Raw genomic sequence first — 144,179 nt, 5'->3', positions numbered from 1 at the left:
GAGCTCTCTCACATTAGATTGCCTGCTCCAATCTGAGGGCAACAACAAACCTCAGGAGAGGCCTTGATCTTTCTTCTGGGAACAGTATCTTCATCAGGATTGTTGACTTCCTGGATGAAAGAGGAGAGCTTCATTTTTGGTTATTTGCAGGGATGGGATGCTAGATGGCTACAGGTGTGCTCAATTCAGGCATTTTCCTCTGTGTGCATTTAGGACACCATATCCTCAATGAAGAAAAGCTGACACTGGTGGGGTGACACACATCCAGCTCCTGCATTCTTCTGATGGCTATGAGCCAAGGCCCAGAGTACATTTCCCCTTGGTCCATATGGTGGTCCCTGTCCAGGATGCATATCTAGGTTTTTCCCCTGCCCCTCTGACCTGGGTGGTCACCTGTGTTCAGAAGCACTGAGGATTGAATCCTCCCAGAAGGTAGCTCTTCCCTTTCAGCTCATTTCAAATAATGACTCCTCTGAGGTATCCACAGTGCAATGGGGTGCAAGCCCTTGCACAGAGGAGAAGCTGTGAATTGTTCCAATGTGGAATCTCATTCCTCCAAGAAGGTTACAGTGGTTGAGTGGGGGTTCTCTTGGGTAACCTTCCTAAGTTGTGGGAGTTGTGTGGGTAGAACCAGAATGGCACAGGATCACAGAAGAGGAGCTGATCTGGTCTCATGACTTTCCTGCTCATCACCTACCAAGTAGGGGAGGAAAGGAATGGACAGATACCTCTTAGAGGGAAGGAGCATGACCAATTCTACATAGAGGGGAGGAACATGATGAGTTTCCCATAGAGGGGAGGAGCACATGGAGCCCTTTATCTGACTGTTGCAGGACCTGAGGTGTCACTGTCAGTATCAGCTTCTGGTTGAGAGGGGTCCTTGCTTTACTGAAGAGATGTGTGTGAGGAAGCTCCTGGTTCAGCTAGTCATGGTGGTGGCCTGATGTTTGGCAGATCCTGATCTCACTGTACACTAACACTGATCTAGCTCCTCATAAATGGGGAGGAGACTCATGTCCTCAGTCAGGAATAGGACTAGGCTAGGTAGCTGCAGGGTCTGCATGCACTGGGTCTCTTACCTTCTGGGAAGTGTAACTGTGACCCAGGTTCTGTGTTTACACCCATGCTGGTAATTTGTGAAATGCAACACCAAGGGGAGAGGACTTTTCACTGATGTGCACTGTGAATAAAAGCATGACCTGACTAGTGCCAGAATGGGAAGACCTGAAAGAATAGCTGAATGACAGTGAGGACAAAATCAAGTGGAAGCAGAGAAGGGAGGGAGGGGGAAGGATCTCAGGTCAAGCCATGCCCAATGAACACTGCACATGCTTCCCTGTCAGGTGGAGACTTTCAGGTCCTAAAAGTCTGGGCTTCCTAGAACACCTGCTGCAGACACCACCTTCTTTCTTCTCTGTGAGAACCTGGAGAGGTGGAAGGTGGATGGTGACCTCTACTGGGCTGGACTTGGACACAGACCAGTGACTGGTTGAGAAGGCAGTTCCCTGTGGCTGCAGATCCTGCATCTCACTCCTCCCCTGAACATTGCCCAATCCCTGTAGCTGGAGAGAAATTCTGAGTGACCCCGAAAAGCCCTGACCACCATCCTGACCATCCTCTCTTTCACAGTTGAACAGTGGGAAGCAGGGTCAGAGCGGCACCAGTGTGCCATGAGGGGCTATCTTCTCCTGCTATGGGTGGAGCTGTGTTTTTGCCCCAAGTTTCCCATCCATGGAAATGTCAGAGAACTTCTTTGTAATGTGTCTGAGAGACATGAGCCAGCAGAACCTGGTACATTTCCACTTAACAGATCAGAGAAACAACTCCTTAGCAGAGGACTTATTTTTGCTCCCAGCCAAGAAGATCAACTGACTTCTATTAGTGTGACATCAGCCAAGACTGGCACACTGGCCTTCCTGGGATCATTTTGGAGAGGACTCTGAGGTGACACCATGTTGAGAATGTGTGAGCCATATGTGGCACCATCACACCTCAGCCTTGCCCAGGATGGGGCCCAATTTCAGCCCCTTCAGGCAAGATGGGAGCCCCCTCTGGGTGGCATTTCTAAGGGTCTGCAATTTTCTGTATGCTCCTAGCCAATGCCTCATATCACCACAAAAAGAACCCACTTGAGTCTGTTCAAGTCCTGAGACCAGTTTCCTTCCCCTCGTGACATGCTTGGAAGGGATGGATTCTCATGGCATGTTCAGTCCAGGGGCATCCCTGGGGGATAAAGGCCATCAGTATCTGAACACATCTGCATAATGTTGGTCAGGATCTCAATGTGGAAAAACAAGATTGCCTTATAGGTTGAGAGGAAGAGCTTCAGAGGACACCTGACTTTGGATGACCTTGTAAGTAGGAGAGGTAGACCAAGTCTTGCCTGGCACCTGGAATGCTGGGTTCAAAAGAGGTAAGATGAGCTGAGAAGCACTGGACCCTACCCTTAGGCCTAGCCCAAGTCTCTGGCCACAGCTCTGATAGACTTTCTCTGGTCCCACTGCCACACACATGACTCCCTGTACTTGCCACTCCTTCCCTCTGCTTCACCCTGGACCTTGCTCAGCTTTGACCAGCTCCTGTGGCAGTGTCCCTGCATCTGCTGTGCACCCTCACCCTGTCTCACAGCCCACCAGGAGACTTCCATTGCACTGATTCACATCACACTGCTGTCCCATGACCCACCAGGGGAATTCTGCTGCACTCATTATTAGCCCACTGCTGTCCCCAGCACCCACTCCTGCACCACCTCCATCCACATGCTCTTCTGTGCCTTTTACCACCCCTCAGTCCACAATGCATCATGCTCAGCTTCCACCAGCCCCTCTGCATTTATCCCTGCATCTGCTCTATGGCCTCACCCTGCCTCACAACCCACCAGGAGACCTCTGCTGCACTGACTGCCCAGCCTGATGCTGACCGTGGTCCCAGCACTTTATCTTCATCCACATGCTCCCTTCCACACCCCACATGACTGGCATTATGGTGCTACAGGTGGGGTGGAGACCCAAGGGGGTGGGGAACAGTACATCACCCCAGGGTCAGAGGACAGCCAATTCCAAAGTTCTGGGTCAACCTATGACTGGCAACCTTGTTCTATGCTGTGCACCATATCTGTTGCTGCCTGCTGTCTCTCCTCCTCCTTCCTTGTGACATTGGCTGCAATTGCCCTGCCATGACCTCAGATTTTGGAGTCAGCTACTCTTCCTCATCTGTGATCCTGTCATTTGCCCTCTGGCTTCCTTCTTAACTCTTCCATTAATTGGCAGCCCTTGTCCCCAGCAAAAACTGGGATGAAAAGTTGACTTTGACCTGGTCTGCTGATATGTTCTTCCCAGCCAGAGGGCCAACTTATCCTCTTCTGGGCCTGGGGGCTGAGGGAAGAGGACTGAGTCTGAGAGGGAACTTGGCCATGAATCCTGGCCCAGAGCCCAAAGTCATATTGAAAGTATCCAGGGTCCTGGGCACCACAGGACAAAAACAATAAGGGGAAACTAATCAACTCTGTCAGCAGGGCAAGAACTTTATTCTACAGATGGAAGAGCACACAGCAACAAAAACTGAAAGCAAGCACACCAAGAAGGGAGTCTGCTGGTCTCTTTATCCCTGACACAAGTGGAGTTTAGTCATGGACCACTGGTCAGGATGATTGTACAGTCTTTGGTGTGATGAATACTGAGGAAGGTAAGGCTGAGGAAGTGTGGATTTAGAAAGACACCCATTGTAGGGAAAGGGCAGTCAGAAAGAGAAGGGCTAACATGGAGATTATCAGTTTGACAGAATATACTGATAGGCTTGTTTTTTCTCAATATTCAGGTCTGGAGGAGGGGCCAAGGGTGCACTTTGACAAACACCTCTCGCTAGGGTGTTGCTTTGCTGATAGAAATCACACCCATCTTAAGTGGTCAAGGAAGCACTGGGTCACAGAAGTCCTGGGGGTCCAAGGAAGCACCTGGGTCAGCCCTCACCTCCCAGGCAAGGGTTCAAGTCCCCAAAGTTGAGGCTAAGTGGGCAGGAGGTGGGTGGATGGCAGGAAGCATGGCTACTATACTGTTGTGGCTTGCCGCCCTTGGCAGGGCCTGGGTACTGATGCATGTCTGCCCTCTCTCTTGTGGTGCACTGTAGGGCCTGGGTCTTCTCTTAGTCCACCTCAATGTAGTTGTCCTCCTTAGAGGCATCAGATGACCTAAAGGGCTGAGGGGAGAGTGACTGAGTCACTAGTCAGGCAGAGAGGGGATGGATGTGTGGGGTGGTCTGGCTGAAGGGGACAAGAGGTGGTCCTGCCTGCCTCAGGAGCTCTCTTCTTCTAAGCATGATGTGACAGACCCTGAAAGCCTCCCAAGGTCCCAGCTGTGGGACAGAGGCCCTTCTCTGGCTGTTGGGGTGAGCCCAGGATTCCATCTCTCCCCAACTACCCTGGGGAAGGAGGCATGGGGTGCTGGGCTCTGCCTGTATTCCCTGGCAATGGTGATGAGACCAGGCCTCAGTCTCTGCCCTCCTTGATCCATGGGAATGAGGCTCAGGATGCAGGGCTCTGTGTGTGCTCCCTGGTTCTGGAGATGAGCCTGGATGCATCCAGGAGGAGGCATGGGGTATGGGCCACAGGGTTTTTTGTATGCTCCTTTGATAGCCCTCAACCCTGCAAGACAGAGCTCCATCCTCTGTCTAGACTGGTTGGTCTCTTCTCTACACCACTGTGCCTGAATCCCTGCCCCAGAGTGAGTGCTTCTCAAAGCAGAATTCAGAACAGGAGGCAGGAGACTTGGGTTCCATCTGCCACTGAGTCCACAACCCTGAGCGAGTCTGGCTTCTGCATTCATGCATGTGGCTGTGTGGTGGGAGGGACCCTGTGCCCTGAGGGGGACCCTAGCTAAATCAGGTTGAAGTTGTCACTGCTAGGTATGGAAGGAAAGAAGCCAAAGTCTGCCTCCCCTGAAACCCTGATCCCCGCAGGCAGCTGAGTGGTGGGCACACGGGAAGCTTGGCTGGAAGTCCAGGGCCAAGTACTCCTCACTGGTAGGGCTCTTCCTGGGGCTAGTGGACTGCTGATGAAACAGATAAAAGGAGCCCACACCTGGGCTCTGCTATAAAAAGGAGAAAAAGCAGTCAGTGAGCACAGGGAAACAACCCTGGTAGAAAAGCTGCCCATCCAGCAGTCCCTCAGTGCTGTGCCAGTGCAACAGGCACTGCTGCTGCTTTTATAGATCTGGTCATGAATAGACTAGTTCAGAGAGGTGCAGTGATCTGCCCACAGTGACAGAACTGTGCAGCTGCAGTCCTGGGTCTGCTTCTTGCCTGCTCTTTGAGAGACAGAAGGCAGCACACTGCCCCTAGATGCTGTCTGTAGGGTTTCTGTGGCTTCTCTAATCAGGACCTGATGCTCCCACCCATGGCCTGAATTGGGTGGTCACACTGGAGCAGCCTGGACCCCACTATGATGCCCTGCACTGTGTCTAGGATTCTCCTGGAGTCCTCTGTGATGATACAGGTGGAGCCTGAGCTCTTTGACCAGGTACTGGGCAGTTGTGCCCTGTCAGCAAGGACCTTAGGGATGACCCATATGCTCTGCCTTTGCTCATTTTAGACTGTGGCCTGCACCCTGCACCTCCCTACCTCCAGTACCACTCTCCAAAGACAGGGATTCTGCCACCTGCACCAGAGTGAAGGGTTTTTGAGATTTCACTGGGAACCACACTTTCCCCCAGATAATGATGGTGCTCTGTACTCAGGAACGATTTGCACCAGACTCTTCCCCAAAGGAGGTAGGGAGCCTGGGCTGAGGCAAGTGAGCAGAGCCACAGGGAGCTGGGAGTGGGCCCTAGAGAGCTCATGACAAGGACATGCATTTTCTCACTGTCTCCCAGGTGCAGCCTGGTGGTGCTCTGTGTGGGGGTGAGGTGTACATTCTGGGTGGAACTGAAGATTGAGATACAACCACTGTGGAAGGACAAGGAGGAGTCTCAGCTACCTGTGCTCATGTCCAGTTGGCCTGAGATTTACTTCATCTGCAGAATAATATATGAACAGGATGCAACTGTCCATCTTCAAAGATCAAAGTACCCAGCCTCAGGAGGCATATCAGGCAACAGCAGCAGCAGTTTGTTTCCAGCTTTCTGATTCTCAGACCAGTAAAAGCCCACTCATCTCACCCCTCCTCACCAACCCTGCTTACATGGCCCTAGGTGACCAGGAGAGGGGCTGGCCAAGGATGCTGCCACACAAGATCAGGTGTACTGGTTTTGCTTTAAAAGGATCAGGAAGTTAGTGACCAGACACAGCAACAGCCACATGTTCAGTCCCATGGCATGTTCATGGAGGCCTTCATGGCCACTCCAGCTTCACATGGAGAAACTAAGGCACAGCCTCACATTGTTTTTCAAGTTCAAAAATATATATATTTTCCTATTTATCTATAGTATTCACATGTCCAGGATCCAAAATGGGACACATGGTCTAACCATAGGGTTTTCTACCCAGGTTCATGATTTTGTAAAATATATCAAGAGACTGCATGTGAAGTGGAGATGGTCACTGGTACTACTTCTGGGCATGCAGGTTAGCCCAGGATGGAGGGAGGGGACTCTGCAGGTCCTGTGGCTTGAGTTCCATACACTGGGACTGAGGGCTGTTGGCCAGACACAGGGATCTTTCTGCTGGTGCTCTTGGTCCTGTTCCCCCTATTGGAACCCTGTTGCTGGTCCTCCTCCTGCAGAACCAGGCAGTGCAGACCTGGGCCTTGAAGCCCTTCCTCCTGGCCTGTGTAAGGGCCAGATCTGACTGCAGTGAACACATGCAGTGCCCGATTTCTGTCCTGGGGGCTCTCCTTCTACAAACCTAGGGGCAGATGCTACCCCAATTTCACAGATAAGAAATAAGACTGAGTTTCAGTGATTTATCCAATACCTTAACCCCAAGTCCAGGATCCATCTGATACATAAGCAAAGCCAGCAGACCTGGGTGTTGTCCAGGGGTGGTATAGGGATAGAGTGTACTTACCTTTCAGGCCTGGCTTGAGACTGCAGTCTACAGAAGGTGGCTGGATCTCACTTCTTCTGACAAGGACTTTGTGTGAAGGAAGGGCTTCACATGGGCAGCTAAGAGAGTAAACGTGATCACTCCCTGGGCTCCTGGGGTTATGGACATGCTGGGCATTCAAATGTGCTCCCCCCATGGCCAGTAGGGTGGAAGGACCTGTGCATCAGCGTAGGTAGTCATCTTCAGAATAAGCCTCATTCAGATGGTGCACAACTGTTCTTGCTGGCTAGGGACAGGACAGTGAAGGAAACAGCCATCACTGACCAGAATAAAGAAGGAAGTGAAAATCTGTATTCATGTCAAGATAGCCACCACTAGATTGGCCACATTATGACTGTGGAGACTGTGAACTTCAGGCAGGAAACCAACGTGGGAATGGGCAGTAGGGAGGTTGATGGACCTCTTCTAGCTTTCCTGGGACACATGAAGCATCAGTGGTATGTCTAGTGTAAAATGCTTCTGGTGGATGGGTCCACCCAGGCCAGAGGCCTGATGGGCAAGGACAGCCCTGCCTGCAACTGCATGGGCTGGATGTGCCTCCAGTCTCACCAAACAGTTGAGCCTCTCAGAGCTCATCAGGGGAAGTGACACATGGGCAGTTCTGGCCCTGGAGGTGAGACTGGGGCTATGGATTTTGTCCAGAAGATTTCAAGGCAGGCCACACCTGCAGTGGAGGTGAGCAGCTCAGTTGCCTTCTCAGCCCTGGGCCCACAGTGAGGCACACATCTCAGTTGTTTCTAAGTTGCAAGTCACTGTCCTCAATGCACCAATCTGCTGACATTTTGGGAGCCATCAGAGTCTTTCCCACAGCCTGGGCTCTTGCACTGAAGTCATCATCCTCTCCCACCTGACTCATCCCTCACTGTACCATTCCCCTTCTAGAAGAGACTCTGGAGGTGAATCTGTTGAATGGGAAACTGTGGGGAGTAGTGATGTGAATTAAGTCATATGATTTCTTTGTGGTTGTGGTGTGCTTTCACTGGGATTCCCCTGTGCAAATGTATAGGGTTAACTTTCCCCAGTTGCTATGGCATGTCCTCTCTGGACAAATGTCCAGAGCTGTCAGTTTTAACCTTGAGTCACAGATGCTGTCTCCTAAGAAGAGCATTCTGAACATATTAAGATAACCATAATATCTCACTCATGTTGTGACCTTCAAGCCTGGCTGTTTTCCATAAACATTCTCACAAATAACCTCTTGATGATAAAGCCTATATGAGAAACATGTGGAGCCAGTTCTGGGTCAATGTTCCTCCATCAGAGGACAGTACCTACCTGATCCCACCTTGCCTTCTAAGTGCTTAGTTTTCTTAATCCTCTATCACCCCTTGTCTGTTTCTAAATTAATGGTCATGCAGGTCATGACAGAAGACCCCACTGAGCATTCCTCTTTCTGCTCACTAGGTGAGTCAGGGAGCCTGTGCCCCAGTCCACCTCAGCACATTAATTTCTTCCAAATTAGGGACCTTGCACTGACCTGGGGCCCTGAACTGAGGTAAGCCCAGGCAGCATCCTGTGAGGCAGTTGCATCACTGGGAATGTGCTGATACCTTATAGGGTGTGACCTTACACCTGTCCAAGCATTCTGCAGAGCCAGTCAAAATGTACTCACCTGGAGAAAGCTGGCTCCAAGGCTCCTGGACTCAGCAGAGGGTCCTACACTCTCTGTGCCACTCTGGGAGTGCTTGAGGGTATCAGGGAAGGAAGCTTGACAGAGAAAGTAAACCACATGTGGCCCCACATGGTCCTGCATGGACATTCCCCATACCCTCCCCAGTTGCTCTTGGACTTAATAGTCCCCCAGACAACACAAGCCCTGATCCCCCAGCACAGGATTCACTTCTGACATATCCTGACCAAGAACAGAGAGCTTGAAAGTTCCTCCTGGGTATGGGGTACAAGTCCCAGGAGGCATCTGCAGAATTCCCTTGACTTGTACACTCACTCCTTCTGCTCCTATCTCACCCCACTGCCCTACTCACCCAGAGTGACACAACACTGTTGGCAATTCCAAGATGAGGACTTTGAAGCCTCCAGAAGTCACATTAAAAACATGGGCACTGGTTTATATTTGTGGGGTTTAACTTCCCAGCTGGAGGTGAGCTATGGTAGTCAGGAGCATGATTCCAAACCTCTCTGACTCAGTTCCAGGCCAGAAGATGAGCATAGAGCTCCAAACCAGATGCCAGGACCCTAGGGTTGAGTCATCTCTGGGTAAATCTTCTAACCCCAGGCATCATATGAAATGGAGATACAGCTCTGCCCTGAAAAACTTCCATAAGCTGCATGATGGGTGAGAAGAGGCTGTGCAGGTTATGGGGTGGAGGGTCAATGGGAAGGAATGAGAATGTTTCTTGCATCAAGCAGATAAGGTACACACAGTGCTGAAATGCACTCAGGGAAAATCAGTGACAGTGGAAGGACAGACTTCAAGTGAAATTTCATTCAACCACAAACATGCCAGTGTGCCTTAGAATATCACCTTACTTTCTCATTTTGTTTTAATAGTCTCTTAGTACCTCTAGGTTTGGCTGCAATTTGGACTGAGGTAGATTTCCTTTTAAGTCCTTAGTTTGATGTGTAAAATACTATGATTTGAGCCACAATGAATCCTGGAACACACTGTACTGTGGTTAACCAGAAGGGCCTGTTCCCCTCAGTGAGTAGGGAGTTCTCCAAGAAAGAGCTGGGGTGGCAAAGGAGGCCTGCATCCTAAATGTCAGTGACCACAGATGACTGAAAGTCTGCCTTGGGCCTGCGTGATGAGGGCCTGCAAAATGTGAGAACTCTGTGCTACCTCCCTCTCCCCCAGTCTTAGCTGCACATGACACTCACCTTTGTGAGGTTGACTGCCTGTCCAGTTCAGGGAAGTCTCTGTGCCAGGGCATGATGGTAGAAAAAGAGACTGACCTATTCTTTCTAACCACAGGGTCCTGGGAAGGACAGGCTCTATGGAGGTGTTTCTACCTGGCTTGGCTTGTGGGAAAAGCATGGGATGGTCATGGCTTTGTTCCCTGGAGCTGTGGCTTCCAAAGTGCTCTGGCTTTTATCCATCATGAACATCTTGGGAATTGGAAAGGCTGAGAGTGGTGTTGCTATAGGTACCATGAAAATGTGTGAATCCTTGCTGTCTGCCCTGAGGCTTGTGGGGCTGCCTGTGGTGTGGTCCTGGCAGTCCAGGTGATGTGGGAAATTGCAGCTGAAACCTCTGATCCCTAGGCTGCTCCATTTTGGCTTGGATGGGATACAGAGGTCTTGGGCTTGACCACAGATCTGTGGACACAACACCTACTGTCATGGACAACCTTCTGGGTCACCAGGTCACTCCTCATGTAGAATGAGATCATTGAATCTTCAAAGAAATTGTCACTCCTGAAAGAGAATGGAGGGCAATGTAGGACTGAGTCCAGTGAGGATGGTGGGTTTGTCAAAGCCCCAAACAGCCCACTGTTTGGAAGGAGCATGCAGAGCATAAGCATCTGCATTTTCTAGCTGTGAGTTACTCTTACCCTGGGAGATTATTGCCAACCTGCTTTTAAAAACATGCTGGAGGTTGTTTCTGAACTGGAGTCGAGTGCCTCTGCTATGTGGACACTCAATATTGTTTACCTCTGTCCTGCTCACCCAAGGGAGCTTTGATCATTTGTGTCAGGCTTCCTGCACACTGGGGTTCCCACAATACTTCCTGCTTGCTCAATGTGGTTCACTCTTCCCCACACATTAGAAAATGTGATTGCTCACTGTGGTTCAGTCTTCCTTGCACATCCATCACACTGCAGTCTTGCTCATCTGGGTGTCTTACCTTCACCTCAACAGGTTTCCACAAATGTCTCACACTTCCTGCTTTCTCAGCTGTGTCAGTTTTCCTGACCCAGAGTAGAATTACACAGATCTCTCACACTTCCTACTTATTCAACTCTATCACACTAGCCTGCATCCCACCAGTTGTCCACATGTCCCTCAAACTGATGAACAGTCTTCAGTCACACACTACCAGCTTGCACAATGGCTGCTAAGTCTTCCCAGCCCCCAGCAAGTTTGCATAGGTCTCTCATAGTGCCTGTTTGCTCACTGTGGGACAGCCTTTGCTGTACCACAGCAGGTTTTCTCATCCTCCTCCCACAACTTGCTTGCCAATGTGGGTGACTCTTCCATGCACCCCAGTGGGATTCCCCATACCCCTCACACTGCTTGCTTGCTAAGTGAAAGGCAATATTCCCTGCACCTCACTAGTATTTGGCATGTCCATCACAGTGCCTACTTGCTCACTGTGGGCAACTCTTCTTGCACCCCAACAGGCACCCAACATGTCCTCACACTGCCTACTTACTTAGTTGGGTCAGCCTTCCTGCAGCCCTGCAGGTTTCTCCTCATTCCTCACATGTTCTGCTTACTGAGTTTGGTCATTCTTCCCCACACTCCTCCAGGTGTCCAAATGCCCCTCACACTGCCACCTCCTTTCTCCCTCTGGGTAAGTCTCTCCTACACCCCAGCAGATGTACTCACTCCCTTCAACCTGCCTGCTTGTTCAGCAGGGTCAGTCTTCCCTGCACACCAGCAGATGCCCACACTCCCCTCATACTGATATCTTATTCATTGTAAATAAGTCTTCCATACAAGCAACCCAGGTCCCTCACATGCATCACACTGCCTGCTTGCTTGTCTGGGTTAGTCTTCCATGCACCCCAGCTGATTTCAAGAAGCCAATCACACTGACTGCATGTTCGGTTTGGTCAGTCTTTCAAACACCCCAGCATTTTCCCAAGCCTGTAATAATCCTGTTAGCTCACTGAGGTCATTTTCCCCTACCCAGCAGAAGTATGTACTTGTCCCAACTTATAGCTTCAAAGTGAGGGCATGGGATCTCCTGCCCTGGTGTCATCATGGTAACATACTTGTCCCATCTTACAGCTCTAAAGTAGGGGAGAGTTAACCCTCGCCTTGAGCTGTCATGGTACCAAGCTTCACCCAACTTAAAGCTCTTAAAAAAAGGGCATGGGAGCCTCTGGTCCAGTGTGGCCATGGGACCATGCTTGACCCATCTTACAGCTCTAAAGCAGGGACACAGAATCCCTTGACCAAGTGTGGTCACATGACCATTCTCATTCCTACCTCACACTCTCTAATCCATGGCTCAAGCACTGGTCCAAATGGGGGCACAGGTAGAGGTGGTGCTGTGGTGCTCTGGAGGACCAGGTGGGCTGTGCCTCCTCCCACTCAGGGGACTTGCCTGTCAGCAGTGCAGGCCGACTGTGGTGGAGCAAGGTAGAGTGTCTTTGTTCTTGGAGGTGCTGCAGACATGAGTGGTTAGCTCAGCTCTGGAGGAGCAAGGCTTCTGACTGACTGCAGAAATGTTTCTCAGGGAGCCTGTTGATAAAAAGTAAGGAGAGGTGGGAAAGTGGCCTCATCCTGAAAGGTGTCATCAAAGGAAGGATGTATATTACACATCAAGGTCATACCCCAGGTGTGGCTTCCCTCCTGACACAACCCTGCTCTCCTTCTGCCTTCTGTGCAAGCAGTGTAGGTCATCTATTCCTTGCAACTCTGGACAAATCCCAGGAAGTGTGGCTCCCTGTGGTCCATTGTAAGCCCTTGGAGAGTAAGGACCTCCATCCTGATTTCAGATTTTGATTCAGCCTCATGAGGCAGAACATGGAATGCACCCTGCTGTGGATGTGGCCTGGGTTCCTCCTTCCTGCCCCTGCAAGCCCCCAGGTACAGCAAAGCTCCCATCAAAAAAAAAAAAAAACCCAAGAAACAAACCCCACATGTGATACTGAATCTTCTTAATATTTCTGGAACTACTCCTTCTCTGTGAACATCATCCTTGGGTCCCTTCAGGGAAGAGCTTTCTGTGAGCAAGTTGTTTCCTGCAACCTGAAGTCAATATTCAAACTGTGTCCCTCCTAGTCTGGTCATGATGCTGCAGGCTTTATCCTGGATATATCTGTTTGGATTATGTGAAGAATTGGAAAGTGGCTGAAGGAAAAAAGTCAAGGGGTTTCCAGAAGTGTTAAAAAGAGAGACAGCTGGGTGTGGAGGCACATGTTCTTGTCTCAGCACTGGAGAGGCTGAGGTGGGAGGAGGATTGGAGCCCAGAAGGTCATGCCAGCCTCTATTATACCTAGAGAGTCAATCTCAGAAAAAGAAAGACAAAATTTGTGTAAAGGAGAAAGTCTCCCTATGCCACAAAATTCCTACCAGCTGAAACAAGTGATGGGTCTCTATGAATCACTTAAAAAAATGAAAAATAACATGGTGTATCTGCTTGGAGCCCAGTAGGATGGATCTCTCAGGACTGAGGGGAGCAGGTCTCCACCTATGAGCTCCAGAGTAGGGTCTCATGGGATTGATGGATTCAGGGTCTTGCCCTCCACTGAACCATTTTTCAGGAATAGTAACTTTAGCTCTCTGAAGTATCCATAATGCACACATGAAGCACTGGTAGAAAGGAAAAAAGCATTTGATCCATTTAGCAGAAGGGATCAGAGCCTTCCAAAGACTTGCTCACATCATCTGGGAGGTGATGTGGACTTTGTCAGTTTCACCACAGTACACTAATCCATACATGTCAGTGAGGGGGGAGCCAGGGCTAGGGAAGAACCCAGTGGGATGGGTGAGGGGGAGCTCTCAGTCCAAAGGGTCAGAGGTATCTGACAAATGTCAGGGGAAAAGAGGCTAGGTATCACAATTAAAAGCAGACCTGACTGAGACAGAGTCCCACTGTCAATCAGTTATGTGACTTTGGGTCATTCCTGTCTAGCTTTAAGAGGTGCTTGTTAGTGGGATTTATACTAGGTCTATGCTTTCAGGGAGATGGTCAAGTCAGAGCTGCTGTCACATCCTTCTGTTAGTATGGATGGCAGGTGTGAATGCAGACATCTCCTTACCTACAAAAGGGGTGGATCCAGAGCAAAGGTGGGAAAGCTCTTGACAGGCACAGCAAGGGAAATGTTTTGCCTCAGGGGAGTTTTATGCAATGAAAATGGAATGCCTACACAAACACAGTGCAGGTCAACAGAAAGATCTTCAGTTCTGCAAAGTTTCAGTGTAAGGCAGGAAATAAATTCCATTTCCTTACTAGAAAAACAGAAAAACTTCACAGAGCAATTAACAACAAGCTCTTTCATGAATAGTGGTCAGATGATGACTCCTTGCTCCCTCACAGCCTAAGCTCAGCTGGGAACCCTCACTGATGACTAAGCTCAGACTCTTGTTGATGGTTTTTTAGCCACAATACACTTTATAAGAACATTGCAAACTTGAAACTCTAGATTCTCCACTGAGAAGCAAGGCAAACCACCTATCTTCTTCAGAAAGATCTCACAGTGCTGAACTTCTGACATGCAACTAATGACTTCCCCCTGGTAACTGAACCTCCTATCAGTTAAGAGAATATACCCTCATGAACAGAAAACCAAGGGTCCAATGGAACAATTTAGAAGACAAAACATTGACCAACTACTCAATTGTTACACTAACGATCTTCCTGATCATTTAATAAACCTTCCCTCACTCAGCTCTTGGTGCTGAAGCCAGTGCCCCTGGCCTGGTGATGAACTCCCCATGACTGCTTTGGTATCTATCCACACACAAGGTCAGGAGCCCTGTGCCCTGGAGTCAGCTGAACACATCTACCGACACATCAGATACAACAAGGTGGAAAGACATGCATGGGGAATCAAGGAATTTCCCACCAGAGACAGCACACCAGGCAAATTAAAAGTTGCTTTGAAAGTCTGTGCTACTCTTCATGAAGAATAAGAGGAAATGGGCTCATTAGCCTTCCCCCAGGAAGGCAAAAAACAGATCTCCACCGCAGCTCTTCACCCCAGGCCCAGCTGGCCACATAATTTCCAGGGCCTGGTGTAACCTGAAAAAACAGTACCCACTGCTGAAAACTTACAGGACCTCAGGACAGCAGGACCAAGTGCTGGTATGCCTGCAGTAGCATTCTGGACCTATGCAGCAGCACAGGGCATAAACCCACATGGCTGGTCCCAAGTCCAGGGGACCTGAACCTGGTTTCCCATCAGTAGTAACCTGAGGAAATTATTTTTTTAAAACTTTATATGTTATTCACTTTATATGTTATTCCATCAATGCTACCATAACTTTATATGTTATTCCATCCATAACTTTATATGTTATTCCATCAATGCTACCATTTCAAAGTGCAAAATTCTGTTGTTAGTACCTTCCCACAGGTTTACTGATGTCATTTATATGTCCAGATTTGCTAACCACTCCAAAATGAAACCTGCCATCAAAACCCAATGATAAATTTCTGATCCCCCTTCACCTGTATTCTCCCAGGGTGATGTGGAGGAATCCTGGATTCTATATCGACAATAATCACACAGGACTGAGGGCCAAGCATTATTGCAGAGGCTGGATAGAACAGGACTGTGAAGAGCAGTGACTGAGACTAGGGGTCTCTGATGACCTCATGGCTATGGCATGCCTGGTGCCTGTGAATGTTTGTGTGGAAGGGCACAGGATACTTAGCTGCTGTGGCAATTCCCTGCATGAGGGGGCTCTGGGCAAGAGTACTATCAGCTCTGACCTTGATCTCAGCACATAGCTCCTAGGAATAAAGAAATTCTTATGCTAGATGACCACAATGTTTCACCAGTTTCACTTCTCCTATTTCTACCCATCTTATAGTAACTTTTAACAATGTTCTTTCCTGAGAGCTGCACAAGGCTCCTAACATTGCACTTTGTAACTGTGGATTGAAACTGAAGAAAAGTTATATAGATGTCCTAGTTTCAGTAACTTTCCTGAATACAAAGAATAATGCTTGCATAGTCTTTCACCTGATAAGACATATATAAATAAAGATTTCTGGCATAACTCTTTAGATCTGCATCTGCACCAGAGAGCAGAGCTCCACCTGATTGCAGGTTTATCTTCAAAATGTGTTTTTATGAGTCTTTATTTTTCTAATCCCCCTTTGCCTCTCAAAATAACTGCAATATTGGCCACACTGGTCATGCAGAGGACCCATAGAAAGGCAGATAGTTCCCATGTGTGAGAGCTGAAGGAGGAACAAGGTGACAAACTGGTACATAAAAGTGGGGTCCATGGCCTGATAATATGTTATAAAACATCTTTTGCTTCATTGTGACCCACATTTCTTGTTTTGCCATTTGAGTACAGTGAGGTCCAGAGGTCCCCATGATATCTGGTCTTGACTGGCATCTGCTCTACTTGCAAAGGGAACCTTATGGGTATTTCAGCCTCTAGAGAAGACTGGTGACTCTGTACCTATGCTTTCCAATTCCTGCTGGAAGCCTCAGACCTTGCAGATGCTCTGTAACCACTTATGCATGTCTTCCTTTGTCTGCTACCAGGTAAAACATGTGATCACTGGTCTTGAAGATGCACACAAAGCCACATGGCAGCCCCTTCTTGTGAAAGGCCACATTGCAATGCACCTGCTTACAGAGTCTCAGGAAGATGATCTGCAAAGTCTTCTTGGACTGGTGATGCTTCTAGTATTCCAGGACACCTGGGTCATCACCTTCCTGGTTGTTCTTCAGGATGAACCAGCATTTCCTCCAGGCCTGAAATCCACCAGAAGGAGTAAGAAGAGGTAAGAAATTCACTCATTATTTCAAAGTTTTTTCTCCTTAATTTTATTTTGAGATGAGGTCTTCCTAAGTTGCACAGGCTTTCCTGGAGTTTGTGATCCTCCTGCTTCAGCTTTCTGGATTGCTGGGCCACCATGCTAGGTGTTCCAAAGTTTTTCATGGTTCACTAAGATAATACTGCAGAGTGTGGAACCTTCAGGCTGCTTATGACACCAAACTTGTCCTATCATAGATAAAAACAACAGAGGCTTGACTTGATGTAGTGGTCCTCTCCAGCTATGGTCCAGTTTTGTTACTTCTCTTCAGAGCAAAACCTCAAAGTTTTCTACACTACCAGTTCTTTGAATGACATTGAAATTTTTATTGCAAGGATGAAAGTTAGAGGAAAGTGGCACACATTTTTAATGTGCAAAATTATAAGAGCTCTCATAATTTGCCTTCCAGTGATAATACCCTTCAGAATGAAGAGGTAAGGGAGATGTTCTCCAGTGAAGGCAAACCATGGACTTGACACTAGCAATTCTGCCCTGTGGAAGGGCCAGAGGATGTATCTTTCTGGAAAGGAATGGTAAAAGGAGGGCCTAGGTGATCTCAGGAGGAAGAAAATACCCAGCAACGAGAAGAGTATGTTGATATAACAGGCTCTTCTCTCCTTGAGTCTCTTGACTCTTGTTTGATTATTGAATCAAAAGCCAAAGCACCACCTGATTTAGGAAAATACTTAGCATGGGGACATGTGGAACAAGGAAATTTCTCTCAAAACCACATCAAGAGCTGGACACAGTGATGTGCACCTGTAATTCCAGTGGCTCTGGAGGCTGAGGCAGGAGGATCAAGAGTTTATAGCCAACCTCAGCAAAAGTGAGGTGCTAAGCCACTCAGTAAGATTGTCTCTAAATAAAATACAAAATAGTGTTGTGGATGTGGTTCAGTGGCTGAGTGCCCCTGAGTTCAATCCCTTATAGCTCCCCACCCCTCAAGCAAAACAAATTACAACTAGGCATTTTAGATGCAAACACATTTATCATCAATATTGTATTGGAAGACAGAAGAAAGATAACAGCTAAAACAACTTGAAAACAAAGAATAAGCTGGAGAAGTTAGTCCACCAGACTGTCAGACTCATGGCATGACCACACTTATGAAGACCACCTGTGATGACTGACAGACAAAGAGACATAGAGACAAGAGACTGGAACAGAGCACTAGAAAGAGACCCAGAGAAATGTGTCAAGTGGCTTTGCATAAAACTAAGAGACTAATTCAGTGAAAGAAGGGTGGCTTGTCAACAATGGTGCAGGGAAAGCAGTCATTGACCACTGCCATAAAGGAAATGAGTTGTTTCAAACCTTACACAAAATTAAAGTAGACTATGGAAATTAAAGAAAACACAACATTGTAAGATGCAGTGTGTTGGTGAACTTCTCATAACTGTGAACAAAACACCTGACAAGAGCAGCTCAGAGGAGCACAGGATTACTTAAATTTATGGTATCAAAGCATGGTCAGCCAACTCCACTGCAGAAAGCTCATTGTGGATGGACATGTAACAGGAAAGCTTCTCAGCTCTTGGTAACCAGAAAGCAGGAGAAACAGACAGTTAGTGGACTTACAGTACCCCAGGCAGCACCCTGGGATCCAATTTCTACAGCCAAATTCCACCTGCTTGTCACTTTCTACATCTCTCAGTAAGTCATTATATATATATATATACATATATATATGTATATGTATATACATATATATATGTATATGTATATATAATAAATATATAGAAAACATATATATATATAGAAAAATATATACAATACAGGGGATGGAACCCAAGGCCTCACACACGCTGGGTAGACGCTATACCACAGAGTTATAACCAGCCTGCTTCAAATTATTAATCCACTGCATGGGTGAACTCACTGAGGAGATGAGTTAATTCACTGATGAGTGCTTATAATTCAGTTTTCTTACCTCTGAACACTGCTACACTGACACCTGAGCATTTGGGGGATGTTTTGGACCTAAAAACTAACACTTAGGAAAACAACAGTTATATAAATGGGGAAACCTTTGGGACATAGGATTAAACAAAGCATTCAAAAATTTACCAAAAAAATTGCAATCTGGAATAGAAAAGATTAATACACTTATAAACATCTACTCAGTGAAGAACCTGGTTCAAGAGATAAAAAGGATAAGTTACAGGCTGAGTGGAAATACAAACTCTGTGTGGTGGCTATTCCTTTCATCCAAAAATGTGGGAAGTTAAAGCAGGAGAAACACCTCAGTCTTAATTCAAGGACAGCCTCAACAAATTAGTGAGATCCCAATCTTAAAAATAAAATTAAATAAATAAATAAATAAATAAATAAGAACTGGGATATAGATCAATTTATAAAGAATCCCAGGGTTCAATCCCCAAGAAACCCCATGATAAAAAAGAAAGAAAGAAAATGCAAAACACACTTGGAGAATAGGACTACTATCTTAAGTCTGTAAGGTATTATCAAAATTCAACATAAAATAAAACAAAGCTAAAAGAAAATGACAAAAGACTTGAGGGGGCATGTTCTATGAGAATACAATCACATGAAAGGAGTTCAATTCTTGGGATAAATTCTAGTTCTTGGCTTGCAGCAGTAATATATCAAGTGTGTAAACTTGCAGAGAGGAGCATTCCACCCTGACCACCTAGGAATGTAAACAACAGCCCCAAGTTGACCTAGTGTTACCAAGGAAATCTGTATAGGAACCTGCTGGTCTGATCTCCTGGGGCACATTGTGATTGGGCAAGAAACTTATAAAATGTATGGTTTTTTCTGCAAAAAAAATAAGTTTGCAGGCTGCTTGCCTCAAGTCTGCTCCTACCCAACTACCAGGGTCTGGGTCCTGACTCTGTGGCTCTTACTTATGCTTGAGCTAGGCTGGCACACCCTACATTCAATGTCCTTAGGCAAGTGAATTCCTGAACTAAAATGAGTGGGCAAATGGTTGAGCCAAAAGACTGGTACAATCATGGACCAGGACACCACATATTAAAGAGAAGATGAACTGTTGACACACAACAGCTGGGACAATTACCCAGAAACTCATGCTGAAAACATCTCAACCATAACACACCATCTGAATCCACTGAAGCAATACTGGTGAGATGACCAGCTCACAGACACAGAGGACAGCTTCATGGATGTCAGGGGAGAAGAATGTGGCAGGGTTTGGAAGGGGCATAGGTGAAGAGAAAAGGAGAGAGGAGGGGCCCTCAGCACTGCGCAGGATTGGACCTCTGTGCCTCCACCGATACAATATTAGACTCTATGCAAGGACCCCAAATAATACCCACTGGGGTTGTAGGCCCCCCTCCACCTCATATGTGTGCTCTTATTCTTGGGAGAGCTTCTACCACCTTACAAGGTGTTCAGGTCTTCCCTGGCATCATTGATAATGATTATACTGGAGAAATTAAAATACTGGCCACAGCTATTAACGGAATAGCGGCCATCCCTGCAGGAACAAGAATTGCACAATTAATACTCCTTCCCCTCAATTCAGGAAATACTCCCGCCGCCCAAAATTCACCACGAAACATGGCCTCTTTAGGTTCCTCTGATGTGTATTGGGTCCAACCTATCTCCCACAAAAGACCCACTCTTACCTTATCTATTGAAGGAAAGAAATTCCAAGGGATCCTAGATACTGGTGCGGATGCCACAGTTATTTCTCAAAAATATTGGCCATCAGAATGGCCCCTCACCTCATCACTAACTGACCTTAAAGGAATAGGGCAATCAAAAAACCCCTTAGTTAGCTCCAGGGTGCTCAATTGGACTGACACAAAAGATAACACAGGAAATAAAGGAACTGTTACCCCCTTCGTTGTTCCTGATCTCCCTGTCAACCTTTGGGGACGAGACATTCTAAGCCAAATGAAAGTTATTCTTGCTAGTTCCGACTCTTTAGTCACTCATCAATTGCTTCGTATGGGCTTTATCCCTGGTACAGGCCTTGGGAGGCTAGGACAAGGACAGGTTGAGCCTGTACAGCCCATACAAAAAACAGACAAATTTGGACTTGGGTATTTGGATTTTTAGTGTTGGTCCCTGACCCTCCTGTACCCCATGCAGACAAAATTATTTGGGAAACTCAAACTCCTGTGTGGGTGGATCAGTGGCCCCTTACCCAAGAAAAATTAGAGGCTGCCTCCATGTTAGTGCAGGAACAGTTGACAGCCGGTCATGTGGAACCCTCAACCTCACCCTGGAACACTCCTATTTTTGTTATTAAGAAGAAATCAGGCAAATGGCGCCTTTTACAGGATTTGCGCGCTATCAATAAGGTTATGCGCCCGATGGGGGCACTACAGCCAGGCATCCCTACACCGGTAGCTATTCCTAGGGACTATTATAAAATGGTCATTGACTTAAAAGATTGCTTTTTTACTATTCCTTTACATCCTGATGACAGACCCTATTTTGCTTTCAGCCTCCCCCGCATCAATTTTCAGGGCCCTATGCAGAGATTTCACTGGAAGGTCCTTCCCCAGGGTATGGCTAACATCCCTAGTCTTTGCCAAAAATATGTTGCTCAAGCAGTAGACCCTGTGAGAGAGCGGTGGCCACAAGTTTATATATTACATTATATGGATGATTTGTTAATCGCTGCACCTAATACCTATGATCTTAACAATTGTTATTAGATCAAGAACAAGCAGCCCCAAGATGGTTACCAGAACGCCTGGTCAAACAGGTCAATGATTTACCACAACCCAGGGACGGAAACCTTCCCCCTGAGGATGAATCTTCCTCTCTTACAGATGCAGCCGACAATCTATGCGAAAAATCCCCTGAATGGCAAACCCTGTCACTGCACACCATTGCTTCTCTGGATAATGGCTGCCAGTTCACTGCTCTCCCACAGCCATGCAGGACTTGAGGACCCTGCTAAGGTCCCCTCCTTTGCTTGCTGCTTATCATATCTATAGGTCCTTTGATATTCAACAAGATCATGGCTTTTCTTAGAGCTCATATTGAGGCTATACTGGCGAAACCTATTCAGGTTCATTACCATCGACTAGAGATGATGGATCGTGATGGTGATCTTAAAAGACCATCACCCCTGTGAGCTGAACTGGACAGCCAATGACGGGTAAGATTCGTGAGAGCTCATACCAACCTAAGACAGGAAATGAGGGCTAGAGCCTCATTATCCAATGACGGGTAAGGATGTTGCTCTGTCACGAACAACCTAAGACAGGCGCAGTTCCCGAGGGATTGTCACTCCAGCGCTGTACCTGTTCGGGCAGGCCACGCCCCCGCCTTGCCACATAGCCTCTATCACCCCTTTAAAATATGGCTCTCAGAATATGGTCAATAATTTTATATAAGAAAGGGGGAAATGTCAGGGACCAAGAAGAAGTTCTCATTCTGAGGACGTTCTGACCTTTATGATAAGCAGCAGCCCAGGGAGCATTTTGCGGTTGCCTCCCCTGCACAAACACCCTGCAGCTGACTCAGGCACCCTGCAGCTGAAGGCTGACGGATTCCCGGAGCGCGCCCCCTCCCCACTCCTGGCTGATAGTTTTGCCTATGGCCCGCCCCCACTTCTCTTCCGGGATTTCACCTTCCCGCCTGCGTGAACTTGCACCTTATCAGGAGCCCAAAAGAAAAACACAGCCAACCAGCCTGTGTCTCATCATACCCCTCATTCCCTCAGCATAAATACCCTTGAGAACAATAAAAATTTGCAGCTTGATCAGAATTCCTGTCTTGCTGTCACTCCCTGTGTCTCTTGTCCCTTCATTCCTTCTCTCTTAGGTTTGCCGTCCTGCGTTGATGTCCCGCGGGTCGGGACACTAGTCCAGTGCTCCCTTGTGCACAGCAGGAGATCGCCAGGTTTCTGTGAAAAATCACCCTGCCAGTGCTCTCAGAAGAAGGGGGGAGGAGGCTGAATGCCCACTGGATTTTGTGGGGTGGGGAGATGGAAGGGGTGGAGTTAAGGGAAGGAGCCACATCTCTTTAGAGCCGATAGAGTATTCATAGAAAGTGGACGGGTAGGGTTCTGAGGATAGCTTGGCTTTCTGTCCATTTCCAGAATTTTAAATTCCAGCAAGTCATGGTCCCACCCCAATCAAAGGAATTTCACTCTTTCATTCTGTTTGTAAAACTGAAACCCTATCCCATTCCTGGCCTTCCCAGTCACTCTGAGAGGATTCCAAGTTTGTTCCCTTGGCTAACTTCCTTCAATAAGCAGTGTGATGCTGGAGACACAAAACACCATATCTGTGAGGCTGTAACCTGGACCAGACATCGCCTAAACTTTGCAGAGGGCCAGCATCACCAGAAATCCTTTAACTTCTGGCTTGGATGGGTTCCAGAACCCCCACAGCACCAAAACTAAGGGGTGGTTATGTCATTCCAGAAAATGGAGTAATATTTGCATGTAACCCTCACAAACACTCCTGCATGCTCTAAACCATATGGACATTACATATAATACCCAGTAGATACAAACACTAACAGGTTAGGCAGTAATAACAATGAAAATGTACCTATTTATTTAGTACAGATAGAATTGTTTCTAGATATTTTGCAGCTAAGGTTGGTTGGATATGATAATGTGGATCTGCACATACAGAGGACCAGCTATATCCTAAACTTCTGAGAGACATAAATATCTAAACATTTAAAAATCTAAACACTTAAAGTCAAGAAAAATCAGTAGAGGTGATCTAGCCTAAGAAATGTGGTGTTGACTTCCCTCATATCCTAGTGACTGTGCTGAGTCCAACAGTTGCAGCACCCTAGAAATCTGCATGGTTTTGCTGCAGCTGAGGTGTATGATGAAGTCAGGTTCACCGTGCCCATCTTTCCCAAGAGTTTGGTCTTTTGCAGACCCATGGACATTATTGCAACTTTACAAGACTGGAAGTTCGTTGGGGATAGGTCACATCCTGCCAGAAGCACCTCAGGGTCATTTTCCCTTAAACACAAGGTCCTGGAATGTTGTTTACAATTCCATATGGAAATATAGTGTCTTGAAATGTTAGTGTGGCTCCATGTCTTCTGTGTGCACATCCTGCTTCTCTGGTTCTCCCACCACCAAATTAATTTTCATTTGCAAGCTAATTGAAAGCCTAACCAAGAGAATTCTTTTGTAACTATCGAAGAGTCCCAGTCAATCACAGCAGGAAGATCTGAATTGACCAAATGAGACAAACACCAATTACAACATGCAAAGCTGACTTTGTTAACAGTTGAGATGTTTTTTACCTTGCAACTTTTTTCTGTCTCTAAGTGCTGCCTGATGCTGTGCCTCTACTGTTTCACCTGTGCCCCTGAATTACAACTTATGACTTGTTCAATAAACTGCTTTGTTTAACTGGTCAAAAGTTCTTCATTTAAAGTGACTTTGGAATCTAAACTAAAGGTTTATGAATTTAAATGTAATTATGTTTCAGTGATACAACTTTGATGTTTATAACCTATTTGCATGCTTAATAAATCTAATAATTTTTAAAGTAAAACTATTGCTTATCAGTGTTTGTGAAGAATAATATGGTATTGAAGATTATGCCTTCTAAAAATAAGCAATATTTAATTTGAACAAAGAATAATTCATCCACAACTTAAGAAATTATTCCAAATCTTATAAACATTAAACATCTCAACATCATTTTTAAAAAAATTATGAAGGAAAAAAATAACTCAAAATAATAAACTACAGAAAATTATGTTGAAACTAGTGTTTAGATTTCAAGACCCTATTACCGACTTTGGCAAGTTTTATGCTACATGACATGCTAGTAATAATCACATTCTATGATTCATCATTTTGCATGGTTTTGCTGGGAATTGTACCCAGGACTTCATGCATGCTAGGTAAACCACCACTGAGATACATACCTCAGTTTCTAATGTTAACTTTTAAAATAGATTTCTGTTCATTTTAGATAATATAACAAATCACTGGTAGTTTCCAGTTTCCCATGTTTTATGACCTTAAATTATGGAACTTCAAAAATGTGGTTGTAGTAAGCTCATGCATCAATAGTGCAATTGAAACAATTTATAAGATCATGAAGCAAAATAGGAAGAAATGGAGATTACAAAGGCAGACTTGAAGCAGAATTCATTCTTAAATCAGTTTTAGTATTAATTGCATGGGGCCATGGCTGATGTTCTAAAGTTCCAAGAAGTGTGTGCACCCTACATCTTTTATAGGTTAAAGTCTCTTTTGTTCTCCAGTTCTCTCCCCCGTTATCTCTCCTTCCTGCCTGTGTGACTAGGCCTGGTTTTTCATTAAGTGAGAAACCATGGGCAGGGGGAGGGCCTGGGTGATTCAGGCAGATAAGGGCCCAGGAGGCAACAATTAGCAGCCCCTTGTTTGCAGTCCTTGATAAAGGCAGGTAAATTTGGTGACATTCCATTCTTCCAGGGGCAATCCCCAACTTCCAGAGGCAGATGGTTTTATGGCCTCCATTTCCTCGATTTGACCTGATCCCCTATTTCTACACTAACTACCTGTTCTTAATTCTGGCTTCACATAGAAACAAAATAATGTACCCATTTGTGTACATTGAATCAAAATGCAGTCTATAAAAAATTAAAAAATAAATAACTTAAAATAAAAAAAAAACAAGTGTCTATTTCTTATAAAAAATACTGACTTAGAAAAAGAATTGTTGTGCCCAGTGGCTCGAGACCCCACAAAGCCCACCGGAAACCATGATCAATGCAAGCAACAAAGAGTCATTTATTAGCAAGCTTGAGCCTGGTCCTCCACACACTCAGTAACCGGTGACGCTAAGAGGCCCCGAGCCCTTTGTTAGCAGGGTTTTTATAATAAAAGACAAGCAGTTTTACAGTGTTCTTTTAATTGGTTAACATACGAAATTGTATACAAAGCATGTTAGTTTAAGTTCTGGGTCTCCCTGACCTCTGAGAGGAGGGTTGTCATCATCTTTAAGTTTGCTTTTTGGGTCAGCCACATGGGCTTTACAGATAAGATATGAGACAAGACGAAAATTCTTTGCAGCTTTTATGAGGGGTTGAGGGCAGTTTGGGGAGAGCCTCGTATTTACACAGGTGAAAGCTTTTTCTATCTTTTCAGGATCACATAACCTGTTTTACAAGAAAATGAGGACTTGGACTTCTGGAAAGATGTAATAAGCACTCTTCACACTTTCTCTCCCCAAACCTACAACTAGATGCCTGGACTGAAATATGCAGAGCAACTCCATAAGTAGCTCTGAAAGGTGGATAAGCATAGCATACTTAAATATCTTAGAACCAGATGGGAAATCTGGTGGTTACATTCATGTGGAATATTTTTCTGTCTCTCCTATATCTCAACTTAGTATTGCAATGGCTCAATGAAGTAGAACTACCAATGGCACACACACATGTCAAAGTCTCAAGCCAGTTCTCTTTGGCCAGAGGAGGGAATGGTCATCAAATGACTCATGTGTTGGAACTATCCAAAACAGGACTTTTTATTTTTTTATTTTTAATAATTTCTTAACATGGTAAAAGAATTTTACATTACAATCCAAGGGTGGTAAAGTGAGGGGGCAGCAGAAAAATTGAACAAAAAGGGAATCTGAGAAACACATGGTAGGAGGAGGGAAGGGTATTAGCTGGAAAGGATGGGGGCGGGGGTCATTAGGGGCACTGCCCAACTAAAATACAATTGGTTTGTTACTGAACACTATTCGTGGGAAGACAGCATTCCAACTCCTTTTCTACAGAATACTGGGAGTAAAAATGATGTCTCCCAGGTGGAAGTATGATTGGGGGTTGGAAGACATACAGGGAAGAATAAAAGTCAGAAACAGACACAGAGTCACTGGCAGACTGACCACAAATATCAACTCTCATTAGCATGAGAATGAAAAGCTGGGGGAAGATGGTGGTTAACAAAAAAGCTGTAACAATAAATGATATCTCTGGAAGGTTGAAGAGAGAGATGATTCTTCTATGGTTTTGACTTGCCTGGTGTACTTTCACATGCACACACATATACACACAAAAGACTGCTTTCCCAAGAAGCACAATACTATAAATAAGAGAAATATTTCCCAAAGGAGCAGCAGCATCTGGACCTCATAGTTGCAGGCGTCTGATCCCAATGTACAAATGGCCTGGGAAAAGGCAATTAGGAGTCAGACGAGCAGCCATTGCAAGCACCAGAAAGGATCAAGTTAGAGAGGAACAAGCCTAGACCAGATATTAATTGTGGAGCACTTGCCTATTGTGCATGAGAACCTGGGTTCAATCTCCAACAACACCCAAAACTGAGCATTTGTGCCTTACCTTTTTAAAAAAACAGTGGTTTCTTCAGTACTGACTTTATTATTTTGTGTAATTTTGAAAAGGAAGTTGAGTATTAATGTATGATAAAATATGTTTTCCAAAATCAGGTTAGACACCTGGAAGAGGCAAAGCTGTGTGCAGGAAAGGGGATGGACTCACAGGCACTGCTGTGAAATAGAGTCAGAATTTGGAAAACAGTCAAAGGTTTTTAATCATTGTTTTTAAATTTTTATTGTGTCCTTGAAAATTAGAGCATTGGATGAAAACTCTTTTATTTAAAAACAGAGAAAAATCACCTACAATGGTGCCTCACAAGATATTTATATTGCAGTATTTGACCTACTTCTTTCCATCTTTTGCTCACAAAGATTTCTCAGATCTTCTGCATGTATACCAGTTATGTTGCCAGAATAAATCTTTATTAATGCAGAAATCCATCCCTATGTCAATTACTCTGACCAGGAAGGTGCACTACTTTCTCATTGGTAAGGTTGGATTACAAATGTCATGCCTGGATATGGAATAGAGTCCTGGCTCCCAGTATTAACCAGGTTAAGAAAATGAAAGGGAATCCCCAATAGAAAATTGCACTCTGGGCATGGAACACACCTGTAACCCCAGTTACATGAGAGGCTAGTGTAGGAAGATCACAAGTTCAAGAAGCATTCATAGAGACCCTGTATCAAAATTTAAAAAGTGTTGGAGTCTTAAGCAATGAGGCAAGGGAAGGGGACATAACCCAACAAGGCCAGATCAGGATAGGTAGGGCCAGCTGACCACCCGCACCCAGCCCTCAAGGGGGAGGACAATCAGATGTGTCAGGGAGACCAGTCACAGAGGAACTCATTTATTGAGGATGTCACACAGCTTTTAAGTACAGTGGAAGCTAGGCGGGAACCAATCAGCTTAAAGGTCAGCAAGGCTGGGGGGGGGATTCACACAGGTGAGAGTCCCATAGGACTATATGGCAAGCACAAGCTGATCACATTTGAGCAACTGTTGTTATCCAATCCCTGATGGTGGTCTGATTTATTGTCATTAACTTTTGAAACCACCTTTGAGGCCTTGATATTTCTCACTCACCAGAGAGTAAGGAGTCAGCCTTAGTTTGTTAATGTGTCATTAGTCCCAACAAAAAATATAAAACAAAAATGATTGGAAATGCAGTTCAATGGTTGAGTTGTCCAAGGTTCAATTTTCAGTACTACCTAAATAGAGAAAATTGAGGAGGTCTTCCCTGAAAAAATGGTAACCTAGTGGAGGTAAACCTGCTCACTTCAGAGAAAAGGGAGAATTTTTTCTCTGAACTTGCTACATTACATGAACTTTCTTCCCAAAGATCCTAGTCCCAGATCCACAGGTACTTTACTAGATGTGAGGACAGGCTGTTCCTCTCTGATTACCAAAGGCAACATTAGAACAGGTAGGTTCAAATACTTTATTTAGAATTTCTATGCTTGCACATTGCTGGTGGGGTTGCAAATTAGTGCAACCACTTTGGAAAGCAGTATGGAGATTTCTCAGAAAGCTTGGAATGGAACCACCATTTGACCCAGCTATTCCACTCCTTGGCCTATACCCAAAGGATTTAAAATCAGCATACTACAGAGATACAGCCACATCAATATTCATAGCTATTCAATTCACAATAGCCAGATTGTGGAATCAACCTAGATGTCCTTCGATTGATGAATGGATAAAGAAACTATGGTATATATATACAATGGAATATTACTCAGCCATAAAGAATGATAAAATTATGGCATTTGAAGGCAAATGGACGAAATTGGAGAATATCATGGTAAATGAGATAAGACAATCTCAAAAAACCAAAGGAAGAATGATCTCACTGATAAGCGGATGATGACACATAATGGGGGGGTGGGAGGGGTTAGTGTTAGGGTTGGGGTTAGGGATAGGGAGGGGGACAAGAATGGAGAAAGAAAGGACTGTAAAGAGGGAAAAGAGGTGTGGGAGGAGTGGGGGAAGGGAAAAAAAACAGAATGAATCAAACAATATTACCCTATGTAAATTTATGATTACACAAATGGTATGCCTTTACTCCATGTACAAACAGAGAAACAACATGTATCCCATTTGATTACAATAAAAAATAAATAAATAAAAGTCCAAGTCAAAAAAAGAAAACTCTACCAATTTGACAATAGTAATCCCACTGAATCATGAAAAAAAAAAAAAAAGAATTTCTATGTTTGTAATTCACTTTAAGTTTCTGAGCCTCAGTTTCCTTCTCTGTAAGGTTACTATCTCAGGGGATTAAGGTGGTACAGTGAGATCCTGAACAGAAGGTTTTTGAACCATGACTGGCATGTGCTGTCAATGTGAGAGAAAGAACTCTGAACAAGCCTTGGACCATGTCATGGATCTGGCAAACTTCAGGGATCACAGATACTCACCCAGAAGCCAGGCTTATTCAGGGCATTGATAAGGCTTGACTTTAAACTCCTTGCTTGTCCCAGAGAAGGAAGACACATGATTCACATGACAAGATTAGTCCTGCTGAGAACTTAGCACCCATTTCTTTCTTCAAGAGTAAAAATTGAAGAGAGTGTGCACATCTTCTAGGTATGAAAAAGTGCCTGAGGGGACCATAGGCATTAACATGCCTGCAAAATTTGTGCAGGATAATGGAACTTGTTTGTCAGTCATTATGACAAGGTGGAGTAAAAGGCAATTCACACCCCCAATGTGTTTACCTTCTGTCCTGTGTGGGCTTGTTCCTGCCCCATTCCTGACTACCTCTGAACCTTGAAGAGACTTTGGGCCACACAGCATGGTCCCTGCCATAGACACCATAACTCCCCTCTGTTTATGCTTGCTGCCAGGACACCAGGAGCTTCAGAAGAATGGAGTGATATAGTTTTTGATCTTAAAGAACCAACATGCATCTGTGCCAAGGGTCTGATCCAAGCATTTGTGTTCCTCTGCATATACTCTACTCTTCCCTGTAACCTCAAGGACCACAACATAGGGTGCTCCTCCATGCTCCACCATTCTCATTTAACCAATAGAGAGGACATTGCAAACTAGAAGTCCTGAAAAGCAGTAGTCACTTAGAAGCATCTAATAACAGTAAATAAATTATTTCCTTTTACTATTCTGCTTCTTTAAAACAATATATTAACTTAAGACTGAAATGATTTTTTTAAAAACATAAAAGGTGGAGAGAATACCTATCATAAACAAATCCCTGGATTCAATCCCCAGTACCACAGAAAAAGTCAATAGAAAAACAAAGTACAAATTGTAGGTAATAATCATATAGGGCCAATAGAACAGGGGAAGTTGACACCCTAGTGATTGTGGAAGCTAAGACCTGGGCTCAGTGGTCTGGATTAAATTCTGGATCTAGCTGTTAACTTCAATGAGGATTTGAAATCACTATGGCATGCTTCCTTTGTCCACAAAAGGAAGGTAACAGGAGTGCCTATTTCATAGGCACTCCAAAGATTAAATAATGTCACTTTCAGATGAAGGATCCAGATTATCTCCTAGCATAGAATAATCAGTGATCATTCAAAAAGGTGTCGGGGCCTTTAGCCCCCTTGCTCTTCTCGACCAGTGACAAGGGAAGGGGGCACTCCCCAACAAGGTCAGACTGGGAAAGGTAGGGCCCACTGACCACCCCCCAGCCCTCTGGGCAGAGGACAATCAGATGTGTCAGGGAGACCAGTCACAGCAGTATCATTTATTGAGGAAGTCACACAACTTTTATGTAGGGTGGAGGCTAGGTGGAAACCAATCAGCTTAAAGGTCAGCAAGGCCCAGGGGGTTCATGCAGGTGAGAGTCCCATAGGACTATATGGCAAGCATGAGCTGATCATTCACAGAACAGTTGTTAGCCAATCCTTGATGGCAGTCTGATTATTGTCATTAACTTTTGAAACTGCCTTTGAGGCCTTGACCTTGCTCATTCACCAGGGAGTAAGGAGTCAGCCTGAGTTAGTTAAGGTGTCATTAGTCCCAACACTTAGGGTCAGGGTTGTAAGTGGAAAAACAAGATGATGCAGAACAATGTCCACAGCATGCTCTCTTTTGTGCTGAAAGACTAGGAATTTGTATGCTTAGTTTTTCTTGAGTTTGCAAAAGACAGTACTAGCATTTCTTATTTTCTCTTTTACTTTGATAAATGTTATGAGTCTATGTATGCTAATTTCTTCTTCACAATTTCTGTTACCTATGTAGCATGTTTTAAGCTGAAACTTACAACTTAGTCCTTAGGTAACAGAATATTGGAAGGAACTATAAAAATTTGATGAGTCATTCAAATAACCCTGAATGCATAGCAGTGACACCTGAAATTGTCCATTTTATTGCAAGAAGAGGGTGAGAAATTTCTTCACATGTCTGAATTTTATCTGTATATTGCTAGGTGGAAAGCAAATTGTTTTTTTGTGCAGAATTTCAAACATGAACAATAGAGGAACATGAATGCTAAGAGGCTGTGGTGTGTGAGGGAGAGATGGAAATAAAGCTGCCCTGGGTTTGATCTGAAGATGACTGTCCAGTGGATGTGCCCCTGTGTGGTTGGTAGTTGTTTGAGGAGTTTTGATCTCCTACCCAAGCAGTCAATACAATTATCTCTGGTTTGATTTTGTTGCTGCTCAGTGCTGGCATGAGCTGCTGGTGATGGTGTACATTTGCCTCACATGGGTCGAGTGACAGGTAGTGTCTGAAGGCAATGGTTCCTTGCTATCTACATACACCTCACCAGATGGGTGACCCCTAGTGAAGATTACACTGGTTCTGATGGGCATAGTAGATATGATGGGTGGTGGGAAAAGAACGTCTGACACATGTGACTGTACTGGACATGGTGCACATGCATCTGGGCCTACATCAGGTCCTTTGTAGACCCCACATAATGGCCAGGAGGCATGTTATGGGTGGTAGAGAACTGGGAAAAGTGAATGGATATAACCAGGGCCCAGGTTGGTGGGCCTGGGCAGGGGGTCTTTCAAATTCTTCTCCAAATAAAGATTCTAGGAAGAAGGAAGATTAGACATGATTTGGACTGAGTGACATGGATACTCTTGTTGATGTAGCTCTCCATCACGTGCAAGAACTGGAAATGATGGATTTCCCCAATAAAATTCATAAAAATCAAAATTAAAGATTTAAACACTAGTCAGGTATGGTGGTACATGCTTATAATACTAGTGACTTGGGAGGCTGAGGATCTCATGTTTGAGGTCAGCCTGCACAACTTAGACCACCTCAAAAAAGGGGGTGCTTAGGGGTACAGATCAGAGTTTATGTGCCCTTGGGTTCAATTTCCACTATTTAAAAATAAATGCAAAGAAAGATTTTAAAGCATATGCACCATAAGTATTTTTATGCAAATTTTTACCCAATATTTATCTCCATAGAAGACATGAGGCAGGGTAGTCTCCACTCAGGCTGTTACCTTTTCTCATGCTACCATGTAGAACAGGTGGAGGATTTGGACACTGAAAAGTATAGTTGGGAGCAGAAAGGAGTTGCCCCCATTTCCGTGCAGCAGCTTTAGCAAATGTGACATTTCTACTCTAATCCTAATGAGCATAATTTCCCTGCAGCCTCTCTGAGGTCTGAGATCTCAGTGACTGGGTGGAAGTTTCTTTGAGCTGTGTATAGAGAAGGGTGGAGGAGGAGGGATGTACCTGCAGAAGAAACCAAGGTACCACTGCAGTTTTGACCTAATCACACTTTGGCAGCTCTCCACTCAGCTGAGGGTAAGAAAATGCACACAGAGAAAAAAGTGAAAGTTGTGGTGAAGATATAGACAGTACTCTAGAGAAGGCTGGAGGACAAATGACAATTCAAAAAACCCACTGGTTCAGGACTGGGGATAGAGTCCACTTGGCAGAGTGCTTGCCTCTCGAGCACAAGGCCCTGGGTTCAATCCCCAGCACCACAAAAAAAAAAAAAAAAACAACACTGGTTCTTCCTGTCTTTCCTGTGGCTCCTACTCCCACAACCCACAAAGCAGTTTCATGTCATTCTGCCTGCACGCATAACCATCCAAACTCTGCAGAAAACTGATGGTGATGGCAGAGCCTGGAAGCCAAGAGTGGAGGAAAATATCCAATGAAGAGAGTATAGATTGAGTCAATGTGAATTACAGCACCTTTCTGCCAAAGAGCTGTGACAGCCAGAGCTGTGACTCACTCCCCCCAAGGGTTTAGAAAGCCAGGGATGATTAACCATATTTAGGAATCACAGTGACAGGTGATGAAATAAAAACCAGAAAATGCAGAACCACTTGCCTCTGCTGGATAAAAAGAGACACTGTGAGGCATGAATACTTGCAAGCAGAAGAGTTGGTGCACCTGAAACAGGCAGAGATAGGGAGGGCTGCACTTGTGTGTGCGCAGGCTAACAAGCAAAAGGAAAAATGAAATGAGAATAGATAAATGCCAGGGATTGGGGGAGCTGATATAGGACAGCTGACTGGGCAGAAGTATTTTCTAATTAGTTTCCATGGCTTTCTGCTGATTCTGCTCAATGGTAGTGTTCTCATAGCCCTTCCCAGAATATGCAACACCAGAGGAGAGTCACAGACACCAGGTCTGGGTGATTCCTGCCTGTCTGTTGCTGCTGCATCTGCCACCCTGATGAGCAGGTAACAGTGTCAAACCCAACTGCCTCTGTATGCCAGGCATGAGGGGTGAAAAACAGGGTTCAGTACAAGAGCTGGCAACAGTGCAATAGCCAATTAGTGGGATTTTTGATAAAGCATAAACAAAAGTATTTTTAAGCCAGTCTTAACTGCATACCTCTTCTCTTACACCTGCAATCTGTGAAGATGACCAAGAATCTGAGGAATGAGCATAGAGAATCTTGATGTCCCAAGCTCCAGCATCCTCACCCCTGATTTGTTGTTCAGGCTTACTATAACTGAATATTGTGAGAGAGAGGGCAATATTCACTTGTTAGTGACTATCAAAAAGTACTGTCATAATCACAATTTGCACAGAGACCACCACAACTTTATACAAAAAGTGCTTCTATAAGGATCTGCCCAACCATTGTCTGGGCAGTCTCAGGTTGATGCTACTCTTGGTTTTAACCATGGTGGGCAAGGTTTAGTGTTTAAATAGCTGATGTAATAATCCTCATTAGTTTTGCCTTTAAGTTTCTGTCCTTGCCTCAACCTCTTTGCCCACAGTTTACAACAGGAGGAATATTCTCACTGCAGCATTCCAGTACCATTATTTTGGGCTACAATTTGGGGTTCAAGTACTTGATGTCCTAAAGAAAGAACTGAGGAAGACGCTAAGAAGTAACAGACAAGAACGGAATTAATGAAGGTGAAGGTGCAGGCAGCACTCCTTAGGGTGGAATGGAGACGGTTGACTGAGAGAGAGGTTCAAGGTCCACAAATCTAGGAAGTCCAGAAATCAGTGTCTCATATGCCTGGCTATGAAGCATTCACTTCCCTATATAGACCTGATTGTTCCCATTGATTGCCTCCCATTGTTTATCCTATAGTACTTGATTAGAAGTGTCAAAATTTTTCCCCATTGGTTACTTTAGAAAACCTAATTAGAATACTGCCCACTTCATCACCTTTGGTTGTTTTATAATGCCATACCTAAGGTGGGAGTTGCCATGGTGATAAGTCTTTAGTGGTGGGAGTTGTCATGACAATGGGACTTACAGAGTTGTGATTGCTCAATTCCCTGTCTTGTTCTGCATTTTTCTTGTAACCCACCTCCACCATCTTGGTGTTCCTGACCTCCTACCTAACAGTACCATCATCGCAGAAGTCTGCCTTCCCAAATAATTATCATTAATATTTGGGGAAGTTTTTTTCTTTCTTCTTTAGACCAACATTCTATTGCATGTTCCATGCAGTCCTATCTCTTCTCCCTTCTCTGTGTGGCTTCTCTTTCACTTTTTTTTTAACGTTGGTGCATTTCAACCACAGAAAAGATACCAAGTACAAGTGCTAGTTGGGGTATGCAGTTGGGGCCCAGGTCTTTGGTTATTAAAAGCAAAGGTGAAAACAGCACTGTGCAGTGAAGTAGAGTGGGCTGAGCAAGAGAAGTTCAGGATTCCCAAGTCTGCAAATTTGTCCTATGTGCTGACTGTGAGGCATTCCCTTCCCTATACAGAACTGATTGAAGGCCTCACTCAATATGCTCCCATTGGTTTTCTAGTAACACCTGATTAGAATAGTGTCCAATATTCTCCCATTGGTTACTTTACAATGCCAAATTAGAATGCTGCCCACTTTGTCCTCATAGGTCATTTTTTAATGCCAATCCTGAGGTGGGAATTGCCATGGCGATAAGTCCTTTAGTGGCAGGTGTTGTCATGGCAATGGGATTATGGTAAACAAGGATGAGATGACTCAGCTCCCTGGCTCAACATCCAGTGGCATTAAACTGGTAACCTGCCTCGCCATTGTGGAGTGCCTGAACTCTAAGACCTATAAGCTAGGAAGTGCGGGTGGTGTCACCAAGGAAAGCTGCCAGCACTGGTCCATGTGGCACCAGGTGGGTGTTGATGGCTTCTTGTATGACCACCAAACTGCTTGAGTGGCTGCAGGCTTTCAGTGGGCATGTGGACAGAGCAATTTTGTTGAGTTTCAGGGCAAGAGGCTTGCTGTAGGGCAGTTGAACGTGTGAAAAAGAGCTCTTCCTGGACAGGATTGAGAAGGTACTGTACACTCCAGGTCACCTAGCTCTCTGTGACCTTTTGCCCTCAGGCCATGCTGGGGTTGAGCTTTGTCACTGTCCCCAGACCTTCTGAACAAGACCTGAGTGTGGAAGGGTATACTAAAACTCCATGTTCCCCTATCCCCATTTGAGCCTGATGAATGAAAGTACTGCTCCAGGAGACACTGTTCCAGGGGAGGAGTTTTTATACAGTGTTGTAACCATTTCTTATCAGGTGAACTTGGGAAAGCACAGGGAAAGTGATTGAAAGCTCAGGGCCCACAGATGACAGACACAGGAGAAGGGACTCGAACTTTGGATCAGCAAGTTTTCCTTTTGTCTACAGAAAAGTCAATCAATCAGGCACTGTTAGGGCCCATTTTCTGGGTATGGAGATGGCCTGCAGGTTATAAAAGGAGTCTGGGTTTTAGAGTTTTATTGGACACTATGGACATGCAGTTTGCACAGTCAGGGACCTAGTTGTGCAGGTTAAAATTTTAGCTTAGGAAGGTAGTTGTTAAAAGGTTAAACTCATTGTTATCTGGGGAAATATGAGTCCAGATCCTGAGAGATAAGGAGATAATTCTTGCCCATTGCTTTTCTTTCTCTGAGATCCATTGTTTCCCAGAGTTTTGATAATTTTCTGTGCCTCCTTTTAGGACTATTTTCTATGCTTCCATTTAGGACTACTTTGCAGTGGGGGAAGGTCAAAGTCCAGAGCCCTGAATTCAGTATCCACCCCTTTCCTTCAGGGTCCATTGTTATTAAGAAAAGATTTACTGGGAGGTTAATGGTTGGCTAATTGTCCCTCCCTCCTGAAAAGTGCTTGTCTCTCTAATTTTCTTTGGGGGCTATCTTGTAGGAATATTATTTTCTATAACCTATTGTGGAAACAATAAGACTGCACTCAGAAAGTAGGAGAATCCAAAGTTTATTCTACACCAGCAGGCCAGAACTTAGCAGGGCAATTATTCCTCCCAAGGGGACTTCCTGAGTAGTATTTGATGTTAAACTAATAGCTCTTCCCCTACACTGAAAATCCCAGAGAACCTTCATTTATCTATCAATATTTGCCCTGTTTGGAACTAAAACTGAGAATTTAAAAAGGACTACATTCACTTAAAATATTTGAACATATTACATGTTAACACACATAGTATTTTTTAGTAAAATATATATTGATAAGGCAAACAAAATTTTGCTGTTACAGTAAAATAGCTTTGAACCTGTGGTACCCTAGAAGCAACTACGGTGTCCCAGGATCTGCCTTGACAATGATAACTATACCATTACATAATAGCTTGTTTGTATATAAATATCTTTTGCTATTTAGAAATACTTGTTTTGTTCTTATGGTTATCTTCCTATCAAATCTTTAGTTTCTTGGTCCCTTTTTTAATTTAAACTTGTAATATATGTCTTGTTAAGGTTTTTCCATATACTTTATTGAGGTATAATTGAGTTATAAAAACTTGCATGCATTTAGGTTTTGCCCTAGGAAAACTTCAGCACTTCCAGGATAATAAATGTATCCATTTGCCCCAGAAGTTTCTTTCTCCACCTTTACTACCTCCTTGTTTGCAAGAAACTGCTGCTGTGCCTTTCCTCACTCAAATTTTAATACATTAAATAATCATACATTTTCCATGTTCTTGTCTATCTTATTGTGTAATTTTGACTTTCACATCTTGTGGGTATTATTTTCTTCTTCTTTAGTACTGATTGTGTATATTTAAGTTTGTTAATCCAATTACTTATTCACATTTGCTATGCATGTATAATATACATGCAGAACTCTACTTTAATTTTTCTTGGTTGATGTCCTGGAGTGGAATATGTTGACACTTTAAGAATCTGCCAAGTTTTTTCCAGATAACCACATTACATTCTCACCACCGTGTACAAAGTTATAGCTGTTTCACCTTGTCACCAGTCCATGCTCATAGTCAACAGTCCTTTCATTTACTGCTCATGTCTTTTTCTTGTACTGGGAATTGAGTCCAGGCCCTTTAAGCATGCTGGGCAAGTGCTGTACCACTGAGGTACATCCAGTCCTCTTATTCTTTTGTACTTCATGCTGTTTGTATTTTACATAAGTCAACCAAAACCGAGGTTGTGATGATTTTTATCTTTTGTTTTAGAAGGTTTTATATTTTTAACACTTACATTTAGATCTATGATCATTCCCACTTAATTGCTCATAGTGTGTGAGGCAGAGCTTGAGACTAATTTATTTATTTATTTATTTTTGCATAAGGTTACGAAGTTTTTTCTACACCAATTTGTGGAAAATATTCTCCTTTTCCCATTGACATGGTAAGATTGTCAAAACTTGCTTGGCCGCTTAGGTATGAGTCTGCTTGTGTCATCTGCTATCTTCACTTGGTCTCATTGTCCTTACATACTGTGATATTTCTGAGCTTTGCAATAATCTTGGAACTGGGTAGTGCTGTTCCTCCAACTTCTTTTCTGCTGTTTTGACTTTTCTATACTCTTTACTCTTTCACTCCATTTTAGGTTCAGCTTTTTCACAAGGCTTGCTGGGGTTATGTTTAGAGTTACAAATAATAACTTAGTGTAAGGAAGAATTGAGATTTAGAAAATATTTAATCTATTCATCTATGACCATGACACATCTTTCAATTTATTTAAGTCATTTAAATTTCTCTTAATATTGGTTTATGTGCATAGTTTTCAGGGTATAAGTCTTGAATAAATTTTTTACAACTTTGTTTTATTTGTTTTTTTTTTTTTTTTTAATGTATATGGTGCTTGATATCTAACCCAGTTACTCACAGATGGTAAGCAAGCACTTCAAAACTTAGTTGTTGAGTAATTTTGGTCAAAAATTTTTGATATATATAAATATTTATATATATATATATATATATATTTTTTGCATTGAATAGGATAGGAAGATATCAAGCAGGCAGCAGGTTTTCTACAATAGCAAAGGTAATAAAGTAACAGATTCCTCTGAAGAGAAGGGGCCCCAGAGCCAAAACCTGGACTCATATAGGAAAGTACTGACTTGTACTTTTCAAAGATTTTGGGCCCTCCTCCTTTTTCTATCTCCTCTGACTGGGAACTCTCTTTTCTTTAATTAATTGTCTCAAGTGCTGTCTGGCTGACCTTTGCATTTGACCTTTGCCAGTTAACTGTGCCCTTCCCCATAAACATCATCTGCAGTGTCCTTGGAGTTTTCCCATGTTTGCTGGATAAGGGGCTGTTTGTGTGGAGTGACTGAGCTGTCTTTTTTCCAATGAAACCAGCAACACATCTTGTGAATACTCTGTCATGACTTCTCTGTCACCATAGATTTACACAGGGTTTTATATAATCACCAGCACCTAAAATGTCAGTGTTCATGATTTGCAGCACCATTCAAACATGCAGGGTGGGTAGACTGTCCCCATGCATACATGAAGGACTGTGCTTCTGTGGGGTGTGTCTCCAGTCCAAGGTGAGTCAGCTAGGAAGAACAGGACCAGAGGACCCAGACCTTCTGAGTATACATCATTACTTGGAACATAGTCATTTCTGCTTTACTTGGGATCCTAGAAAAATCAACCCTCCCAGGTTGCACTGCACCAATTCTTCTGTTTGTTTTATTTTTTTATCAAGCAAACTTTTACACATTCATGAAAGCACGGTGAGATACAATTCCATGTACAGTAGTGATCACTACTACGGGATTGCATGTTTGACAGTTTAAACATGTAGTTCTAAAGAATAAAAAAGTTTCATTTTCTTGCATTTCACTTACCATTGTACCTTTATGTTTAATAGTTTGCTTGAATCAAAGTCCAGATAAATGCCACACACTGTCATTTTTTGAGCAGTATTTTTGTTTATCCCTCTCTTTCCCCTTCCTACTTATTTATTTTGGTATGAGGAGTTAATTACTGAACCTCATCTGCAGCACATTTTATTTTTTTGAGACAGAGGTCTGCTAGTTTGTTCAGGGCCTTACTAAGCTTCTAAGGCTTGCTTTGTTTTGTTTTGTCTTGATTTTGGTTTTGCTTTTGGTTTTCAAAAATGATATATTTTTATTAATATTTTAAAGGGAAAAAACTGGATGCTATCATCTTTACCATTCTTCTAAATCTACTAATCATTTGCTGAACTCCTCCTGGAGGATAGTCTGAAGTGTTAGGGGCAGAAGTTTTCTTATAGTAATAGATTAAGAGCTAAATTTTTTTGGCAAAAGCTGATACTATGGTGTGCATAAACAGCTATTTTCCTTGGACACAAAATTCTTGGGGCTAAGGCTGACTTTGAAATTGCAATTAATAAAAAAAAAAGAAATTGCAGTCTTCCTGCCTCAACCTCCTAAGTTCAGTTACTGAGATTATATGTAAGTTTTTAATTTATTTTTAATAAGATTATATAAATGCAAACATTGTGTGTGTGTTTGTATAATTTACAGCATACATGTGGTTTTGAGATGTATATTTATACACATATATACATACATGTAATCCTCTGAAATAATTCCTTCAGGAAGAATCTCTTTTCTGGTAGCAGAACTTGAGCCAATAGTTCCACTGGAAAAATTTTTCACCCCCTACTCTATCCCTGACCACATGTCTTTTGAAAAATCTTTGTGAAATGTGGATTTTTATGTTCATGCAAGTTTGACCACTGAGAAGTCAAGGATTTTTCTTGTCTGGTCTGTAGTTTGATGGGGAGTTGGAACTTGGTGATCAATGATGGAGGTGAGTGTCTTCAAAGACTTTGCTTTCTTTTCTCAGGTCTGTATTGGTAACAGAGGACTGTAAAGTGTATTTACTCTCTTGAAAAAGAATGAGGTTGCTGACTGACAACGTGATGAAAGGAAAATTTACAGCATTGAAGGTAGAACAGAACTTTGAAGGTATTACTTCATGGAAGCCTGAATATACATTGAACATTCAACAGTAAGGTGTATGTGTGTGTGTGTGTGTGTGTGTGTGTGTGTGTGTGTGTATCTGAGTCTGAGAGAGAGAAGCAGATCAACATTTCACTATACCCAAACATTAAGACATGAGACTTAAATACTGTGGGTTTGAATTATGCATTTAGCAAAAATCAGATTAAGACAGCCACAAAATTCTTCCATGGTGAAGATGAGCTTCTTGAAACTGACTTGTGCCATTCAGCAGACATCAAATGCATACCTCTTGTGCATTCAGCTTTGTTTACTTCAGTAGGAATGAAGAGAGTGCAGTTCAGCATTGGTGTGAGGGCATAGTTATAGACACCAAAAAGTGCAGAATATTTTGTATTCTGGGCTAACATTTGGTGGCAGGCCACACACACGCACACACACACACACACACACACACACACACACACACTCCCTTTCTGCTCATCCAGCCAACATCTATCCCTGGTGAGCATACAGCTCACTCAAGCTACATTCTTCTAAGTTATCTTTTCCTGTCCTGTGCTGTCATGGAGTTCTTAATGATTTTTCTCTTGGATCTGTCAGTTCTGGTTTCAGACTCTCCATCCACATTCTACCCTATCTTCTGTATTCTACTGTCACTTCTAGTCACTTTCATCTTTGGGGACCTTGTGTTTTGGATGATACTGGTCATAGTGTTTGGGCTGTGAGTTCAGGGGTCCCTAAGCTCTACCCTGAGCCCCACCACTTGGAAACTATACAAATTCATTTCTTTTCCTTGCTGTGTTTTAATCAGTAAGAGGAAAATAGGTGATGATGGTACCTGCCCAGTGGAGGTGATGAGTTGGCATCCTACAATGTGGGGATGCTCAGTGTTTGTGGAAGCATGACAACACTGTTTTCTACTATAACTATGACAGCTAGCACCATTATTGTTTACTAAGAACCCAGCATTCCAGCATTGGTGGGAACAGGTCAGAGGCCTTGGGTTAATGAAGAGTTTGGCATGTGGAAGGTTCAAGTTATGTGGGCAGTGACCACCTCTACAGGGGCTTATTGTGCACTGAAGTCTGGTAGATAGTGTCCACTAGCATCCACAGGGACCCCACATGAGGGTGAAAGTGGCAAGCTGAAGGCCAGAGAAGCAGATAAACTCTTATTCACATGAAATATCTGCTGGCAGAAGGCCCTTGTCTTACCTCCCATGTAGTGTAAGCCTTTTTTTTTTTTTTTTTTTTAAATTTGGTCACAAGAGAACATTTTCTAATTAATTTTTTTTATCATTCAATGGGGGAAATACACAAAGATAAATAACTTCAATAGGTGTACTTCATGAGGATAGAAGTGAAATCATAATGCGTATCAATAGCAAATACTGTTATTTCCCATCACAATGTAAGGACCTTTGAAACAAAAAAACATTCAATCTTTTCAAAGTTTTTAAATTTTTTATGTATTGTTTTATATGTAGATGGACACAATACTTTTATTTATGTGGTGCTGAGAATCAAACCCAGTGCCTCACACATGCTAAGCAAGCTCCTTATCACTGAGTAACAACCCAGTCCTGAAACATTCACTTTTACTTGAAGGGAGTCCATTTTTTTCCTTACAACCAACCCCCTTCTGCCTTGAAACTCTGATCAAAAAATCAGACCTAAAATCAACAAGTCCTAACACTGAGGCAGGTAGGAATGGTAGTTACATATACTACTACACTCTCCCAATGTCAAAGCACTAGTTAGACTGTTTAAGATTGTTGGAACCTTCTGTTTAAAACCTTTTCTTGACACTAATTAATCTAGAATTCAGCTCCCTTCAACTCCTATCCACTATCATCTCTGCCCTCTGAAGGAAGAATCAATGAATTGCTTTCTTCTATAAAACTTGGGAATGACTTATATCTGCAGGTGAAGAAAATGTTGAAGTACATGTCAAGAGTCAACATAATCTATCATTAAATGTCAAGTGGAAATAGGGCCATGTCACCAATCCTATGGAACACATTTTCTTAAATTTATAGTGCACCAATCAAAACACTGTCTCTCCATTATGAAGGGGATAAAGGCAATTTTACCAGATGTTACATGAATTACACTATCAGACACATGGGAGACTCAGTGTCACCATACATGTTCTTCAAAACTTTAAATGACACAAAGGCACTTCAGTATTTATTCTTGACAGAATACTAAAAATTACAAAATAACTCCAAAAATGCAATATCATCTGATGTCAGAAAATTGGTGCCAGTACAAAACCATAGGCATGATAGAAATCAAATAACACCAGAAGTAATGCTATTATATACTCAATAGTACACTAGATATTTTCCACATACTCAGTTAACTATAAAAAGAATTCAAAGTAATAAAAGAAGAACAAAAAAATTTAAAAGTGAAAGATATTTTATATTTGATAATGTAGCTAAAATTAAAATAGTCAGTATTAACTTAAGAGTTCTTTATTTTGTACTAGAACAAAATTTTTCTTTTACTTTCAGCTTGTCACAAAAGTAAGCATATGTTGCTACCAAAGCTCCTAAAGAACCTATAAACTTCTAAGATAGACACATTTTTAGATCAGTAAGATTGAGAAGATAAGTGGGTAATAAAGAATACACATAGCATCCTTTTAATGGTAACAGTGAGTACAGATGCAGAGCAGAAAATAGCATATCATACTCTTAATTGCTGGCAGAAATTTCAATTTTGGGGGTACATTTTACTTTTTTCACATAGGATCCCTGACTGTCTCACTGAGGCGTTGTCATGAGCAAGCTGTCAGTAACAGACTAAATATGCTTGTTTCTTTCACAGTGTCAGCATTTATTGATTAATAATAAATTTACATGATGCAACACTTTAATTTCTGGTGGTTTTCCAAACACTCATAGGTCATCATGAATCACCTAAGGTCACCATGATAGTTCTAATCTGGAAAAACAGTTCATTTATTTCAGTTTTGATTTCAAATATTGTGACACTCTAATCACACCTCACTTTTCACACAGTGATTATTTATGTCACAGAAAAACTAAGAAATGTTTAGAATGACTGCAGAGTTACAGGCTGTACAGGTCAGGAGCACAGGCAGAGATCTGGGCACAGAGTCAGAGTCATCATAGTGGTCAACTGAGTATTTAAAAAAAACAATTCTGCAGACCTTTCAAAGCAGAGAATCCAAATGGGTGGCAGTTTCAGTGTCAGAGTGACAGCTTGAGTGCCAACTTGTAGTGTGCTCTGTGTGGTCATTATGGGCATGGTGAAACCTGAGGATTGAAATTCAGAACTTGAACACTGGTAATTTTCCTATGCAGAGCTCATGGTGAGTGATTGGGTAATGAGTTCAGGGTGCTGGCCTGTCCATTCTCAGGGGTTTCCTTTTATGAGTGTTAGGTGAGGGGGTTGCATGTGGTGAGGTTGATAAGATTCTGTGTCTGGTGTTTCTGATATGATTTGGAATGTCCACATGTGTTCAGGTACTACTTGATTTATTTTGGTAAGTCAATGCATGTAAGTTATTTATCCAGTGTATCTGATGATTTCAGGCACATGGTGGTGATTTAATGGAACAGGCAAGGTGTGGAACCATTCTATCTTGGCACTTTTACTGAAAATGGAGTAGCTATGGCAAATTACTTTTCTACAAGATGGAGTAATTGAGTTGAGGCATAGCCTGAAAACTGCTGTTCCATACACCATGATATGTGTAGAAGTTTCAAAAAAGGTTGTGCCCTGGTGCTCAAAACCTAAGAGTGCACAATCCAAGGACTTGAGTTCCTGCCCTAATGGTTTATGGAATCATATTTTATGTTTTTATTGGGATGATTCACATAATATAAATTTTAACATTTTAAAATATATTTATGAATGTCTTTAATATATTCACCATGTTGCATAATTATTAATTCTTTTGAGGATGGAGCATTTATGACAAAGTCAAGAGGTGCAAATATTCCAGTGCAGGAGGAGGGTACAGAGGACCTCAAAAAGGGCAAGGCACAAACAGACAAAGCCTTGGGAGCTCCCAACCCCATGCACATAATTGTGACTGTTTGGTCTCCTCCCAAATCTATGTACATTTGAGGAAAAGCAGGTAGGCAGGGATCTGCTCAGGCCTGCCCTGAGAGGTGCTCTATTAACCTCTCAGGTTGAGATAGGATTCTTGTGCTTCTAGATGCCTCTGTCACTGTCCTGACTTTACCTCAGCTGCTGGGGGAGAGGGCACTCAGGGGACTGTTTGCCTTTGGCAGAACCTGGGGTATGTGCTTGTTTGAGGGCAACCTCATCATTGTCTCTCCACTCTGAGTTCCTAAGTAAGGCTTCACCCACCAGCATTCTTGCTAGTAAAGGTCCTGGAAAAGGGTAGGGGCAGGAGTGGGTGAATCACCTCACATTACTAAAGGCTCATATGGACTTTCCAGGGCTGGAATCCCCTGTGCCTAAATCTTTTCCACAAGATAAATGAGACAAAGGTCACACAGACAGGAAAAAGGCAGCAGAACTGTCTAGTCTTTTTTTTTTTTTTTGAGTGCTGGGGATTGAACCCAGTGCCTTGTGCTTGCAATGCAAGCACTCTACTGACTGAGTTATCTCCCCAGCCCCCAGAACTGTCTAGCCTTTTGCACTGTATGTGAAGGTGAGTGAGATGCCTCCTGTGATGCCCACTTGCTCCTCAAATCCAGGGCACAAACTGTACTTGTGAAAGTCAGTGTTTTCAAAATTCCCTGAACATTGCAATGGGGGCTGGGTAGGGGCAGGACAACAGCAAAGATGGGTAGGAAAAATGGTGGACCCAGTACACAGCCAGGTAGAGCTATGTCTAAAGCTTTGGGGGCTGGTGGGGTCCCCCAACATCCCATCTTCCTTGAGAAGCACATGGAGAAATGGGGTAGGGTTTTACCCAGTCTCCATGTGGCCCCTTGAGTTCACCTCCAGGTAACACCCAAAGAGCAGAGCAAATTACACAAGACACCCTAAAAAAGAACAACACACAGTGAGTTTCCCCACCCCTATGTCATTTAAATCAATCTGGTTAGTCCATAGAAAACAAGTATGTATCTTTGGTTTTTCCTATGTACACATATATAGATTTATTTATGGAGCCCACTTCTCACCTCTATGGTGGGAGGAGATGTGGATGCCAGAACAGGTGAAAATAAAGAACTCAGAGAAAGTGAAAGGAGTGGAGAGGTGGCTGCAAAAAGGGAAATGATCACTTTCTTTCAGTTGGGAAGCACAGGAGCTCCATTGACACTCATTCTCCACCCCCAGCTGGTGGATGAGGGTATGTACAGGCAGTTTGAGTTACCCCAGTTGACAGCTCTGATAGCCCCACTGGCTGTTGAAGAGGGAGTGAGGGAGGTAGGGTGGGCTGCAGGAGTGGGAGTTGGGGGAACTGGGAGAGCCATGAGAAGGAGTGGCAGGGCTGCATAGGGAGGAGAAAGTGGTTGGCAGTGTGGCAGATCTAGGAGCCTTCTTGCTGACTAACTTGCACTCTGATGCCCCACCGATGCTGATGCCCTTGGAAGGAGTAGGCACTTTGGGCATGATGAGTTGTCCAGAATGACATGGTGCTTCAGAGGGAGAGAGCCAATCAGTTTCCAGTGATAGATGTAGGCAGTGTCTGTGAGGGTGTAGTATTCCTTCAGGTGCTTGTCCTCTTAAAGAACCTCAAACTTGTATTTTCTGGGTACATCCATTTTCTTGCAAATGAACTTGGCGATGTGCATAATAGTCATGGCAGCTGGTCATCAAAGGAAGGACATCCCTGTATTCTCCTTGTCCCCATCTCCATTCCACAGGGTGCTCTTCTTCTTTCTTACATCTTTGTAGCAATCCATGAAGAGACTGATAATCTAATCTTTGCTCAGTTTTGCCTTCTTCTTTAAGACCTTGTCTATGGCCTCACTGGAGCCATTGGGGACCTCTATGAGAAGGTGAACTGTGTAGAAATTCCATCACCAGGCTGGGGAGATAACTCAGTTGGTAGAGTGCTTGCACAAGACCCTGGGTTCAATCCCCAGCACCAAAAAAACAAACAAAAAAAAAAAACAAAAAAAACCAAACAAACAAACAAAAAAAAACAAGAAATCCCATCACCATTTCATCTCACCATTAAAAATTCCAGGGACCAATTTATAGACAAAGTCTTGAAGACTTTTTTTTCCATCTGATACTAAGCAGGAGTCAGGATTTATGGAACTGTGCATGTCACATGGGGCAGTATTTGTTGGTCTGCATGTAGCAATGGATGAATATTTTGCAGAAGAAATGCAAGTACTCCATGATGGTGGTCACATGGATGAAATACCCCACACAGAGGGCACACATGAGGTTAGGTTTCAGCTCCCTCATTTTGATCCATGTGGTGTGTCATGTAAGAAGTATGATGTCAGGATTGGGACTGGGAGAACCGGGGACCTTCACTTTTTAAGGTAGGATTGGGTGTATTCATGTGACTGGTTCTCTCTGATGCTCTCAGTGTTTACTAGGTACCCAGGTTTGGGTTTCTGTAGTTGTGGGGGCATCTGGAATTCCATCCAGTGCTTGACAAAGATCCTCTGGAGGATGATTGCAAAGGCTCATCCTAAAAGGAATTCCTGAATGTTTTGCTCTGGAGCATGGTGTTTTTTCTGATGTGTTTTTCTGATAATATATTACTCATTTTAGTCTGAACGGATTACTTAAGGGGATGAGGGGAATACAACAAAAATTCCAGAAAACATTACCTACAATCTGAAAAACAGTGGGTCTTTACCATTAACAAAGTTAAAAATAATTTTACAACCGTGCAATGAGTCCCTGAAAGCCTCTGGAGAAAATAGTTATAGATCTGCCTTTGTCTCCAACAGGCTGGTTAAATTCTAATGATGGTTTTGTTTGTGTGTGGTAGTAAGGTAAAAGAAATAAGTTTTCACAACATTCCTTCCTTCCTACAAAGAATAGGTCACCACTATAACAAACGTTGGTGCACAATGCTCTGTTCTGGAAAAAAAAGAGCTACATAAGACAAGGTAATTTATTCAGTAAAAAAACTTGGCCACGAGAACCACTGTGACTGCTGCCCTCCTGTAACCCTTAACTCAGCAATTTAGATATTAACCAGATGGACCTCATAGAGATGGTCACATGAGATTACTTGTCTATCACTTTTACCACAAGAATAATAAGAATAGTATTAGGTCACATAGAGTTTAGATATTAAGGAAATAAATATTGTATTAGCTCATTGATGTAGTTAGATATTCTTAAAACAATTGTGATTAGGTAAGTATAATCTGTAAGGTTACTGTTTTCTCATAATCTTTCTGTGCCTTGTTAAAAACAATTTCTGCCTATGCTTTGGAAACTTCTTTAATATTAACCACAAGACTGCCATTATAGCCTGAAGAAAAATGTATATAAACACAGCCTTCCCCAGAATAAAGTGGGATTGATTGCATCAGAACTAGAGTCTGTGTCTTTCATTCTTCATCCATTGCCAATGCTGTATCCCCGCACCCCATTTACCTGTGTGGAACCCATGGGCTCCTGCTAGGGCTGGACCCCGGCACTGTAGGTCTCAGGGAGGGGAGGAGATGGGAGGGAGGGAAGGAAGAAGGACCAAAGCCATATCACTTAGTGGCCAGGGGTGGGAGAAATCTATGCTAAGAAAAGAGTTTGTGAGAGCAGCTTGGGATGGTAAGGAGAAAGAGGAAACTAACTCTCAACTCTTAATTCCAGAATATTTTTATCACCTCAGTAAGAAATGTTATATCTTCCAACCCCTTCTTACCTCCATCCTTTGGTATTTGCTACTTTGTGTTGCATGTGTATGGATTTGCCAATTCTGAACATTTATGTAAGTCATTATATGCAGTGTGAAGTCTTTATGACCAACTTCTTTCACAATGGGATTTTTTTTGAAGATTTTTCATTTCACAGTGTGAATCATGACTTTTTTTGACTGAATACTATTTCCTACAAATACACCAAATTTCATTTATCCATTTATTAACTGGTGTGTGTTTACTTGTGTTGTTTCCAATTTGAGGCTATTGTCTATAAACATGCTATGATTATTCATCCTTAAGTTTTAGTGGGTTTTGTGTGTGTGTACAATGTGTTTTTGATTTAATTTTGTATATGTACAGAAATAGAGTTTCTGGGTCATATGGTAACTTTGTTTACAATCCATTCTTTTTAGTCATACCAATTCTAGTGGTTATGGAGTTATTTCTTGTGGTGGATTTATTTTGTATTTCCTTAATAACTAATCATGTTTACCATCTTTCCCACCAGCAAAGTATATAGGTAACAGGTGCTTTTTGGCCACAGCTATTGTCTTTGAAGAAATATTTTTTCAAATTGCTTGCACATTTTTAATTAGACTACTTAATTTTCCCCTCTTTTCCATATTTTTATTGGTATATACTCATATGCTCACACAATCTAATAACATAATTGGAGAATATCACTTCCAACACTTGTAAGTAAAGGTTAACTGGAGCCCAGCAATAAGGGTTAAGGGGAGAGCTAATAAAGAGACAAGTACACAGGATGGTGAAGAACAAGAAGTGGTTTTTGTTGAAAAGTCAGTCCACTCTTATTATCTATTCCAAGGTCTTATCAACTTACACTAGGTTACATAGCACAGCTAGATTAGCAACTGAGCAGATTACAGAAATTACTTGCTTCTCAGAGTCCACTAATACCAAAGGTTTTGTAATAAGACAATGTCTCCAAGCTTCAAGGACAGAGGAGTTGCAGAGCATTTCTAAGTCATTCAGAGTGCCTTTTGTCTTAAGGAGTTTGCTCAACTCAAAAGACTTTTGCTCCTCTGTACATTGACTGACATAAAATTCCTGCAACTCCCCTTTTTTGTTGTGTATGGCCTTTTGAATAGACATGACTGTTCTTCTGTTTAAAAATGGTTGAGGAATAAAGCAAGGCAAACATTGGCAAACATAAGCACAGCATAATAAGGCAAATATCAGTAAATATCCTCCAGTGAAATGCTGATGATCCATGTAAAATTTGGCATCCATGAGGTTAACCAATCTAATAAATCTCAACCACCATCATCTCATAACTTTCTTTACAATCTCTTCAAGATAATCCAATTCCATTTGAATGGGTTTACTATTATCAGCTAAATTGGAAACACTTATTGTTAAAATTTTGGCACCCTATATTATGCAACAATAAATAATCCATAGCAGCCCTATTATCAAGAATAGCTTGATGATAAAAACTTCAGAAGAATTACCAATTTCAGCTAAATATGAAGGCACCCCCAACAGGGATACAGTGACAGAGAAATAGCACAATTATAGTCAGCTTATTTGTAGAATTTTGGGTAAGTTTGGCAAACAGCTACAACCAAGTTTTCCAGGGTATATTCTGAACACATTTAGATGATAAGTTGTTGAGTAGATGTTGTTAAATTCTTTATATCCCCCTAAGTCACTAGATGATTCAAAGACAAATGGTCTCTTGAATATCTTTTTCTTTTTGGAGGTTCCTTCTTTGAATCAGGGTTATAATTATCCAAGGTCAAATAAAATTTGGGAATTGGATTGTGAAGTTTTTGTTTTAAAAGGCACATTTTAAGCATTTGATGTGTACATTCAACTAAGGTCTGTCCAGTAAGATTGAGGACTTCTATGGGTTACAACTATATTCCACTGATTACAAAACTGAGCAAAGGCACTAGAAGTATATGCTGGTGCATTGTCAGGTTTTAAATGATGAGGTTTACCCATGGTAGAAATGCAAACGAGCACATGAGAGATACAGTCTGAAACCTACTTTGATCAATGTGCATTGGTCCATATAAGACCTGAGAATATATCTATGGTAACACATGAAAAGGATTAGGGGTGGAAAGAAGAAAAATGAGTTACATTCATCTGCCAAAGAGCATTAGAATGTAAACCTCAAGGGTTTACAGTTTTCCAAGCAGGGGAATAAAGAGTGTACAATGAGAGCAATTATTAACAATAAAATAGGCCTCTTGAGAGGAAATCAAAAAGGTCTTTATTAAGTAGTAAGTATTTTGATGAAAAAAATTGTGTGATTTCACAGCATCTGAAAAGAGGATAAAATGATTTTATAGCAGCAACAACATGAGCATTTTCTTCAGTGAGTGGTCCAGGAATCTTAGTGTGGCTACATATGTGAGCCAGAAATATGGAGCTGAATAATCCTGTAAAAGAGATTGAAGAGTGATAAACAGGGATAACAAATTAGAGTCCAAACGAGGTGACAAAATACCAGGAAATATGAGGCATCATTTTGACTATATACTGAGACTCTGTAATGGTGTTTAAGGCAGTGGGAAACATATGAAGAGCCAAAATAATTGCAGTTAATTCTGCTTAGTGAGGAGAAGCTTGAGACAATGAGTAATAATCAGTATATTTTTTATCAGTGAATATAGATACCACACCCCATTGTTTTCCTCTGTCTGTATAGACAGTAATCCCACTGGGAAACAGAATGGAGAAGATTATAGAAAAAGGAGCATGAGAGACTTGACCCAAGAAGGAAAGACATTCATCTGCAGGTGTATGTAAAGCAATGGACGCTAAAAAAAAATTCAGTTAAGACAGTTAGATAATATGAAGAAAATTGCAAATAGTTTAAATGTAAAGTCTTTCCATAAATAAGATAAAGTACATAAATATTCAATACTATAAGACATAAAATACGATTGTGATCATCTGAGAACAAATGAACATACATGTCAGCATAAGGGAGAAGACTTTTTCCAGAAAATTGAGGAGAATATAACCATTCTATTATATATGAGTTTTGATTATAACTGGCAACAACTGCAGCAAAGGCATAAGGCTTTCCTGTAAAGATTATTAGAGATAAAGGAACATTGAGTAATGGGAGTCTGTCTATAAGAACTGTAGATAATTTCTCACTAGTGCAGTGAAGAGCTGCAGTCAGTGCAGAATTAAGTGGAAAAAACAGGTGGGATTATGTTGATTTTTTTAACAACTGAGAAAAGGGCAACAACATATCAGTAGTTAAAGAAATATATCATTAAGTCCAAATAAAATGTCTAAAAATTGTTGTAAATGAACTAAGGAAAATTTGGAAGGAAGAGTCAGTTTTGGAGTATGAGGAATGGAAAAACGTTGGAGTATCTTATGTCATAAACAGTTAATCGGGAGTTGTTGAATTTTTTTCTGTGGCCACATGGAGGCCAGACTGTAATAGAATGTTATAATTTAATTAAAGTATCTTTAAGTATTGACCCAGCAATCAAAATATTATCCATATAATGATAAACAAGAATATGTAGAAGTAATCATCAGGAAGGCTGAAGAGCCTTATTTACTAAATGTGGGGCTATTTAACATATGGTGAGGAAGAACTTTCCACTTTTATCTATCAGCAGGCTTATGATGACTGAAAACAGAAACTGTGAAGGCAATTTATTCTCAATCATCAGGAAAAAGAGCAATAGTAAAAGATACAGTTTTTTAGGTATATTACATATAAGGAAAGATCCTGAGGAATTATATTAGGGTTAGTCAATCCACATTAAAATGGACCGTACATTTATCAATTTATTTAAAATTTTTAATACTCTCCATTTCCCTCATGTTTTCTTTATGATAAAAAATAGGTGTATTTCATGGGCAGGTAGGAGGTTCAATATATCCCAATTATAAGTATTCTTTTTCTTTTTTTTATTGTATACAAATGGGATACATGTTGTTTCTCTATTTGTACATAGAGTCAAGGCATACCATTTGTGTAATCATACGTTTACATAGGGCAAAGATATTTATTTATTTTTCCTCCCCCCCACCCCTCCCACCCCTCTTTTCCCTCTATACAGTCCTTCTTTCCTTCATACTTACCGCTCTCCTTATCCCTAACCCTAAACCTAACCCTAAACCTAATGCTAACCCCTCCCACCCCCCATTATATGTCCTCATCTGCTTATCAGCGAGATCATTCGTCCTTTAGTTTTTTGAGATTGGCTTATCTCACTTAGCATGATATTCTCCAATTTCGTCCATTGCCTACAAATGCCATAATTTTATCATTCTTCATTGTGGAGTAATATTCCATTGTATATATATGCCACAGTTTCTTTATCCATTCATCAACTGAAGGGCATCTAGGTTGGTTCCACAATCTGACTATGGTGAATTGAGCAGCAATGAACATTGATATGGCTGTATCTCTGTAGTATGCTGATTTTAAGTCCTTTGGGTATAGGCCAAGGAGTGGGATAGCTGGGTCAAATGGTGTTTCCATTCCAAGCTTTCTGAGGAATCTCCGCACTGCTTTCCAGAGTGGCTGTACTAATTTGCAACCCCACCAGCAATGCATGAGTGTTCCTTTTTCACCACATCCTCGCCAACACCTATTGTTGCTTGTATTCTTGATAATCGCCATTCTAATTGGGGTGAGATGAAATCTTAGGATAGTTTTGATTTGCATTTCCCTTATTACTAGGGATGTTGAACATTTTTTCATATATCTGTTGATTACTTGTACATCTTCTTCTGTGAAGTGTCTGTTCATTTCCTTAGCCCATTTGTTGATTGGATTATTTGTATTCTTCATGTAGAGTTTTTTGAGTTCTTTATAGATTCTGGAAATTAGCGCTCTATCTGAGGTATGGTTGGCAAAGATATTCCTCCACTCTGTAGGCTCTCTCTTCACATTTCTGATACTTTCCTTTGCTGAGAGAAAGCTTTTTATTTTGAATCTATCCCAGTTGTTGATTCTTGCTTTTATTTCTTGTGCTATGGGAGTCCTGTTAAGGAAGTCTGATCCTAAGCCAACAAGTTGAAGATTTGGACCTACTTTTTCTTCTATAAGATGCAGGGTCTCTGGTCTGATTCTGAGGTCCTTGATCCATTTTGAGTTGAGTTTTGTGTAGGGTGAGAGGTAGGGGTTTAATTTCATTCTATTGCATATGGTTTTCCAGGTTTCCCAGCACCATTTGTTGAAGAGGCTATCTTTTCTCCATTGCATATTTTTGGAACGTTTGTCTAGTATGAGAAAATTGTATTTATTTGGGTTTGTGTCCATGTCCTCTATTCTGTACCATTGATCTACCTGTCTATTTTGGTACCAATACCATGCCGTTTTTGTTACTATTGCTTTGTAGTAGAGTTGAAGATCTGGTATTGCAATACACCCTGCTTCGCTCTTGCTACTGAGGATTGCTTTAGCTATTCTAGGTTTTTTATTCTTCCAGATGAATTTCATAATTGCTTGCTCTATTTCTGCAAGGTACATTGTTGGGATTTTAATTGGAATTGCATTGAATCTGTATAGCACTTTAGGTAGTATAGCCATTTTGACGATATTAATTCTGCCTATCCAGGAACATGGGAGATCTTTCCATCTTCTAAGGTGCTCTTTAATTTCTTTCTTTAGTGTTCTGTATTTCTCATTGTAGAGGTCTTTCACCTCTTTTGTGAGATTGATTCCCAAGTATTTTATTTTTTTTTGATGCTATTGTGAATGGGGTAGTTTTCCTAATTTCTCTTTCTGAAGATTCATTACTTATGTATAAAAATGCATTGGATTTATGAGCATTGATCATGTAACCTGCTACTTTACTGAATTCACTTATGAGTTCTAAAAGTTTTCTGGTGGAATTTCCAGGTTCCTCTAAATATATAATCATGTCATCAGCGAACAGGGATAGTTTTAGTTCTTCTTTTCCTATTCGTATCCCTTTAATTTCTTTGGTTTGTCTGATTGCTCTGGCTAGAGTCTCAAGGACGATGTTGAATAGAAGTGGTGAAAGAGGGCATCCCTGCCTTGTTCCAGTTTTTAGGGGGAACGCTTTCAGTTTTTCACCATTTAGAATGATATTAGCCATGGGCTTAGTGTAGATTGCCTTTATAATGTTAAGAAATGTTCCCCCTACCCCAATTTTTTCTAGTTTTTTGAGCATGAAGGGATGCTGTATTTTATCGAATGCTTTTTCTGCATCTATTGAAATAATCATGTGATTCTTAACTTTAAGTCTGTTGATATAGTGAATGACATTTATTGATTTCCGAATGTTGAACCAACCTTGCATCCCTGGGATAAAACCCACTTGATCGTGGTGCACTATCTTTTTAATATATATTTGTATGCGATTTGCTAAAATTTTGTTGAGAATTTTTGCGTCGATGTTCATTAAGGATATTGGTCTGAAATTTTCTTTCCTCGATGTGTCTCTGTCTGGTTTAGGTATCAGGGTGATATTGGCATCATAGAATGAATTTGGGAGGGTTCCTCCTCTTCTATTTCATGGAATAGTTTGAGGAGTATTGGAATGAGCTCTTCTTTAAAGGTTTTGTAGAACTCGGCTGAGAACCCATCTGGTCCTGGACTTTTCTTTGTTGGTAGGCTTTTGATGACCTCTTCTATTTCATTGCTTGAAATTGGTTTATTTAAGTTGTGTATGTCCTCCTCGTTCAGTTATGTAATTCATATGTCTCTAGAAATTTGTTGATGTCTTCGAGGTTTTCTGTTTTGTTGGAGTATAGATTTTTGAAATAGCTTCTAACTTATGTTTTTTATTTCACTCGTGTCTGTTGTGATGTTTCCTTGTTCATTCCGAATTTTAGTAATTTGAGTTTTCTCCCTCTTTCTCTGTTAGTGTGGCTAAGGGTTTATCAATTTTATTTATTTTTTCAAAGAACCAACTATTTATTTTGTTAATTTTTCCAATTGTTTCTTTTGTTTCGATTTCATTGATTTCGGCTCTGATTTTAACTATTTCCTGTCTTCTACTACTTTTGGTATTGGTCTCCTCTTCTTTTTCTAGTGCTTTGAGCTGTAGTGTTAAGTCATGTATTTGTTGATTTCTACTTCTTTTTTTGAATGTGCCCCATGAAATAAATCTTCCTCTAAGTACTGCTTTCATAGTGTCCCAGAGATTTTGATATGATGTGTCTTTGTTTTCGTTTACTTCTAAGAATTTTTTTATTTTCCTCCTGATGTCTTGAATGAGGGCCTCTGCAGCTGCCACCTTCTCCCTAGACAATGGCCATTGTTCTACCCAGACATGAGTCGTGCCCTTCCATTTTAATGGTAAGGAGGTCAATTCCACAGAGGCCCCTATAAAAAAGAGCAGTGACTCCATAGATATTTATAATTTGTGTAAGATTTCTCTGCCCCAAATAGGAAAGGGAATTGCCATAATGTACGGTTGAATATGAGTAATAACTTGCTGTGTGTTGGAAGGGGTGGAGCATTGCAACCATAGAGAGCTTTTAGACACCTATTTATTATTTCCTCCAATGCCCCAAACTGGCTGTCCACTTTGAGACAGGTATCTGTAACATCAGCACTGGTGTCCAAGAACCCTGTGATTGACTGTTCATTTAAACAACAGGTTAATTTTGGTCTACTTTCAGTAATAGGTAACAATGATCCAATAATAGTGGAACCAAGTACTGCATTCCTTCTTTCAATTAGGGGTTGTTCGGCAGTAATATAAAGAGTGACAATTAATTGAGCTACCAAGGATCCTTTTGGGAGTTTTAAGGACATGTGAGACCAAAATTCAACACATATTACATCCACTATAATCAGAATTAAGCACTCCAGGAATTATAAATTTTCCTTCTTTACCACTGTGAGAGTGGGCAAAACTAAATTTGAGTAGCAACTTTACAAACTTCCCAAGGGAGATGTATTTAAGCATCCTCAGTAGTAATCAAATCTCTTTCTGTGCTCCCTCTAGTGTCATGAAAGGATTAGTGGAAGAGGCTTCTGTTTGAATTGGAAACATCTGTGAAGGAGATATCTGCATCTGCAGATGAAAACCTTCCTCCTTCTTGGGCCCTGGGTCAGGAATTCACCTCTAATTGTGTTTCCCAACATGACTTTTTTAGATCTGCATTGATTAGCCAAATGAAATCCTTATGACAGATTGGACATTTCTGATTGGGCCAATTTTGTGACCCTGTTTTTTATTTTACAGTCCTTTTGAAGACAGCCAGGCCTTTGAAAATTGCAACAAAGTTTATCAGGGGTTTTTAGAGCAGCAGTCAGTAAAGCCACTTTAGGAATTTCAGTTCCAACATTTTGACATGCCTTCTTTAAATTAGAAAGTGTAGTGTCCACTTTATGGTAGATTTCATTACTTCCTTACAATCTTGTTTGGCATTTTGATAAGCTAGTTATTTGGTCAGAATATTGACAGCCTCCGAATTGTCTACTTGTCTTTCAATAGCTTTATTCAATCGGTTAACAAAATTAATAAAAGTCTCCCCCAAGGCTTGTTAAAATACAGCAAAGGACTTGGAAGAATCCTGAGTGTCTGAGATCCCCCTCCATACTTTACAAACTAAGATTCTTATCTGGGCAATGGTGACTGCAGGCAACTGAACTTGCTGTTGTAATGTCCCTCTTCATCACAGGTCAAACAATTCATTATAATCAACATTTTCTAGAGCATTATTCTCAGCTTGAACACAGGCTAAATCAGAGTATTCTTGTAAAAAAACTATTTTGACCAGGAGAAGTAACCATCTTCAGCAATGCTTTCCAATCACTGGAACTAAGGCATAACCCATTCCCAGCCCCTCTATCATATTGAGTGAAATTACTATTAATTCCACTCTCTAACACCATCCTTCTTAATTTCTTAAACACAGCAAAAGGCAATTGTTCATATTCTGACTGTTTAGCATTATTTAATCTAATGAGGCAGACAGCCAAGGTAGAAATTTCTCCCTCTGCAGTTGATTGCCTGCAGATAATTGAGACTGGACTGGGAGAGGGATAGGATTGGGAGAAGTAGAAATGCAAGAAGATGACTGAGAAGAAACTTCTGTCTTAGAGACTACCAGAGAAGTTAGTGGTTCTGTCAAGGCTATTTTTGAGATAGGATCTGGACACAAATAGTAAGCATGTAACACAGGTATAGGAGCCCTCAGCTCCTCAAGTAATTTTTTACCTATGTTTTTCCAATTTTGGGGTCATAAGGACTCACTCTTTCAATACCATGGACAGCAAGAATCTATTTCAGACAACAAAGCACCAAGATCAGCATTACTCACAGTATGTTTAGCCTTACAAAGCAAATAAGACAGTTCAACCCAATATCAATGTTAAGTGTCAGACAGAATTCCCCATAGCCTACCAGTGGAATCAGTACCAGCTGATGAGTGAGGCACATCAAAGCCTGCTTAAGGCAGTAAGCTAACCCTTTCTCCCATCAACACATCCATAGGGTACCTGTGCAGCACCCCAGCTGTTAAGGTTAATTGGGGTCCATTTATAAGGGTTAAGGGGAAAATTAATAAAGAGGCAAGCACACGGAATGGCAAAGAGCAAGAAGTGGTTCTTGTGGAAAAGTAGTTCAGTTTTATTACCTATTCCAGGACCACATCAAGTTACCTAGGTTACGTAGAACAGTTAGCTTTGTGCAAGTTAGTTATGTGCAGATCACATAACTTGCTTGCTTCTCAGAGTCCACAAGTAACAAATGTTCTTATAGTAAGATAATGTTGCCAGGCCTCAAGGACAGAGGAGTTGCAGAGCATCTATAAGCCATTCAAACAGAGCAAGTTTTGTCCTAGTTTGCTCAATTTGAAGGACTTTTCTCTCTGTACATTGACTGACATGAAATCCTACACTTCTCCCTCCCTCCTTACCTCCCATCTCCTGATCCCTTTCCTCTACTAATTTCCCTTTGATTATCATTAGATCACCACTTTTTATTCTCTTTATTCCACATTTGTGGAAAAATATGCCACCCTTAAACTTCTTAGTCTGGCTTATATTGCCTAACATGGTCTTAGGTTCCATCCATTTTCCTGCAAATGATATAATTTCATTCTTATTTATGTCTGGATAAAACTCCATTGTGTATATATAAATCACATTTTCTTTATCAATTCATCTGTTGATGGTTAGCTAGTCTTATTCCATCATTTGGCTACTATAAATTGAGCTGCTAGAAACATGAGTATGCATGTATTCAGTATAGTATAAATTTAATTCTTTAGGATAAATACTGAGGAATGGTGTAGCTGGGTAACTTAGTGGTTACTTATATTTTTGATGTAAAAAGTTTTTTTTTAATTCTTTATATACTCTAGATATGCATCTTCAGAAGACTAGCTAGCAGAGAATTTTCACATTCTGTGATTTTTCTTCACAATTTTAATTGCTTCCTTTACTGTAAAAAGACTTTTTAATTTGATGCAATCGAATGTATTAACTATTTGGTATTATTTCCTGGCCTGAGTTGCTTAATTTCTGGTGAGATTTCTAGGTCTTTGATCTATTTTGAGTTGACTTTTGTACAGGGTGAGAGATAAGGGTCTTGGTTCTTCCTTCTACATATAAATAACTACCTTTGACAACACCATTTGTTAAAAAGACTGTTTTCTCTAACAAATGTTTTTGTCACTTTTGTGAAGGACTGGCTAACTGTAAATGTGTAAGGTTGTCTTCTCTTTGTCTTCTGGATTCTACCATTGGTCTATGTGTTTTTTTTTTATGTCACTACCAAGCAGTTTTTGGTACTCCTGTAGTGTTATTTGAAGTTAGGTTTGGTGACACCTCCATTATTGCTTTTTGGCCTTTGAATTACTTCTAGTATTATGAACTTCTTATTCTTCAAATAAATTTAGTTCTGTGAAGACTATCATTGGTATTTTGATTGGGATTGCATTGAATCTGTATATTGCTTTTGTATATCTGACCATTTTAACAATATTAATTCCATCTATCCATGAGCATGCAAAATTTTCCTGTCTTATGAGGTTTTCTTCTTGAGTGTCTAGTTTTTATTGTAGAGGTCTTTCACCTCTGTGGTTAAATTTATTTGTCTAGGGTTTATTTTTAAGCTATTATGAATAAAATTGTTTCTGATTTCTCAGATTAATTTTTAGTATATGGGAAAGCCATTAATTTTTTAGGTTAATTTTATGAACTGCTCATTTTCTGGATTTATTAGCTCTAGCATTTGCTTCATGAAGTTTTATGGATCATATAGGTAAAGAATCATATTGTCTGCAGTGATAATTTGAATTCTTAATTTTATTTCCTTCTCTTGCTCTTCAATTGTTCTGGTTAATTTTCTAGAGAGAATTTTCTAGAGAGAAAAAAGGAAGGAAAAACTAATTCCCCAGCCTTATTAAAGAGGCTATTTTCATCCCATGTCATGAGACACAGAAAATCTAAAAGTTGGGAGTCAGGGAATGGGACCCTCAGCTTTTCCTCAGGTCTTCTGGGAGAGGAAGGGAAGGTGGGTTTGTGATCTTATTTCTAGCAGTGGTCTTTGACTCAGACACTGGTGTGACTGAAGCAAGTCTTTCTCTTTCCTTGATCAGTTGTGGATTTTTAACTAATGAAAACTGAGTATCCCTTTGGGATAAAAATGAACTTTTTTATAAGATCTGAATGTAACATCACCTTTCAAATATTTCATAATTATTGTTCAGCTGGTGATTTTTCTACCATTTCTTTTTTTCTTTTATTTCTTTCTTTTTTTTTTTTTTTTTTTTTTTTTGGTGTTGGGATTGAACCCAGGGCCTTGTGCTTGCAAGGCAAGCACTCTACCAATTGAGTTATCTCCCCAGCCCCAATTTTTCTACCATTTCTAAGTGAAAAAATTTACTCACATTCTCTAAGAAAGAGTGATATGTTAAAATATAGCAATAGATTCCAGTTTGTAAGGTGTTTGAGTGCCTTTTTTCTGACTTTCCTATTAATAAAACATCTATGTTCAGTGACTCCTATTTTCACTTCTGTATCCTTTGGTGGTTTTCCAAACTAGATATCAAAAGATTCATAAAAGACCATACATTCTCATTATTAAAGAAATCACTGGTTCCCAGGATAAGACTCTTTGGTTTCAGAATTTCAGAGCTTGTTTCAGTCAACTGATGTTAGAATGCAAAAGAAGTGGTTTATGGAAATGTCCACTTGGGGGCGATGCTTCCTCTGAAAATAGAACTAGATCAGAAACATTGTGATATTTTTGGGCCATTGTACATCAGCAGAGCTGGCTGAAAATGCAGTCATGTGTGATGTATGCTTATGCCTTCTGAAATCATTTCTGTGTCCTTATCTTGAAATAAGCTGTCAGTGCTCCAGTAAGACTCCACCTGGTCACAACAGGGCAGAGCAGGGCAAGATGGAAGGAGGATGATAGCTTGTAAAAATATGGTAAATGAAGGAAAATGGTAAAGCCCTGCAAAAAGTGGGAGACCAGAAAATTTTGTTGAGGGGGTGAGGAGATCTGACCACCAGTAAAGCAAATTTTAAGGGACTATTAGGCTTCCATCCAAAATTCCAGGGAGGGGTTATTGATGGGCCTTGAGGAACAAGCCATGTGAAGACAGAGTCATGGTCAAACATGGCCACTATGAAACTGTCACCAGACTCACCTGAGATTGCTGAGTCTTTCAATCATACCTAAAGCAGCAGGGATACAAATGAGGGTCAAGGTGAATGCAAACAATACTAGCACCATGTTGACTAGTATACCTTGTCAACTTGGTCACACTGTCCCTCCATTTTTCTTGGGGAGCTGTACTTTAGGAATATTCTTTTCCATAACCCTTCAATGAGGAAGAACGAAAAGGGGAATCTTGGGTTGACAAAATGTCACACAAAAGAGAGTTCAGAGTCACCCTCATCCACTAAGTGAGGGCCTGCCTGAGAATAAAGGAAACTGACTGTGGATGTGGCTCCATGGTTAAGCACCCCTGGGTTCCATCACTCTGGTACCAATGAAGGAATGAATGAATGAATGAATAAATAAATAAATAAATAAATAAATAAATGTGTGGATGTAGATCAGGGATAGATCACCCCCAGGTTTAATCCTCATATTGAAAAAAAATGTTTGTTTATGTATGTATGTATTTGTGTGTTTATATATCAAATACTATTATACATATGTATGTGTGTATATGTGTGTGTGTATTCTTTTTTTTTCTTTTTACATATTTATATTTACAAGTGAGAGAAGGCATTCAGTCACCCACAGAATGTACCAAAGTCCCTGGTAGTCAAAGGTTGAAAGTCACCTTTGCTGCAGAGATACATGCATGCTACACTTCCCTTCTGCTAGTCCATCTAAATGAGAAAGGCAGAAGACAAATAGAAGTAGACTTTTTTATTGTAAACAAATGGGATACATGTTGTTTCTCTGTACATGGAGTAAAGGCATACCATTTGTGTAATCATAAATTTAAATAGGGTAATGTTTGATTCATTCTATTTTTTTTCCTTCTGCCGTCCCCTCCCACCCCTCTTTTCCCTCTATACAGTCCTTCCTTCCTCCATTCTTGCCCCGCTCCCTAACCCTAACCATAAACCTAACCCTATCCTTAACATTAAACCCTCCCACCACCATTATGTGTCATCATCCGCTTATCAGTGAGATCATTCTTCCTTTGGTTTTTTGAGATTGGCTTATCTCACTTAGCATGATATTCTCTAATTTCATCCATTTGCCTGCAAATGCCATAATTTTATTAATTTTTATGGTTGAGTAATATTCAATTGTGTATATAAACACCACAGTTTCTTTACCCATTCATTAATTGAAGGACATCTAGGTTGGTTCCACAATCTGGCTATTGTGAATTCAGCAGCTATGAACATTGATGTGGCTATATCTCTGTAGTATGCTGATTTTAAGTACTTTAGGTATAAGCCGAGGTGTGGGATAGCTGGGTCAAATGGTTGTTCCATTCCAAGCTTTCTGAGAAATCTCCATACTGCTTTCCAGAGTGGCTGCACTAATTTGCAACCCCACCAGCAATGTATGAGTGTACCTATTTCCCCACATCCTCCCCAACACTTAATGTTGCTTGTGTTCTTGATAATCGCCATACTAATTGTGGTGAGATGGAATCTTAGGGTAGTTTTGATGCATTTCACTTATTACTAGAGATGTTGAACATTTTTTCATATATCTGTTGATTGCTTGTAGATCTTCTTCTGTGAAGTATCTATTTATTTGCTTATTCCATTTGTTGACTGGATTATTTGTGTTCTTGGTGCAGAGTTTTTTGAATTCTTTATATATTCTGGAAATTAGTGCTCTATCTGAAGTATGAGTGGCAAAGATTTTTTCCCACTCTGTAGGCTCTCTCTTCACATTACTTATAGTTTCCTTTGCTGAGAGAAAGCTTTTTAGTTTGAATCTATTCCAGTTGTTGATTCTTGCTTTTATTTCTTGTGCTATGGGAGTTCTATTAAGGAAGTCTGATCCTAAGCTGACATGTTGAAGATTTGGATCTACTTTTTCTTCTATAAAATGAAGGGTCTCTGTTTTGATTCTAAGGTACTTGATCCATTTTGAGATGAGTTTTGTGCAGGTTGAGAGTTAGGGGTTTAGTTTTGTTCTGTTGCATATGGATTTCCAGTTTTCCCAGCACCATTTGTTAAGGAGGCTATCTGTTCTCCATTGCATATTTTTGGCCCCTTTGTCTAATATGATAAAATTGTATTTATTTGGGTTTGTTTCCATGTCCTCTCTTCTGTACCATTGATCTTTCTGTCTCTTTTGGTACCAATACCATGCCATTTTTGTTAATATTGTGTTGTAGTAGATTTGAAGATCTGGTATTGCAATACCCCCTGCTTCGCTCTTTCTGCTAAGGATTGCTTTAGCTATTCTGGGTTTCTTATTCTTCCAGATGAATTTCATGATTCCTTGTTCTATTTCTGTAGGGTATGTCATTGGGATTTTAATTGGAATTGCATTGAATCTGTGTATCACTTTTGGTAGTATGGCCATTTTGACAATATTAATTCTGCCTATCCAAGAACATGGGAGATCTTTCCACCTTCTAACATTTTCTTTAATTTCTTTCTTTAGTGTTCTGTAGATCTCATTGTAGAGGTCTTTCACTTCTTTTGTTAGATTGATTCCCAAGTATTTTATTTTTTTCAAGGCTATTGTGAATGGGGTAGTTTTCCTAACTTCTCTTTCTGAAGATTCATCACTTATGTATAAAAATGCAATGGATTTATGAGCATTGATCTTGTAACCTGCTACTTTACTGAATTCACTTATGTGTTCTAAAAGTTTTCTAGTGGAATTTACGGGTTCCTCTAAATATACAATCATGTCATCAGTAAATAGGGATAGTTTGATTTCTTCTTTCCTATTCGTATCCCTTTAATTTTTTTTTTTGTGTGTGTAATTGCTCTGGTTAGAGTTTCAAGAAGGATGTTCAATAGAAGTGGTGAAAGAGAGCATTCCTGCCTTGTTCCAGGTTTAGGGGGAATACATTCAGTTTTTCACCATTTAGAATTATATTGGCCATGGGCTTAGTGTAGATGGCCTTTAAACTGTTAAGGAATGTTCCCACTATCCCTATTTTTTGTAGTGTTTTGAGAATGAAGGGATGCTGTATTTTATCAAATGCTTTTTCTGCATCTATCAAAATAATCATGTGATTCTTAACTTTAAGTCTGTTGATATGGTGAATGACATTTATTGATTTTCAGATGTTGAACCAACCTTGCATCCCTAGGATAAAACCCACTTGATCGTGGTGCACTATCTTTTTAATATATTTTTGTATGCGATTTGCTAAAATTTTGTTGAGAATTTTTGTGTCGATGTTCATTAAAAATATTGGTCTGAAATTTTCTTTCCTCGGTGTGTCTCTGTCTGGTTTAGGTATCAGGGTGATATTGGCTTCATAGAATGAGTTTGGGAGGGTTCCCTCCTCTTCTATTTCATGGAATACTTTGATAAGTATGGAATAAATTCTTCTTTAAAGGTTTTGTAGAACTTGGCTGAGAAACCATCTGGTCCCAGACTTTTCTTTGTTGGTAGGCTTTTGATGACCTCTTATTTTCCATTGCTTGAAATTGATTTATTTAAGTTGTGTATGTCCTCCTAGTTCAGTTTAGCTAATTCATATATTTCTAGAAACTTATTGATGTCTTCGAGGTTTTCTGTTTTGTTGGAGTATAGATTTTCAAAATTGCTTCTAATTATGTTTTGTGTTTCACTCCTGTGTGTAGTGATATTTCTTTGTTCATTCCAATTTTAGTAATTTGAGTTTTCTCTCTCTCTTTGTTAGTGTGGCTAAGGGTTTATCAATTTTGTTTATTTTTTCAAAGAACCAATTCTATTTTGTTAATTTTTTGATTGTTTCTTTTGTTTCAACTTCATTGATTTCAGCTCTGATTTTAACTAGTTCCTGTCTTCTACTACTTTTGGTATTGGTCTGCTCTTCTTTTTCTAGGGCTTTGAGGTGTAGGTTTAAGTCGTTTATTTGTTGATTTTTACTTCTTTTGTTGAATGTGCTCCAGGAAATAAATCTTCCTCTAAGTACTGCTTTCATAGTGTACGAGAGATTTTGATATCATGTGTCTTTGTTCTTGTTTACTTCTAAGAATTTTTTTTAAATTTCCCTCCTGATTTCTTCTGTTACCCATTCATCATATAATAGTGCATTATTTAATCTCCAGGTATTGAAGAATTTCTGTTTTTTATATGTCACTTATTTCTAATTTCAATCCATTATGATCTGTTAGAATACAAGGAAGTATCTCTATCTTCTTGTATTTGCTAACAGTAGCTTTGTGGCATAAAACATCGTCTATTTTAGAGAAGGATCCATGTGCTGCTGAGAAGAAAGTGTATTCGCTCTTTGTTGGAGTTATATTCTATATATATATCGATTCATTCTAAATTGTTGATTGAGATCTATGGTTTCTTTATTCAATTTTTGTCTGGAAGATCTATCCAGTGGTGAGAGAGGTGTGTTAAAATTGCCTAGTGTTATTGTGTTGTGGTCTATTTGATTTCTGGAATTGTGAAGGATTTGTTTGATGTACATGAATGAGCCAATGTTTGGGGTGTAGATATTTATGATTGTTATGTCTTGCTGACTTATGCTTCCCTTAAGCAGTATGTAATGTCCTTCTTTATCCCTTCTGACTAGTTTTGGCTTGAAGTCCACATTATCTGAAATGAGGATGGATACTCCAGCTTTTTTACTATGTCCATGTGCATGTTATGTTTTTTCACATCCTTTCACCTTTAGTCTGTGGATATCTCTTTCAATGAGATGAGTCTCAACCAGGCAGCATATTGTTGGATTTTTCTTTTTAATCCAATCTGCCAGTCTATGTCTTTTGATTGATGAGTTCAGGCCAATAACATTCATGGTTATTATTGTGATATGATTTGTATTCCCAGTCATTTGACTCATTTTTGTTTTTTGACATGATTTGGTTTCTCTTTTATTTGGCTATTCCTTTAGGCAAATTCCTCCCATTGCTGATTTGCATCATTGTTTTTCATCTCTTCCTCATGGAATATTTTGCTGAGAAAGTTCTGTAATGCCAGCTTTCTTTTTATAAATTATTTTAGTATTTGTTTATCAAGTAAGGATTTTATTTCATCATCAAATCTGAAAGTAAGTTTTGCTGGGTATAAGATACTTGGTTGGCATCCATTTTCTTTCAGGGTTTGGTAAATATTTTTCCAGGCCCTTCTAACTTTTAGGGTCTGGATTGATAAGTCTGCTGATATTCTTATTGGTTTCCCTGTGAATGTAATTTTATTCTTTTATCTCACAGCCTTTAAAATTCTGTCTATATTTTGTATGTTAGGTATTTCATAATAATGTGACTTGGTGTGGGTCTGTTGTAATTCTGTATATTTGGAGTCCTCTAAGCCTCTTGTACCTGGTTTTCCATTTCATTCTTCTGATTTGGGAAATTCTGTGATATTATTTCATTGAATATATTGTTCATTCCTTTGGTTTGCTTCTCTAAGACTTCCTTAATCCCAATAATTCTTAAATTTGGCCTTTTCATGATATCCCATAATTCTTGTAGATTCTGTTCATGATTTCTTACCATCTTCTCTGTTTGGTCAATTTTGTTTTCAAGATTAAATATTTTGTCTTCAATGTCTGAGGTTCTGTCTTCCAGGTGTTCTCTCCTATTGGTTATGCTTTCTATGGAGTTTTTAACTTGGTTTATTGTTTCCTTAATTTCAAGGATTTCTGTTTTTTTTTCAGTATCTCTAACTCTTTATTGAAAATGATCTTTTGCTTCCCGTATTTGCTATTTTAACTGTTGATTGGTGTGATCATTTCATGCCTGCATTTGCTCTTTCATCTCTTCCTTCAATGCCTGCATTTCCTCTTTCATCTCCTCGTTTTCTTCCCTTATTTTAATTATGTACATTCTGAATTCCCTTTCTGACATTTTTTCTGCTGTGCTATCTTTGGGTTTTATTGATATATTATCTAGGTTTTTCTTCCCTTGTTTTCTCATATTGGTCAGATATCAGTGGGACTCTGAGATATTGCAAATTTCCTCTCTTGGCTTATAATGTACCTGTAGATTTCCAGTATATCACCTCCCAGCCTTCAGTATCCTGAAGTCTTGGAGGAACTTGATAGTGCAGTGCTTCTGAAGAAAGCTGCCCCTGGCCCGCTACTGGGTCCAGGGCTGGGGGCTGTTTCTGCATGGAAATCCTCTCACTGGATGTTCCTGCTTCTAGAAGCTGGTTATAGACAGGGCCTGCCCCTGCCTGAGGGAGCCAGGCTGCTCGAGGAAAGCCTCTCCCTGTCCTGCCTTGGTCTCAGAAGCTGCCTGCAGGCCGGGGCCCACCGCTGGGTTCAGGGCTTGGGGTTGGCTCTGTGAGGAAATGCTCTCACTGGGCAGGCCTGCTCCAAGGAGCTGGCTGTAGTAGATCGAGCCTGCCGCCAGAGGGAGCAGGGCTGTAGGGGAAGTCCCTTGCTGCCCTGCCCTGGTCACAGACACTTCCTGTGGCCCAGGGCCCACTGCTGGGTTCATGGCTTGGGTTTGACTCTGTGCGGAAAAGCTCTCAGTTGGCAGGCCTGCTCTGAGAACCTGAGTGTGGACCGGGCCTGCCATGGGAGGGTGCAGGGCTGCTTGGGGAAATCTCTCGCTACCCTGCCCTGGTCCGAGAAACTGCCCCCTGTCTGGGCCTACCACCCAGGCCGAGCTTCACCCGGCAGGAGAGACTCACCCCGCTGCTCTTTGTTGGTCCGAGTCTCTCAATATCTTCTTGAATCCTGAATTCTGGAGTGACGGGAGATGCAGTCACCCTCTAGTCCGTCATCTTGGATCTCCCTCATGACAGGCAGCAGATGTAGACTTTTGACACCTAGCTAACCAGATTCCATGGGCGAGCCAGGATTTGTCACTTGTTCCTGCTCAGTCAGGGTCTGAAGTCTCCCCAATGACAGTGGTCTCTTAGAGGAGCAGAGTGCTTTTTCATGTTTCCTGGCCACCCACACACCTTTCCTTTCCTTTTCTGTGTCTGGGGACAAAACTCAGGGACTCACATGTGCTGGCTGATCCCTCCACCACACCCCACCCTCACCCCCACCCCCAAACACTGCAGTGAAGCCTTAGCTTTATATTGACTGGCCCCTGGCCTGTCTCTGAAATGTCCCTCATTTGTGTCTTTGAAATGAAATGTAATTGAACTGTTTAAGTTTCATGCATCCTAGGTCTCTGGCCTAACTCCTGGGTCTGTACTAAGACTTCTCTGCTCTTCCCCCTCCCCACAAAGAAAAGTGAAAAAACCTAACAGACAAAGTCATGGTGAAAAGCAAGAAAGAAAATTGTAAGGGATTTGGCCATATTGAGAAAGAAGAGCAAACTCAGGCATCTTTGCATGGTGTTCCTGTGTTGCTGGTGGTGGTAACTTCAGGTTTGAGTCGAGCAAGGATTGAGGCTCCGGCATTTTCAGATTGAGTGTATGCAGACGATGGTCATCTGATGGATTTTCCTGGATTGTCATCTGTATTGGATGTTTCCTTGGACTTTATAAGTCTCCTGTCTGATAACAGGCACTGGCAGGATGGGTATCAGGAGCAGTGCCACCTCTCTTTGTGAGAGTGGGTGGTGGGTGAGTGGGTGTCATCAATGATTCCTAAAACCTACGGGAAGACAGAGCTAGCTGAATGGGGGATTGGGTACTGCCATCCAGGTGCTCTGCCACTGGCCTGCCCTCCCGCCCTCCCTCCTTTCCTCCCTCCCTGTGGTGCCCAGGGTAGGACACTGGCATTTGCAGAATTTTCTGCTCTATCTGGGGATGAACACTAGGAGATATCTGAACCGAGTAGTGAGTCAGATCAGGGGAAAGGGTTGGCCTGACTATCTAGTTGGGGCGCATTCCCTTGGTTCTCCATCCCCTATTCACAGGTAGAAGAGTGGAGAAGTTACAAGGTAAAGTGGTAGGAAGCCCCCAGGAAGGACAGGCAGGCCTGGAATGTGTAGTCTCACTGCTTCTGAGTTCTGGCCATGAGTACATACATGTCTTTGATGTGCTCCTGGGAGGTGGTGGTGGGTGATGTCTCTCTCTCTGTTCCATGAGTGAGGAGACTAAGGTGCCAGACGTGCACTCTGATCCTCAATGTATGTCTGATGAGTGGTTTCAGGGGAAGGAGATTGATTTTTGGTGAATTGTTGCAGAGGAAACCCCATGTCCTGTAGCTATTCCTGCATTGTCCCCCACCCTCCTCTGAGTCATAACTTGTGTCTTTCAGAAGACACAATCTCATTGCACCCTTGTTACATATATAGACACCATAAACCGCCTAAGGATAGGGTTCCATATATATATATATTTTTTTCTTTCCTCTTCTTTCTTTTCAGTTTGTTTGTTTTACAAATATCCCTTGACTTCAGGTGCACTGCAACCCTGTGAGGGCACCTTCTTCACTTAATAAGGCCCCATGAGTTCAGTGAGAGCACCCTGGCTCTGACCTGACCTGACACAACTTTGCACCTGGTACTCTAGGGTGAAGAGTGAGGCAGGTTTGGTAATGGCAGCATTTGGGGCGAGTGGTGCTGCAAGGGTTTGAACCCAGGGCATTCTACTGGTGAGTCCTATCCATAACCCCTTTTATTTTTTGAGGTAGGAACTCGCTAAGTGGTGGCGGCTGGTCCCAAAGGAAACCACAAGCAATCCTCTGCTCTTGGACCACACTCCCTCCCTGAGTGTTTTGAGGTGGCTTGTTCTGAAATCCCTCCATGGTGGTGAGGACCTTGTCGGGAGCCAAGGCTCCTTGGGAGAGAAAGGGGGGTTAGTTATATGTGTTTTGGTGACTCGCAGCAGCTTCTGCTCCCTACCTGGTTCAGATGAGGGAGAGGGATTTTCTGGAAGCCTTCCTGGGGTGTGACTGCCTTGCAGCTGTTTGCTCCCCTGCTTGGTCTGTCAGTCTGGCCAGGGTTCCTGGGCCCAGCCCTCTCTGAGTCCTACAGAGGACCCCACCCACCCAGTTCTACCCTCCCCTCTCCAATCCCTGCATCTAAATGGGGAGGTCCAGAGGAGTAGTCCGAGGGGACTCAGGGCCAGGCTGATCACCTGTGTTTGGTAGAACTTCTTCCTTCCCCGCCCGCCCGCCTCCACCCCCCCTTTCCTCGAGTGGGGGAATCCCATTCTATTTTCCATCCTGCAGCATAACCTAGTGGATTCTGTTTCCGAAGAAGGTGTAGAAGAGCCTGCGATGGGAACCAATTAAAGAGTTAACTCTTGAGAGACCTTTGTGGGTGGTGGTAGTGGCGGCAACTGCGGCAGCTAGAGTCAACTCTTGCAGAGTCAACTCTTGGGAGACCTGTGTACGGGGCAAGAGATTGTTCTCGGGAGGAGGTATGTGTGGGCGGTGGTGCTGGCGCTGCTTGGGGGGAGGGGGGAGGAGGGGCCTGGCGAGTGGCTGGTAGGCGGGTTGGTGGGCGCGTGGAGTAGCAGCAGCCTCTCTCTTCTTTCCTTCCCCCTCTGTCCTTCCCTGCTCCTCTTGAAGTCACTATCCTGCAAAGTAACCTAAACCAAGCTGGAGCTTCCTGCCCACTCCTGTGGCACTGCTCCGCCCCACTGTGCCCCCACCTGCCCCCCTGCCTCCTTTTTTGTTTTGCGTTTGGCGCTCTACCAAGAGTTGAGCCCGGTGTCTCTTGCCAGCCCTCTGTCTGCGAGGTAGTCCCTGTCAAATCACACACTTGTTGGCTTCCAGTGAAAATAGAGCAGTGGCCTCAGGAAGCAGTGAGGTTCCAGGCCTCTCTCCCCGCACCTGGGAGAACCTTTGCTCTGCTCAGCTGATCTTACCGGCTGTGAACTGCTTACTCTGCAGGCACCTGCAAGGCTCTTGCCCTAAAAGGCCTTGAACCTTCCTCAAAGTGGGGAGAAGCCATGATTCACTTATACCTGAACCCACAGCCCATTTGGAGGGATGGTCCTATGAGTGGGGGATTAGGCCCATTGATATGTGTCCCATGCTCCTGCGAACTCTAACTAATCTGTACCATCCAAAGCATGGACTGCCTATGTATGTCAGCTGCTACATTGAATTATTTTCCCCCCTTGGTGATAATGGGGATGGAACCCCAGGGTCGCTGAAATAGTGAGCCACATCCCCATCCTTTTCAATTTATGTGTGTGTGTCTATATTTATACATATGTAGGTTTAAGGTTAGTTAGGTTTAATTAGTGGTCTTGGGGAATGGATTACAAATGAAAGGACAAGGTCTTAATAGGGACCTCTGATCTGGAAAGTATCAAGCTGTGTCACCGTCACCAGGTTGCGGTGGGGGTAGCCTAACAAAAAAACAAATGACCCAGACCGATTAATTAAAAGAAACCACGGAGTTAGTTTTCTTATTACGGGCTGCTTTGGATTGGGGAGGTGGTGTGTTTTCGGAATGCCATGTGAACTGAAGCGTCTTTTCCATGGTGAGTTAAGTGAGAGCACCCTGTTCCTGGTGGGCAGCACCTGTTGCTTTTTGAGGGTGGAGAGTGATTGAGGCACATGGCACATCCTGCCCCTCTGGAGTCACCTAGTGGATTCTGAGATAGGGAGAGAAGAGAGGGAGATGGTGCACATGGCAATGTCAGCAGCGGCAGTGGGGGGAGGACCCAGAGGGTGAGGGAGGAGAGAGGGAGAGAGATTGTGTGTGTAGGGGGGGCAGTAGTGGTGGTGGGTGAACTTCTTAGGAATGGCTTGTGGTCGAGGGCAACCATCTCCTCTGGAGGAAAGTGGCCCGTAGCCTCCCTCCCTCCCTTCACAAGGAAGCTCTGACCTGCTTTGTGGATTTCCTGACTTCTATGCTTTTGTCAATGGGAATGATTGAAATGAAATGAAGTGAAATGAAATAATATTATGACACCATCCCCAGAAGTTGTAAACAATATATCTAATTGCTCTTGATGGAGATTCAATCTTGTATAACTACTAAGGCTGTATGTGAGAGTTTATTTAAGTTATTTTGGATGGCAAAGGCTTTTGCTGTGGAAGTGCATAGATTGTTTACAGTCTCTGTAGTTTGAATGTTTAGAGTGAGCAAGATGGTGGCAGTGGATATGGTGGCTAGGGTAGTTACCAGGGAATTCATCCCTGTGTTAATGAGGCCAATGGCACACATGGTACAGTGCAGGATTTCATTCAGAAGATTCTTCACTGCCATGTCCCATGGATTCTTCCATTCTTGGGACATGATCACCAGAAGCCATATGGGAGGAGGAATTCTAAGAATAAACACATGTTTAGCATTCATAGCAGGATTTAAGCAATTAGAAAGCCAGCACGAAGAGTTATGTGTACAAGAGATTTGTTTAAATATTATATTTGGACTTCCCATCTTATTAATTATCAGCTTAGTGAATGGTGGTGTGACACAAGTTTGAATACAATAGGTATGAGTGTAATTAGGAAAAATCTTAATAGAAAAAGTTCCTGTATTATCAATATTTATATAACTGACTGAGATTCCTTTTATGGGCCTCATAGCAAGTAATATGGGTGTAAGATCCTTTGTGCAAAATTTATTCCCTGCATAATGATTAGCTATAAATTGTTCACAATAGTAGGATGCACAATATTCCTATTGAATATTGGGTGTATCTGTTATATTCCAGGGGGCTGCACTCGACCAGGCACACAAATGTTGATATAATCCAGAAATGTTTCTACCATATAACAGATACAGCATTAAAGTAATACATTGATTCCAAGGAAGGTGTGGAGTTATTATCTAAGGAGAGTAGTCCAAAAAGAGTGTTTGGAAAGCTAGACAATGAAGGCTTTTAGCATATACCATTGGGGGGTTTATGAACATTGATCTTTTTCTTAACTCTGATCCTTAGATCTAATAAGGTTAAGCCAACATAGCATTAGTTATATTTATCTACAATTCTCCCTTCAGCGAGGGAGAAGGAAAGAGGTTGGTTTGGATTATAGGTGTCATTCATAATATCCAAGAAACAAATAGATCTATTAGGCAATGACATGCTAGTATTCTATTTTATGGTAGTTAATGTCATATTAATTCAGGGTCAATAATAGTTGAGTCAGTAGATAAGAATTTCAGCAATGCTCTTTCCCAAATTGCTACTACCAAATATGGTGGTCTGGTGACCAAGTCCTTATTTACCTGACGATTAACTTCACTGCTTGCTTTTAGAGCTGCATATAGGAACACTACCATTATCATTCCTGGAATAAGGCCCCCACTGGGCGAGGGTCCATTATAGTACCTTGCTCAATTATATCTTTAAGATCACCCCAGGTTACTTTACATGAGACTTGTTTCTTCTGTTGATTCCTGTACCTCAGGGACTCTCTTCCTATGATAGTTCTTTCATCTTCTTTTTTGGTGGTTTGAGGTGTTCAGGGTTTGAAATTTCTAGTAAGTACACAGATAGGTTGAAGTTCATTCTCTGGAATGACACAAGCAAACCTTTGATCCATTGTCAGAGGGATCCTGCAACTTTCCAAATGTTGATTAGCGGGTCCTTCCATAAAACCAAAGGCAAATAATAGGGCCTTATGAGGGAAGCCCAATGCTTATGGGCTACTGTTTCTTTTGAAATTTTTGATGTGGTGAGAAATTTTAAAACAAATAAAGTACAATGTCTGGCATCATGTGGGGAGCTAGTATAGCTTTACCCACTCTGTTTTTGAAGCATTGTTTTAAATTCTTTATGAATGTGCTCAAATATAAGGTAACCCAGTCACATGATTTATTGGCAAAATGAGCAAAATTCTTTAAAGGTTTTGTTCATATAGACTGGGTCATTGTCTCTGGATCATGTGACTTCCATGATCCCAAAACAACTAAGAAAAGAAGGATAACCCTTTTTGTGGTTTCTCCAGAGGAGCTACAACAAACCCTAAATAGAAATTAATGGTTACATGTATATTTTTATGCTTTTGCCAAAGGGAGAATAATGGGTGACATTTGCCAAAGAGCATTGGATTTCAGCCCAGGAAGGTTTTATTCCTGAGGGATGTAGGAGTCCAATGAGAAGAAATGAAGCACACTTTTTACAATCCCTAGCTAATTGTTTACAAGTTTCCTTAAAAAATGACAGGGAACAGCCTATGGAGGCTTTAGGTGGACTAGTGGAAATGTGTATGCAATGGGCCAAGTAAGTTGATCCACTGTTTTAGTGAGATCCACTAATGGTCCTGGTAAATGAGAATGAGCCCTGATTGATAAGTTGGATAAAAAGAGGGCATCTTCTTGCTTTTGACAAAGTGTGGATGCTAGAAATCAAAACATCTAGTGGTTTGCTTAAATCTAGGTTGCAATAAGCATAAGCAAACTGGGGAATTAACTGGGCATAATATTGGCTATCTGAAAACAGGTTAATGGGTTATAGAAAACTAGAAGTTCTAGATATTGGGGGGACCACAATAGCTTGTCTCTCTGAAATATCTGTTGTTAATTGGAGATTAGAACCAAACTTACAATACCAATGGTTCCATTGGAGGTGGTGTCAGTGGAAACTAACATAGCTTCAGTAATGGGCTGAGTGGACACAGGGTATATACTGTAAGGTTAATTGGTTCAGAGTCTGGAGGAGTTTATCTTGAGTCAAATGACTGTCTTTTATGCCTGGGTATCCTTTTTAATGTATATAGTATAGAGTGATTATTTTGTAGTAGAAAGTTTAATTACTTTTTTGAGATCTATGAGACTCTAACCTGTAAGTCCCTACAATCTGCACTCTTGGATTTTATACTAATGTGGTTAGGGCATTGGTGGGCTACAGATCTTAGACATAGTGTTGGAGGGCAAATTCACCCATTCTAATATGTGTTGTTTGGGTTGTCATAATACCTCTGTATGAAGGCCTGGGGTTGCCAAAGCATTGGCATACAGATCCTTATTTGGGTCAAATCTGAAAAATTATAATGTCCCTAATACCTCATTAACTAACCAAATTGCTTGTATTGCCTCAGGAGTTAACATCCTCAAAGAATTTGGTTGTGGGTTGCCTTTAAGGAAATTGAATAAAGGAGTAAGTTGGGCTGTAATAATCTTAAGCCAGGGCCTTATCCAGTTAGTATGTCCTAATTGTACCTGAAGATCCTTTAAAGCTATTTAATCTAAAATGTGGATAATGGAGTCACTAGATCATATGTTTTTAGGGAGCACCAATGTGCCCAAAAGAGAGTAAGGTTGGATCTTTTGGACCTTTTCAAGAGCTATACAAAGTCTGGTAGACTTTAAGTTGTTCTGTAGGATCATGAAGTCTTGTTCTATATTATATTCCTTCATATCAGCTAGCAGAATATTATCCATGTAATATACCACTGTTAAATGTAGCCTAACAATGGTTTAACACCCTGTAGTACATACATTTGACATATGGTCAGACTATTTTTTATCCCCTGAAGAAGGACTGTCCACTGATATATTTGTGTTGGTATCATGTTATTGGTGACAGACACAGTGAAGGCAAATTATTCTCTATCTGGTGGATGCAGTGTAATACTGAAAAACCAGTCTTTAATGTATAAAATTCTAACAAAATGACCTATGGGTAAATTGATAGCCCTTGGTAAACTGGGCTGTGTAGTGCCCATTTTTTTTTTATAAAAGCATTAATACCCATGAGATCATGGAGAAGCCTGAATTTTCCTTTTGTTTTATTTTCTATGATGAAAATAGAAGTATTATATGGACTGAAACAGGGTTCTATATGTCAAGCTTTCAATAGTTTCTTTACCAGAGACTTTAAATGTGACAATTTGTCTTTCTTTATAGGCCACTGTCCAATCCAGATAGGCTCTTCATGATGCCATTGTAATTTAATGGGAGGTAATGAATGAACAGAGGCCCTTAGGAATTTTTTTTTCTTTCACCCTTCACAAGTTTGGATCATATAGCTCTGTGTCTATAATACCTTCATAGAAGGCCTTGTGATCAGTAGTAAGAACAACTACCATGTGTATAGCTCCATGAAAGAATTAGACTCTGATCATGGATGGGGTCCTGTCCAAGGCAGTTGGGGACAGTTAAGGTTGTCCATTTTCCCCTCATCTATCTGTAATTGCTGCATGAGTTTAGATAGAGAGGAGTAAACCTTCTTTGACTTAACTATCACTATTTAATTTCTTTCTCTTCCTATTGTGCATCAAGATGTTGAGCCTTTGATGTTACAGTAAGCTCTTCCTCTTTCTTCTTGTGTTCCCTCTCTTGACTCCCTTTTTCTGCTGGTATAGTGACTATGACCTGACAATGATGTGACCTATGGTGGCACAAAAAATGTTGGATGGCTGTCATAATGGGGAAAACTTAGAGGTAGGAACCATCCTTTTCTGAACTATTCTTGCCTAGTATTAACTGTGATTCTCTCTCATATCTCTGGATCAAATACATCAACAACTTTAAACCAAGGATTAATGTTCAGTACTGTATCTCAAAATTTTTTTGCTTCCTTTTTGTTTTATGTTAGTCCTCTTATACTAAGAAGGGTATGAAGCAGTTGAGCTGCAAGTCCTTCATGGATCTGGTAAATTGCCCATACTTCCCCTAATTCCTAGGGGGCCCTACACCCAAACCTATCTGCTTCCCTCAGGTCCCTGTTTGTGGAACCAAATGTGGAGTTCCTTGGTCCAGCCAGGACCCACTGAACAGTTGATGAGGGTGTGGTGATGGAGTCAAAGAATGACCTCCAGAGACCAGTTTCAGAGTGCTCAGTCTACTTTATTGTTAGATAGGCAGGCATATATTGTTAAACAGTTGCTAGGCAGAATATGTCTGAGAGTTGGATGGCCCAATGGGTTTACAACATGTGCAGAGATGAAAATCAATGGACTAAAAAGCCACTGGCAGGAAAAGAAGAGAAAAAGAACATGCTGACAATAAAAGGGGAGCTAGGTTGCCATGGTGATGGGGCTAAGTGTGGTTAGTGTTCCAACCACAGTATCTGGATTTAGTGCTGAGACATGAGAACCTCTCACATAGGCAATGTAAGTCTTTTCCCATTTCATGTTTCCAGCATTAATTCATTTAATTTCTGTTTATCATGGAATGCTTTAATTTTATGTTGAACTCTGTAGGAAGCATTTTTGCTGGGAACAGTAGTGTTCATTGGCACCTTATTTCTCTTACAGTTTTTAATGTATTAATCCAAACTCTCTTGTCTTTCAGAGTCTATGTTAAAAAAAGCATTGGAATTTGAATTGGTGTACCTCAAAATGTAACCATTCATTTTGTCCTTATACCATAAAAATTATTTATTCAATAATTGAAGCATTTTTAATAAAATGTGCAATGCAGTATATCTATTGTAATTCAGTTGATTTGGAGTCCTATCAACATTTTCTTTTGAATTTATATATCATTCCTAAAAAATGGACAATTTTTCAAGCTCTTTCTTTGAAAAATTTGTTTATCCTAGTAGTTTATATTTTGGAGTACTCATCAACCCTAATGGTTCTTCAATTTGGTTTCTTGAATATTCTTTCATGGTATCTTCACATCTTTACTTTATGGCAAACTTTAGATATATGATTATAGAGTATGTCTTTTATTGCTAAAAAAAACTATATTCAAATTAGTCTTCTATGGGCTGGAGTTGGGAATCCATTGAAGAACCCATCACAATAATATATAAATATATAAATAAAATTAAATAAAACATTTCCAACACATATATATTAAAGTCATCTAATATATTGGTCATGTTATATACTGCATTTTTTCTATCAATTATTTGTAATGATTCTACTTTTGATTTTTTAAATTTTTAATTGCAAAATTGTTTTATTTGTAATTATTTGATAAACATGACTGTGGAGTTTATTTTGATATATTATGCAAATCTGAAGTATATCTTTTTCTAATAAGGATCTTACTCTTGTGGTTATATGTGCAGTTTCTCTGGTCATGTATTCATATATAAATATAGGAAAGTTATGTCTGATTCATTCTATTGTCTTTCCTATTCCCATTCTCCTCACTTGTTTCCTTTTGTCTAATCCATTCTATTATTTCCTTCTTTTGTGTGCCAGCATAAACATGTTAGAGAATATTTGGACTCTGCCTATTTTAGCTTGGATTATTTTGCTCAGCATTATAGTATCCAATTTTTTTGTTTTGAAAGAAAATGATATAAGTTCTGTTTTCTTTTTGGTCAAGTTGCTATCCATAATGCAAATATACCAGATTTTTCTTTATTCATTGATCCACTTATGGAACCCACTTTGGTTCCATAACTTGATTGTTCTGAATTGAGCTGCTATAAATATCAATGGGGAAACAACACTGTAGTATGCTAATTTCACTTCTTTTTGGTATGTACTGAGGAGTGGAATATCTGAATCAAATTGTGGTTTGATTCCATGTTCTCTGAGTAATCTTCATACTGTTATCCTTAGTAGTTGCACCAATTTCGAGTCCCACCTGCAATGTATGATTTTATCTTTTTCCCAACGTCCACACCAACATTTATTGTTTCTTTTATCCTTGATAACTGCCATCCTGACAGGAGTGAGAAAAATCTCAGCATTGTTTTAAACTGAATTTAAAAAGTTACAGAGATATTGATCTACTTCATTTATTTGAAAATCGTTTGTATGTGTTCTATGAAGTGCCTTTTACTTTCTTTAGTCCACTTATTTATTGAGTTATTTATTATTATATTTGGTGCTTTTTTATTTTTGTAAATCCTGAATATTAATGCTCTATCTGAGGTTCAGTAGTCAAATATATTCTCCAAATCTGTTGACTCTCTCTAAATTCTCTTGGTTTTTTTCCTTTACCATGAAGAGGTTTTTAATTTAAACTCAATCTCATTTACTGATTATTGATTTTACATCTTCTGTTTTCAGAGTTCAGTTGTTGAAATCAGTTTCTAAGCACACATGATGGAGAGTTTGGTCTACATTTTGTTTCCAGTTGTTCCAAGTTCTCTGATTTAATGACTAAATCTGTGATCCATCTTCAGTTCATTTTTGTGCAGGGTGAGAGATACATGTTAACTTTTTTCTATTACGTATGAAATTTCCCAGAATCATTTTTGGAAAGAGCTATTTTTATACAATATATTTTTATGAGAACTTTGTCCACTCTGAGATAACTGCAATTATGTGAGACTTTCTATGTCTTGTTCCATTGGTCTTATTGCATGCTTTTGTGACAACCATGTAATTTTTTTTTACTGTAGATCTGCTTTAAATTGTAAAGACTATCTCTGGCTTCATTTTTTTTTTTTTTTGATGAGGATTGCTTTAAGTATTCTGAACCTCTTATTTTCCTAATAAATTAAATGACAACTTTTTCTATTTCTATATAAAGAACATCATTGGACTATGAATATTGCATTAATTCTATATATTGCTTTTGGTAGTATGCATATTATGACAATATTAATTCTTCTTGTTCAAAAACATTGGTGTTATTTCCATGTTCTCATGTCTTTTTCAACTTTCTTCTTTAGTGCTTTGTAATTTTCACTGTCATCTTCTTTTACCTATTTGTTAGATTGATCCCCATTTATTTTGTTTATTTTTTGAGACTATTGAGAATGGGACAGTTTCTGTAATTCCTCTTTTGGATGGTTAAGCATTGGTGTATAAAATTGCAATAAATTTGAGTTTATTAATTTTTTTTCTGCTATATTGAGTAATATGTTTATGAGTCCTGACAGTTTCTGGTGGAAAACTTCTATGTATGGAATGTTTTACTGGCAATAGGTAAAGATTGAGTTCTTTTTTACCTGTTCATATTTTTAAATTTTCCTGTTCATGTTTTATATTTTTTTTTATTTTGCCTAAATTCACTGTCCTAGTTTTCTAGGAATATTTTGAAGGGAAGTGTTGAAAGAGGGCATGTCTGTCTTTTACTGTGTTTAAAAAAATGATTAAAATTTGTCCCCACTTAGAATTAGATTAGTCTAGGCTTCATCAAATAGAATTTTTATAATGTTAATATGTGTTTCTGCTATGCCTAGATTTTTATTTTGTAGTGTTTTGAGAATGTTTGATTGCAAAAATTTTCCAAATGCTTCTATTTGCATGCAATATGAGATATGCATGCAATTCTTGTCTTTAACTCTTTTGATGTGATGAATTAAAGATAGTAATTTCATATATTGAACCAGGTTTGCATCCCTGGAATAAACTACATTTAATTATGGTGCTCTCTTTCAAATACAGTTTTATATGTGATTTGCCAGCATTTTATTAATGTTTTGTATCTATCTTCAAAAGGGATTTGACCTGAAATATTTTTTTCTCCATTGTGTCTTTTTGATTTCAGTATCAGAGTGATACTAGCTTCAAGGAATGAATTTGGATAGGTAACCTTCTCTTCTGTCATGAAACAATTGAGAAGTTTTGGTATTAAATACTTTGAAGGTCTGAAAGAACTTAGTTGAGAGTCTGCCTGGGGTTGGGCTTTTCTTTTGTGGTTCGTTTTGAATGTGCCTTCAGGTTTATTTCTAAAATTGATATGTTTAAATTTTATATATCCTCCTGATTCAGTATGATTAAGTCATATGGCTGTAGAAAATTTTTGAGAATTATCTATTTCATTGGAGTATAAAGTATCAAAATTGTATTTGATTACAATCTGTTTCAGTAGTGCTCATGTTGATATTTCCCTTTTCACCAAACTATTAATAAATGGAGTTTCTTATATTTCTTCATTAGCATTACTATAGCTCTACCACTTTTACTTATTTTTTCAAAGAACCAACTTTGTGTTAGGTCTTTTTTTTCAAATTTATATTTTATATTCATTGAATTTAGCTAAAATTTTAATTATTTCCAATCTTCTGCTTTGGTTGTTCTTTTCTTTTTTCCCAGTGGCTTTGAGATATACATTATTATATTTATTTAATGACTTTCTACATTTTTAATAAAAAAGTTCAATGTATTGAACTTTCTTCTTAGTACTGCCTATATAGGGTCCACAAAAACTTTGTATGTGGTGTTATTCTCATATATTTCTAAGTATTTTTTCTTTATCCCTGATATTTTCTTCTATACATCGATCAATCAGTAGCATATTATTTAGTTTCCAGGTGATACATTAGTTTCTCTTTTCAATTTTATTTTTGATTTCCAATTTCCTATCCTTATAATCAAATAGAATTTAAAAAATCTCTATTTTTTGTATTTGCTAAGAATTGCTTTGTAGGCTGTGTGATCTACTTAAGAGAAGAATCAATGTGTTGCTAAGAAGAAAGTATATTCAATCTTTGTTGAATGAAATATTCCATATATGTTTGTTAGTCAAAATTATTAATTGCATTTCTACATCTTTATTTACTTTTTGCTTGAAGGATCTATACAATGATGGGAGAGTTGTATTCAATTTTCCCAATGTTATTGTGTTGTGATCCATTTGATTATTGAATTTAAGAGTGGTTTTCTTGGTATATGTAGATGCTCCATTGTTTGGGGCATAAATATTTATGACTGTTACTTCTTGTTGATATAAATTTCCCTTGAAAAGCACAAAAAGGCATTCTTTGTACATTTTGATTAACTTTGGCTTGATGTCCACTTCATCTTATATGAGGATAGAAACCCTTACTTTTTATGTGTTCCATGCAAATGATACAATTTTCCCATTGCTTACCATTAGTCTGTGTAGATCTTTGCTTATTTATCTCAAAATACAGAGGAAGGAAAAATATGCTTCTGAAACTCAAAAAAAATATTTTCAAGATGACAGAATAGAGGAGATAGCTTTTCTGTCTGCTCTGTTGAGAGAAACAAGAAATCAGACAGGTTGTTCTCAGCTAATTGGGTGAACAAAAACAAAAAACAACAAAAGGACAGACTTTTCTTGAATTAAAACCGGATTTTCTGAGCAGACCAGGAACTCAGATGTTGGATAAAATAAAATAAGAAATAAAATCCCAGCAGTAAAGTAACTTCCATAGCCTTGCAGGCAGAAGACACAAGCAAAGGTGGTCTGACCATTAGAAAAGTGAAGTGATAAGTTCACTAAATATCCTACATTTTTAGGAGGCCTGAGGCATGTCTGAATATGGAGTGTTTAAGGACATTGCCCTACTAAAGTGAAATGCCTGCTGCACACTAACCATGTGTAGGAAAGAATCCACCACCTCTTGAGGTGGCATGCAGAGGACAAAGAAAGGTATGATTTTGCACCTGCAGCATATAGGACAGTAGATAAAACAGATTTCTAGCAAATTCATATTTGAAGCTTGCAGCCCCAGTTTGGAAAGATGTATCTGGCAGGGAATACAGAAAAGCAGTGGTAGCAGATATTGAGCTTGGATTTTAAACCATAGACCATAAAATGTGGAGGCTAAAGGTGATGAAGAGGACTAAAATTTAGCTCTTTCACCACATGAGTGGAACACACATGAGATCCCCTAGAGTACAATTTTCTAACATGAACCAGCAATTACTGGTCTCTTGAGGTGTGTTGATTTAAAATCACCAGAAAAATTGGCATTCAATGTAGATCCTCTAGCCCACCTAATGCTAGACACAATCTCCAGGAATTATGCCAATGGGATTGTTTCTCACTCCAGCAATGCAGAGAGTGAAACATCATGCTCTTCATGACCCTGCATAAAACTGTTAAGAGAAGTTGTGAAACTTTTGAACTACAACAGAAAGAATTTGTTAACTTTTCATGGATATTACTTCTCCTTTTTTCTTTTCTTTTTTCCCTCTTTAGTTGTGACCATAATGGTACATAATTATTTGTACATACTCATATTTTTTTCTCATTTCTAGAATTTTTGAATGGAGTTATTTTATATGGACGAGTGTGTTGAGTACTAGAATGTTTGAATGCATTTCTTAAAAATTTTGTTCTGTATTCTTTATCCATTTATATTTTTAAATTTGTACTGTATATATATTATTTTCTTTTATGTTTTTGTTTCCCTTCATTCTTTCTCTCTCCTTTCTTCTTCTTATAGCCAATCTCTATTGTTCACTCTTTCATTCATCTTTTAAATTTTTACTTATATCTTTTCTCCTCCCCCCATCTTTTCATCTCACTCTATATCACTTCTATTCTGTCTGTCTTCAGCATTTGAAAATGTCAAACTTATTACAATCTTTCTGTTTTTAATATAGGCAATATCTGAACATAACATTTATGTGTATTGTGATAATTAACATTTTACATATCAGAGTTAGAACTATTTAGTTGAATGGTGCATATTTTTCACATTGCATGCTGTTATTTTTGTCTACTCATAAACAAGGTGTTACTGGAAACATACAGGGACACTATAAGTACACACAGCAGAAACTCTTAATTCCTCAGAACCATATATTTAGATGGATAGACACAGAGAAAAAAATCAGAAAAAATTCAAAAATCAGAAAAAAATTCAGAGAAAAAAATCTCAAACAAACCAAGATACTCCACTAACAGAACCCATTGACAGCACAGTGGAAGAAATAACAGAGAAGGAATTTATAATGTAAATAAACTGATCTGCAAAGTAAAGATCAGGGTGGGGACTGAAATCAGAGAGAAAATACAGAAAGTGAAGAAACATTTTATAAAAGATATAGAGATTCTGAAAGTAAAACCAAGCAGAACTCCTCAAAATAAAGGAATCAATACCAAAAAAAAAAAAAAAAAAAAAATTCTTGCGAGCATCACCAACAGGCGAGATCACTTGGAAAGCAGAGTTTCAGGCAATTAAGACAAACCATAAAATATGAAAAATGAAGTCAACCATGCAGATAAGATGTTAGGAGACCATGAAAAGAACTTCCAAGAAATATGGGGTTACCTGAAAAGACCAAATTTTAATCTTATTGAGATAGATAAAGGTTTAGAGATACAAATAAAAGAAAAGAATAACTTTTTAAAAGAAATAATGTCAGAAAATTTTTGAAATCTTAAGAATTAAATGGGGGCTGGGGAGATAGCTCAGTCGGGAGAGTGCTTGCCTTGCAAGCACAAGGCCCTGGGTTCGATCCCCAGCACCGCAAAAAAAAAAAAAAAAAAGAATTAAATGGAAAGTGAAATACAGAAGACTAACAGGACCCCAAATACACAAAATTATATGACACAAAATAAGGTACATTATTATAAAAATGAACACATACAAAATATATATAGAATTATAAAGTCTGATAGAGAAAAATGGCAATTAAGATTTAGACAGGCCTCAGCTGATCTCAAAAACCTGTCCCTCAAAGCAAGGATGTCTTGGAATAATATATACCAAGGTCTAAAAAAAATACTGTTGTCATCCAAGTTTACTATAACTATTAAAAGTGAGTTTCAGATTTGAGAATGAAATAAAAATCTTCCATGGTAAGCAGCTGTTAAATAAATTCAAAACTAGAAAACCTGCATTATAAGACATACTCAATAAGATATTTCATTAAAGGTAAGAAAATACCAGCAAAGGAGGAACTAAGCAAAAAGAACAGTGAATTAGGACTTGGGAGATAGCTCAGTCGGTAAAGTGCTTGCCTTGCAAGCACAAGGCCCTGAATTCAATCCCCAGCACACACACACACAAAAGAACAGTGAATTAGTGGATAAACTAATTTGAATTAAAAACCAGATATAAATCAAAATGATGAGGAATAAAAATCATATTGCAATACTATCCTGAGAAGAAAATAGCCTATCCCTATTAAATGAAAGACATAGACTGACAGACTGGATTAAAATACAAGACCCAACAATATTGTGTCTCCAAGAGAGTTACCTCTTTGGCAAATATATCCACAGAATGAAGGCCAAAGGATTGGAAGTATATTATTCACATGCAGGGTTTCCTTTCCCATTTCTGATACAGTGGACTTCAAACCACAGTTAATCAGAAGAAACAATGAAGATCATTTCATACTTCCTAAGGGAATTGTACATCAATGAGAAAACAATTGTAAATACTTATGGCCCAAACAATGGAAAGTCTATATACAATACATTAAAAAAAAATTCTCAATTTCAAAAGGAAACATGGCACAAAACAGTAATACTGGGTGACTTTAACACAACCCTCTCACATTGGATTGATCCTCCAAACAAAAATGAAATAAATAAGTTATACATATAAAAATACAATTAATAATTAAACTTAAAATATTTATGTGTATATATAGTGTATTATCCATCAACATGCAAATATACTTTCTTCACAAAAGCAAGTGGATGCCTCCCTAAAATGGACCATATAATTAGGTCACAAAGTATCTCTAAGCAAATAAAAAATTAGAGATAATACATTGTATCCTATCAGATAATAGTAAAATGAAATTAGAAGCCATTGATAAAATAAAAAGCAGAAACTATTCTAACACCTGGAGACTAAATAATATGAATGAGAAATGAATAGAAAAAAAATAGAGATAATATTGAAATTTTCAGGCTAATATCTCCAAAAATTATACATGCAAAAATTCTCAATAAAATTGCAACATCTTGCATACAAATAAGGGGATTAATCCCAGGTATGCAAAATGGCTCCACATACAAATTTAATAGATGAAATTTATGATATCAATAGACTTAAAGATAAGAATCTTATGGTTATATCATAGATGCACAAAAACCATTTGCCTAAATACAGAATTAATTTATGTTCAAAACACAAGAAAAGCTTGGGATAGTAGAAACATATCTTAACATTTTAAAAACTATACATGCTATCTCCAAGGAGAACATCAATTTGAGATGAGGTATATTGAAGACATTCCCTCTAAGAACAGAATAAGACAGCGATGCCATCATTCATCACTTCTATCCAACATAGTCTTAGTAACTCTAGACTGAAGAATTAGAAAGAAGAAAGATATTAAAGGAATACAAATTGAAAATTTTCCATGTGTGCTAAGGACATGATTCTAGATTTAGAAGATCCAAAAAACTCTACTGGAAAACTTCTAGAACTCATGAAAGAATTCAGATATAAAGTAACATGATATAAAATAAACACCCATAAATCAATTATATTCCTACACATAACAGATGAATAAACTGAAATAGAAATTAAAGAAATTATCACAGTCATTATAGCCTCATTATATTTGGGAATATATCTAACAAAAGATGTGAAAGACTACTATAATGAAAACAATACAATAAAGGAAGAAATTTAAGAATACCTTAGAAGAGAGAAAATTACCCACCCATGTTCTTGGAGAGACAAAATCACATTGGCAAAGGGTCATAAAACAAAATGTGTTATACAGATAAAATACAATTCCAATTAATATTCCTATGACACTTTCACAGACTCAGAAAAAGCAGCAATGATATTTTGAAAAATAAGGAGTTCAGAATGGTTAAACAAATACTCAGCAAGAAAATGAAGCAGAAGACATCACAATACCAAACCTTAAATTTTACTACAGAGGTATTGTAACACAAACATTGGTACTAGAACAAATGCAGACATGAAGACCAATGGTACATAGTAGAAGACATGGAGACACACTCAAAAAATACAATTATCTCATATAAAAAGAGTCACCTTATGGTACATTGAAGAAAATATAGCCTCTTCAATAAATGGTACAGGAAAACTAGATATCCATATGTAAGAAAATGAAATTAGACACCTATATCTAACTCTGTGTAAAATTCAACTCTAAGTGATCAAGTACCTAAGTATTACAGAAAAGACCCTGACCCAGCTAAAAAAAAAAAAAATACACCCAAATATCTGGAATATCATTTTAGTAACTGATTTCCCCAACCAGATTCAAAAAGCACACACACACACACACACACAATAAATAAATAAATAAAATAAGGAATCAATAAATGGAATTGCATTAAACTACAAAGCTTCTTCACAGAAAGGAAAGAATCACATAATTTGAGAGTCTATAAAATGGGAGAAAATCTGTGTCACCTTCACCTCAGATACACCATTACTCTCCAGGATATATAAAGATTTAAAAAGACTTAACATCCCCAAAACAAATAACCCAAACACTAAATGGGCAAAGCATAAGTACAGAACCTTCACAGAAAAGGAAATGCAAATGGTCAACAAATATATAAAAAAGTACAACACTCCTGGCAATTTGAAAAATGTAAACTAAAACTATACAGATTTTATCCTACAGTTACAGTGGCAAAAATAAAGAATACAAGTAACAATAAATGTTGGTGAGGATGTGGGAAAAAAGGTACACACATAGCATGCTGGGCAGACTGCTAATTGGTACAATTACTATGAAAAGCAGTATAGATTCATCACAGCACTTAGGATAAAACCACCATTTGACCCAATTTTCCCACTCATTAACAAATAACAAAAGAACTTAAAATTAAAACACTGTAGTGATGTGGCAAAATTTATAGCAACTCATTTCACAATAGCTAAGCTATGAAACCAATCTAGGTGTCCTTCAATAGATGAATGGTTAAAGAAAATATATTACATTTTACCAATGTATAATTGCTCACCATTAAGAAGAATGAAGTTATGACACTGGTTGTAAGTAAATGAAACTGGAGGCTACAATGCTAAGGAAAATTAATCAGTCCTATATCAGCAAAGGCTGAATATTTTCTCTGATGTGTGGATGTTGATTCACAATAGGTGGGGAGGGAGAGGTGCAGGTTCACCAGATTGTGCAGTGTGATTGGGAGTGGAAATTGGAAGATAGTAGTGGTGCATTATTATCCTATGTTCATATATGAATACACACATTGTAATGTCATGTCATGTACAACCATAGAAATGGGAAGTTCTATTCCACATGTGTATATAACAAAATATATTCTGTGGTTATGTATAACTAAAGAGAACAAAAAAATGAAAAACATAAAAAAAGCTCAAAAAGGGCAGAAATGAGAAAAAATGTGTGTGTGTGTGTGTGTGTGTACAGCAGTCCTTGAATCAATCAGTAGAAATTCAAGCAGAACAAAACTAAATATATTTTAAAAAGCAAAATAAAGCAACAAGAGCAAAAAAAGAAAAATTATGGTGAAAAGTTGATAAAGAAAGAAATTAAGAAGTCCTTTTCACTATGGTGGACAGAATCATCAGTGAATAAACATGTTTCCTCTCTGTGTCCAAGTGATTTCCTTATTTCTTCTTGAGTGATGAACTAAACCAGGGTGTTTGAGCAATGTGCTGTTGAGTCCCTCCTTTATATTGTATTATTTGACAAATTGGCAGTTGGGGGTTAAGACTTCCAAACTTCCATTTTTGAGAGAATGGTGTGGGCAGTGGAGGCTGAAAGCCCTCTGGTGGAGCAACTGGCTAAGAACAACAGGATTGACATTAAAAAAGCATGCCAGGTCAACTGGGCTATTGCTGGGCAGGTAAGCAGCCAATTGGGTGAGGTGGTGCAATAAATTTTCAGTGGGCCAAACTGGCTGAGTTTGGTTTGGCAAGGCATCAAAGAGGCAAGCTGGTCAGTCTGCATAGCAGAAGAGCTGGCTGTGCCATGTGGGCTAGTCTGCATAGTGGATGGCCAAGCAGACTGGGCTGAAGCTGCTTGGCAAAATGTGTGTTTATGTCTGGCAGGGCTACCTGACTTGGCCAGATGGATCAGTGTCCAGTGGGGCCTTAAGAGCTGGTGATGTAGCAGTATACTTTTTCAGGTAGGCCTCTTGAAATTGAGGATAGTAGGTTGGGCAGTGGGCTGGCAGTGGAACTGAAGTCACACTAGGTTGAGTAGTGGGTTTATTAGGGGGTTGGGGTACTGGAAGACTGCATATTGTGAATTCAGGAGGACCAAGTGGTTTCTAGAAAGGTTCAGAACTGGGCATTTGCCAGGATATTTGGTCAGGCAGTTTGAAGTTCAATGCTCTCAAAATCACTTATCCAATTTTCTAACCTGCTCCAGCTGGCCATGTTTAATCCTATGAGCTGCAGAACACACAAGGTTGAGAAGATTTGGGTTCTCTCTAGCCTTATACAATCTGTGTTTCCCCAGGCAAAATGCTCTCCGTAGAGAATTGATAAATGCAGTGTGACTTTTTTAAACATACAATTTGTTGAGTTGAATAATATGGCAGGTTTCTATTTCAGTCTCAGAATTTTTTATTTTAAACCTAGGGAAGAGGCAATATTTCAGTCACATGAGTTCTAGAAGTTCTAGATAGCTGAACTAGGAGAAATACTGTCTCACTCTAGCCTGCCGCCTTGTCATTTCTCCATTAAATTTTTAACATGGTGAATTAAGTCATTTTGAGGACTTCCATTTGTTTCTTTTTCAGAATCTTTCTCTGTTGAAATAATCTTTCACTTCTTCTGTTTTATAATTTTATTCCTTACAGTTTCTTTTAGCTCATGGAACATTTTAACTACTAGATTTCTACTTTTTAAATCTGAAATATTCTCCATTGTGGTATTTGGAGATTAATTTTCCTGAAACTCTATGGATTGTCCAGAATGGTTTGCTCCCTTGCATTTTCATGTTGCTTACATGTCTAATCAATCTTTTTCTTTCTTCATTTTAACAAGGGATTACTTTGTGAGCTATTTTCTTTAAGAGCCCTGGCTTGGGCAAATACTTAAACTCAATATGTGGTTTCTGCTGATACTGGTAATAGCAACAGTGTGAGATCAGTCACTAAACCCTGTTTAATACAGTCAGTTATGAGTCAATTCATGTACTATTCAACCTTAATAAAAGTGAAAAATGTGTTGATATTGTTCTCCAAACTTCCTATAATTCAGATACAAGCTTGAAGTAGAGTTCTGAAACAAAGAGAAAAATTAGTCATTATATATACTGTTTGATGCAGTATTACATAAGAAGTAAAATGGGCTGGAAAGGTGGAACAAAAAGAAAAAAGAAACAAAAGATAGCATATGCAAAGGAATAACACCCCCCAAGTAGAAGAAAAAGATGAATAGGGGTTATTTGCTGTAGCAGCTAATTTAGTAAAAGGGAGAATATGCATTAATTGGAACAAGTAGAAAATACAAGTAGGAAAAAAGAGGGAGAATTTTGCCATTAATGCTTTAAAATACTAGAAGTAAAACATTCAAATACATTGAAAGTGACATGTTGGTTATTAGTTTAACAAACAACAATTAAAATAAATAATAAAAATGATCAAAGTTGATGTTAGAAGTCCTCCAAACATTCTCAATGAATCTTTGTAATCAATAAATGACATGGCACATCAGTGAGTTTAAGTCCATCCCTTATTGTTTTGTTTTTACTTCAAGGCCACTGACTCTAGAGGTTCACTGTGAAGCTCAGTTTGCAAAGAGTTATTGGTGATAGGGTCAAATATTTGGCAAAAGCCAAAACTCACCACTGTATTAGGCACAAAGAAAGACATTTATATTCTTTGCTTTTCTATTTAAGGGGCCACAGATACACAGAAGGACTTGGAGTTTTATGCAAAAAGAAGAAAAAATTCAGGATGCAGGCCAGCCCTGACACAGATTCATTTTCCCATCTGTTATTTCATGGTAAAGGAAAGACTGAAAAGGAATAACAGGTAAGGACATTTTATTCTGATTTATTTTCAAATAATTCCACTATATTACTGTCACTAAAATGCCTCCTTGCTAACATACCATGATATTAAGTTGGAGCCTTTCTTCACCAGGGATTTATCTGGTAGCCTCTGGTCAATTACTATTTCACAATAGGCATGTACTAACACCCACTGCAAGTCTCACAAACCAGTCTCTGTGAACAGTAGCAGATTCCTGAATAGAATCCATGTAAGCACAGAGACAGTTGTGGTAAATCCACTGCAGGTGTGAACATAGCTGTCTGCCTCAGTGGTTAGTTGTCAGTCAGGGCAATGGTCACACCCAGGGTACATTGGGACAGTCTGTAGGCATTTTTGATTTTCAAAAAGTGCAGGTGACAATGCTAGGCATTGTTCAGGGATGCTACTAAACACATAATTATGAACAGGGAAAATCCACAACACAAAGAACCATCTTGTATTTTCATGTTAATCATGATGATGTTCAGGAACCCTGGTCTAGATCATAAATGCTACAAAGGAAGACACTGGACCTTTTCAAGTTCATCCAGTGCTTCAGGCACAGTGAGTGTCTCATAGTAGGTGAGGAAGGAAGACAAGGAAAAAAATTAAGGGGGAGAGGTAGACACACAGCCTATTCTCAGGAGAAACTTAAAGCCTGGGGGCAGGGGGAATACTAATTTGGACCTGATCCTCATACTATAGTCTATCTGTCAAAGAGTTTGAACATTCTTCCAAAAGTTTTCCTGTCCAAGTCCAGTAGGTGATGTCAAGCCAGATATTCCTCCTTGATTATCAGGCAAGATTCCTTCTAAGCAGTAACCCCCAAATGAGAAATAGTCTTTCTTACTCCTCTATCCCACACATGCACAGTGAGTCAAAGAGCACTTGACTGTCATGTGCATAAAAGCACAAACACACATTAACATGCAGGGCCAATAAATCCACTGCCCAATGCTGGAGTTGATGACCTGAGAAGGTCTAATGCAAAGAAAACCTGCTGATTTCTTACCTTGTTCATTCCAGTGGTCTGTGCAGTGCTTCATTTATCCCTTCCAAGTTTCCATAAGAAAATACAAACTCCAGTGAGAAAAAAATATCCTGCAATGTTTGCCCACCCTCTTTTCTCTGGTATGTCTGTCCTTGTCCCAAGCATCCTGAGCTTGCTCCAGGTTGGCATCTCTGGGAGACAAACTGAGGATCAAAGGACAGTCTGTTGCAGGTAATTTGCATTCTATGTTCTGCTTACCAAGCTTCATTTTAAACTGGAAAGCTTTATTTCAATTTGAAACCCATTAAAACAGAGTCCAATCACCCAAGAGTCTGTTTGTCATCTGTGAAGCAAGTGATCTGGAGGACCATAAACACAGGTCTGGAGGTACCAGAAAGCAGGCTTGCTAGGGGCACCTGCAGAGTTACAATTTCTTCCTTGTTGGGTATTGAAAGTGCTTTTTTAACTATACCATTGCTGTTGGCACTCTCTTTCTTTGATATCAGGTCTTTCCTGACCCTGAAGGGCATTACTTCCTTGGCTGTTTGTTGCAAGAATGTGTGTGTGTGTGTGTGTGTGTGTGTGTGTGTGTGTGTGTTCGTTCAAGCACATACACATGTGCACACATTAGGGAAACTTGGATTGAACCCAGAAGCATTCTACAACTGTTCCAAAACTTAACTAGATCCCTAGCACCTTTTTAAAATTTTTAATGCAGGGTCTCATTAAGTAGTTCAGGCTGGCCTGAAACTTGTGATACTTCTGCCTCAGTCCCTTGAGTGACTTGGATTACAGGCAGATACCATTATACCCAGGGTATGCCTTCCTGGAAATAACTAATTCCTAGAGAGTCATTTATCTCCCCAGCATGTTCACCTTATCCAAGATAACTGATCTTGTTCCCACAACACCAATTCCAATTCCATCAAGTTCATAAACCAGAGACCCAGAGATGGCCCTTGTCCTTTAGAGAAGTATGAAATCTTTGAAACAGACTAATCCTAAAACTTATTATGCTGCATCATCTTTTTTCCTGCTCAAATAAAATGAAGTCTCTTTCCCATGTTCTCCCTCACCTTCCACATGTTCTGCCTTCTCACCAACCTTGGTGTTTTGCACATAGCCTAAAATATTTGTTTTAGGAAACTGTAGCAGACTGTGAGAGCAAAATATCTTTCTGTAAGTCTTACCATATCCAATTAAAACAAACTGAAGTTACCCTTAAAACAATGTCAAACTTGCAAAGTTCTCAAAAGAGCCAAGGCTATTGCATCCATAACCCAAACCTCCAAGCCTGTGTCATGGGGGATGCCTGTCCTCTGCTTTCTGTTAGGCCCTCCTGATCTTAGTTATGATGAACAGGAAGTGTTGTCGAGGTGGGAGTGGAGGAAGGTCACTTCACTTCCAAGTGAAAATTGTGAAAGCACTATTCCTGTTTCAAACACTCTCTACTGTTATGGTTCCAAGCTTGGGTCACAGAAGAGGCACAGGGGAAAAGTTCACAATCAACTGGAAAAGAGATACACTTGGGCACATGATTCAAATGCTAGTTCTCTTCCCACCTCCTCAGTTACCCTCCCAATGAACACTTTAATGCATCACATAAGGAAGGTCATATAGTTTTCTGGGTATCATTAAAATCAAATTAGACTTCTCATGATTTCATGACCTCTCCTCCTCCTGTCTGGTCTTATTAAGGTCTGTGACTATATAGCTCTGCCACCCCCAGAACTCAGGACTATTGGAAAATGTCAGTCTGCCATGCATGGGAACTAGAACTTGCAAAATTCTAAAGGACTTTTCTTATACACTAAAATGATTATTACTCCCTCTTGTTAATGACCCTGGCTGATTATCACTTCCTGAATACTGCAGGAAAATTGTCCTCAGAACACTGACACCTTAGGGACTTTGATGGGACTTAGAAGCTTGCAACCTGTCTGTGGTGTTCCCCTCAGTGCTGGCAGGAAAGTACACTCTCGCCATCTGATGGAATTGAGGGGCAAATGCAGGAATCTACACACCAGGAACCAAGATCTTCCACATAAGAAAAAATGTAGTCCTCCCAGTTGTGGTCACAGAGCAGTGACATGACTTTTGGAGTTTCTTAAACAACAGAAAAGGTAATACTTCCACCTCCAGTAGAAAAGTAAGGGTCACAACATTTACAGGGTTTTGACTATTAGATATGGAGAGAGTAGAGAACCTTAAAGGGGACAGTACAACAGGATTCCCTGGATTCTTTGGCACTACAGGACTGCACGTGCAGCCCCTTTGGTCTCAGGGTTTGTCTACCTGGACTGAAACTGTCCATCCCTGGAAGTCAGTCTTCCTGCTGTGTCAGTCAGTGAGATCATCATAAAAAGGCTTTTTTTTTTTTTTTTTTTTTTTTGGTGGTGTAAAAGATCCTGTTCTTGGAGGAAACACAGGTGGTCAATCCCAAGTGTCACCTGGAGCAATTGTGAAAATTGGGATTTTTGTGTCTGATACTATACATCTGGGGTTTGACCTGAGAATCTGCATTGCTATTATGTTCTCTGGTAAAACTCATGTTGGTCTGGAATCCACTCTTAGATACCCATTCTCAAACATAGTGTGACTTAGGTTGTTCATTTTTTTTTCAATGATAGGAGACAGAGAGATGTGAGTTGTGAGAACATGAGGTTAAGAGAAAAATTCTATAAAATGATCTCAATGTGCTGATCCACACATGCATTATTTTTCAATAAGCAAATTTTCTGCATCACTGCCTGGCCTAAGTGGACAGGATATGTCACATTTCTCTGCAAACTACCTGTTTTGGAAGGAGGTATAAAATAATGTAGATGAGGTGGACCCAAGTTACCTGGAAGAGGGAGAATTTTATGAATCTTTCAACAAACCAGGGCCCAAAACACAGGGAGTTAAGGATAATTATTTCTAATTATAAAATCTATAAGAATTTATGGTTAAAAATTCAATGAAAACCAGTCAGCATGGGCCAAAATGACCTAGAGTTGTTATGGCAGTGGGGACTTCATATTTAGCTATCTGACAAAATTTAATATTTGGTCCTTGGTGGGACTCCCTGGAAAATTCTCTGGGACCCTCCAATAAAACTAGATTGCAGAGGAAGCACACAGTCTCTCATTTCTTAGAGGACCTACTCTCTCCCTTGAGAGTGTATTTTTTCTTTGTTTTATCCCTTCAGTAAACTCAAGCCTGTTAATCTGAGTGAAATGTCTGAAATTTTTCTGACTTGGTCACAAGAATCAGAGTTTGAAGGGGGTGTCTTAGTACTGCCTCAGTTTTCCAGAAATCATAAACCCTAATATACTAATTTGAAAAATTCTGTACTGTATTGATCTTGCTCCAGAAAAATTGTCATGATTTCTGAAACGTTGGTCTATAGCTCTTTCAGAAAAATCAAAGGGAGAAAATGTAAGAATAGAGGAAAACACCAGGACAGTCTTTCCCTTCTTACACTCTAACAGGTCTACTGGGAGAAAAAGTTGGCCCATTCCTGAGCATCAGTTACCATTGTTTCCCACTGCAATGTGCAAATGATCAATAATGGCAGGATGCTCATTATCCATGATCCCTGAGGCCAGGTTTCAGACATTTCAACAAGATGGACATAAATTTCCATTTTCTTTAAACAAAGATTTGCATGTGAGGCTTTTCATGCTAGAGAATTACCTACACAAATGAAAAGCCTCTGCACTGTACAACCAGCATGATTTTACAGGATGATCATTACCAGCCTGCATCTCCTGTATAGGGGGTTATTGGTCCAATAAGAAAACTGTGTATTTGGCCAATTAAATGTGAGAGGTGTCTGAATTTTCCCTCCCATCCAGTTCAGCACAATCAAACCTCAACTACATTTAACCAATCAGAAGTGATCATTGCTCTGACAGCTCACAAAAGGTAATCTACAACATAGGTAGCTATACCTACTATATTTACTCAAGAAATGTGCCTCAGTTGATGTGGTTCTCAAAATGCATTGTAGATCCAGTAAAAATTGATTTGCCTGAAATAAGACAGAAATTGTTTGTTACAAATATATGCCCACTGAATAAAACATTATCTGTAATACAGAAAACAGCAAGTACTTTCAGAGTTGATATATCCATTGGACACAAAAATCATGGTACCTGCATCCCATTGAAATGTTTTATTTTGAAATCCTAAGAAAAATAAATTAATGCAATCTTTCTTGAATAATATTCATCTTTGTACCAGTGCAGTCATAAAATGTAACTTGTAATCTTTGCATATGGAGAGGCCCATGAAGGACTCAAGTCTCTGGGATTGCCTAAAGCTGTGCGGCAACATGTGGCCAATGTCAAGTCATTCTCAGGCTTTTATGGACTTAAACTTTTTTTCTTATTTTTAATTAATGTATTATAGCTGTGAGTCCAGGGGAAAAAAACTGGTAGCTAATAGTCAAAGTAAAGAAATGGATAGGGAGCATTCCCCATCATCTGGTTGCTAAGTGCCTCCAGAGGAGGAGAAATTTTATATTTTCCAACCCAAGCATTCATCCCCTGGATATCTCTCTTCCTCCCATTTTGGTCATCTTAAGCCACATAGGTAAGATAAGAGGAGGAGGAGACATGAAAATAAAGAAAACTTAAAATCTTAAAAATAGGAAAAGACACCCCTGAACCCTCAGGCATCAGCTGTGGACCCCCTTCTCTCCAGAGGAATCTCTATACCTGACTACCTCTCTCTATATATTCTATAATTTAAATAAAACTTGCTTTCTTGCTTCAGCATTTTTGGGTGTTTAATCTTCAAAACAGGTGTAACAAGGACATGATCCTGATTTTCAAGTCTGCACTCAGTTGTATATAATGCTGGGATTTGTTGTTACATATTATACATGAACATGATATAACAATATAATTTAGTGGAAATCATTCCACAGTACTTCACCCCTACCTCCCTACTTTCCACACCTTGGTTCCATTCCTCTACTGATCTTTCTTTGATTTTTAGAAGATCTACCCCCTGCTTTGTTTTCCTTTTCCTCTCTAGCTTACATATATGACATATGACCCTTAACCTACTGAATCTGACTTATTCCACTTAAATAATGTTCTCTTGTCCCATCCATTTTCCTCAAAGACATACTTTTAATTTTCTTTTTGGATGAATAAAACTACATTTGGTGTGTGTGTGTGTGTGTGTCTGTGTAAGCAACATTTTCTTATGGCTGGATAAAACTTCATTATGTATATATGGATGATTTTCTTCATCCATTCATCCATTGATGTGCACCAAGGCGAGTTTTATTGTTGGATTTTTTGAACTGTACTACTATAAACATGGGTAATGGGTGTGTATATATCACTGTAGCATGATGACTTCAATTCCTCAGGATAAATAGTGCACAGTTGTATAGCTGGGCCATATGGTGCTTTTATGCCTAGTCTTTTGAGGAGCCTCTATATCATCTCCTAGTGGTGGTATTAATTTACAGTTTCTTCAATGGTATAAAAATACTCCTTTTTCTCCATGTACTCTGAATCATTTATTATTTGTATTCTTCATGACAGCAGTTTTGACTGGTGAGAGATGAAATCTCTGTATATTTGGTTTGCATTTCCCTAATTGGTTAGTTGAACAATTTTTCATGTTTGTTGGCCATTTGTATTTCTTCTTTTAAGAAGTTTCTGTTTAGTTCATTTGACCACTTACTAATTAGGTTTGATTTCTAGAGCGATTTAATCTTCTGTTGTTCATTGTTACCATTCTCTTGTCACTTCACTGGTGCAAAAGAAAGGGGATTGAGAAAAAAATAGTTCAAACATCACTCTTTGTTTCAAGTGACAGAAAACTAACACCAACTCAAACTAACATAGGCATAGGTGTGTGTGTGTGTGTGTAGGGGTTTATTTAACAAGTATAAACCCTGAGGGTAGTTCAGAAGGCAGACACAGCTGTTCTCTGTGATCTACTCTCTTTTCATCTCTCAGATCTTATTCCATTTTCTGGCCTCCCCTGGAGCTTAAAGATGGCAGTAAGATTTTTGTGCTCACTTCTTAACAGTCATTTGTGGACCTCTGGAGCAGTCTCTCTGGATGAGCTCAAGTCAACTTAGCAGGGAAGTTCTTCCTTGTTCAGAGGGTTTCCATGCTCTGATTACATAGGCATGATCATCTGCCCTACTCATCCCACCTGGGGTGAAATGCAGCGATCAAATCACAGAAAAAAATGAGAAGTTACTTATCAAGGAAGAGAAAATAAATAGTGAAGATAAGACCATCTGGGCTGACAACTCTCTTATTTGCAGTGAAACAGTTTTTTCCACCATAGAGCTGGGAATACTCCATCTTTGTCAGTTCATGTGTGGCACTGTCCAAGAACTCAGGCACTGGGATATCCTCATTTCACAAATGAGGAGACAAGGGCCCAGAGGAAGATAAACCTCCTGCCCAAAGCGACTGGTCTTGAAAGTGGTATAGCCAGATTATGAAGTCAAATGCTCCAAAGTGATGTTTTTAATTAATTATGGCTTCCCAGTTCATTGCTAGTCTCCCTTAGGTACAAGAAGATTATATAGGCCTAAAGGAGGAAGAGGGGAAGCAGAAGAATGATGACAACCTGACAGCACCTCAAAGAGAATCTACACCAGTCAGTTTGTTACTCAGATTGGAAGGATTCCTGACACTTATATCTTGTAGACATTTCCAAACATATTTATTTTATGTAACCTTTGCAATTTTGGAACTTGTATTATTTTTTGTTTAGTTTTCTTAGTTCAATTTACCTGTTATGCTTACAAAAATGTATTTAAAATCTCAATTGTTTATGACAATTGCCAATCAAAATGAGTCCTACTTAAAAAATTATTGTCCATTTTGCACTTTTAAAATCACTCTGCATCTGAGGCAGTGTCTTCAGGCACAGTTTGAAGAACTTGAGCTATAAGGTCACACCAGAACACAAATGAACCCTGTGCTCTGCCACAAGCAATTTTCCAGTTATGACTTTAGTCATCTTTGCAATCTGAGATCAAGTTGAGGACTGTCCTAGCTCTTCTCAATGAGGAGTCAAGGATGTTCTACCACAAATGTGGCCTTATCACAAGGCCTTGTTTCTGGCAATTGCATCCTTAGTTTCTGGCCACATACACTTGCAGACATATGATATTCAGTGGATGTAGTGACTTCCAGCACCTTTGTGACTGACAATTTAGTTATAAAATAACCTTTTATTATTATTACTGGCTAAGGGCTCTGGGAAGAAGAAACCATGTTTTCCCAGTGTCTTCAGGAAGCCAGACAATACTAGGCTTAGCACAGTCACATCTTTGCACACTGTCCTTTTGTCAGCTGTGGATCAAATGTCTACCAAGGATAACTTTGTGGGAAGACAGAGAAACCAACAACTCCAAAATAATAATACCTTTGAAAGAAGGGGAGAAAAGTGGTTCTGTACACAGAAGTAAGCCAGTCCTAAGGGCTCTTGTTTTCCAATCTTGTAAAATCATCAGGGACAGACCTATGTTGGATCAATATACCATGACTTCTGACACAAGTTTCTCATTTATTCAGCTGAGAATATTTCCAAACCAAATTACATTGAGTTTATAGCTCCAAGTATAGAGAGTGCACATCTTTCTCCCTAAAATAATCTAGTCTCTGTGGTATGTCCATGTGGTCAAAATGACATTCTCTCACCTAGGAGATGAGCCATATGACCTGATAGACACTAATGATCATATAGAAGTAGAATAAGAGACTTGGGACACCTAAAAAGATATAAACAGCTCTACCTCACTCTGCTCTCATCCTGAACACTCCAAGACTTCCCATTCTGTTCATTGGAAAACTCAAAGCAGTTGGGGCATATAGATTAAATTTCATCTTTCTCAGAAAGCAAAATAAAGTCACTCTTCCTTAGAGGACATAGACTGTGGCCTGAGCACTTTTCTCCCATAGATGACCTCACCGATTGCTACTGCTCAGTCTTGTTTCTCAAATGTGCTTCAGTTTGGTTACCTCTGGCTCCTCCTCCAGTGCTGGTGGGGGATGACCAGAAGTGAGTGCTCCTTCATACCTGCCCAAATTCAGCAAAACCACAACAAAAAGAGAGGTGAGTAGGAATGAGTCACACAAGGAGGCTAACGAGACAGAAGTCCAAATAATTCAAGGGCAGAATTTGTGCCAAGGAAAGTGGTCCTTGTGGAATAATCATGAGAGAGAGGAGAAATCCTCCTCCAACCAAAAATTATTTCTCTACTCTCACTGTTTGGTTTATTCTTTTGGGTAACAACTTTATATTTTACAGATTATATTTAAGATTGCTAAAAACTAGGAGAAAAACAAATATTATAAAGAAATAATAATACTGGGTCAACCATGGTAAAACTGTTCTACAGGTTTTTATGCAGATTTTAGAATAATGGTTTAAAAATATGGATGATATTAACTCAAGTAATTCTCAAATATAAAAAAAAGTAAATTGCATGTATGATGAAATTACTATTGTGCTATCTGTTACTGTATATCTTGAGCACATTATCTGAAGCATATACAACTGTAGTGGCATATTGAGTTTGTGGGTCAGTATGTAGAAAGATAGAAAGGAATTATCTGCTTACAGTCCCTGTTCCCACTCAGAGCCTGTGGGACACCCAACTCTGCCCTGGATGTCCTACAGAGCTGTCATTGGAAACACATGCTAGGAAGCTCATAGAGATATTTCTAGTTGCCCTGACTCAGGGGATGTGCCATGCTTAAAGAATGGTGCTGAATTTTGAATTAAGGATGCATATGTGGGCAGTGCCTTTGTGGGTTTTTTAAAGGCAGGTGAGTGACCACTGACTGATACCAGGTGACTGACCTGGCATTTGCATGGGCAACAAGGTTGACATGGGGTTTGTGCAAGGCTGCAATCATGTGACCACTGGAAATATTTCTCACCAGTGAGCTAGTGAGCCCAGAATTACAGCTTGCTTTTACACCATTTTGAATTCACTAACAAGTATATTCTGGAATTATTGTGATTTTCTGACTCCAGCCTGGATGCAGGCTCAAGATATAGATTAAACTCACTTGGATGAAATAAAAGTTCTAATGTTGCATCCAATTTCAAATCTCCAGGGCACCTGCCAGACTTGCTATAAGCCTCCACAGAAGTGGGCAATAGTGCACTGACAAATTCCCAAGGGGCTGAAAGTCCATCCCTATTTGTATAATTTTGGATTGTTAAGGAGATGACAAATCAGCACTCCAAAGGAAATTTTGAGAGGTTTTATATGGAAAGAGACCCAGGTAATTAAACATTGAAGAAATGATGGTTTATTAGCACTATAACCCAACAGAAGGTAGAAATCTGGCACCCACATTCTGGAGACATTTACTTGTTTAGCTCATGTTAAGAAAGATTTTCAAGACAGCAAGACATTTTCTTGACACATTCAAAGTTTCCAATGTTCTAGGCACAAAATTGTCCAGAGTTGGGAATATTTTTAGATACTGACTCAGCCCTCAGCAGAACCATATGACCACTTATCAGGAGGCAACCACTGGTAAAAGACAGCAGCCCAGAGAAGACCAATCCAAGCAAGTCCTCATATGAGATCATATCTGAGAAATCCTTTTACATTCACCTTCTATGTTTGTGTGTAATGTGCATGAATGTCAGGGGATCTGCAATGATAGGAGCAGGATATTCCATGTAGAATCTGTGACAGAACTTTCATGTTTCTGTCACTGAACATGGCTGGTAGGGTGGATATTTAAGTACTGGAGAGTATTTTCTTTCTACTCAAATATTTAACCAAAGACTTTATTTTATAAAACAGTGTCACCCAAATATAGAGGCTTATCCATGTATTTATAAATAACTAATCTGGATATAAAAATATTTATTGGGGATTGTCCCCTGTGGAATCAGCCAGGATGGTCAGAGTTTATTATTTTCCTACATGTAAGACAATCTCTTCATAGAGTTCCATGTAGATATTCATGGAGTTACTTCTTATTTCTGTCTCCTTGAGGAAAGAGCAAGTGGACCAAAAATCAATACTGATATCTTTGGTCTATGGTTACATGAGACATCAGGAGAATGGTCTAAATAGGCAGGAATCAGAACTTGTCAGGAGAGGTCCATGACAAATACCCAAGTATGAGGATTCCCCTAAACCTTTTCCAGGAATTTACCACTCAAATGACCTACATTCCCATTCCCAAAGAAATATAGACTGTATACTCTCTCGGGAAAATCAATAGGTGTAAATCTACATAAATATAGAAAGAAGAGAACTTATTTCTCCATTATTTTCAATGTTTACTGGGCACCCAATGTTTATTTTCTGTCACTACTCTTTTGTTTTAGCTACCTGCCCTGGAAAACCATGTACCTGCCATCTCTACTGTACATCTAGTTATTTTAGAAGACTTAAAACCTAACCTTTCCCAAGAAAGTGTTTCACACAAAGAGAAGAAAATTTACACAAACAAATGAGGTAGAAGGAGTCCATTGGTTTTTCATGATTGTACCATGCCACAAAGTAAATCTCTATAGCCCCATCATGTAAGAAGTGTGTCCCCAAAGTCTTTTATTCCAGGAATAGATTTCATTCCTTGAAGTACTCAGCCTTTCGATGCTGGTGGATGTGGTGTGATTCATTTGTACCTTCATTCACCTATGCTGCAGGGACAATGTATATGTGACCTAGTGAGCTCCATCAATATCATTTGGCAGTCATGAAAATGCAACGAATGGGATTAAACAGAAATTTATTTGTGCTGATTCCAGGGTCTCTATATCATGGTGTTTCCTGGAATCTTTTCCTTCTAGACCCACTCTTTTGCATGTATATTGCCATCTTATGACTCTTTACATGCCATTTTTTCCAATCCTTTTGTTTCCTCATTGATGTTATTTATAAGAAGATTAGACTTTACACCAACTAACTGGAATACCATTAATCATGTATTTAGGGACCATATAATTCAATGGAGTCATCAGGTATTTGGAATATCAACATATGAGATTTGGGGCGAGGATAAAATTCAGCTGGTAATGTAAACTAGTTGGTTGTTGAAAACAGACTCCCAGGAAAGTGAATGCTGAGTTAAGGGATATGCACATGCAAAAATTTACTGTCTACAGGCATTTTGCTTTACAGATGAGCTACTGAAGTTTCATTAGCACAAGAAATCTCTGATTGTAGCAGCTTCTCTCAGCCTGGTTTCTCTGTGTTTTGACATTTAAAACTATTTTTCTTGTTAGTCTCTTGTCCATGGTCCAAGGTTGCATAGTGCTTAGCCATTTTCTGACATATCATTTTAATTCAGAAGTATATTATCTTTTCATCATGGGCACTCATATCATTCACATGACTAAATACAATATTTTAATGCTTTCTTTTGGAAATCCAGATTCCAATTATCTGATGTTTCATGGGACTGCCAATAATTATATATTTCTCCTTGACATCCTTTTGTTCTATGCCCTCAATAAAAAATTTCTGCTGCATGACTCTATAGCCCATGTCCCACTTTGGTTAGAAAACATAGGGCTTGTTGGTCCTTTACATTCCTCTAAGTTTGTGTGTTCTATAATTAAACCCTGATATAACTTCCTACATATTTGACATCAATGTATATTTTGATATGTAAGCAGGTGTTTAGATAAATTCTAGCTGATATTTGCCCTTGATGTAAACTGAATCAGATTCTCTGGGTTCTGGAATGGGAGTCCCAAGATGATACATGTATATGAGAATGTTCTGTTTGTATTATGCTATGTAATACGCAGGACTGGATTTCATGTACATATATCACAAATCCTGCTGTTTTGAATAATTGTCACTTTCCAAGTCTGATGAAAATAAGAAATATTTCAAGAGTCTTGTGATCTAGTGAAGCTGATTTGCCTTTGGAATCAGACACTGCTCATCCTGAGTCCCAGCCCACCTACTTATTAACTGTGGGAGTAGGTACACAGAAGTAAACAGATATTATAGCTTGGCCATTATGTCTAACCCCAAATTGCCAAATAAGTTTGAATTTCATGTATGTAAACAACAGAGTCAGGCCATGGAAGAATGCAGGCTGTATCCCTAACCACTAAGAAACCCAAGTTGTTTTTTCTACTGTATGATATCTGCAATGTGAGAAACTTGTGTCATTATGAAATGAGAAAGAATGATTTACTTTTGAACTTTTCCTTGTTTGATCACCCTCCTCTCATTCAGGGTATTGTTTCTTCTAATTTTGTGCCTGAGGAGAGGAGAAATATTATTGAAGAACTGTATCTCTCAACACTAGCATATAAACAGAAAGATCAGGTCCTTTAAATTCCTGACATTAAGGCACCCATAACCCTCAAATCTTGAATGTGACTACTGTGAAATAAGGTATGATGGAGAATATCAAACTTGATGGTGTAGTTCAAAAACACATGTACTTCATTTGTAGTATTTTATAAGTCACATAAAGGTAATATTCTGGAAAGGCTATTATTTTATTAATATTAATTTCAACTATTTTTATGCTATCAATGTGAATACTAGAAATATTTAAGTTACATTTGTGCCTTAGGTGTTGTTTTCAGTAGATTAATGTTGCTTTTAGAGGTCATTCCCATTAAAATTTTAGTCTGTCTCCTAACCAGAAGAGAGAGCAGAAAAGCTAAATAACATTTCATAATAATTGTCATATTATTTTCATTCATGAATAAAATACTTGCATATAAAATCCATAAACTGAAATGACCATGTGCATTATGTTAAATTGGAAGTGTTCTGCTGGTTGAACTAGATCCTACCTCTAGAAGAAAATATTGCCTTACAATAGCAGCAGACTGAGGCTTTGGGAGCAATTCCCAAACCTCAAAAGAAAAAGAAAAAACTGCAACTAAGTACCTGTCATTCTGATCTTATTCATGCCTGGATTGGATATTATTTTCTGTCACTCAAAGAGAACACTCCTTGACTCGAGGGGCAGTTCTGAGGCTTCATCCAATCAGGAAGACTTAGAACTGTCCAATACTGTTTGCTGTCAGGGAGTTGGGGGTGGGCTTCCACCATCTTCCCTGTTTCCCCTGAGACCGCCATATCAGCCATTTAACTTAAGTTTCACTCTCCTGCTTTGGAATCCCTGGTTGCTCTGCTGTGCAGGGGCTGAAGATCCCTAGGGATAAGGACTGACTCCTGAGCACCAGGAAATGGTGAGTGGGCAGTGGCATCATGAGCCTGGGGAGGGAGGCTGTTGGAATGGCATGACTAACTGTGCAGTAAAAGGAGTTGGCAGACCAGTATTCTCTGCAGTCTCTGGAGTCTTCAGGACTGAACCCTCTTGTTGGGCAGTGTACCCTCAGTCCTGCTGGCCATTCAGGTGGGAAGCACATCAGTTGCAGAGACCCTCTCTCGCTTCCTTATCCTTTCAGGGAATCCTCAACCCATACCTCTACTACTGTTTGGCAAGTGTGTGCCTGTGGTCCAGCAATTACCCAGATGCTGGTGATTGACATGTGGGCCCATTGTCTTGATCAAATCTCCACATATCATTTTCAAGCAGACGAGGAACTGGGGTCTATAGGTACCTCACTTCCTCCTGAGCTAGCTAATTTTTTATTTTCTCTTTCTTTTTCCTTTCCTGCTCTTTTATTGTTTTGCTGGAAGTTGAATCTTGGGATACTTTACTACTGAGATATTCTTAGTGCTTTTTATTTTTTATTTTGAGACAGGGTCTGGGTTAGTTGGTGACATTGACCTTATTATGGTTTGATTTATTTAGATTTTTTTCTATTGCAATTAAGTGTATAATTTTTACATACATATGCATTCACATATGGATTTAGTTTATATTGTGATTTCTTGATGATAATTGAAATAGTATAGTTTTGTAATATACATGACTGTCAGGTAATGATAAGTACTCCTTTTGTTCTTAAAATTGAAAAATTTCTTGGCTAAATTATATAAAATTTTGTGGATGAATTTTGGAATTTTATAATTTTGTTTCTTATTTCATTAAAAGTACAGCATGTTGTTTTTTTATTATTGCATTGCAGTTATACATAATATTTGACTTCATTTTGACATAATCATATAAGCGAAGGATATAATTTGCTCCACTTCAGTACCCAGTAGTTCCTCTTTCCCTCTCCTTCTACCTTCCTCCTCTCTTCTGTTTATTTACAGTTTTATAAATTACTGCTTTATAGATACACATAAATGTATAAATTACTATGATGTATTCATATAGGTACACAACAATTTTATAGGGATACATTGTATATTAATTTTGGGGAAAATTGCTTTCTTTGTAATGATTAGTTTTATCATCTACTCATGGGATGTGTGAGTTTTTTATGTGCACTTCTGAGGATATTTATTTCCTCAGAAGTTGTGCATATTTTTTCAAAACATGTATACATGTGAAATATCACATGCATTTTGTACATATATAAAACTTAAATATGGTGTTTTATGCTATTTCTTAAACTGGATGTATTGTAACTTAAAAATGTGACTGGCTCCTAGTAACAATTTTTCCCACAGATTATTATTTATTTCTTCCAAGATGTATATTCTCTTTAACCATGCCCCTGAGATTGCAGGGTTGGTGTTTGGATGAGTAATATTTTGTTCTTACATGTTATTGTGGTCCCAAATGCTGTAATTTCTGTTAGTCTCTGTGACAGTGAACATCATATATCTTCAATAGCAAAAATTTCCACAAATAATATTAAACTCTGAGTTTTTGAATATTCAGTTGTTTTATAACATCACCAATTTTATTTAGTTGTATCTATGATGAAATTTTATATTTCTCTAAATGTTTTTAATATTTCTTTATATTTTGAATTTTTTATGATTATTGAAATCTTAGCTATAGATATCCCTTGTATTAATTGGCAGTTCAAGACATTTGCCTGCTTTTCTTTTGTGGTTTCTTGCCTCTAAGGTAAGAAAATGTTTCCAAAAAGGCAGATAGATATGGGTTTCAAGAAAAAAAGATTTTGTTTTTAATTAATAAAATAGAATATTTACATTTTTATTCCCCTTATTTTTGTTTTGTATGTATCACATGTATTGTATTTGGAGGTTATTTCAAATGAAATTCTAAATCTTATCTTTGGGAATTCTAAAAGGAAATATAAGTAAGAAAATCTTCACTTCCCTATTGCTGCAGGGAAATGAATATACTTAAAACCATTGGTTAAGTTTTTATGAATGACACATTCATAAAAACATCTACTACTCTTCCTTGAATATTTTTTGAAAACGTTATTGACAGTGAATCATTCATTCTCCTATTTGGAGTTTGAACTTTATTATGAAATATATAGAATAAGATTTGGCAAATTCTAGAAGTATGCATCATAGTTTATTTTTTTCTGAATGATTTGCTAAAGAGATAACGGTGAAAGGCATATATTTTTAGAAATTTTACATATTTTTTCTTCAAAATTTCTAATAAACTTTTTAGATTTATTTCTTTTCTGAGTAATACTCAGACAATGGGTCTGTGTTGTGTCTTTTTGTACCCTGTAATCTCCAAGTAATTACCTCATAAGGAATCTAGATTGGTAGCTCAGCTTTTGAAGAGTTACTTAACATGAAAGTGGGAAAAAGAAAACATTTCTTCTGCTCCTGGACTGTCTTTCTAGGTACTCTATTCAAAATGGAGATAAAATAATATTTCTTCAGACATAACTTCTACATCTGGAGCAAATCAACCTTTGAGGAGTTTTGAAGGGATTTTGTATAGTTCTGTTTCTGGGTGGTTCTCTCTGTGCAGATGAGTTGCCATTTGATATCCAGAAGCATGTGTTTTCTCATCTCTAAAATGGGAATAATTTTAGAGGACACAGATGGATCATGCTTGTCTTGGAGGCTAGTAACACATGTATGTGCTCTGGCCACACCTGACAAACCACCTGGAAAATGCTGTGCAGATACTGATTGTTTATCTGCAACTCACATGAATTTTTTTTCAAAAACTTTTTCACTGTAGGCACCAATGTCATCCACATTGCCAACATAAAACTTTGAATCTTCCTGTCTAAATTCCAATTTCCTATTCTCTAGTCCTTCAAGGTGGTATAAACAATTGTTTCCTTGAATGCTTTTACTGTGTCTCCACAATTAAAGTGTTTGTTGCTCCTTGCTTCTATCACCCACATTAAACTACGTTTAGAAAATGACATAGAAACCTGTGTTTTTTGCTGTTTTGTAAAGGACGGTTGACATTGCTTTTGGCTGGTGTCATTCCTTGTTAGAAACAGAACCAGGATTTCTCTAGGTCTGAGAAAAGTCAACTCATAAATAATCATGTATATAAAAAGATTTTGTTTTAATGCAATATATGTGCATATTATATATATATATAAATATAAATATAAATATAAATATATAGGTTTAGGCTAGTCTCTTACCAGCTTTTTTTTTAAGTGACAAACACCATTCCTTACCTGTATTTCTTCTCATGTACAAAAGCCAGGAGAGACACTGCTCTGAGTGAAAGCAGGGAGCTTTAAGAAGAAAGCTTCCAGAGTTAGGTTTTCTCCCTCCAAGTGCTGGCCATTGTCCATTCCATTCCACATACCAGAAAAAAAAAGAAAAATGCATAAAAAATTAGATATATGCACACACACACACATACACACACACACACAGAAACTACTTTTTTGAATAAGTGCCACAAACCAAATTCTAAAATAATAAGAAATATTGTATGAGTCATGTGGTGTAGTAGAGGCATTTGGACTTTAAATTATAAGCAACAATTTTTTCTACTCTGGATTTAACCCAGGGTCACTTAACCACTGAGTTACATCCCCAGCACTTTTGTTTTATATTTTATTTAGTGACAGGTTTTTGCTAAGTTGCTGAGACTGGCTTTGAAATTGCAATCTGCCTATCTCAACCTTACAAGCTGCTGGGATTATATGTGTGTGCTGTCATGCCTGGCAAGAAAATTTATCTTGATTTCAAGCTCACTTGCTTATTTAGGTTCTTTCATCATAGGAAGAAAAAAATCATGGACTGGAAATTATGTCTAGGGTCAAATTGCAAAATACGGTGTTGATCTTTAATCCTGAATCCTCACTGGTCCATCAAGATGGGCATATGTCAGTAGTAGACTCCAGAAGTTCTGTCCTGTTTCTGAAGAATATCTTCAACCACTTCCTGAAGTCCTATCTAAGCACATATATGCCAGCATTCCAGCACATTCCCAGATTGTGTGGTGGATTTTGGAGAGGGATGACCATCAGAATCACAACTCCATGTATTGTTTTCTGGCATGAGGAGGGCTGTGTTCTGTAGTCTGCAGGTGTCTCAGATATTCATTTTCTGAACTTGTTTTTTTTCATGGGATGGTGCTACTGTGCTTTAAACCCAGAGGTCCTTTACCACTAAGCTACATCCCCGGTAATTTTTATTTTTTATTTGAAACAGATGCCGAGTCTGGCCTTGAACTTGTGCCCAGTCTCATGAATTGCTAGGATTACCAGTGTGTACCACCTTGACTGAATGTGCCTGAATTTTCTAAATGTATGGGAATCAAAATGTAAAATCCAGAACCATGTTTCCCAGTTTATGCCTTTATATACATGTCAACAAATGCAAAAATTCCACCTCCCTGTCCATATTCCCAATGACAACTTCTCCTCTGATCAGTATTATCAATAATTTTCCCCTATTATATTTCAAATGAGCCCAGTATTTTAATTTTTTTTTTTTTACCAAGTACTGGACAGAACTTTTTAAATAATTTGTTTTATGGCTGGGTGCAATGACTCATGCCTATAATCCCATTGACTCTGTTGGCTAAGGCATTAAGATTACAATTACAAGGTCAACATCAGGAATTAAAGTTGAACTAAGAAAGACCTGTCTCAAAATATTAAACCTCGTACTGGGTGTGCAACTCAGATTTAACACTCCCATGTGACAAATTCCCAGTACCACAGAAAAAGTCAAAAACAAAGATTTTCATTGTTGTCGTTATTTATGAGTACTTCATATGATAGATATTAGAGACAAATCACTTGACCTTTGCAAAAATATGTGCTTGTACTTCTTTTGTCTCTCCAAGGCCAGACACCTTGTCACATGTCTCTGTGTTGAGAAGCCCCCTGGTGGAATTTATGTCAGAAGGTTCTCCTTTGCCCCTCTGGTATTTTCCTGGTACTGTGTTTCAGAACTGTCTGATACGAGAATCCCACAGCTGACACACGTGATGTCTCCTGGATCTTATCTTGTAAGAGAGCAGACTACATTTAGGGATTCTAGTTTTTCAGGGAAGAAGCTGAGTATCCTCAAAGCTGGGAGAAATCTCCTGGTTTGCCCTTCATCCAAAGGTCACTTCAGTTGTTCCCTGACCTTGACTACTTTAAATAATGCAATAATGAAGACAATAATGCAACCATATATTTAACATACTGACTTCAAATACTTTGGGAATACACACAGAATTATTATCATTATTGTGTTAACTTTTTTTAAAATTTATTGTTATTGGAAGCAAATGTGATACATGTTGCTTCTGTTTGTACATGAAGTAGAGGCATACCATTTCTGTAATCATACATTTACATAGGGTAATAGAGTTTAATTCATTCTGTTTTTTCCTTCCTCCCAATCCCTCCCACCACTATTTTCCCTCTATACAGTTCCTCCTTCCTCCATTCTTGCCCCCCTTCCACCCCTCATTATGTATCATCATCGACTTATCAGCGATATCATTCGTCTTTTGGTTTTTTGAGATTGGCTTATCTCATTTAGCATGATATTCTTCAATTTCATCCATTTTCCTGCAAATGTCATAATTTTATTTTTCTTTATGACTGAGTAATATTCCATCGTATATATATATCTATATCTATATATATATGTATATGTATATCTATATCTATATCAAGTTTCTTTATCCATTCATCAATTGAAGGACAATTAGGTTGATTACACAATCTGGCTACTGTGAATTGAGCAGCTATGAACACTCATGTGGCTGTATCTCTGTAGTATGCTGATTTTAAGTCCTTTGGGTATAGGCCAAGGAGTGGGATAGCTAGGTCAAATGGTGGTTCCATTCCAAGCTTTCTGAGGAATCTCCACACTGCTTTCCAGAGTGGCTGCACTAATTTGCAACCCCACCAGCAGTGAATGAGTGTACCTTTTTCCCCACATCCTTGCCAACAACTTTTGTTGTTGTATTCTTGATGATCGCCATTCTAAATGGGGTAAGATGGAATATAAGGGTAGTTTTGATTTGCATTTCTCTTATTACTAGAGATGTTGAACATTTTTTCATATATCTGTTGATTACTTGTAGATCTTCTTCTATGAAGTGTCTGTTCATTACCTTAGCCCATTTGTTGATTGGATTATTTGTATTCATGGTGTAGAGTTTTTTGAGTTCTTTATGTATTCTGGAAATTAGTGCTCTCTCTGAAGTATGAGTGCCAAAGATATTATCCCACTCTGTAGGTTCTCTCTTCACATTGCTGATAGTTTTCTTTGCTGAGAGAAAGCTTTTTAGTTTGAATCTATCCCAGTTATTGATTTTTGCTTTTAATTTTTTCATATGAGTACTGTTAAGGAAGTCTGATCCTAAGCCAACATGTTGAAGATTTAGATCTACGTTTTCTTCTATAAGATGCAAGGTCTCTGGTCTGATTCCAAGGTCCTTCATTCATTTTGAGTTGATTTTGTGCAGGGTGAGAGATAGGAGTTTAGCTTCATTCTGTTGCATATGTATTTCCAGTTTTCCCAGCACCATTTGTTGAAGAGGCTATCTTTTCTCCATTGCATATTTTTGGCCCCTTTTTCAAGTATGAGAAAATTGTATTTATTTGGGTTTGTGTCCATGTCCTATATTCTCTACCATTGATCTACCTGTCTATTTTGGTACCAATACCATGTCATTTTTGTTACTAGGGCTTTGTAATATAGTTGAAGTTCTTGTATTTTGATAGCTCCGGCTTCACTTTCCCTGCTAAGAATTGCTTTAGCTATTCTGGGTTTCGTACTCTTCCAGATGAATTTCATGATTGTTTGTTCTCTTTCTCTAAGGTGCATCATTGGAATTTTAATTGGAATTGCATTGAGACTGTATAGCACTTTTGGTAATATGGCCGTTTTGACAATATTAATTCTGCCTATCCAATAACATGGGAGATCTTTCCATCTGCTAAGGTCTTCCTCAATTTCTTTCTTCAGTGTTTTGTAGTTTTCATTTTAGAGATATTTACCTCTTTTGTTAGACTGATTCCAAAGTAATTTTTTTGAGGCTTTTGCAAATTGAGTTGTTTTCCTCATTTCCCTTTCAGATATTTCATCCCTTGTGTATAAAAATGCTTTAGATTTATGCATGTTGATTTTATAGCCTGCTATTTTGCTGAATTCATTGATGAGGTCTAGAAGTTTTCTGGAGGAAATTTTTGGATCCTCTAAATATAGAATGATGTCATCAACAAATAGTGACAGCTTAAGTTCTTTTCCTATTTATATCCCTTTTAATTTCTATAGTCTGTCTAATTGCTCCGACTAGTATTTCAAGAATGATGTTGATTAGAAGTGGTAAAACAGGACATTCCTGTCTTGTTCCCATTTTTAAAGGGCATGCTTTAAATTTTTCTCCTTTAAAAATGATATTGGCTGTGCACTTAGCATAAATACCCTTTACATTGTTCAGGTATGTACCTACTATCCCTATTTATTCTTGTGTTTTGAGCATGAACGGGTGTTGTATTTCATTGAACGTTTTTTCTGCATCAATTGAAATATCCACATGATTCTTATCCTTAAGTCTTTTGACATGATGGATTATGTTTATTGATTTACAGATGTTAAACCATCCTTGCATTCCAGGGATGAACCCCACTTGATTGTGGTACACAATTTTCTTAATATGTTTTTGGATACAGTTGCCAGTATTTTTTAAGAATCTTTGCATGTATATTCATCAAGAATATTGGTCTAAAATTTTCTTTCCTTGATGTGTCTTTGCCTCATTTGGTATGAGGGTGATATTAGCTTCATAGAATGAGTTTGGTAGGGTACCCTCCTTTTCTATTTCCTGGAATACTTTGAGAATGATTGGAATAAATTCTTCTTTGAAGGTCTTGTAAAACTCTGCTGAGAATCCGTCTGGTCCAGGGCTTTTCTTTGATGGTAGGTTTTTAATGGCTTCTTCTATTTCATTGCTTGATATTGATCTGTTTAAATTGTGTATGTCCTCCTGGTTCAGTTTGGGAGGAGCATATGTCTCTAGAAATTTGTCATTGTGATCGGTAATTTGTAATTTTTGGAATACAGATTTTCAAAGTAGCTTCTCATTATGTTCTGTATCTCAGTGATGTTTGTCATGATATTTCCTTTTTTATCACAAATTCTAGTAATTTGAGAATTCTCTCTCTTTCTCTTTGTTAGTGTGGCTAAGGGTTTGTCTATTGTGTTTACTTTTTCAAAGAACCAACTTTTCATTTTGTCAATTTTTTCAATTGCTCCTTTGTTTCAATTTCATTGATTTCAGCTCTGATTTTAATAATTTACTGTCTTCTACTACTTTTGCTGTTATTCTGTTCTTGTTTTTCTAGGACTTTGATTTGTAATGTTAGGTCATTTAGTTGTTGGCTCTTCATTCTTTTCTTGAATGCACTCCAAGCAATGAATTTTCCTCTTAGACCGCTTTCATAGTGTCCAGAAATTTTGATATGTTGTATCATCATTCTCATTGACTTCTAATAATTTTTTTTATCTCCACCCTTATGTTTTCTGTTATCCATGTTTCATTCAATAGCATATTATTTAGTCTCCAGGTGTTGGAGTAATTTCTTTTTTTTTTTTTGTCATTGATTTCTACTCTCAGTCCATTATGATATGATAGAATACAAGGCAGCATCTCTATTTTTTTGCATTTCCTAAGGGCTGCTTTGTGGCATAAAATATGGTCTATTTTTGAGGAGGTTCCATGTGCTGCTGAGAAGAAAGTGAATTTGCTCGTTGATGGATGGAATATTCTATATATGTCTATTAAGCCTAGGTTATTGATTGTGTTATTGAGTTGTATTGTTTCTTTGTTTGGTTTTAGTTTGAAAGATCTATCTAGTGGTGACAGTGTGTGTTAAAATCACCCAGAATTATTGTGTTGTGGGTATTTGATTCCTGAAATTGAGAAGGATTTGTTTGATGTACAGGGATACTTCGCTTTTTGGGGCATATTTACTATCGTTATTTCTTCCTGATTTATGGTTCCCTTAAGAAGTATGAAATGTCCTTCTTTATCCCTTCTGACTAACTTTGGATTGAAGTCCACTTTATCTGATATGAGATGGAAACCCCTGCTTTTTTACTGAGTACATGAGTGTGATAGATTTTTCCCATCCTTTCACCTTTCGTCTGTGGATGTCTTTTTCTATGAGATGAGTCTCTTTTAGGGTTTTTCTTTTTAATCCATTCTGCCAGTCTATGTCTTTTGATTGATGAGTTTAGGTCATTAACGCTCAGGGTTATTATTGAGATATGATTTGTATTCCCAGTCATTTGGATTACTTTTGGTTTTAAAGTTGGCTTGGATTCTCCTTTGAGTGGTTTTTCTCTAAGGTAGTTCCTCACTTCGCTGACCTACATTGTTGTTTTTCATTTCCTCCTCATGGAATATTTTGTTGAGAACATTCTGTAGTGCAGTTGTTCTATTTGTAAATTCTTTTAACTTTTGTTTATCATGGAAGGATTTTATTTCATCTTCAAATCTGAAGGTTAGTTTTGCTGGGTATAGGATTCTTGGTTGGCAACCATATTCTTTCAGAGCTTCAAATATGTTGCTCTAGGTCCTTCTAGCTTTTAGATTCTGGGTTGAGAAGTTGACTGCTATCCATATTGGTCTCCCCCTATATGTCATCTGATGCTTTTCTCTCGCGGCCTTCAAAATCCTATCTTTATTTTGAATGTAAGGCATTTTCATTATAATGTGCCTTGGTGTGGGTCTGTTGTGATTTTGTGCATTTAGTGTTCTGTAACCTATTGTATTTTATTTTTCATTTTATTCTTTAGGTTTGGGGAATTTTCTGTTATTATTTCATTGAATAGGTTGCTCATTCCTTTGGTTTATATCTCTGTGCCTTCCTCAATCCCAATTATTCTTAAATTTGGTCTTTTCATGATGTCCCATAGTTCTTGGAGATTCTGTTCATGATTTCTTACCATCTTCTCTGTTTGTTCAACTTTATTTTCAAGATTAAATATTTTGTCATTACAGTCTGAGTTTCTGTCTTCCAAGTGGTCTAGTCTTTTGGTGATACATTCCATTGAGTTTTTTATTTGGTTTATTTTTTCCTTCACTTCAAGGATTTCCCTTTTTTTTTGAGAATCTCTTATCTCTTTGTTGAAATGATCTTTTGCTTGCTGCAGTTGCTGTTTCAACTGTTTATTGGTATTATCATTCATTGCTTGCATTTGCTATCTTATCTCATCTTTGCTGCATGAATCATCTTAATCATGTATAATCTGAAGTTCTTGTCTGAAATTTCTTCTACCATACTGTCAATGGATTCTATTAATATAGAATGTAGATTTGTTTGGATCATGTTCTTCTCTTGTTTTTTTTATGTTGTTCATGATTCTTTCCCTCTAGCAGTACAGATCTGGGGTATTGCAGATTTCCCCCTATAGGTTTACAGTGGCTCTATGGGTTTCCAAAGCCTTTTCTTTAAGGGGAGATCAATGTTAGCAGTGCTCAATTCACACAGTATGCAGTCCTAGACCAAATAACCCCTATGATGTCATTAACAATATTGTCAAAATAAAGAGAATGAGTTCAACTATTATCTTCAGTATAGCAAACTGATTTGCAATAAGGTCTGCAGTTTCTAATGGAGGAAAAAGAGGATGTAGAGGGATGTAGTGTGTAGCTCTTAATGGGATAAGAAAAGAATATATAGAACTTCTAGATAATAGAAAGGGTGAGAGTATAATCAAAAGAAATTGGATGTTAGCTGTCGCGCTCCCTGCCCGCAGAGAGACACAACACCTGGTTCTTTTCAGCTCTTTATTGCGCGCGTCTGCCGTGGTTTGTTTCTCGCTTCTTCTTCCTCTTTTGGGGGAAGCTACACCTCGATATATGCCCCCAAGCGACCAATCATCATACAGAGCACGAGGGGAGAGCGTGGACAGATACAGGCAGCATATACAGGCATGCAGTGTCCATGAGGGGGCCTCAACCAATCACTGAAACTTCCTCAAGCGACATCAGTTGTTTGCGCACAAGCTAGCTACACTCAACCACACTGGCATCCTGCCAGGCGCCATCTTGGCCTTGCCACACCTAGGGCCAGGGGTCCGGCCGAAACCCCGACAGTTCCCCCTTTTCTCTTTTAAAAAGAAAAGGAAAGCTCGGGACCGTGCCTGTCTTAGGCGGAGTGGTCAACCACCGTCCTTACCTGTCATCGGATAACTGCAGAGCATGCTACAGCTCCTGTCTTAGGTTGGTACGGGGGTCACCTCCTTCCTTACCCGTCTGGCTAGCGATCCAGCATCGTGAGCCATACTTGTGGGGAACTGCCGGCCTCTAGGGCAGCCATGGCCTGATGGAAAATGATACGATCTCTAGCTTGATCTCGGCGCATGCGCATGATAAAGCGTGTGAGGAAGACAACAGCAACAACCATGAACATACAAAAGGCTCCCATACCTGCCCATTGTTTTACAAAGCTGAAAGAGGAGGATAACCAACTTAGCACTACGGACATAGGGGCTACATTAACTCTAGTAGCATTAAGGCTAACAATTTGAGATCTAAGAATAGCAGTAAGATTATCAAATGTATAAGACCAATTTGTTTGTAGCTGAGCAGACAAGATTCTAGACAAGTTTGCTGCATAACTGAAATTATGGTAAGCTACAGGTGTAACGCACAGTCCCGTCAGACGATAAATACATCCCACGTTTAACAGTTCCTGTAAAATGTCTATTTGTTCTTGAAGCAAGTCCACTCACTGGTTTACTAAAAGAATCCCTGCTTTTAAGTGTTGATCCACTGTCTGCTGAGTAGATAAGGCAGTAGCAGTCTGTTGAACCACCTTATTGATTGTGGCTGCAGATTGTACAGACGTAGTTAAGGCTACAGCTGCGGCAGTGGCGGCTGCCGCTGATGCAACTACGGCGGTGATGACTGCTGCGGTGATTCCAAAATCTCTCTTATTTCTGGAAAGCAATACTGGCAATTCATCATCTGTAACAGAGACTGGCATGGGCAAGAAAGTAGGGATACGCATAATGACAGCTCGGGAATATTTTGTTGCGTTCCAACACTGAGAAAGATAGCAGTTAGTTCCAGAGCAGCTGAGGGTCGTGCCATTAGAAACATTAGTCAATAGGAACATAAAAGGAGGGTAGACACACACAGGAGTGGGATACAATGTTATAGTATTGTTACAAGCTATCTTACTGGCCTGGGAAGGGCCTGTGCCAGTATGATCTGAAGTGAGATTCCAATAACAGGCCTTAAACGAACCTCCTTGTAGAGCAAACAAAGGCTGGAGATTAGTATATCCTGCTTGGGAGGTAAATAGGAACCAATTATCAAAAGGATTTATACTTTGACAAAAGCCAAAGTAGACGAGGTTTTGGATAAAATTGTTCACAGATCGCTGGTATGTAAAGTTTGGGGTGAAATAAAATCCATGTTGAATAGGAGCTGCTCCTTTAGCATGTTGACAACCTTTCCAAGTGGGAGGACTAGAAACTTTGGGGTCACAAGGCGGGAAAATACGAGGTGTATGAAATCCAGTGGATGGCAGTTTCAGTCGCTTTGGAATTAATCCTTTAAGAAAGACAACTTGCCCTGAAGTAGTAATCTTACTTGTCCCTGTAACTTCACCCTGGGTTATAGTCATACTTTCTTGGAAACCATTCCCCTTGGTAGGCTGTCTTGAAAACAACCCTTGCACTTCACGCTGCAATTGAATGCAGGGCCTAAGAGAAGTGTCATTAACAAATTTGTTATTGGTAGAGATATCAAAGCAAAGGGTACCTGGCAGAGAAAGGGTAGAAAAATTATAAGGTTCTTCCTTGGGATCCATGATGACAGTTGGCAATCCAGTCCTAGGTCCTGTAGAAAACAAAGGTGGAAGGGTAGAGGAGGTGTTAGCGGCAAAGGATATGGCCAAGCCTTAACTATTGCCCACAGGTCTCGAGTCTTCACCGGTGTCATTGTCATCATCAATAGGATGTTTATCAGCACGATGTTCTTCATCGTTGTTTTGATGCACCAGTCTCGTCAACCTTTCAGGTATCCAGATCGGTGTTTGCTGATCCTGCGGGAAAACACAAACAGACCCTCGGACCCACCGAAGAACTGGATCTGGGCCTTTCCATGTTCCTGTGAGAATATCTTTCCATCTTACCCACACTTGAGTACTTGCAGGATTAGCATGTCTTTCTGCAGCCGTATGTCCATTCTTATCCACATTTAAAAAATTTAAAATAAAAAGTACTAAATTTAGTTTATCTTTAGGTGCTCTAAAGTCAGCACCTATTCCCCCTTTTTGTTTTTGTAAGCAATTTTTTAACGTTAAATGAGTGCGCTCCACTATGCCTTGTCCTTGAGGATTATAAGGAATTCCTGTGATAAGTTGTATATTAAAAGTTTGTGTAAATTGTAAGAAACTTTTGGATGTGTAAGCCGGTCCATTGTCAGTTTTAATGATTTTAGGAATGCCCCAGGCTGCAAAGGCCTGTAAACAATGTTGTATGACATCTTTAACCTTTTCACCTGTGTGAGCAGAGGCCATGATCACTCCTGAGGCAGTGTCAACTGACACATGAACATATTTAAGTTTTCCAAACTCTGAAAAATGAGTAACATCCATTTGCCAAATATGATTAGGTAAAAGTCCCTTGGGATTTACTCCAGTAGACTGAACTGGTAATAATGGAGCACAATGTTGACATGTTTTAACAATTTGTCTGGCAGCATCTTTAGAAATATTGAATTTTCTTCTAAGGGTAGTAGAATTGACATGAAACTGTGAATGAAACATCTGGGCTTGTTTGAATACTGTAAAAGCAAAAACAGTTTTTGTAGTTTTGTCAGCTTTAGCATTTGCTTTGGCGAGTGGCCCCGGCAGATTAGAATGAGCTCTAATATGTCCTATATAAAAGGGATACTTGCGGTCTAAGATTAATGCACGCAAAGTTCGAAAATAAGGAGCAACTGCGGATCCATCAGGAATATAAGGAACAGTTTCTAAACAGGGCACTGATTGTACTATATAATGACTGTCAGATAATAGATTGAAAGGCTGCTCTATCATAATGTTAAAAGCTAAAACTACTGCAGCAAGTTCTACTACTTGGGCAGATGAAGGGGGGAGAATAACAGTTTCTACTTTATCATCAATTATTACTGCTCCCACTCCATTTTTAGATCCATCAGTGAATATGGTTTGGCAATGAGGTAAGGGCTGCGTTTTGGTAATTTTTGGAAATATAATTGGAGTATTTTTACAGAATTGTATCCATGGATGTTTAGGATAATGATTATCAAATGTTGCTGTGGTTGAGCAATACAAAACAGCCCAATCATCATCATGTTGAATCAACCATTGTATTTGTAGTTTAGTATAGGGGATAATAATGACCTCAGGATGGCTTCCAAATATAGTAACGCAGGCTTCTAACCCTTTATATATTAATTGAGCTATTGCTTTAGGAAATGTTTGTAATTGTTTTGTAGGCGATGCTGGGAGATTAATACTTTGTAAAGGTCCTCCTTGCCATATAATTCCATATGGACTATGTTGTTCTGGAATAATGATTAACATTAGAGGCTGGAATGGATCACATTTTTCTGTGTGATCTGACTGTAATCTTTGTTCCACCAATGTAAGAGCTCTTCGTCCTTCTGGAGTAAGGATCCTCAGGGAACAAAGATCAGGATCTCCCTTAAGTATATCAAATAAAGGTTTTAATTCCCCTGTGGTAATTTTTAAATATGGCCTAATCCAATTTATATCTCCAAGAAGCTTTTGAAAGTCATTTAAAGTTTTAAGTTCACTAGTTCTAATAGTTAGTTTTAGAGGCTTTACCATAGTAGCCGTAAGTTTAGTGCCCAGATATTCTTGAGTTTCTCCCATTTGTAACTTTTCTGGAGAGATGTTTAAACCATATTGCTGTAGAGTAGATATTAAGAATTGCAAAGCCTTTTCCAGTAACTGTTTATTGTCATGACAAAGAAGAATATCATCCATGTAATGATAAATCAATAAATCTGGGAAGGTCTCCCTAGTAGGTTTTAAGGCTTTATCTACATAAATTTGACATAACGTAGGACTATTAGCCATGCCTTGAGGCAATACAGTCCATTCAAATCTTTGATCAGGCTGTGCATGATTGAGAGAAGGTAAAGTAAAAGCAAATCGCCAACAATCCTTGGCATGTAATGGAATTGAGAAAAAACAATCTTTTAAATCTAAAATAATGGTGGGCCAATTTTTAGGTAAGGCTGTGACTAATGGCAATCCACGTTGTAGAGGACCCATAGGAAACATCTGTGCATTAATAGCCCTTAAATCATGTAATAGTCTCCATTTTCCAGACCCTTTTTTTTTAATGACAAAGATGGGTGTATTCCAGGGAGAAGTAGAAAGTTGTAAATGTCCTGCCTGTACTTGTTCTTGTACTAATTTATGAGCCGCTTGTAATTTTTCTATAGTTAAGGGCCACTGTGGAATCCATTGCGGCTTATCATCCTTCCAAACTATTGGAATAGGTGTAATAACAGTGGCCCCTACATAAAACCCAGCCCTTCGAAATCGTTTTTTGGAGGAGGAAGGGGGATGGGTTGTGAAGGTCCTTGTTGTTCCTTCCCTAATCCCAAACCTTCTGTATACTTCATTTTTCTCATCATACGTGCTGCAGGTTTAGAATTAATGTTTGTTGTCAACTTAGCATTCATCTGAGTTAAGACATCCCTTCCCCATAAAGAAATAGGTATTTTACAAATATATGGTTGGAACACCCCTGAATGACCCTCATTATCCCTCCAAGACAGTGAAGCAGCACTCTGGTTAGGCGATTGAGCCACTCCCAACCCTTGTAAGTTTTGATTAGCTGTAACTACAGGCCAACCTTTGGGCCAAACTGCCTCACTTATTATACTTTTATCAGCTCCTGTGTCCAGTAATCCTATAAAAGGTTTATGCCCTACTGTTAGTTGCATAATGGGTCTATCTTGGAGGTTCATAGTAAAATTAGCCCAGGGTCCACCTGTAGACCCGAATCCTTTATCTCCTCTTGTTGTCTCCCTACTAGGCCATAAAGAATGTTGGCTAGGCAAAATTAACATTTGTGCTATTCTGTCTCCTGGAGAAATGACTGTAATCCCTTTGGGTGAAGAAATCATAGCCCTAACTTGTCCTTGAAAGTCTGGGTCAATTACTCCTGGGTGGACTATAAGACCTCTTAAAGTAGAAGAACTTCTGCCAAGGAGCAACCCTACTGAGTCTGCAGGAATATTGCCATCCCAGTCTGTGTCCACCATTTGTACACCCATATCAGGTGTTAGTACGAGTCTGGAGGTGGCACAGATGTCCAATCCTGCGCTTCCTGTTGTGGCCCTCCGCTCCTGGGCAGTGTCCCCTTCTCTGTCGGGGGGTACCACTGCCTGGGCACTTGTTGGATTACCCCGTATATTTGTGGCGGGCCCCGGGGCGGGCCCCTCATCACGTTTTTTGTCATCCTGGTATTGGGTGGCAGAATATTACCCTGTTTGTCTCTAACGGATTTACACTCACTGAGCCAGTGTGGACCTTTTTGGCACCGAGGACATAAGCCTGGGGCTTGATGAGGCGAAGCTGGTTTTTGTGGGCATGTTGCTTTTAAATGACCCGCTTGTCCACAGCTAAAACATTTCCTTGGTTCTGGTTTAGATTTCCCTCCAAATCCCTGAGAAACAATATTAGCAAGTGTCTGGGTCTGTCTGTCTATAGCAGCAACAAATGCCGCATTATTTCCTGTAGATTCATTAATATCTTTACATACTCTCAGATAAGTAGTAAGATCTTTATTTTTCCAAGGTCTAATTGCTTCTTTACACCACTTATTAGCCTGTTCATAAGCCAATTGTTTTACCAAAGGCATTGCAGAGTCAGCGTCCCCAAAAATTCTTGAAGCAGTCTGTATTAACCTGTCTACAAAATCTGCATACGGCTCATTGTTTCCTTGAGTAACTTTAGACAACTGTCCCTGTAAGTCTCCAGTTCCTTGTAATGTTTTCCAAGCCTTAGTTGTGGCTACTGCTATTTGAGCATAAACCGCTGGATGATAATTAACTTGAGCCTGTACCCCTTCATAAGGCCCCGTTCCCATTAACATATCTCTGTCTACCTGTGGATTTCCTGCAGCTGCGTTACGCCTTGCAGTATCTGTTGAAAGTTCCTGCCAAGACGTCTTCCACATAAGGTACTGCCCTCCTGATAATGTGGCTCTAGCTAAATTAGTCCAATCTAGAGGTAATAAATTTAGAGACATCATGGTTTCCACCAGAGACACCGTAAAGGCAGATTGAGGCCCATAAGTACTGACAGCTTCCTTTAGCTGTTTGACCATTTTAAAATCTATAGGTTGGTGATAACGTTGTTGCTGTGTGTCCTCAAACACTGGATAAACGCTATCTTCCTGTACTGTAGACCATCCTGTATGTCTACTAGACCCAGTAACAGGAGGGAGATCCATTGGGGGTGCAGAGGGTGTAACAGGCACCAGAGGGCGCTCCTTCCCCAATTTTAATTTTTGTACCCTTTGTTCCAGTTCCTCTCCTGAGAGTTCCCCTTCAGAGTCAGAACCCATTTCACTTCCCCCTCCTATTTCACTTCTCCTTCCTGAAGTACATGACTGTTCCTCTTTAATTTCTTCTAAAACTTGACTTCCCTCTTCTAAAGATTTTTGTGAACTTGGCTTTTTACTTTGTAAGCAAGATTTAATCAAAGACCAGATGGCTAGAGTCCCCACAGGGAGTGATACCTGTTTGTCTGCTACGCGCAGATCTTCTCCTAGCTGTTCCCATTGAGGTATGTTTAACAACCCCTCCTCCAGAAACCAAGGGGATACCTTTTCTATTGTATCTAAGAATGTACGTGCTGTCTTTGCCTTTAATGGAGTGCCGTTGCTCTTTAACAGTTCCCGGAGGGGCTGTTGCATCCTAGTCTTAGATAGTTCCGTTCCCATGATGTAATAATCCACTAGCACTAAGACTTAAGAAGACTACACACACAAACCAAACAAGGAGAACAAAAGAAAAGACAAGAACACACATCAATCGCTTATCACACATTGACAAAGAACTACATATACTTCTGTTTTAGCTCAGGCTCGCAGCCTCTTTCCTGTTAACTCAGGCTCGCAGTCTCTTTCCTGTTTTCCTTTACACTCAGGCTCACAGCCGTTTTATGTGTCTAGAGATCAGGTTCGCAGCCTCTTTCAAACTTTATACTTTACCTGTTGATTACTTACCTATCGTGTTACTGAGCTCCCGGGGTTTCGGCACCACCTGTCGCGCTCCCTGCCCGCAGAGAGACACAACACCTGGTTCTTTTCAGCTCTTTATTGCGCGCGTCTGCCGTGGTTTGTTTCTCGCTTCTTCTTCCTCTTTTGGGGGAAGCTACACCTCGATATATGCCCCCAAGCGACCAATCATCATACAGAGCACGAGGGGAGAGCGTGGACAGATACAGGCAGCATATACAGGCATGCAGTGTCCATGAGGGGGCCTCAACCAATCACTGAAACTTCCTCAAGCGACATCAGTTGTTTGCGCACAAGCTAGCTACACTCAACCACACTGGCATCCTGCCAGGCGCCATCTTGGCCTTGCCACACCTAGGGCCAGGGGTCCGGCCGAAACCCCGACAGTTAGCATGCCAAAAGGGAGAAAGAGACTCTAAGAAAACAGTAAACAAATGGAAAAGAAAGCAAGAAAAGTAACAAAATAAAAACTTAAATTTTTTCTATACATAGAAAAAAGAAAATCTACATTGTAACAGTCATATACTATTCAAACCTCCCAGTCTTCAGTAGCCTGATGCATGAGAGGTACCTGACAATGAGCTTCATGTCTCCAGCTGGCATCTCAGGGTGGAATTTGTCCCACCTAAAGATCGGAGGTCTGGCTGCCAGGATTATCTGAGATAGCTGCTCTGGCTTCCAAATGTGTTGACAAATGGGGAGCTGCAGCTCAGGGTTTGGGCATGGTTGGCTGGAGGTTCTGAGGCGGGGTGTGGTGGTCAGGCAGGGGTCCTGGATGTTGGGTGTGTTTGGTGTGGTTGCCTGATCCTGGAGGTGGGGTGCAATCAGTCAGTCTGGGGTCCTGGTAATCGGGCATAGTCAGTCGGTCATGGGGTCCTGGGGCAGGGAGCAGTCAGTCGAATTAGGGCCCCCAAGGCAGGGAGTAATCAGTCGGGCCGAGAGTTCCTGGAGACTGGGCTTTGTTAGTCTGGCCAGGGGTCCTAGGGGGCTTGACTGTTGTCTCAAAATGGTGCAGCCATGTGTAATCAAACCTGCAGGTACTGTAGCAGTAAACTTCCAGGCAACAGCAGGCAGCTGGTGCTCCACTGGTGTTTTGTGATCAGTTTGCTGACTTTTGTCAGATGAACAGGAGGTGAACCTCATGCGGTGTGTAATGGATAGGTTTAAGGCAGGCAATGGACAGGGAAGTGGCAGGCAATTGGCGGATGATAGGCACCTGACAGTGAGCAATATGCACTCAAAACAGGCATCAATATGCTGGCAGACTGCAGGCGATCACAGTAGACAAATGGGTTGAAGAGCAGGGGATCGATAAAGAGCAAAAACTGCCTCACCAAGAATCAGATATACTCTGCTTGAAACTGGAGATACAGAGTGACAAGGAATGCAGCCTCCCTCTAGTCTGCCATCTTGGATCCCCCTATTGTGTTCATTTTTAAAGAACTTTCAACTTTCATGGCTTTTTAAAAATTTGTCCTACTGAAATCATATTCTTGCACAGTTTGTGAGTGTTTATTTTATCGATATCTACATAATTGCAGTCCTAGCTATTCTTCCATTTTTTGATAGTAGTCATTCTAACACCTGCACTCAGGCTGCAGAAGTTCTCATAGTTGCATGGTGTACTGAATTTATGCTAAATGTAGAATTCAGGTTGCCTTATACTCATTAAAAGAAGATGATGTTAATCTATTTTAGAAATAAACAGGAGTCTGTACTTTTAACCATTTTTCTTCACTCCTGGTGGAGATTGCAGCACATGGAAATTCTTGCATGACCAAGTGGAGACACATTTTGTGATTTAGAGAGATGTATACATGTATATTTGTCATTGTTCCAAATCCTGGATGATTAGGATGTAGTACATTGAAAGGAAAAAGTTGATTTTTGGACAAATTCCTTACAGAAAAAATTGGTTAACTCTGGAGTTATTACTAAGGTGAACTGAGGAAGAGGGCTTATGATGTACTTCACTGCCAATTTGGCTGCCAGTTGTAGACTGTATTTTCCTTGTTAACTCTTTGATGTTGGATAGATAGAAACTCAACTATTAGCAAAAACATTTCACAGATTATGCTGGCAAATGTCTTTAAGGAAAAAGTGGGACTTTTGAAATGTAACTTCTCTTCTTCCCTGGACCCATGGGATAAAGCCCATGGATCTTGCATTTTCATAGAAAAACACTCTTTTTTCTCTGATCTTGATACTCATGCATATCTAGTCTCTTTGAGTGTACCAGTTATAATAAAATTCAAACTATTAATGATTTAGAGTTAAATGTGATATATTTATGATCCAAATTTTCTTCCTCTACTCAGGGTGACAGTGGATTTAAGCATCCAGTCCCAGTAATAAGGATCATTAAGGAATGCTAATATCATAGTATAGTCCAACTTTTCCAACTTATCTGATGGTAGATTGTTTTTGTAAATTTAAGAGGGATTCACAACAGGAGTAAATATTTACTTGTTGCATCCATGAGTGAATCAAGAATCGGGAGGTTCATATTCTGCTATATTTTTATAATCATCCCTCTTAATATCTGCTTTCTATTGGCCAGTGCTGGGGTACAATTCCAGTTTCACTTACATTCTGCACATAATCCCAACCAGTGTCTTGGGTCTCTACTTCTAATACCTACTTTTAGTTTTTCTTATATCATTCATTAACATTAAATAAATTTCTTGATATGATTGAAATTACATAGACCCTTTTATTGCACTTAACAATATAAATTTTTACATACATATGGATTTACCTATTTATTTATCTCTACTGTGAATTCTTGATATTTATATTACCACAATACTATAATTTTATAACATATATTACTGTCAGGTAAAGATAGCTGGTAATTTTGCTTTTACATTTCAGAATTCTTGGCCAATTATATGCATGAATAATCTTCCAGGAATATTTTAGATCTTTTTGCTTTGTTTCCTTCTTTAATTTTGCTGGGCTATTAATATAGAATGGCTTGGAGAAAATGTCATCCTCATAATGATAGTTTTACCCTCTATACATAGGATGTGCAATTGGATCTTTTACATACTTCTGTGTATTTATATTTTCTCAAGTTCTGCATGTGTTTAAATATGCTTACGTATGAAACACAACATTCATGTGACATCTTCATGAAATATACATGTTGTTTTTAAGTATTTGTCAAACTGGATATAACAGAAAATGTTTCTGGTTTCTAGAACCATTATTTTCCATATTTTAATATTTTTTTCTTTCTAAATGTACATCCTCTTTAATCATGATCCTAGGTTTCAACTCTGGAGGAACATGAATATGTTCTTATTTATCCATGTGTGCAATTTCAGTCTCTCTTTGGTGGTGGTGTATCATGTATGTTTGCTAAAAAAAAAAAAAAAAAAAAATGAAGTTTCTGCACATGGAGAAAAGCAGTTTAAATATATTTTCTTTTTATGAGAATGCCCTTATTGCACATGATCATCAATACTACTGAATTTTGTGTACATGATGTGCCTTTATTTTACATTACCTAATCTCAAAATATGTTTAGTTTTTCATGATTATGGAACACATAGATACCTTCAATTTAATATTACTATTGGAGTATTTTTCCTTTTTTCTTTTGCAGTTTGTATTTTCTTTCTCTTTATAAATGTTTGATTATGTATGGAGCAATTAGGTCATTTGTCCTTGCACCATTTCAAAGCATCATCTGATAAATAGAATTTTTATATTAATATTATATAATTCATAAATTTAAAAGTATTCTTCTGTGTAATTTTTAAAATTTTAAGTTTTTGTTGTTCTTTTCCCCTTTTGTGATATCAGGGATTGAAGTTGGTATACTATTAACAAGTTATATCCTCTGCTCTTTTTTTAAAAAAAAAAATATGTTGATAGATCTTTATTTTATTCTTTTATTTACATGTGGTGCTAAGAATTGAACCCAGCGCTCACACATGCTAGGCAAGAGCTCTACCACTGAGCCACATCTCCAGCCCTCTTCTGCTCTTTTTAAAAATTTAATTCCAGACATATTTTGCTTAGTTTCTGGGGTTGGCCATAGACTCATGCCTTAGACTCTAAAGTACTAGGTACTTCACGTGTGCACCGCCATATGTATCCTGTCTCACTTTCTTATGTCAACTTTAGAATGTTTCATAATAACTTTTATATTTCACTATTATTTATTCTTAATTGTTATAATTATATTTAATATGTGAAAATGGGCTTTATGGTATGAATGAAGTGTACAATAGTATTTTTATTATCATACAAATATTTCAATATCCTAAAACCTTTCTTTGGAAAGAATGCCATTTTTCATCTTCCCTGCACTACAATCTCTAGGATTTAAAACTTTCTAAATAGAAGAGACTTCTTTAGTGTTTTCTCTTGAGTTCTTCCATGTATTCAATTTATTATGAGTTCTCCACTGGTTGTTTTCACGTCATAACACCAGTCTTTTGTGGCATCATGGTTTTGGTCACTGGTAGACTTCATGTAAAACAATGGAATGGCTATGTCATATAGCTTCACCTTGTAATAGTCTGTACCATCTAGATTCTTGTCATTACACTCAGATACTTGGAAAATAACAGTATCATCTTAGAATGAGTTTTCCAGAATATATTCATTCTAAGTGAGACATCATTATATATATGTATATATATGCAATTACATATTATTTAATTGACATAGTTTTTACTTGTTGAATTTTTTAATTTATCAGAGCTCTTTCAATTTTATTTGCTTTGTTTTTTTCTTGGTACTGGCAATTGAACCCGGGGACATGTAACAACAGAGTCACATCTCCAACCCTTTTTTACATTAAAGTTAGAGACAAGGTCTCACTAAGTTGCTAACTGACTCACTGAGTTGCTGGAATTGACTTTGAATTGTTGATATCCTGCCTGAGTCTCCTGAGTCACTTGGATTACAGGTGTGCATCACCACATTTGGCTCATTTGCTTTTTAAAAGCACCATCATTGGCATTGGTTATTCTTTCTGTGTTATGTTTATTTTCAATATTTTCTATTTTTCTCTTTTGCTCAGGATTTTTCTCTACTCTTATTTTTATAAAATTTATTTTTTCAAACTATTGAGATGAATGATTTGCTAATAAATTCCTAGTCATTTTGTGGTTTACTAATTTATGTCTCTCTATTTCATTTTAATGAGAGCTTTGTATGCATTCCAATTTTTAGTCTTATGGAGATTTAATTAGCACCTATTAGCTGTATATATCTAAAGTGTATACTTTTATCTTCTGGCATATGTACATATCCACAAAACTAGCACCATAATCAACAAAAATGTCATGTCTATTATTAAAATATATTCACAGAGATTACATTCCATTTATGTATGATCTATCAAAATGTACAAATGTATTCTACTGTCATGTATAAGTAATTAGAACAAATAAAATCAAATAAATTAAAAATAGAATGTTCCCAAATGTCCTTTTAAGTCCCTTCTTTCATTCTTCTTACAACAATTCATATAATAAGTTTGATGTTACTGAGCACAGCAAGAATAAGAAACATTTCAATTATATAGATCCTTGAATTATCACAAAGGAGACATACCATGTACTATTGCTTATATCAAGATATAGTACTTAACATCTCTGTGATCATTAGTCTGTTTTGCATGTGTGTGATTGACTTATTTTTCCTTCCTGGTGAGTATACAATAGTCTTTTAGCTTGAATTTTAACTTCATTAATTAGTATTGCTTTATACCAATATTCATATTTTTTGTCATTTTAATGTTTTCTCCTTTGTGAAATGTTTTGAAATTTCTCATCTTTGCTGTTCTCTGTTGAGATGTATTTTTCCCCAAATAAATGGTCAGGAGTGGGTTTCTCAACCTCTTGTATATCACAAGTGGCAATCACACTCCCAAAGAAGGTGAAATTTCCTTTTTTCCTTTCACTGTAAGATCAAGCTGAGAACTTCAAGTACTGTACCTTGTTTTTTGTTTGAATATAGTCTTATCACCTTTTTATGTGTCAGGCAGATGTAGGGTAGGGAGTGTTATGAGACTGTTTTTACTTCTCAAAGGCAGTTTGGGTTTCTGGCATATAAATCAAATGTTTAATTTGTTGCTTTTAAGGCCTCATGCAGGTGTTTACCTATTAGTCCAAATTAGGGACAAGCATCTGACTGTTTTAGTCATATTTTTATGACTGTGACCAAAATTATGAACAAAAACAATTTTAGAGAAGGAAAAGTTCATTAGGAGTTAACAGTTTCAAAAGTCTCAATCCAGCGATGTTTGACTCCATTCCTCAGTAACTGGGATGAGACAGAATATGATGGCAGGAGTGTGTGTGGAGAAAAGCATCTGGGAAGATTGTGCCAGAAAACAGACAGTGGTCTGCTCAGCAATGATGAAATATAATCCTCAAAACCTTGCCATTAGGATACTTTTCCTCCTGCCATTTCCTCCTTGCCTAGATCTACAACTCCATCCCTATCAGAGGCTTAATGCATTGAATACGCTAGACTCTCATAACCTAATCATTTAATTTATAAACCTTCTTGCTTGTCTCATACATAATTTTTGGGGGGACAACTAATATTTAAATTATAATACCAACATTTATAGAAACCTATGTACCTGTCTCTGGTTTCTGATTACTGAAAGAATTAAGATAGGCTTACAGAAGTCAGAATAAGACTTGTTTAAATTTCACATCAAAATTCAGGTCCATTGGGTAATCTGGAATCCCAGACAGGTGACTTGTTTACCAAACTCAGCCATTTTATTGGACATTCATATCCACATGGTGTGAGGTGTTTCACTGCAACAATATAGAATCTGAAAATCTTAGTTCATAGCTGGAGTTGGTTATAAGCAGGTCATCAGCATATTGTGAAAGGATTTTTTGATCCAGTCATAAACCTAAGCTAACAATTTTGGTAGACTTCTATTCAAAAAATTGCAAAAAATTAAATCCGTGTGTAAGAAAACCCAGTAATCGTGAATTGTTAATTTTTTATTGAAGTCTTTTACTGAAGCTGAAGAGCAGTGATTAGAAACACCTTATCATGGGAATGCAGAGGAACTGATCTCTTAAAATTGGTACTTTTAACCAGCCATTGTTACCTGGCATTACCCTTATTAAAGGATATGAATTTGGTACTACTGTATGATTATCTAAAACTATGTTCCTTTAGCTCTCAGATCTTGCACAAATTCTTATGCATCAGTGGGTTTTTTGAAAATTTTTTAAACAGGAAGGATTGGATTCTTGCATGGATTTGGTAAATACAATTGAATTCATCTTTTAAGAACTTGACCACAAGAGAATTCATTCCTATTAATACTTCACTCTTAAGGGGGTATTTTTTCTTCATGGGGGATTGACACCTCCTTAGACAAAAAATTGTTTGAGATAATATTCATTTTCCTTCTCATTATCTTTTGACTAATATAGACTCATTTATTTATTTATTTACTTTGACCATGGATTGTACCCATTGATACAAATTACCAGCACTTTTTATTCTTGTTTTTTTTTTTTTATTTTGAGTCAGGGTCTCACTAAGTTGCTTAGGGCCTTGCTATGTTTCCTTAGGCATTGAAATTATAATCCTCTGGCCTCATCCTCCCAAACAGCTGGGATTGGTCATACATGCCAGTGTGACTGACTTAATCATTTGTTTTAAAAAAATCTCTATCACAAATGGATTTGTTTTAAAAAATTGAATATTTTTATTTTTCTTTACATAAACAACTATTTTTAATGTATAAAATGTTTATATTTTTATATATTTACACAAAATGTTAATATCATTTGATCCAATTGATTTTGCTCTCTTCTTAACATGTGCCTATTGCTCTTCTCATTAATAACTGCCCTGCTCTGATAATTTTTTTAATATTTAAACTATCTTTTGATCTTAATGTTCCTTTAAATCTGAATTAAAGATCAAATAAACATTGGTAAAAATTGAGTGGTACCATTTAATGGATACTTCATAATATTTCATAAAAATGACTATTATTACTGCTATCACATTATTTTTGGTTTTATGACTTAAGATATGAAAAACTTATAGAGTGTTATGTACACATTTAAATAATCAGAAAAAGATTATTATCAAGGAAGGAAAAATAATCTATTAGAGTCAGGTAGCATGTCTTCTCAGTCAGTTATTCAGAACTCAAGTAGTGGAAATAGTACTTCTCTCTGATATTGCAAGTGAAAAATCTTGAGACTGGAGGATCAATGTGCTCTTGCTGAACCAGAGACTGTTCAACTCATTAAACTCATCTAAAAACAGTTACACTGAGTTTACCAATCATCAGTGGAGAGCTGAACCAGAAGTCATCTTCAGAGTACACTACAGTTGTGGCAATGGGTACTGGAAACACAGATCAGGGAGATTATGGCTAGACCTGCATAAACAAATCTGAGCCTATCAAAGACTTAACTGAACTTAACCAACACATGGAAAATAAGAAAATGAGAGTGTTTTTGCCTACTAAACTTGAGTTTGAAGGCTACAGAGAACCCAACTCTCTCCAATGCTGTGACTCCTGTGACTCAAAGGAACTCATGAGGTCAGCTTCATTGGATCGAAATGATGATATGATAGGTGTCAGGACACTTGACCCTCTTATTGCTTGCCTGACTGTTCCTTGGCACTTCCCAGATTACAGCACCCACTTTTCTCTTGCTCCCACCTAGTTTGGCACCTGCTGAGTCACTGGCATCAACCCACTGTAGTACCCTCCTTGTTCCTGGCACTGCCACTTGTCTGAGATACAAGTGTTTCTGGCCTGTCTTACCTGACTGGTCCCTGTGATCATAATCTCTCTGTGCCCCTGAAAACCAGGCACCTAGTCTGCCAGCACCTTCAGCCTCACACCCTGCCTACCACTTGACCTACTAAACCTACATTTTCACTGTTTGGTCCTTTGGCCAACATGCCAGATGGAAACATCCCTGCCAGGCCAACAAGACCCAGGCACCTACAGTGCCATCTGGCCCACAGTCTGTCCCAACCAGACCACCATTTTTCCATCTGACCTTCCTAGTCTATCACAGATAGACATTTACCAAGCTTTAGAAGAATGTTGACTCAACAATGCCAGCAACTCACCACAAATTAAAGCAACAAGAACCTCACTAAAACTAAGTCTCTGCAACCAGGAATTCCACCCATGGGAACTGCTCTCACAGAACCCAAAGGGGAGATCACACTGGTAATGGATGGACAGCTCTTACCATTCCACCACTTACCAATCTCACAAGAAGGGAAGTTTAGAAATCTTAGAACTCTACTGGCAAATTGGTGAGCAACTCACTAAAAGGGAAGGACTCAACAGGTTATACTCACATACCCACACTCAGTTCTTACAACAAGAGGAAACAAAATCAGTTGGGAAAAGACAGCAAACACATATGCTCACTACTTGTCAAACATAGTCAAAATGACTCCATAATTTCTTAACTTTTCATTCAGATTGTTCACTTTTTTTTTTTGGTTATGCTTTGTGTTGTTTTGGGTGTTTTGTTGTACTAATTAGTTTGAGAACACAAATACATATAAAGATTTGTTTCTCTTTCCTAATTTCTAGCCTTTTTGTTGAAGGTAATTATTTTCATGATCAGTTTTTTGAACGTCACAGTTTTGATTAGCATAGTTTGATTTTGTTTTGTACTCTTTTTTCCAGCAGTGTATGCTCTATTTCCCTTGTCTCCCCTTCCATTCCTATTGTGAAAACCAAATTCTATCCTCACTCTTGCTCTATATTCTTTCTTCTATTTTTCTCCCTCTTCTTCATTAACAACACATCCTATGTTACCACTGCATCTGCCCTATTTACCCTTTAAAATTGCACACATTTTCTACCTTTCTATCCCTTCTCTCCTCATACTGAATTCTATCCTTAACACCTCTCAATTCTACTTTATGTATGCAATGTCTTCCCCTACTACCAATTAATATGGAAGAAGTCATAGACAATGCCCATTGTTTGACTTTGTGCCAGACATAATTCATGATTACAGATGAAAATTGCTGATCCTTCTATATCTGCATATTATACCAAGTAACACTGTAGATGTCAAAATATGAATGAAGTACCTAAAGTACTGCTATATATTTTTGGCATAGGTTTTTGTTATAATTGACCTTTGTCCCCAAACTGTGATGTACTTATAACATAGAGGGACACTATGAACTCATAAGATAGAAACTGAGATCCATCCCGATAGTTGGGTGGACACTCAAACAATATGAGAGATGAATGGAATAACCATGCCAAACAACATAGAATACTTCAACAACATACTCCATTGACCCAAGAGTGGAGAAAATCTCAGAAATGATATATAGAAAGCTTATTTTTCAACTGATCTTTGAGGCAAAAGATGACAAAATAAATCAGAGAGAAAATCAAAGGAGTGAAAGTTAACTTCAATAAGGAGATATAGATCTTCCAGAAGAATTAATTGGAAATTCTCAACATGAAGGTATTAATAAATCAAATTAAAAATTCAGGGTTTGAGAGATAGCTCAGTTGGTAGAATGCTTGCCTTGCAAGCACAAGGCCCTGGGTTCAATCCCCAGCACCGCAAAAAAAAAAAAAAAAAAAAAAAAAAATCAATGGAAAGCATCACCATAAGATAAGACCACAAAAGGATAGATTTTTCAGGACTTGGAGACAAACTATGTAATCTTAAAGAAAATTATGACTACAGATAAATGATGTTAAGGGGTATAAATGGAAATTTTAAGATGAAGGATCTGAAATATAAAATAAATGATGCACAATCTTAACAATGATATAACATAAGAAAATTTCCCAAGTCTTAAAAACAAAATGGAAAGTCAAATACAGAAAATATGCAGGACTCCAGATATACAATATTACAAGAGACTCATTTAAAGAAACATCATTTTGAAAATGTCCAATATACAGATAAAAGAATCTTAAAACAGAAGATTAAAAGACTGGTCACTTTTAAGAAAAACCAATGCAAATCTCAGCTTATATTTTAACCCATACCCTAAAAGGTAGGAGGTTTTAGAATAAAATATAACAAACACTGAAGAAAATGGATGCCAACCAAAAATACTATATAAAGCAAAATTAAGACTTTGACTTGAAGATGAAATAAAAACTTTTCATGATAAAAAAAGGTTAAAAGTATTTACAACTTAAAATTGGTATAATGAAAGATACTCAATAAAATATTTTAAGGCTATATGGAGGAAAAACAAAAATTAGCAAAGCAAAAACAACACTAGAAGAATTCTCAAAGGTGAATTTGTTCAAGTTAAAAACTAGAAATAAACCAAAATGTTAGGAAATTTAAAAAAGTATTTCAATAAAAAACACTGAACATAAATTGCCTCAGCTCATCTATAAAAGACATGGGCTTGCAGGTTGAATTGTAAACAAGACTCATTTATATGTTGTCTTCAATATACTTAGAAATAAAGAAAGACATACACAGAATGAAGGCAAAAGTTTGGGGAAATTATATTATTCATGTTGTCTTCATACACAAGCAGCAGTTTCTATTCTCATATCAGATAAATTGGACTTCAAAGCAGAGTTTATCAGAAGAGACAAAGAGTCATTTTATCCTCCTTAAGGGAATTATAGAACAAGTAATAGCAGTCATTGATATTTATGCCCTAAGAACAGCTACATATATCAAGCAAACTCTCCTCAACATCAAGAATCAAATAGGCCAAAACACAATACTACTAGATAACATTAATATATCCCTTTCAGAATTAGATAATCTAAATAAAAACTAAAGATGCTACAGAAAAAATAAAACAATGCTACACTTAACAGACATATGTAGAATATTTCATCTACCAATGACTGAATACACTTTCCTCAAGAGAACTTAGAACACTTTGCAAAATATACCCTATTTTAGGCCAAAAATCATCTCATTACAAATAAAAAACTAAAAATAAAGAAAATCCTATGCATACTATCTCATAAGGGAATTAAATTAGATATCAATAAGAAAATGAAAGTAAAAAATACACAAGAGCTAGAGATTAATTCATATTAAATCATTTTATTGTATGATGAATGGATACCAATGTGAATCAGAGATGAATAAAAAAATACTTAGAAGTAATTGAGAATAGTGGTACACATATAAAAAATTCTGGACCACTGTGAAGGAAACTGTAAGAGGAAAGTTTACATCATTGAGCCCCTTCATTAAATAAACAGGAAGACCCTCAAATAAGTGAACTAACATTACATATCAAGACCCTGGAAAAGAAGAACAAATCAGTAACTATATCAATAGATCCCAGGAAATTAAATCAGACTCCAACTTAATGAATTTGACATTATATAAATAATTCAAAAATCAATGAAAAAGTTGGTTCTTTGAAACATTAAATAAATTTGATAATGTTTTAACCCAGCTGAGTATAGGAAAGAGAGGAAAATGCAAATTTTAAAAATTCATGATGAAAATAACACCACAAGCCCCACTGAAATACAGAGGAGAATCAGAAAGAACTTTACGTTTTTGTATTCCGATATATTAAAATATTCCTAGATACATATGACCTAACCAAACTGATTCAGAAGGATATAGAAAATTTGAAGAGATCAAATTCTAGTCAGGAAATTGAAGGTGCCATGAAAAACATATCAAACAGAAAAGTCTAGAACTGGATGAATTCTCATCCAAGTTCTACCAGGCTTTTAAAGAAGAACTAACTTTGATTTTCCTCAATTTTCTCCACAAAATAGAAAACTAAGGCATGCTTTCAAACTAATTCTATGAAATTTGTAGCTTGATACCAAAATCAGACAAAGTCACATCAAAAAATAAAAAACTTCACATCAATTTCCTTGATGAGTATAGATACAAAAAATTCTGAATAATGTACTGGCAAATGGCAAAGAAAAACATATTAAAATAATAGTTCACCATGGTCATCCCAGGGATGTAAGTTAGATCAACATATGGAAATCAATAAATCTATCACTTAATATTGATAGACATAAAGAGAAAAAATATATGATCATCTCAGTAGATGCAGAAAATGCATTTGACAAAATACAACATATACTCACATTTAGAACATTAGAAAAACTATGGATAGAAGGAATTTCTCTCAAGGTTTTAAAAGATATATATGACAAACCCAAGACTGAAATCATTATAAATGAAGAATCTTAAATCACTCCCACTAAAAGCAGGAAGAAGACAAGGATGCCCTTATTTGCCAATTTTATTCATACTCCTTGAAACTCTGGCTAAAACAATGAAGCAAAACAGAATTTAAAGTGTAAGAGTAGGAAAAAAGAAGTTCAAATAATTTATTTTTCTGACATCGTGATGCTATATGTAGATGTCCCCAAAACCAACTGGTAACCTCCTAGAACTCATGAAGATATTCAGCAAAGTAGTGGATACAAAATTAATACCCATAAATCAATTGAAATTCTGTATATCAATAATGAATAAGTAAAATAGAAATTGGGAAAATTATCCCTTTCATATTAGCCTCAGAAAAACTACTTCAGAATCAACTTAATTAAAGAGATGAAGTATCTCTACAATGAAAACCAGCAAAGAGAGCTATAGTGTAAATACACACACACACACACACACACACATATATATATATATATATATGTATATATATATATACATACATATATATGCAACAAAATAAACACAAAAGAAAATGGAACAGAATAGAAAATATAGAGATAAACTCCATATAATTATACTAAACTCATATTAGACAAAGTTATTAAAAGTAAGCACTGGAGAAAAGAAAGTGTTTGCAACAAACAATGCTGGGAAAACTGGAAATCCACATGTAATAGAATGAAAGATAATCCTTATTTTTCACTCTCCAAAAAGTTAACATTATATGGATCAAAGACCTAAAAGTCTTACCAGAAACACAGCACCTTCTAGAAGAGCAGTTAGGTCCAGAACTCCAACACATTGGTACAGGAAATGATTTCCTAAAGAAGACCCTAAAATTAAAAAATAATAATAGTAAATTAGAGGGATCAAACTAAATACTTTTATAACAAGAAAAATGAAGACAGAACCTACAGAATGGGAGAAGAACTTTCCTATCTGCATATGTTGTCAATTTCTGGGATTCAAATAGCTTAACACACACATGCAAAAAAAAAAAAAAAGTAGAAAAAGAAAAAATAATCAATAAATGGGCAAAGGAATTGAAAGATCATTCTCAAAGAGTAAATAGAAATGATCAAAAATATTTGAAAAAAAGTTCAACATTTCTAAATATTAGAGAAATACAAATTAAAACTGCCCTAAGATTCCATCTCAGTCCAGTCAATATGGCATGTATCAACAATAAAATTAATGCATGTTCATAAGAATATGGGGGAAACAGAATGCTCACACATTGTTGGAGGGACTGTACATTGTTAACCCTCTGGGAAGCTATATGGATATTCTTCAAAGAATGGATACACCGTTTGACCCAGTGAAATAACTTCTCAGTTTTTACACAAAAGACATTAAAATCAGCATAATAGAGTGACACAGTTAAATTAATATTTATAGCAGCACAATTTAAAATATCTAGGTTATGAAACCAACCTAAGTTCTCTTCAACAGGTGAATGGATAAAGAAATTGGGGCATATATGCACAATGTGTTTTTATTCAACCATGGAAAAAGAGTGACTCCATGACTTCTGTCAGTAAATGGATGGACATGAAGAATATTATACTAAGTGAAATAAACCAATTCCTGTATCCAAAGGTTGAATTTTTTGATGATGTGTGAAATCTAAATCACATAAAGTGTGTGAGAGGAAGAAACATTCACAAGATTAAATGATGTTGAAAAAAGGAGGGGAAGAGGAATAGGAAACAGTAGAATAAATCTAACATAGTTTTCCTATCTATACACATAAAAATACTTAAGTGAGTTCCACCATCATGCCCACCAGAAGACAATTGTTATTTTAATTAGAATAAGATATATCCAATGTTTGTATAAGTTCATGAAAATGGTTTCTACTGTCATGTAGAACTAAAATGAACCAATAAAATTAAATAAAAATGGCAATTGTTTGAAGAACTAGATGGTTATCCTGTTATAAGCATAATACAATGTATACATGTATCAAAGCTTTATTGCATAAATGTATATAATTTTTATTTTATGTACTAAAATAAGTTTTAATTTGAAAGACAAAGCAAAAAATATCCAAATAGGATTGTTGTTGATATTTTAATAACATACATAAATACCATAAAATATTTGAACTCAAATTCACTAGTATATGTTTCCTTTAAGTAGTCAACCTCAGTACCTTTCAAAACTTTCTCTAATCCTACTGGCCCTGGAATAGCTAGAGAAATTGCTACATTTTCAGAAAACTGCTCCATCGCAGAACATTTGAATCAGATTCTTCATTTCAGTAAATCTCTGCTTCATGGTTGTGCAATGATATCTGAGGATTCCCTTTATTAATTACCATAACTTTCTCATTTGAGGGATATGTACAATTTAGTTCATGATATATAAAATTACAAAATCTATATTATTGTGTTGATGCCTGAGTTTTATATTTTATTTCATAAAAGTGAAATAATCATACCCATTTTGGACTTATGCCTGTTTTTCTTCAGAAGTATATAAGAGTATCACTGTGTATTGTTATGTTGTGCAACTTATGAACAGATGAATCACCACTGAGAAGTCCAAATTTGACAGTCTTTATCAAACCAGCCAGCTGACTGTCTCACACAATGCCCCAAAAAATGGGTATTGGGAGAACAGCCTCAACTATGAGGTTTGTAGGGGTTCTTATACCAAAAATCACATCAATCATAAGTGTCTGTTGCTATGATTCAAAATTACAAACTAATATACTGAGATCATCAACAGAGGAGAAGTAGGTCAAAATGACCCTTACCTAGGTACAAACTAAAGAATGATTGCTAACATCCACACAATAACTGTTCACATGCTACATTGTTTAAGAGCAATAGGAATCAAAAGAGAGCAATTTTTAACATAGGAATTGTCATTCTGTATTGTTAAACATGTCACACTAAGAAAATGATGATGGGTACAGAGGCAGAGTGTGCCCATGGGAGAGGATTATTTCCTACATAACATGAAGGCTCAGAGCAAAAGAGAGTCTGTTTAGTCATTTCCTTTAGAATCTGGCCTACAACAGTCTCATGAAGTCAGATCTGTCAACCCATCACATGTATAAATGTATATTAATAAATAATTAAAGTCATCACCTCCATAGGCATCTACTTTCATTGCAACTTCTGTTAAATTAAGAAATATGTGAATGATCAAGTATTCAGCATACAATTTATTTACCTATTATTTCAGGATCTGTTGACCTTCAAAGACGTGGCCATTGATTTTACTGAAGAGGAGTGGGAATGCCTTCAGCCAGCTCAACAAAACTTATACAGAGATGTGATGTTAGAGAATTACAAAAACTTTGTCTTCCTGAGTAAGCATAACTTTCCTTCATAATATTTAATTAATTATGATTATTTAATTCTCTTCCCTTACAGAATACCTGGAAACTTCTCTATAATAATGTGAATCAGATTTGTGCTTTTAAGAAATAAAAAGACATTTTGGCACAGACAAAATGTTAAAGACATTCCTTTTCATTTCTAATCTATCCCTTTCTTGGTAGGTTATATATATGTCCTTCACTCTAGAAAAGTGGTACTGAGAGTAATTCAGGGATATAAAATATTGTGGCCTGAGATAGCAGAAGACACAGTTGAGAGGCCCAAAGGCCAAGGATAAATTCAAATATCAAAATGTTGATGGAGAAGTTATCTAGCAGAAAATATTTTTCAGAAGCTTAGGTTTATTTCTCCTATTGTCATTAAATATGTACTGCCCTATGTTTATCAATTTTTCAAATTTTTAAAAATCTTCTGTTTGTCTCCAGTGATGCCCCAGTTCATATAAATTATCCAACCAAACTCCCCTTTCCCAGTGAGTGTCAGCATGAGCTAAAAGATCTTCTGTTATTTGTGGGTCTCCAGGTGGTATGTGCATATTTTTGGAGAATTCTAGGTCAAACATTTGCAAAAAATTAATATTCTAAATCTGTTTAACATTATTTATTTACTAATTAAAATTATCTTATACATGCTCTTTGTAAATACTTGTAAAGAATTTTCTGTAAAATGAAAGTCAAGATTCACTATAAATGCTCTTTTTTTGGTCTATAGTGATACTTGCAATTTGTAGATATATGAAACTATTTGTAAATAATATATCTATGGTTATATATAAATTGTTGTTTAAATTTTCCTTTCCTTTTTTCTTTCATTTTATAGGGTAGGTTTCAAGTTGTAGAATAGGTTTCCTCCCTTCACATATTAGTGTTTTATTTTTGGCTATATTTTATGAATATTGGCAGTTTCTATTACTTCAGAAATTAGTACAATATTAAAATTAATATATGTGTAATTTTTGTTTCTATTGCTAAAATATTATGTGTGCTTTACCTTATTTCTATAAATATTACACCTTTTTAAATGAGCTTATATTTTATTTACATGTTTTTTTATTCTGCATATGTACATAGTAATGTATATATTCCATAGCTAATGTAATAGGGATAGAATCCAGGGGTAGTCTTTTAATGGGCTACACCTGAATCCCTTTGTATCTCAGGAAGTTATTGAGGTTATAAATTTCCTTGAGATTATAAATTTCTTGCCTCAGAATTTCACTAATAATTCTAGATTATATGCATGCCCTTTATCTACATATTCATGAATTTGTTCTTATTTATAGGATAAGAACCATAGCATTTTAAATTTCACTTTCAGATATTTTACAATCATTTTTATTTTTATGTGTTTTTGAAATTTTAATTATGATCAAAACCACAAAACCATGCTTGATCTCCCCAATGTATCATGTATAATGTTCAGCAATGTTAAATCAAATTGTGATGTAATATATCTATAGAAGGTTTACATCTCAAAAGTCAACAAATCAATTCCCATGTAAACAAGTCCTCCTTTCTTCTCTCATCAATAATGTCCTTCTCATTTCTGTTCAGAAGGATTTTTTCTTTGTTTATTTGTTTGTGTTTTGGTGTCTTATATAAGTAGAGTTTGCTATATTTCTCTTTTTGGTAGTGATATATTTCAGTTATCACAAAGCATTAAGGTTTTATCCTGATTATAGATTTTGCAAAAATGTATTTCTTTTTTAAGTTGAAAAATATGTAGATTTTGTATTACAAATTTTTCCATTTGCTCATTTCAAGGGATATTTGGTTTTCATCCCCATGGTAACTCTGTTGAATAATACCATAACAAACATTGGTGTTCAAATGTCTTATTTGCTATATATGCAAGAACTTATTAAATCAGAATTCACTATGTCCTTCTGTCTTAATTTATGTCACTGTTGCAAATTGAATATTGTAGGGTTTAATGTTTTTAAGTCATTAAACAACTTTCTCCCAATTTTATTTTTATTTTGAATATTTTTGATATATCCATAAATCTTTGAGATTTCATAAAATTTCTAGAATGAGTTGCTTCCTGCATCTGCAAAAAATAACAGAGATTTACATGGAGACTCCAGATACCTTGAGGAGAGCAAAGGTCTTTTAATTTAATTTTTCCATTCTGGATAATGATCATATTCAAACCTCTTCAATCAATTGCCACATATGTGTGGATTTTTGAAGATCCTTTCCACTTTTTGATTTTTAACTTTATTCTATTATGATCATAAAATAATTTTAATATCTACATACCTATTAACCTTTAGTCTTTTTCTTTCCTATTGGTTGATTCAATTTAATATTTCATATACTATTGAGAACAATTAGTACATAAGTCAAACATGATTAAATTATTTTCAATGTCTTTTGGTTTTTGATTGCCATTTTGTTGACTTCCTTTACAGCAAGTCTGACTTGATGTCTCCTAGTATTAAAATATTGCTTTCTATTTCTTTATTTAATTTGTCAATCTTAACTTTTTATTTCTAGGAAGTACCATGTGAATTGAAACTTTATCTATTCTTATTACGGTATTCTATGGAAAGTTACTTTTTATCTTCATGTAAGATTCATTTTGCCTTTTTTAAAAGCTTTTTTTGTTAAATTTAAAATTTATTTTATCTCACATAACATCTTGTTTTAAACTCTTTCCTATTTCATAATTTGGCCACACAACCTTTCTTTTGGCCACATTTTTATGTAATGCTCTTCTAATCTTTTACTTTCATTCTACACGTTTTCTTAGATATAGAGTTACAAGTTGAATGCATATATTTGTATTTCTTTTAGTGTTACTATTTTCCTTTTTAAAATTTTAATTCATTCTTTTTATTCATAAAGTATAATGTTATACTTGGAGTATAACTTCTCATGTTTGGGGTTGTATTCATTGTGGAGTTACACTGCTTGTGTATTCATATATGAATATAGAAAAGTTATGTCTGTTTCAGTCTATTGTCTTTCTTATACCCAACTTCAATTCCTTTAATTCCACTTTATTTAATTCAATTAAACTTTATTCTTTACTTCCCCACCTTATTGTGTGTTAGCTTCACATATCAGAGAGAACACACAGATTTATGAATTGATACTATACTACTTCTATATTTAAAATTCACCCGGCATTTCTAAACACCTAGACAGACTAGAGGTTTCAATTAATAACTCAATTTGTTCACTGTGTATGTTCAGTCTTGAAAAAAGTGCACCATTTAAAAATAATTCTAATTTAAAGATGTCTTTAAAATATGAACATTCAGAACCAAGATGGCAGACTAGAGGGTGAGTGCATCTCATGTTGCTCTAGACTAGAACTCAGGATTCAAGAAGAGGAGTTATTGAGAGACTAGGGACCAAATCAGAGTCCCTGGGTGAGTCTCTCCCACTGAGTGACAGAGAGAAGACAACTTCATGGAGCAGGGCCCAACAACGAAAGACCTCTGTGAAAAACCAGGCTCCCCCTGGACCCAGTGGTGGGTCCAGACAGCAGGCAGCTTCTCAGAACAGGACCATCCAGTGAGAGGCTATTGTGCATGTCAAGCTCTCACCCCTGGACCCAGTGGTGCACCCAGACAGCAGGCAGTTTCTCAGAGCAGGGCCGGGAAGAGAGAGGCTTTTGTGAACAGCCAGGCTCCCACTTGCATGCACAGACAGGCTCCCTCTGGCAGCAGACCAGTCCTGCAGGCAACTTCTTGGAGCAGGGCCAGCCAAAGAGAGGCTTCCATGCACAACCAGGCTTCTCCAGCCCCAGAGGTAGGCCTGGAATGCAGGCATCTTCTCAGAGCATGACCAGCCAGCAAGAGGCTTCCACAACAACTGGGCTCCCCTAACCTGGGTGGCAGACCAGACACAGGCCCAGACCAGCCATGCCCCAGGCTGTAGTCTACTACCCCTTTGGCAGACAATTGGTCAACAAGTGGAGGTTCCTCTGTCTACCAGCAGGAAATATACCCCACCTGAAGACCACCACCCATAGAGGAACAGCTTTCTTGTGGAGCATTTCATTATCAAGTTCCTCCAAGACTTCAGGCTACTGAAGGCTAGGAGGTGATATACTGGAATTATACAGGGATACTCTAATGCAATAGAGGAAATCTGCAAGATCTCAGAGTTCCTCTAATATCTGACCAATATGAGAAAACAAGGGAAGAAAATGTCCACAAAAACCTATATGCTATATCGATAAAACCCAATGACAGCATGGCAGGAGAAATGTCAGAAAAAAGAGTTCATAATGTACATGATTAAAATGATCAGGGAAGCAAAAGAGGAAAAGAAAGAGCAAATGCAGACATTGAATGAGGAGATGAAAGAGTAAATGCAGGCAATGAATGATTGCACCAATCAACAGTTAAAGGAACAAATACAGGAAGTGAAATATCATTTCAATACAGAGATAGAGATATTGAAAAAAGAAAACAAAATAGAAATACTTGAAATGAAGGAAAAAAATCAAAATAAAAACTCCATGAAAATCATAACCAATAGGATAGAACACCTGGAAGACAGAACATCATATATTGAATACAAAATATTTAATCTTGAAAATAAAGTTGACCAAACTGAGAAGATGGTAAGAAATCATGAATAGAACCTACAAGAATTATGGGATATCATGAAAACACCAAATTTAAGAATTATTGAAATGGAGGAAGGCTTAGAGAAACAAACCAAAGAAATGAACAATCTATCAATGAACTAATAGAAAATTTTCCAAATCTGAAGAGTGAAATGGAAAATCAAGTACAAGAGGCTTACAGGGCTCCAAATACACAAAATTACAACAGATCCACAACAAGGCACTTTATAATGAAAATAATTAACATAAAAAATAAAGACAGAATTTTAAAGGCTGCAAGAGAAAAAAATCAAATTACATTCAGGGGGAAACCAATATGTATATCAGCAGATTTTTCAATCCATGTCCTGAAAGCTAGAAGGGTCCAGAATAAAATATATCAAGCCCTGAAAGAAAATGGATGCTAACCAAGAATCCTAAACCCAGCAAAACTTACCTTCAGATTTGATGATGAAATAAAATCTTCCATGATAAACAAAAACTAAAAG

General features: G+C 38.8%; 1 pseudogene; it reads right to left on the bottom strand.

Annotated features, from left to right (window-relative positions):
* Positions 1 to 45,713: 45,713 nt before the first annotated feature.
* LOC124973162 (polycomb group RING finger protein 2-like) lies at positions 45,714 to 121,529 on the bottom strand (annotated as a pseudogene).
* Between the last annotated feature and the right edge of the window lie 22,650 nt (positions 121,530 to 144,179).

The sequence above is a fragment of the Sciurus carolinensis genome (genome assembly GCF_902686445.1).
Source record: "Sciurus carolinensis chromosome 14 unlocalized genomic scaffold, mSciCar1.2 SUPER_6_x, whole genome shotgun sequence".
Taxonomy (NCBI): domain Eukaryota; kingdom Metazoa; phylum Chordata; class Mammalia; order Rodentia; family Sciuridae; genus Sciurus; species Sciurus carolinensis.
The sequence above is the reverse complement of the archived record's forward strand: the minus strand, read 5'-3'. Positions and strand labels throughout refer to the sequence as shown.